Source organism: Mustela lutreola, chromosome 4 (genome assembly GCF_030435805.1).
Source record: "Mustela lutreola isolate mMusLut2 chromosome 4, mMusLut2.pri, whole genome shotgun sequence".
NCBI lineage: Eukaryota > Metazoa > Chordata > Mammalia > Carnivora > Mustelidae > Mustela > Mustela lutreola.
In genome coordinates this window covers 171,157,975-171,302,153 of record NC_081293.1, presented here as the reverse complement: position 1 = coordinate 171,302,153, position 144,179 = coordinate 171,157,975, and the positions used below count along the sequence as shown (strand labels likewise).

The following is a 144,179-nucleotide window of genomic DNA, read 5'->3' as shown; positions in this document are numbered from 1 at the left end:
CAGGTTACGTGCGAATCACAATGTTTGTATCCTAGGGTAGAATACCTAGTAATGCAACTGCTGTATTGTAGGGTAGTTCTATTTTCAATTTTTTGAGGAACCTCCACACTGTTCTCCAGAGTGGCTGCACCAGTTTATATTCCTGCCCAACAGTGCAAGAAGGTTCCCCTTTCTCCACCTCCTTGACAACATCTGCTTTTCCTGTGTTGTTAATTTTAGCCATTCTGACAGGTGTGAGGTGATATCCCCTCATAGTTTTGATTTGTATTTCCCTGATGAGTGATGTTGAGTATCCTTTCATATGTCTGTTAGCCACTGGATGTCTCCTTTGGAAAAAAAATGTCTGTTCATGTCCTCTGCCTATTTTTAACTGGATTATTTGTTTTGGGGTGTTGAGTTTTATAAGTTCGGTATAGATTTTGGATACTAATTCTTCATTGAATATATCATTTGCAAATATATTCTCCCATTCTGAAGGTTGCCTTTTAGTTTAGTTTAAATGTAAAAAGAGCCATTTATTTGGAAAGGGGGTTAGATGCTCTAGGTGGCCAGTTAGTAAGTTAAACAAAGTGACTAGAAGAAAAAATTTAGCTCAAAATAAAGAAAAGGCCTATCCCCGAATGCCAGGAGATGTTATAAACTGTTTATTATTTTGAGTGTTTGCATATTTTACCTTTCAGGGTGTTTAAGCATAAGGCAGGCAAGCACAGGTCATAGATATTATAGGATTAAGAACATGAAATAAATTTTCAGACTACAAATTTGTTAAGATACCCCCAACCCTTAATCTTTTAAAGAGTCCCTTTAAGGTAATACCAAAGATGGAAAATGTTTCTGTGAACTTCATAAAAAGACAAAGGAAAGAAACATTAATTCTTTTTTCAATAACACAAAAATATTTCAATAATATGGAAACTTACAGCTCCAAGCTTTATCTAGGGAAATGGGATAAACTAGAACACTGTAATGATACAAATGTATTAGGTTTTCATTTGTAATTTTCTAGAAATAAACACAGATATTTATGAATAATTAGCTGAATATTACTATAATTTATTATGAAAATAACCATAAATGTATATAAAGATTTTATCATTCAAGAGATAATTTAGGCTAATCTCTTATAAAAGTTCATCAGTGTCTCTCTAGTCTTTCATTAAGCACACCAGCTTGAGAAATCTACTCTCTTAAGAAGTTGCTAGTTCCATTGTGACACGTGCTTCAACTGTTGGAAATTATGTAGTATTATATTAAATTTTCCCTCATAATTTCCACCTTTCTTCCTAGGTCTATTCTCCAGAACATCACAAAACCAATCTAAAGGTTCCTATGCAAGTCCCTGGAATAATCAAAAAGAGCAATCTAGATCCTAAGTCTTTCCTTCTTTAAATGAAACATTCTGAACTCTTTTGATGCCTCTTTTTGTCATGATTTCCATATAAGTGAACCAGAAATGTGCACAATGTTTGCCCCTAAACATTCTTTGATTTGATTAAAAGACCTCCAAAAGTGAGCTTTCCAGAAGAAAACACATACCCTGGTGAGGTATGGACAGCAGAGAGTAAATAAACCCCAGTCCCTCCCTCACTTCTGTTAATGCAAGATCACAGAGTATCAGGAACTTACACTGAGCTTGATAACTAGCAACTAAAGCCCAAGTTCTTCTCAAAACTTGGAATCAACTGCCATGTTAACTAGCAGTGGCACTGATTAACACATAATCAACATTTTTAAATAGTATCCTAAAGTTCTCATGTATTCTTATTTAGAAATAAATAGGTTTTACTCAGCAAATAATGAGCTGAAAGTGTTATTGTTCCCCTTTTATAAATGATAAAATTAAAACAGATTAAATGATATGTTTAGGCCCATAACCAAAAAGTAACAAAAATTATTCCAAGGCCTGTGCATGGCACATTTAGCAACACTATGCTACCCTCTTATAAGTGCTTTCCATGAGAGCACTATTTATAACAAGTAAAAGTTCTCATAAAGCAACATGCAGAGTAATGAATAAGGGGAAACATACTCTTCACTGATTTTTTTTATATCCTTCTGTGTACTTGTTTTAAATATGTGAACAAAGGCTTTGTGATTTTAAACAAGAGAGGCTTGTTTAAAAATATTTTTGAAAGAAACTACCTTTAATTCAACCTAGCAGGTAATTTTTCTTAAGGGTCTAGAATGATGAAAGTAGCATTTTATGCTAAGACTCTTGAGAAGGTAAACAAAATAAGAATTATGTGCTTAAACCAAAACTTATGATCTATGGATTCAAAATTTATTAGCATGAACATAAAAGCCATTTTAAAAATTGAAAATGATACAGTTTTCATCAGCTTTTCAGCTTCTTTCCAGCAGCGAATTGAACAAATCCATTAAAGCTAAAAACATATTTCAGCAGAGAGAGTTCAGTTAGAATCCTGCTGGACAGACAGTGGTTCATGTCCAGGAAGCAGCAGGAAGGTCTTGAAGTGGAACACCTGAAAAAACTTGATATGCGTAATGTATATATCACTCAGTAGTGTTGGGAAAGTCTTACTTTCTTATATCCTCAGAGACATGTAGGGGTAGCTATGTCTTCAATTAATTATTTCTATAAATTACTGTGATACATCACAGGATAATATCATAAGGGCTATTTAACTAAGAACCACATTTTCTCTGAAATCACTAGAAGTCTGCACATCATTCTGGTGCATGTTGAGGAAACAAGATTAAAGTCTGCTATCTGCAACTACTAATTATCTCCCGTGTGTGGGGATACCCTGGTTGGGCTATAACAGGGAAATAATCAAGACTTGATAAAGGATGCTCATTTTGTATAGTACAGCCAGCTCTAACAACTCAACCTCTTAGCGCCCCCCTCCAAAGATGACAGTCTCCATGGTCATCTAAGGTTTGCCACTTTACCTTGTTATATTTTACTGCTTTCTATTCCCCCATGCTTTCAGGAGCCTCATTTGGCCCTCTGTGGCTTGATTCACACTTCAAAGCCTAAAAAGATTTTCTCTATAAAATATTCATTAGGTCATGGGACAAATTTTTTCCTGATTGTTTAATTCTCTCTTTCAATTCAACCAAGAGAAAACTCTCTTCTCTCCCTGGGAAATTTAATCATTTACCCTTCCTTTAAAGACAAGAAGCTCACAGCACATGCAGTAATTTTTTTTCAATTTATTACAGATTATTATAAAATCATTGAAAAAGCCCTGGACTTGAAGGTCTGCCAATGAATCAAAACGATGCCATGCATTAGAGTAATAGAGTTACCTCTCTGAGTTTGGATGTCTCCAACAGGAATTAACACAATATTTATCTCCAAAAGATATTGCAATGATAAAAATCAGGCAAAACAGGTGACAACAACAGCCCAGTTTCTGACATTTAGTGGTTTTCCTAAATGTTTGTTGAATCATAAGCAAATAATTCAATTAGTATGATAACTTGATTGTTTTTTCTCAGCTGGATACATGATTCTGTTGACAAAAACTGGTTGTTTTCAAAGCCCCAACCATATTGTAGGAGTTCATCAAACAAATAACAATCATTAAGAAGGGTACAAAACACATTACGGTAACAGAAGGCAGTAAGATCTCTGCAGAGTAAATTAAGTACATACTACTAACTATGCTTTATATATTGGCAGCATCATTAAAAAGAAACCCAGTAGTATTATTAACGCACAGATTTTACTTTGAAAATAGCCCAGAGCCTAATTTCCAAAGTGATTCCTTTGTCTTCTAATTTCATTCCTTGTTTTCTAATTTCATATCAGAAATAAAGACTGAAAATCTATAGTAATCAAAAAGACTTACTAAAGAGTAACATATGTAGGTCACAGAAATCTGAAATCTGGGTGCACCTAAGTGGCTCCATGAGCTAAGTAAGTGTCTGCCTTCAGCTCAGGTCATGATCTCACAGTCCTGGGATAGGGCCCCGCATCAGGCGCCCCACTTAGTGGGAACCCTGCTTCTCCCTCACCTTCTGCCTGCCTCTCCCCCGCTTGTACGCTCTCTCTGTGTCAAACAAATAAAACTTTTAAAGATATGTGAAATTTGATTTATAAAAATAACCTTTCTTAGCTCTTTCTCCTACATCCCATCATTTCCTAATTGATAACCCTTGACATAACACATTCTTGATGGATATAAGGGGCATAATCAGATTCCATTTTTTATGATAAATTGGCCACCAATTTCCTATACATTATTATTATATTATATATATTTCTATATTTCTACTGCAACAGAAAAGTGACTACTTACAAGTAATGTGATCACAGAATTTATATTAGTAGATATACGGAAGATAGACAGGTGTATTTTTATATTTCTGCAACAAAGGAAAAAATAATTTCCAGAAACTGACACCAACTTTACTTTTCATGGAAAAATACGGATGGAGATAACTCCTGAGTTCAATTCTGTTATTATAAAGGTCTGAAAATCATACCTATTGAGAATACAGTGTTTAATGTAAGAACACTTAATATAAGAATAACACATTTTTTGTGTGTGTTCACTTATGTAACAGAAGACTAAACAGTAGGCACATATGGAAAAAATTGTAGGGCATTTTTCATTATTTCTATAAACTGTCTTCAAGGTAAATTATCATCTTCTAAAAAAATAAGCAATAAAACCACTGAAAATATTCAATATTCTCTAAAAGGACATACATCAAGTTGAATACCTGCTTGGAGTCCAGGCTGAAGCTCCCAAACACAACTTCTGGCACTGGTAAAGGTGACCCAGAAACAAATGCTTAAGAAACCCAGAATGGGATTAGCTCTGAGGATACTCTCCCAATACAGACCTTGTTACCTCATTACTAGGGTTTTTCTAGCCACAGGCCTAGAAACCCAATTACTACTGATCACCTTCAAATATAAAAGTAATTCTTTATTTTCCTTCCCAAATATTTTGTTACCTTTTTTTTACTTTACACTATCTGCAGAGACATATCACTTACTTATCCAATAGCACAAAGAAGACTTTACACACTATTGATATCTGACTTTGACAGCTATTCAAAATACATGGTAACATTACTTTGGCTACAACTCACCATGAACAATTCCCTCCTCCCCTATCTTATTTAATTTTATAATACAGCTATATGTGGATCAACTTTCCTTTCTTTCTTTGTAACCCATACTTTATATCTCATTCTTATATGTACCTTAATTCAGTTATTTGTTGTCTATATTTCCTCACTGTATTGTGCTTTTTAAATATAGCACAAATTTTCTTTTTCTCTATCAAACACTAGCAAAATATCCATAGGGAGGAATAAAATCACAGTTCACTTATATTCAAGAGAAATGAGTTGATAGATATGATTTATTGAAACTTATGCTGGGTTTGGATACAATTTTTATTACTTCTATTCACATAACATTTTAGCTTTATATTTTATTCACTATTACAAGCTTTATCATGAGAATTAATTTGGAACAATTTTCTGTTGCAATGAAAGAATTTGATAGTAAAACTGATGAATTGTGTTCTATGTCTGTTCAAATGTTTCAAAGAGGAATAGGACCCATGTAAGGTCTTTCTTAGAAAATCAGTATTATTTCTACTGATACCATGATTTTCAAGACATTAGACTTTTTTATTCATTTCCTATATAGTCTCAGGTTTCAGAAACCTGTTATATCTGCAATCTTCCATTCATACAACAAAATGTAGTCTGTTATAGAAAATCTTGGTCACATGCAACTAGAAAATTTGAGAGAAATAAAAATCAGCATTTGACAATAACACCATGAAAATATTTTTTCTATTTATTCCTATTTATTTTTTTGAAAGAGAGCACATGTGTGCACATGCCCTTGAGTGTGCAAAGTTGGGGGAGGGGGAGAAGGAGAGAGAGAATCTTTAGCAGTCTCCACACTAGTGCAGAGCCCAATGTAGGGCTTAATCTCACAACCCTGAAACCATGACCTGAGCCCAAATCAAGAGACAGACAATTAACCTACTGAGTCATCCAGGCGCCCCAAGATATTTTCTCTTTTAAATATTTTTGATGTCATCTTTGTGTTTTATATGCATATATTTGCAACCACTAATCTTTTTGAAATAAAAATGATTAGAAAATGAGCTAATTAACAAATACAAACAAGGGCCAACCTGTTGTTTAGAGTAGTAAAAATGACTTCAGCTGTCATCTAGACTTGAGACTCTCAAAATCACCAGATTTCCTGGAGAAAACTGTTCTTCCTCTCAATGAAAGACACAGAACGATTAGATAAACTAGGGGTTAGTAAATATTCTCTTTATTATAAAGGCACAAACAGTAAACATTTAAGGATCTGTAGGTCACATACATTGTCACATATTCTTGAGGTTTGTTTTATCTTTATATGTGATTTACCATTCTTGCTGACAACTGTATTAGAACAGGCATTGTGCCTACTTTGTCCAGTAAGCAGTGTGTTGAAAAACACTGAGGACAGTGCTAAAGTAATTTGGGAGGCTGCTTCATTCTCATTCCAGGCTGCCATACGCTGGCATGGCATCAACTTTCAAGAAACCTGGTCTCTAAGACTAATCTTTTCTCCGCAGTTCTAATGGGGGACTCATCTACAATTCCCAGGACCTCCTTTCTTGAAACACTCTGAGCAGCAGTCAGTAAACTATGGTCATAAAATGTACTGAGCTTTGGAGTTGTACAAACCTGATCCAGATTCAAGCTGTGTAAAATCCTGGCACTGCAGCCTTGTTTAAGTTAAAGGGCAAGATGTTATATTTCCTCCCCAGTAAAATGGAAACACAAAATCAGTGCGACATAGATGAGCTTAAATGAGGTAACATTTGAGAAAGTGACTTCCCGGAGCCTAGAACACTATACTGGCTCAGATCTTCCCATGTTCTTTCTCATTCCCCCTGGCTGCTGCCCAGAAGCAGATACTGACATCTTACAAAGCCAGAGCCACAGGGCCTAGACCATTCCTTTCTCTCAACAACAGGCCAGCCTGACATTACTCTTTTGGAATCCTTTCTTTCCACTTAATTCATTATCAGCAAACACAACTATTTGTTAAGACACCAAGTCAAAATGCCAGAGCACTGAACTAAGAAAATCTATCTATGAAAGTGTATTTTAGAAGTTGCAAATATTCTCTTTATTATAAAGAGCCCTGGGACTACCTCTTCCACAGCCTAACTCCAGGAAAGCTTGGTATGACTATATAAATTTAGTAAGATAATATTAAAGTTGCATTCAATATTTTATGTAAAGAGCTGACCATTTATGTCTTTGCAAGAAACAGTATTATACCATTACATTTCTATAAGTCATTGAAGTTGTATTTAATTTCAATATTAAGTCTTTGATAAGGTTTTGTACCTTCTTAGATTATTCTCTTGGGGCACTGTTATCAAATGTTACATGGAAGGGCACACACTTTGCAGATCAGTGGAATAGCTCCTATATCTAAAAAACAATTAATTCTGGGGTGCCTGGGTGGCTCAGTGGGTTAAAGCCTCTGCCTTCGGCTCAGGTCATGATCCCAAGGTCCTGGGATCAAGATCAAGCCCTGCATCAGTTTCTCTGCTCAGCAGGGAGCCTGCTTCCCTTCCTCTCTCTGCCTGCCTCTCTGCCTACTTGTGATCTGTCAAATAAATAAAATAAAATCTTAAAAAAATTAAAAAATTAAAAAGATAAAAATAAAAAACAATTAATTCTTCCGAAATTTAACTTCCCTATTAGTTACCAAGCCTACAAGGGAAACTTTCATACTGAAACGCCCTGTGGCTAGTCCACAATAGTACTAATAATAGGTGCTAATGACTTGAAAAATATCAGATTCTTCCTTCACAGTCATTATCCAAGACACAATGTGCTGCACAAGTCTATTCAGTTACGTGATATCTCTGTGTGCAAAACTCCTCATCATAGCTCTTTATTCATTACTATATAATCAATTAACTAACAATTCATTTAATGAGCCCTCAGCATTGCTGGGCCAGGAGTATTTAACCCTGACTCTGCAAATAAATCTCCCATGAGAATCTTTCAATATTATATAGATGCCAGGGCCTTGTGCCAGACTGAGTCGGGGTATAACTTTGTTGTAGGCTTTTTATTAAAACAACTGCAAGTAATTCTGGTATGTAGCTAAGATTGAGAATTCCTGTGCTCAGCTTTGTGGGGACAAAGAAGGGCAAATGAAAGAGGCTAATTAGGAATAGCCTAATAAGTGCTATGACAAGTTATTAATTTATATTTTAATTTAATCCTCATCACTATTCTATCAAGGATTTCATTTCTCCTAGTATCAGAAATTATACTCCAAAAATGAAAGAGCTTTCAAGATGAAGTCCGACCTCCTACCCAACAGCCCATGACATTTCTTTTAGATAAAGGAGCCACAGCCTAGTTGGGGCAGTGAAGCAGTCAGTGACCACCAGGATCCATGTGTCCTGACCATGCCCACATCTTGGAGGGATATAATGTTTCAGTTCCTATGTTGGCTCCACTCATCTACAAGTCCTTATGGCCAAGAAATTGAAGATTTAAGTCCACCAAAGACTTAAGCAGACTATGCCTGAATAAACCTCAAATGATTCAAGAAAGTCTCGTTCTCTAAATGAGGTTTCAAATGTATTCTCCTCCCCCAAACTTGGTATATTTAGAGGAAGGCTCAGAGCAACCTTGATTATAAAGGTCAAGTAAGATACCCTATGTAAAATTTCCAGCAAAGGGCTTGATGTGGGATAAGTACCCTAACAGGCATAGTCTTCCCTCTCTTGTCTCACTCTTCTTGGAGTAGGGCAATACTAAACACAAACAAAGCAACAAACAACAACAACAACAACAAACCCTGGACCCCCTGATAAATGCCAGCCCACCTGGCTAGAACACCAACGCCTTACTTACTCCTATAGGCTGGCTTTCTTTTCTGTATGTTTGACCATCACGACAACCTCTGTCTTGAAATTCCTACTGCCATATCACAGGCCAGGATCAGCTTCCCCATGGATTAGTAACAACTATAATTGAACCTCATTTGCCACTCACCCTTTGTATGATGATTAAAATTTCTGGTCACTTATTTGCTAGGCTATCCTATAGGATTAGCCCTAACCACACCTTTTTATTAATTACCCCTTCTCCTTGCTGAGTTACCACACACTTCAATTTGGGGAATTTATGAATTACGAAGGAAAAATCCTGATTTATTTATATTTCCTACCAAGGTCTTTCAGTGATCTAGAGAAAATATCCTTTTCAATTCAGAGGACACTGGCATGGACAAGGAAAGGAATTGTTACATAGCACTACTCAATGTCAAACACAGTCCTTGTGCTTTATGTATAAGAAGATACACTGTAGGAAAACATTCCTTTTTTTTTTAATTTTTTTATTTTTTATAAACATATATTTTTATCCCCAGGGGTATAGGTCTGTGTATCGCCAGGTTTACACACTTCACAGCACTCACCAATAGCACTCACCAAAGCACATACCCTCCCCAATGTCCATAACCTACTGCCCTTCTCCCACCCCCCCTCCCCCCAGCAACCCTCAGTTTGTTTTGTGAGATTAAGAATCACTTATGGTTTGTCTCCCTCCCAATCCCATCTTGTTTCATTGATTCTTCTCCTACCCACTTAAGCCTCCATGTTGCATCACCACTTCCTCATATCAGGGAGATCATATGATAGTTGTCTTTCTCTGCTTGACTTATTTCACTAAGCATGATACGCTCCTGTTCCATCCATGTTGTCGCAAATGGCAAGATTTCATTTCTTTTGATGGCTGCATAGTATTCCATTGTGTATATATACCACATCTTCTTGATCCATTCATCTGTTGATGGAAATCTAGGTTCTTTCCATAGTTTGTGTAGGAAAAAATTTCTGAAATCCTTTTTTCCTCTTTAATTTCCTTCTATCCCTAGGTGATTCTCTTAGCAATATAGGCAGAATTCTAATTGTTTGTTTATTTATTTATTTATTTTGGTGTTGAGTCACGTGAGTGCTTTATACAGGGCAAACAGATAAAGAAGATTAAGAGGTACGAACTTCCATTAGGAAATAAATAAGTCACAGGGATGCCAAATCATACATTTGTATGATGACAAATAGTAAGCACACAGATCACAGTGAGAATTTTGTAATGTCTATCAATGTGGAATCACTATGTTATGCACTTGAAACTAATGTAATATTGAACATCAATATACTTTCATTAAAAATTAATTAATTTCTAAAATACCCAGAATTCTGGGGAAAAGACACAACAGAAAACAACCCTTGGTGTTTGCCTTTCTATAAGCTCTAGTTTCTGATAGGAAAGAAAGGAGTTCATGCTTATGGACAAATCTGTAGTAAAATGTTTGATGAGTAAAAGTGAGTCTTCCCATTCGAGAACAGAAAAGACTTCACAAAGCGAGAAACAAAGATCACAGAACTGTCCTGATAAGGGTTTGGAGGGCTAGGATGACAGACTCAGACGTGCAAGCACTGTGCTGTGGCAGGCAGTGGAGAGAGGGTCTGTGGTCCACCTCCCCCCACTCCAGGGAGCACATTCTGCAGCCAGGAGTATACTTGCACAAGTGATGTTAAAGGACGCCCTCTGAAGACAGAAGAAAAATGATACTAAATGAAAAAACAGATCTGCACAAAGGAATGAAAAACGTGAGAAATGATATCTCATAGGTAACTATATAAAATTTTTACTTTGTAAAGAATATTTAAAATATAAAAATGAATGAGTAAATAAAATATAATTCACTGTTTATAAGCAAAAATGTAGTGTGGACTCCTAACATAAATAAAAGCAAAAGGTCAGGCAGGAAAAATATTAGTGTCTTATTATAAGGTCCTTGGAGTGAGACTATAGTAAGTTAGATAAACATAAATACAGAAAAAACAGGGGCGCCTGGGTGGCTCAGTGGGTTAAGCCGCTGCCTTCGGCTCAGGTCATGATCTCAGGGTCCTGGGATCGAGTCCCGCATCGGGCTCTCTGCTCAGCAGGGAGCCTGCTTCCTCTTCTCTCTCTCTGCCTGCCTCTCTGCCTACTTGTAATCTCTCTGTCAAATAAATAAATAAAATCTTTAAAAAAAATACAGAAGAAACAACTAAAATTTTAAAAAGAAGCAATAATCCAATAAAAGATAAAACTGGGCTATAATACATATTTAATAAATGCAAAAAAGGGAGAGAAAGAAAGAAGGGAACAAAGAACACATGGAACAAATAAGGGAAAAAACCCTAAGCATACGAATAAATCACATTAAGTATAAGTAGTGTCTATACACCAATTAAAGCGGAGGGGGTGTCAGATTCAATAAAAACAGCAAGTCCCAACTACAGGTTGCTTACACGAAATGCATTTCAAATACAAAGAAACAGAATAAAGAGGGTAGAAGTTGTACAAACACTACTCAGAAGAAAGCTGGAGTGGCTGTACTAATATCAAATAGACCCCAAAACAAAGAACATTACCATGGACAAAAACAAAACAAAAACTAAAAGAATCAACTCAAAAAGAGAATGTAGCAATCCTCAATGTTTACAAGGACTTCAAAATACATAAAGAAAAACTGAAAAAACTTCAAGGAGAAATGGACAAATCTAAAACTATAGTTGGATATTCCAATACCATTGCTCAATAGTTTACAGAATACACAGAAAATCAGAAGATAATGAGGAATATTATCAACCAAGTTGACTTAAATTGACATTTTTTGGACATTCCACGATAGAGAGGATACATATTCTTTACAAGGATACAAAAATTTACCATGACAGTCTTTATTATGAGTCATAAATAAGATTCAGTAGAGTGAAATAATTCAAATGATACAAAGAATGCACTCTGACCACAGTGGAATTAAACGAGATATAGCAGAAAAAGATCAGGAAAAGCTACAAGTATTCTGAAAGTAAATAACAGACTTATTAAAAATGTATAGGTCAAAGACAAAATCAAAAGGTAAATTAGAATGCATTTTGAAATGAATAAAATTTAAAATACACCATAAAATTTTGTGGAATGCCATTAAAGCCTTATTAAAGTATATATAATGATACATGCTTATATTAGAAAAGTCTCAAATCAATGATCTTCGCTTTCACCTTCAGAAAATAAGAACAAATAAGAGCCAAAGTTAGTTGAAAAGCTGGAATAATGTTTAAAGAATAAATGAATAAAACTGAAAAAAATAATAAAATTAATGATACATATTAGAGAAAACCAATAAAATTGTTAAACCTCTAGCCAGTCTCCTCTGTAAAAATTAAAAAAATAGAAAAAAAAATGACTTACTAATAGCAGGAATGAGAGAATTAACCTCAATACAGTTTCCAGTAGTACTAAAAGCATAATGGGGGATATTAAGAACATTCTTATTTTAATAAACTTGATGAAAAATGAAATAAAATTACTTAAAATATCAACTAATAAAGCTCATTCATCAAGAAAGATTACCTGAAAAGCCTTATATCTATGGAAAAACTGAATTTTTAGATAAAAACTATCCTAGAGAGAAAAATTGAGAAAGAGGACTTCCACAGTGAATTCTAACATTTAAAGAAGAAACAATACCAATTCTATAAAACGTGTTGTAGTAAACTAAAAAGTAGAAACTAGTTCCAAATTATTATGAGGCCAGGATACATTTTCTCTTAAAATATAAACATGTACCTCCAAAGGTAAGACCATCTGGAGTTTTCTTACCCTATAAAGTCATAAATTCATCTCCCAAGGCTCTCTTTTAGCCCAGAATACCAAGATTTCAGCAAAATTCACTCAGAAAGACTCCACACTGAAAATACAGAAAAATATTTTCTATATACCCCATAATACATCCAATAGAATACTACTCAGCAATAAACATGGATGATCTATTCCTACAGTATGGATAATCTCAAAGTAATTATACTGCATGAAAGAAACCAGACAAAATAATATAAACTTTATAATTTTAGTTATATAAAATTCTACAAAATGCAAATAAAGCTTAGTGACAGAAGGAAAATCAATGATTACTCAGGGAAATGGAAGGTTGGGCTGAGATGTGCAAGGAAGATTTTCCTTGATGTGCAAGGAAGATTTTCACATTGATGCATACATTCACTGTTTAATTGTAAAGATATTTCCTGGGGGTGTGTATGTGTAAAAATCTATCAAATTTTATACTCTACACATGTATAAATCAGTCCATGTCAATTATAATTCAATTTAAAAATACAAAGTAAAGACACACACACACACACACACACACGCAAATACAGAGAACAAAGTTAGATTATTGGTTTTTTTTTTAATGTGATTTGTGATAACTAAGGTACAAAATAAAAATATTTCAGGCCTCTGTTTTTTTCTGACCTGAAGATTCTTTGAAAGATACTATCACATTTTTAATGACTATAAGAGTTTATAAAAGACAGTCTCATGTCATTTCTTAATTGTTTTTAAAATATTGTCTACTACCTCCCATTACTTCTGCTTTCTATTAATATATCTGTCATTTATATGACTGATTAGATATCACTAATGATAATAGGGATCCTTCATGGGAGAATGTTGCCAACTTTAGGATATCCTACTTCACATCATGGTTCTCAGAATGTGAAAAGGCAGGGACTGATGACATTGTTTCATAAAATATTTTGAAATAAAATATGATATCCAGATTTGATGTAATATTTGAGGCAAATTTCCTTCTCAAAGCATATATACCACTGTCCTTCCAAGAACCCTGAGAAGTAAGACTGCCATCCCTAAGAGCACCAATCTATCATTCACTTTTCTTTTCTAACCACTTAGTTGTCCTCTCTTTCCAGTATCCTTTACGAATGCCTCTTCATGCTCTTTTCTTTGACCTTTATTTTTTTCTCTACTGATTTAAAATTAACCTTCAGCCAAACTTACGTTGCCTTTAACATCATCTCTCACTATGAGCTCCAGGAGATACATACTTTAATTCCTTCCAAATCCGATTCTCTTTGCAAGTACCCTTTAGTATGTTCAGCACTAAGACAAGCAGAAAAACATGTGTCCCTCCTTCCCATATATTTTGTGAATAATTGCATTTTGGTTGATCACTTCTGTGACCTGGCTGCCAACATCTAACACTCTCCAAATGCCATGACTCATGCTCAGATGTTTTCATATTTTAAACACGTTCAGCTTTCCTATAAATACAATGACCTCTTTCTTTCCCTGTTAAAATTATGCATTAAATCTCTTACTCCTTTTTCATTTTTTTCACAGATCTACATCTACCATAATCTAGTTTGCTCACATTTAGGCACCTTTCCAGTTTCCATTATTACATTACTGTTCTAGCCATATTATAACATTCTACATTATTATTTCATTTCATAACAAAATGTAGCCCTAGCAGGTTTCACAATATTATCATTTAATTTTTCTAACATTCTCTTTCTTGTTACAGGGAAAGCCTTTCTAGCATAATTCATAAGTCAATTTTCTATGAGGTACAAGTAATACTATCTCATCATAAGAATGTACATAATTGCAAATATTGCCATTCTGTATTTTAAAAAATGGCATATAGCCATAAAATGAAATTGAGCTGGTTTCCAATTCTGAGGATACAACAAAATAACAAGACTATTCCTAAGATATATTAAGTCCCCCTAAAAATCACTATTCAATGCAAATTGGCTTATTTTGATTCTTTAAATCAGAAAGAGATCAGTTTCAGTAACTAACCAAAATGGTTTAACTATCTCCTTATTCTCCCTAAGTAAAATGACAAAAATATTTACTCTATTGAAGTGAGAGTCCTGAATGGTTATTTTTAGATCTCAAGCTGACAGATCATAAGTTGGTTGTTTATAGTGGGTGAATATAAATACAGAGAGTTTCTGCCTGCAGTTTAGAGTAAATCAGTTGGATTTGATTATGTGAGAGCTACAGGGGAAAAGAAAAAAAAAAGAACTGTTCTGTTAGCCTTTTTATGTATCCTCTGGGCAGAAATTGTGGGCTCTTATTGGAATCCCGCCTTAATGTTCTTGACTCTCTCAGGACACTGAGATGCATCTGGCTCTGAACTCAGCAGGGAGCCTGCTTCCTCCTCTCTCTCTGCCTGCCTCTCTGCCTACTTGTGATCTCTGTCTGTCAAATAAAGTTTTTAAAAAGTCTTAAAAAAAAAAAAACTTGAACTTATTTTTAATTGATCTAATATATAACAGTCCATTCAAAAATAGTAACACCAGGGGCGCCTGGGTGACTCAGTGGATTAAGCCGCTGCCTTTGGCTCAGATCATGATCTCAGGGTCCTGGGATCAAGTCCCATATCAGGCTCTCTGCTCAGCAGGGAGATCGCTTCCTCCCCCACCCCTCCCTGACTCTCTGCCTACTTGTGATCTCTCTCTCTATCAAATAAATAAATTAAATCTTACAAAAAAAAAAAAAAAAAGAAAGAAAAAGAAACTTAAAAATAATAATAACACCAATAATGTATTCAATTATTTATGCTACTTATATCTTTATGCTATTTACACACACATGTATATATGCTTATGTAAACATGAAACAAATGATAGCAATAATATAAGAGACAGCAGGAAGGAATTAGGATTATTTATTATAAAATACACTACATATGAAGTTGCAAAGTGTTATTTGAAAGTGTACATAAAGTTTGTATATTACAAACTTTAGGGCAAACAGTAAAAAAGCTAAAAGAAAAAAAAATGGAAGAAGTATAACCAATATTCTAATACAGGAGAGAAAATCCAACCATATGAAATGCTTAGTTAAACGACAAAAGGTAGAAAAACAGTGGAACACAAAAAATAGGAACAAAGAACAAGGGCAACATATAGAAAACAGTAATGAATATGCCAGACTGTATCAATAGTCATTTTGAATGTCAATGGTCTGAATGTACCAATTAGAAGAGATTGTCAAAGTGGATTAAAAAAACAAATCCCAACTTTAGGTTGTCTACAAGATAACCAATTTAAATTTAAATTTAAAGTAAATTAATGGCAAAAAATATCCCATATTAACACTAATGAAAAGAAAGCACAAGCAGCTACATTAATTTCAGATGGAGTATACTTTAAAACAAGGTATGTTAGCAAGGTTAAAAGAGAGCCATACATAATGAAATGGGACAATTCTCTAAGAAGGGAGAACAACTTTAATGTATGTATGCATAACAACAGAGCATCAGATTATGTGAGGGAAAGACTAATAGAACTGCCAAGAGAAATTGATGAATCCAATATCATAAAGACTTCAAAACCCCTCCATCGGGAATGGATAGATCCAATAGGCAGAAAATCAGCAAAGACATAGTTAAATTCAATCCCATCAATCATGGGGTAGAGTGGCTTAATCAGCTGAATGTCCTGACTCTTGATTTTGGCTCAGGTCATAATCTCATGGGTCATGGAATTGAGCCCTGTGTCAGGATTCATGGTCAGTGGGGAGTCTGCTAGAAGATTCTCTCCCTCTGTCACTCCCTGCTCCTGCTTTCTCTCTCTCAAAAGTAAATAAATCTTTAAAAAATACCATCAGTCAAGTAGATTTAACTGACATCTACATACTACATCACCCAACAATAGCAGAATACACATTCTTCTCAATCTCAAATGGAATGTTCCCCAAGACAGATCACATTTTGAGCCATAAAATACAATATAAGTTAACAAATTTAAAAGAATGGTAAGTTTACAATGACTGCTCTCCAACTACAGTAAATTAAACTAAAAATCAATAACAGAAAGAAACTATTAAAATCCCAAAATACATAGAGATTAAACACCATGCTTCAGAAAAGAATACTAAAATAGTAAAAGAATATATTAACAACTCTATGTCCCCAAATTTGATAAACTAGTTGAAATCGACCAATTTCTTTTAAGACACAACTTGCCAAAACTCACAGGTTAAATATACAAACTGAGTAGGCCTTTATATATTAAAAGAAATTAAATCAATAATTAATTATCTTTAAAAAAAAAAAAAGCACCAGGCCCAGAAAGATTTAGTGATGAATTTTACCAAATATTTAAGTAAGAAATTATAACAATTTTTTAAAATCTCCTTCAGAAAATAAAAACAGATGGAATACTTCCTAATGGTTTCATAATGCCAACATTACTCTAATGCCAAAACCAGACAAAGAGATTACAAGAAAGAAATTATAGACCAGTATATCTCATGAGCACAGATACAAAAATCCTTAATAAAGTATTAGCTAATCAAATCCAACAACACATACAAATAATTATACTCTATGACCAAGTGAGATTTATTCCAGGCATGTAAGTCTAGTTCAACATTTGAAAATTAATTATTATAACCCATCACAACAATAAGCTAAAGGCAAAAAAAATCATGTGATCGATCATACTAACAGATGCAGAAAAAGCATTTGACAAAATCCAACATTCATTCATTGGAAAGCTCTCAGCAAACTAGGAATATAAGTAGATTTTAGCAACTTTATGAAGAACATCAAAAAACTTACAGATAAGTTCATTCTTAGTGAGAAACTCAAGGCTTTACCACTAAAATCAGGTACAAGACAAGAATGCCCCCTCTCACCACCTTTTTCAACACTATACTGGAAATTCTAGCTAATTCAGTAAGATAAGAAAATAAAATAAAAGGTATACAGATTGGAAAGGAAGAAGTGAAACAGCCTTTATTCACAGATAATATGAACATCTATGCAGAATATCCCAAAGAATTGGGGGGGAAAAAAGAAACTAACAAAAGATTATAGCAATGTTGTAAGATACAAACTCCATATACAAAAACAAACTGATTTCCTATATACCAGCAATAAACAAGTTAAATTGGAAATTAAAAACAAAATACAATTTGCACTGTCTCCCAAATACATAAAATATTTAGGTATAAATCTAACAAAATATGTACAAAATGCATATGAGAAAAGTTACATAACTCTAATGAAAGTGAAAAATTAATAAATAGAAAGATATTCCACGTTCATCAAGAGGAAGACAATATTGTCAAAATGTTGGCTTTTCCCAACATGATCTATATATTCAATGCAATCCCAGTCAAAATTCCAGCAAGTTATTTTGTGAATATTTACAGCCTGATTCTCAAGTTTATACGGATAGGCAAAAGAAACATAATAGCTGTCACAATACTGGGAGGGAAGAACCAAACTGGAGGACTGACAACACCTAACTTCAAAGCTTATTATAAAGCTACAGTAATCAAGACAGTGATAAAAGAATAAACAAATAGATCAACATAACAGAATATAGAACTTGGAAAAAGATTGACATAGTTAGCTGCTCCTTGACAAGGAATTAAAGGCAAAATGGTAAGAAAGATTTTGCAACAAATATTGCTGAAACAACTGGACATCCACAAATGAAAATGAATCTGGAACCAGACCTTAAATCCATCATAAAAATTAACTTAAAATAGATCACAAACCAAAACAGAAAAGACAAAATTATAAAATTCCTAGACCATGACATAGGAGAAAACCCAGATGATCTCAGATATGGTGTGATGCTTTGTGGCTACAACACAAGAGGCATGATCCATGAAAGAAATAATGGCTAAGCTGGACTTCATTAAAAGTTAAAATCTCAGTTCTGTGGGAAAAAAAAACAATGCCAAGAGAATGAGAAGAGAAGCCACCAATTGGGAGAAAATACCTGCAAGACATATCTGATAAAGGACTGTTATCCAAAATATACAAAGAGCTCTTAATACTCAAACATAAGAAAGCTAAGAGTCCAATTTTTTTTTTCTTTCAAGTTTTTACTTAAATTCTGGTTAGTTGACATATAGTGTAATACTGGTTTCAGGAATAGAATTTAGTGATTCATCACTTATATATGACACCTGTGCTCATCACAAGTGCCCTCTTAGTATCCATCTCACATTTAACCCATCACCCTACCCACCTCCCTCCAACAACCCTCAGTTTGTTTTCTATAGTTTAAGAGTCTCTTACCATCTGCCTCCTCTTTTTTTTCCCTTCCCCTGTGTTCATCTGATTTGTTTCTTAAATACGCATATGAATGAAATCATATGGTACTTGCCTGACTGACTTATTCCACTTAGCATAATACACTCTAGCTCCATCCACACCATGGCAAATGGCAAAATTTAATTCTTTTTTATGGCTGAGTAATATTCCATTTACACACACACCCCAAATATAGATAGTTATATATGCTATATATATATATAAACACACACATTTATTCATTCATTCATTCATCGGTCAATGAATATGTGGGCTCTTTCTGTAATTTGGCTATTGTTGATAATGCTGCAATAAACATCAAGGTGCAGGTACCCCTTCAAATAAGTATTTTTATATCTTTTAGGAAAACACCAAGTAATACAATTGCTGGGTCATAGGGTGGTTCTATTTTTAACTTTTTGGGGAACCACTGTACTGTTCTTCAGAGTAGCTGCTCCAGTTTGAATTCCCAATAACAGTGTAAGAAGGTTCCCCTTTTTCTGCATACTCACCAACCTCTGTTATTTTCTGTGTTAATTTTAGCCATTCTGATAGGTGTGAGGTTGTATCTCATCATAGCTGTGACCAGCATTTCCCTATGATGAGTGATGTTGAGCCTGTTTTCATGTGTCTGTTGGTCATGTGCATATCTTCTTTGGACAAATGTCTGTTCATGTCTTCTGCCCATTTCTTAACAGGATTACTTGGTTTTCTGGTGTTGCACTTTATAAATTCTTCATATATTTTGGATACTCTTTAACAGATATGTCATTGCAAATTATCTTCTCTCAGTAGATTGTATTTCAGTTTTGTTGATTGCTTCCTTCACTGTGCAAAAGCTTTTTATCTTGATGAAATTCCAATAGTTCATTTTTGCTTTTGTTTCTTTTGCTTCCAGAGACATGTTTAGTAAGAAGCTTCTACAATGTCAAAGAGATTGCTGTCTGTGTTCTCCTCTAGGATTTTTATGGTTTCCTGTCTCATATTTAAGAGCCCAATTTTAAAAATGGATCAAAAGCCTAATAGACACCTTACTAAAAAAGATATACAGATTGCAAACAAGCATATGAAAAGATATCTACATCATTTATTATCACATAAATGTAAACTGAAAACAAGATACCACCACACACTTACTAACATGGCCAAAATGCAGAACACTGGCAACACCAAATTCTAGCAAGGATATGAGTAAATAGGAACTCTCATTCTCTGCAGATGAGAATGCAAAGTGATACAGTCACTTTGGAAGAGAGTTTGGTGTTTTTACAAAACTAAATATACTCCTACCCTACAATCCAGAAATTGTGCTCCTTGGTATTTACCCAATGGAGTTTAAAACTTATGTCTACACAAAAACCCGAATACAGATGTTTATAGCAGATTTATTTATACCTGGCAAACCTAGGAGCAACAAATATGTCTTTGAACAGGTGAATGGATAAACTGTGATACATCCAGACTATGAACTATTATTCAATGCTAAAAAGAAATGAGCTACGGAACCATGCAAAGATATGGAGGAACCTTAAATGTGTATTACTGGGTGAAAGAGGCCAATCTGGAAGGCTACAAAGAAATGAGTACAACTATATGAAATTCTGGCAAGGGTAAAACTATGAGCAGTAGAAAGACCAGTGGTTGCAAGAGCTGTGGGAGGAATGGGAAAGAAAAACCAGGGCACAAAATATTGGTATGGCAGGAAAATACTTTCTATGATACTATAATGATAGAACAACAATGTCATTATATGCCTGTCCAAACCCATATAATGTGTAACACCAAAAACGAACGAGGGAAGCTATTCCTTTCTGACAGCAGGGATATGGGAAATCTCTGTGCATCCCCTTCCATTTTGTTGTGAAACTTAAACTGCTCTAATTTGTTTTGTTTAAATACACACAATTGACCAATTAGAAAGAAAATGGTGAGAGTACAGGGATCTTAGTCAGAATGAGTTTCTCAACTATTAGCAGTGTTCTCTCTTACAGAACTTTCATTACATATAGAAGTAGGGCCCTTTCTATTTCTCCTTTTGAACCAAGAAATAAAATTTATTCTGGCAAGCTTTCCATTAAAAAAGGAGAGGCATGAGAACATAAATAATATTAGATTGCTCTAAGAACTTCATCTTTCTAATGATAGAATAATACATATTTGTATCTGCAAAACCTCTTTCTCAAGTCCAACACTGAAAAATGACTCAGGTCTTTGGGTTATTTAAATGCACAATCTTAACTTGGGAAGAAAATACTTATGATTTCACTGAACAGTAGTTAGCATGCCAAAAAAAATGGAGAATCACCCCGAACCTTTTGAAGTGAGCTGCATTCTACTTGACAGAAACTTACCAGATTTGATTCAGACAGTTGCTTACTTTAAAATATTTGCCCATACTTTTATGTATTCTTTCCTGTCGTTAATAACACATAATAATTAAAAAAGGGAAACTGTGGCCAAGAGAAAAATTTTAGCAAAATAATCCTTATGTTTCCTTCTAGTTCTGAAGACAATTTGTTCTTATATGATTGATGATGCTTTATTTGGTTCCATGCCTGGAAATGTTTAAGTTTTTTCACAAATGAAGACCAGAAATATCTCTTAAGGTAGAAAAAATCCTATGGAAAGGGTATTAGTGTAATATTCTGGTTTTGGAATCATATTCTTTCAAAGAACTAATTAATCTCTAATTAGTGAGGTATATTATTTCCATAAGGAACTATGCAAGAAACACACTGATGACTCAACCTACTAATAAGGAAGAAAGTACCTACAAATGCAAACTTCAGTTGATTGTTTTTATTGCCAGACTCCATGATCTATTCCAAGGTATACTGTTTTATCCAATGTTTTGTAAGAAGAGGATTTTTCCATCTCCCGTCCTTGAAAATTTCAGACATATTTAGAGAAAATAATACTGACAATGATAAAGGTCTATAAAAAATGAAAGAATCCAAACATCATCAAGCAGACCATCAAAATCTTAAGAAGGAGTGAGGAAGAAATCCTATTAAAGGAAAAGAAATCCCCATTACCATACCCAGATCTCCAGAGGGCACTGATAGCTATAGCTAGCCAGAAGGATTGTCAGGAGATTAGGAGCAAGTCCACATTAGAAAAATAAAAAACCAACTCTTTTATAGTATAGTAAATTAGAGGAGGCAGCTATTTTATAGAAAAGTAAATAATTAGGTGCCTGGGTGGCTGTCATTAAGGGGTCTGACTTCAGCTTAGATCATGAACCCAGAGTCCTGGGATCGAGTCCCACATCGGACTCCCTGCTCAGCGGGGATGGTGTTTCTCCTTCTTCCCCTCTCTTGCTGTGTCTCTCTCTGTTAAATAAATAAATAAAATCTTTTTATAAAAAAGTAAATAATATTTTAGGAGAAAAATATAAAATTGATTTTTAAATGTATATTGTGAGAGAAAAAATGTATTTCCATGGAATCTTATAGATTTCAGGATTTTGCTCTGAATATGTTCCCCTTCTCTCTAGTTTGATATCACAAGCTATCTTTCAGAGTCTTTCACAGAAGCCTTACAGTTATTTCTGGTTCCATTTTCTCTATCCTTCATACCATATTCTTCATTACTGCCAGATGGACCTATTAAAAACTCAGATCATGTTGTTGCACCGCCACTACTCAGTGTAATAACTATTTGTGATTCTCCCTTAAGCCACACAGTTGTAATTCCTCTGCACAGCAGCTGTGACCCTGAGTGCCCTAGTCTTGCCTCATCTCTCATTGTTGCCTCCCACCATATAATTTACCCTACTCCGAAACACTAAACACACCTGTGGTTTCCAAGTTCTTTCCTTTGCATGTTCTGGTCCCTCTCCCTAGAACATCCTTCTCAAGACCCCCTCATATGATGGTATCTGTGGACTTCTATTTTTACCTTTTAAAGGAACTCATTTGAACTCAAGCATTTAAGACTAAAATTAAAATACAAGTCTTAATATAATGTATGGAATATTGGCATGTTGAGTCCAAGTCTTTGGATTATTAACAGCATTCAGGAGAATACATGTGACAGTAGCAGCAACTTAACCTCTCTGGGCCTTTGTTTACTCAGTACAGTTATAGGAGTAAATTATATAATATCTTAAAATACCATCCTACTTGTAAGAATTGTATTCTATAACATCAACAAATAGTATATTATATCGTTACTGCATATAATATTAATTTGTTAAGTGAACAGGCAATCTCTAGAGAAATAACATACATTTTGTGTGTTGGTAAATCAAGAAAAGGAAATGTGTCAAAAACTTTGCAGAAAAAAACAATTTTCCCAAAGGGGGAAAAAAAATGTTTTTTTCTTGATTAGGTCATGTGGTTAGAAAATTATTATAATAAGTCATAGTTTCTGATAATATCACCCTGCGAATCAGTTAACCTCTTTACTGATCCATGGTTACAGGCAGCACAAGTATCATAAAATGGACAAAACGGGATCATAAATATATCCAACTTACCCACTTTATCTTGAAACAATTTGCTGGTAAAAATCACAATATTATGGTAGAATCACAGCATCATAATTTTACATGAGGACGAGCAAATGAGACCACTACTATACTCTTCAAACTGACTTTTTTTAAAAATCATAACCTCCTCAACCTTCCATTTTTACATTAATCCTGACCCCTACTCAATATACTATCTCTTAGAACCAATTTAATCTCTTCATCATTCATTCATATTTCTTTTTTTTTTTTTGAAGATTTTATTTATTTAGTTGACAGAGAGAGATGACAAGCAGGCAGAGAGGCAGGCAGAGAGAGAAGAGGAAGCAGGCTCCCTGCTGAGCAGAGAGCCGGATGCGGGGTTTGATCCCAGGACTCTGAGATCACGACCTGAGCCGAAGGCAGCGGCTTAACCCACTGAGCCACCCAGGCGCCCCAACAGCATAATTCAGCAAATATTTGAGAGAAAATAGGTCACATTTTGTTGTATATCTTACATAGTAATATACACAATATTATATAATAATTACCTGTTCTTGTGCCCACCCCCTCCACAAAAGTAAATAAGAAATGTTCCCTCCCTTCAGGAAATATATGTGTCATTCTTTTTACAAGTAAAAGAGTGCCCTATCAAATCCATCAAAATCCTTGAGAAGAACATAGGCAGCAACCTCTTCGACCTCAGCCGCAGCAACATCTTCCTAGGAACATTGCCAAAGGCAAGGGAAGCAAGGGCAAAAATCAACTGTTGGGACTTCATCAAGATCAAAAGCTTTTGCACAACAAAGAAAGAGTTAACAAAACCAAAAGACAACTGACAGAATGGGAGAAGATACTTGCAAATGACATATCAGATAAAGGGCTAGTATCCAAAATTTAAAAAGAGCTTATCAAACTCAACACCCAAAGAACAAATAATCCAATCAAGAAATGGGCAGAGGACATGAACAGACATTTCTGCAAAGAAGACATCCAGATGGCCAACAGACACATGAAAAAGTTCTCCACATCACTCAGCATCAGGGAAATACAAATCAAAACCACCATGAGATACCACCTCACACCAGTCAGAATGGCTAAAATTAACAAGTCAGGAAATGACAGATGCTGGCAAGGATGCAGAGAAAGGGGAACCCTCCTACACTGCTGGTGGGAATGCAATCTGGTGCAACCACTCTGGAAAACAGCATGGAGGTTCCTCAGAAAGTTGAAAAGAGAACTACCCTATGATCCAGCAATCACACTACTGGGTATTTACCCTAAAGATACAAATGAAGTGATCCGAAGGGGCATCTGCACCCAAATGCTTATAGCAGCAATGTCTACAATAGCCAAACTATGGAAAGAACCTAGATGTCCATCAACAGATGAATGGATAAAGAAGACGTGATATAGATATATATAATGGAATACTATGCAGCCATCAAAAGAAATGAAATCTTGCCATTTGTGACAATGTGGATGCAACTAGAGGGTATCATGCTTAGTGAAATAAGTCAATCGGAGAAAGACAACTATCATATGATCTCCCTGATATGAGGAAGTGGAAATGCAACATGGGGGGTTTTGGTGGGTAGGAAAAGAATAAATGAAACAAGATGGAATCGGGAGGGAGACAAACCATAAGAGACTCTTAATGTCACTAAAAAAACTGAGGGTGGCTGGTGGGGAGGTGGGTAGGGAGAGTGTGGTTGGGTTATGGACATTAGGGAGGTTATGTGCTATGGTGAGTGCTATGAAATGTGTAAATCTGGTGATTCACAGACCTGTACCCCTGGGGCTAATAATACATTATATGTTTATAAAGAAAATTAAAAATTAAAATAAACAAACAAAAACAACAACAACAAAAAAGAGTCCCCTATCATATTTCCCATGTACATTGCTCCCATGAGAAGACTTCAATTCAAATTTCAGTATTATACCCAGTGTCATAGACTTAAAAAAAAAAAAAAAGTATTTAAAAAAAAAATCAGGTCCTGGGACGCCTGGGTGGCTCAGTTGGTTAAGCAGCTGCCTTCGGCTCAGGTCATGATCCCAGCGTCCTGTGATCGAGTCCCACATTGGGCTCCTTGCTCCGCAGAGAGCCTGCTTCTCCCTCTGACTCTGCCTTCCACTCTGTCTGCCTGTGCTCGCTCTCGCTCGCTCTCTCTCTGACAAAAAAAAAAAAAAAAAAATCTTTAAAAAAAAAAAAAAATCAGGTCTTAAGGATGACAGTCATTTCCTTACCTATTCTTCCATTCCCATTGCTGTGGAAAGCTTTGGAATAAATAGTAGTATTGTCTGGGTTAAAAGAACTCCCTTTAAAAGGCCTCTGAAATATTTTTTTTTCCCAAAATGACTCTAGGATGGTCTAATAACGTGTAGTAATTTCCACATTTCTAAGCTGTACAGTCATGAAATGGAAAATGAAGACAGTTCACAATTGCTGTTCTCTTTTCCCTTTCTAAATCTACTGCATATAAGGTGACTATAAGCCAGTAATAAATATTTAGGTAAATAAATAAGGAACTCTCATAGCAAAAATAAAAGAAAGGAATATTTAAAAATTTTACTGAGAGGGGTACTAAAATTACAAAAATGATTCTGATTGAATGAGTACTTCATTTTATTTTGTTTGAAAGAAGGTGTGTGCCTGCACTGAACATGAGAACTACAATAACAAAAAACTGATGAATAAAAAAAAAAAAAAGGTAAATGAAATAATGAACAACTGTAAGGATGAAGGAGATGGCAATCTCAATGGAGACTGGGCTGACAACAAATACCTGTCCATGAGCTATTCACTAGAAGAAAAAAGTCACATTTTTTCCCTAAGAGTTTAAGAAGAGAAATGTAGAGTTTAGGAAGGAAATGGTGGAGGCAGAAGCTGTACTGCAATATCCTCATACTTTCTCAGCTTAGGAAGGGGAAGGAGGCAAGCAGAGGATGTGCTTATCACAACTGACCATCAAATCCGTCCAGAGATGGCAGATGCTAGGTAGTGTAATATGTAGAGTGCATTGCTCATCATATACTGGAGAGAAACCACCCTCCATCAAACTATTTCCCCCAATAACCTAAAAATCCCTCCATCAGAAAATTAATATTTTAAATTGAAGAATCTCCAGCACACACATGAATTATTTTTTTAATCTAGCATATTACAGAGGGGTGTTAAGTCTTTGTTACAGAACCTGATTATCAGTTCCCTATAGGAACTAACTGCTTTTGTGAGTGCTGATTTCACTTCATATTGTTTTATCCATGTTGTTGCAAATAGTGTCTAGTAGTAACTCAAAGTACCAGGCCTTTCCTCTGCATTCAGGGAACCTAGTGCTACATCAGACATAATGGCTATTTAAATAGTTACATTTTACTAAGAAATTAATTACTAATTAAGAACCAATTTAAGGAAAATTTACAGTCCTGCTTTAGAAAGTCCAAGGATTCTTTTCCAAAGTTTACTCCCCACTCAATTCTGTATAGCCTATATTAACCACTGCCAAGTACAAAAATGAGTAAAAGAAAGTATCAATTAATTGTCCTTTCCCTCCTAGTATTCCCTCTGAGAAAAACCTAGAGTAGGATTCCGGGTTACTAAATCTGTTTTCAAGTCCATTTCCATTTAGAATGATCCATATTTTATCACACACCAATATTCTTTTTAAGGAATACGTCTGGAACCTCTCTTCCCAAAATTACACTTTAAGTCTCTATAGATTGCCAGGGCAACCCAATTCTTTTTCAATAAAATCCTATGAAAGACAAGGATGTGTTATACATCAAACTAAGCACCAGAAATGACCCAGTAAATCCCCACAGGTTATATACATGAAAAAAAGGCAGGGGTGGGGAGAGAAAAAGAAGAAACAGAATTTGAATTTGAAAGAACACAGAATTAAGAGTCAAGGCACCTGATTCATAATCTCAATTCTGCTGTAACCAGCTATGTGACTTGGACAAAACCTTCTACATTTCCTATATTCTGTGATTTTAACAAACGTACTTGAATTTTTTTAAAAATATAACTTAAAAACCATCAAAGTTAAACTTCTGCAAAATTCTTTTTCTTTCCTAGCTAGCTGATAAAGTGAGGCACATTAAAACTTCAAATAGGGCAGCACCAAAATGAAAGTGGTTAACAAGTGCTCCACCAATAGGAGCTAATGAAGAGCTTTCACAGAGAAGATGAGGAAGCAAAGCAAGGAAATTATTTGATGGGCTACAACATAAGCAGTCACCTTACTTAGGAAGGCTTAGTTGGCTGTTTGTGATTGGTTGTTCTTAAGTCTCATTTGCTTGGATTCAAGTGTATTGTCTCTGGTTCAGCTTCTGGTTTGCCAGACTACTACCAGGGCATTAAAGTCGTCTCATCCAATAGCCTCCAAGTTTAATTCTTTAACAGTCATAATAAAATCAGCTTTGTTTGGGGTTTTGGATGTGTGTGTATGTATGTGTGTAAGCATTACAGTTCTTCCTCAAAGGTCACTGGTTAATTAACGGCAAGCAGTGTTTAAAAAAATAAAAACCTATACATTTTTAAAAATAATATGTTTAAAAGTTAAGTGACATAATTTCATATTTGAAAATTTATTACTTCAGAATTCAAAAAAGTAAAACCAGAAGAGGTTTCTACTTGTATTCTGGTGAGAAATGTAACTGTATCTCTTTATAGTGAAGTTCCTTTGTTTGCTAGTAATGTTAACAGAAGAATAAATTTTAGACAACAATATAGGGGCACCTAGTGGCTCAGTCGGTTAAGTTTCTGCCCTTGGCTCAAGCAGGTCATGATCTCAGGGTCCTGGGATCAAGCCCCATGTCCCCTCATCCCTGCTCAGCAGGGAGCCAGTTACTCCATCTCCCCCCTACTCATTCTCTCTCAAATAAATAAAATCTTAAAAAAAAACAAAAAGACAACAGTATTTTCAAGTATTATCATATTAAAATCTTTAACGCATACATTACTGAATACATTACTAATTGGTCTCACCCTGAATTCGAAAAATCCAGATTTAGTAATAATAATTATAAAGCCAAAAATAAACATGAAAGAATATTATTTTAAGGTACTTGTTTTTCTTGCTTTAGTCATAGCTACAAATAATAGCCATAATTAAATGAGTTCTAATGAGATACAGAACTAGTATATGCAAAAATATGTATATACTTATATAACTATACAGGTACAAGTACACACACAGAACACGGGCATATATAATTCCATTTTCTGTGTGTAGAAAAAAATAGAAATATCTAACAAAAAATGAAAAAGTTAAAACTGATCAAATTCTCTATGAAAAGTGATAATTTTTATAAGATGTTATAAAGGAGACATGAAAATTTAACATTAGGGTAAGTGCTGAGTGTTCATATCTTTTGCAATATAATATTTTGGAGTCATTTATTATACAGTAAAAATCAACCGGTAAATATACTGCTACTTCCTCTCAGTGACTTTCTGAAAAATGTAATGAATGCTTAAGATGAGAGCTTAAAAATTCTGGTTGCAGTTGGCCTACGGAAATGTTTCAAACACTTGACTTTGGCGTTCAATTTTCCACAGCCTATAAAAAATGGTCTTAAATCTCTGATTGCTACTCTATATTATTTGAGAATTAAGAATCATTTTGAAAAGTCATAGGAAGCTAGAAGGGCTAAGCTTACTGAATTATATACTTACTGTATGGTTGACATGGGAACAAGGCAGTGAAGTCTGAATCTGATGAGAATGTCAGTCATAGGACACCTTGTTCCTATTCTAAAATTAGTCTTCATTTCCTAAACTCTTCAATTATTTATGACCATCTTAAAAAATTACCAAATTAACTTCCTGAATCATCTTACAACCCTTTTCCTGAACTGTGTTTTCTATTGCCACAATTAAAAGAAACCATGCTTTGATCTGATTACAATTGCTAAATAGTTTGTTCAGACTTTATTCTCATTATTTTAAATTTCATTTGCTATTTTCTTCCATTGAATTGATTCTTTTTTTTTTTTAAAGATTTTATTTATTTATTTGACAGAGATCACAAGTAGGCAGAGAGGGAGGCAGAGAGAGAGGAGGAAGCAGGCTCCCCGCCGAGCAGAGAGCCCGATGTGGGACTCGATCCCAGAACCCTGAGATCATGACCTGAGCTGAAGGCAGAGGCTTAACCCACTGAGCCACCCAGGCGCCCCATTGAATTGATTCTTCAATTCAGAGTATCCTTTCCTATGACACTCAGTTCCAAATCAAATGATACATGACTACTAAATTGGGTCCATGAAAAAAATAAGTTATTCCTATGTAAAGCTAACAAAATTATATTGAACACATATAAATTTATTATAATTATAAGATAGATAAAATATATCCTAAGCTATGGACATGCAGAAGTGTTCTAAGGACACTAATTCTCTGAATACATTGAAAGTGATCACATGAATTATGATTTTTTTATATAATCATCTTAAACTTAGTAACAGCTCAAAAATAAGAGAGTTTAAGATTTTCACTTCCAGCTATGAAGGAAGTGACTTTTATCAGACTAAGTATCTGCCCAAGAATAAATACAAAAGCTGAATAAAACAGAAAGATGAACATAAAATTTGTACCAAAAGTAAGATTTTTAAGACATTAAAGAGCAATCCAAGACGCCAAGACACTAGAGAGAAGCAAAGTGTCGAGAAATACTCTGAAGATTTGGCATGCAAAGCACAGATTTAATTTTCACTGCTTTATATCAGATGGTGTTTTTACAGCAGAAAGTAGCATAGTAGATATACTTAAGATAGTTATAAAGAAGGTTTAAAAAATGCCTATTTTTTCAAATAAAGCCTTTTGGAAAATAATACTTTTTTGATAGAATGCTTTAAAGGAATCTTTTTTTATTTTTTTAAACAAGGCTTAATTTTTATTTGTTTAGAGATAATGCTATTGCACACTCACAAGACTGCAGTGTCGTGGGATAAACACCTTTTATATGCACTGGGAAACGTGAAAAAAAATGATTTCCATAAAAAATATTAATTAATGAATTATGTGCTTTATGGTGACATTTGCATTATTGTGGTGGCCTGGAACTAAATCTGCCTGCCCTGGGCCCTGATGGCACCACTTTCCCCCTCCTCCCTCCAGGCAGGCCCAAGAGTGGGAACAGCTCCTCCTGTTGTTAGCATCTGGGAGTCTCCCTTTGCTTTTTGCCTTGCTTTCTGCTTCCACAGCTCCGAGGAACAGAGAGCAATCATCTATCTGATACATTGGGCAATTCTCCTTTTGTGTATATAAGAGCTAGGTATATTTTGCATATTATACAAATTGTGTGAACATCATTTCTTTCTCTCTTTAAAATTGTTTTAAAAATTGGCAGCTTTCTTTACTGTTCTATTACTCTCTGTTACCACCAAACCGACTAAAAGTGCCTTGTAAACCGCATGGGGGAGGCCTGTTTGCTTGCCATCTCTGAAAAACTTTTATTTTTGCTACATAAAATTGAGAAATGTCTAAACGTTTAGCAAACAATATCTTAAACAAAAGGAAAAAAGTTTTAAAAAGTTAACAAAGGGAGAAAAAATTGTAACTTTAAACTCTGCTAAGATAATCAAAATTTTATGAAGTTGGAATAGGAAATTGTTGTTTTAGGGTTTTCTTTTTCCCAGTTTTTCAAATCAAAATTTATTCAGATACATATTAATTTACTTGTGCAGATGTCTAATACAAGCTTATGTGTATGAAAACAGCACACAAAAATGTTCATGGCATAGAAAAATGTTCTTAAAAAAAATGTTGATTATTTTAAATGTTTGTATCCATGCCAAACTTTGATAGTTGTTAAAGTAACTGGAGATCTTTAACTTAAATCTTTAACTTAATATTTTCTAGTTCTAGAGGGTCTGGTGAAAATAATACATCTGTAAGAATTATAGGAAATGACACTTTAATGGAAAAATACTATCTGAAAACTATAATGCTAAATCTGCTTGAATAAAAGCAATTGTACTATCAATTAAATAACTATCTATCTATTTATCTAAATAATACCTAAACTAAAAAGAGATAAGTCAAAATAACTTTAAAGACAGAAAACACATGCAGATTTTATGCTGTGGTTGTGGGAGTTCAGGACCGGCCTGTGGTGAGCTCAGTCAAATCCGCAGGGGTCTCTGGTGGTGTGGCCCAGCTGCCTGGGCCCTCAAGTCCTGGCTCTTCTCCTTCCTGGGGGTGCTGATGATCCAGGGGTTCTCTGACACTACTGGGCCTCTGTGGGCAGCTGGTGGAGGAGCAGGAGTAAAAGGGCCACTTGGGAAAAGCTGGAAGTTGGACTCCGCTTTGGCCAACATTTGCCTGTTGTAATCTCTTTCTTTCTTTAGCTCCTTGAGGCTTCTCTCGGTCAGCACAGCTGCCATCCAGCTTTCCTGAGCTCTTTTGCATGGAAGAGGATCCCCTTTTGATAGTGCCTGGCATTTTCCTCCAATTGTCTCCTGGTGTCTTCAGCGATCTCCTTGTAAAAGTCTTGAGTCTGAGACATGGCCTTGATGTTTCTATGTGTGCAAGAAAGATTCCACTTAATGTCTGCGCACTGTTCTTCTGCCTCAGCCCGTTTTCTCTCAACGGGGCTGATGCATTCTTAATATAATTTAGGCAGAGTTTGAAGCTTCTGTTTCAGCTGCTGAATCTCTTCAAGCTGTGAATTTTCACGCTGCAAAGAGGCCTCCTTGGCTTGAAGATCTGTTATTTGTCCCATAAGCTCCTCATTCCTTTGCTTTCCTTCCTGCAATTGTCTGGCTAGTTCCTGCTTTTTCGCTTCAGCACTTTGAAGGGACATGTTGGAATCAGCATCATCAGTGACACCCTTCAGATCACCCTCTGACCCGTGGATGGGGCCATCGTCATTTTCTGTTTCCCTCTTTTCCTCGACCTCACAGTTGACATGACCCAAATGATCTCCAAGGTGAGTGGGCCCGGGGAAGGTCTTCAGCAGGTTTTCACCCACTGGTACTAACTGGCTGACTTTCTCGTTCAGGGCCTGTTGGAATCCTGCGTTTGACTGTTCAAGCCTTTCTTTCTCCTGCTCCATTTCTTGGAGTCTCTGCTTCCATCTCACAGTTTCTTGGGCGAGCCGTTCTGGACTCTGGAGATCAGGAGGGTTTTCATTCAGATCACCCAGGGTTTTCTCCCAAAGGTCTTCTCCATTAATCTCTGAGGCTTTGAAGATGGGTCTGTCACCAGTCTCTTTAAGACGATTTAGGAGGCTGGCCCTTCAGTAAATTTTTCAGAAAGTCAACAGTATTCTGAAGAGACAGCCTACAGTGGTTTGTATTTATTGCTGATAAGCATGGGGATTTTAAGGTGGGAAGACTGGCCTCCACCCCGGGCAGACGTCGGGCATCATCAGCTTGTGTCAGCGGTTCCATATTCTCACTGCCTTTCCCACAGATTTCAGCGTGGGCGAAACACCTTTCGCCTGACACCTTCACCCTTCTCAAAATGTGTTGTTTCTTCACTGGCAAAACCAGTATCACAGTTTATACCAGGATCTCCCAGGGAAATCCACGGAGACCTGAAACGTGTCTCCAGCGTTCAGAAATCACCAGCGGAGGACCGCACAGGTGGTCTAGGACCAAGTGGAAATGGATCTATGGCAGGCAGGAGGCCATCCACGGCTGTGGTGAGCTCCCTAGCTCTGCCTCCAAAGGCCAGTGTTCTCTGGGTCTCAACTGAAGGCTCAGAACCTTGGGGGGCGCTCTACCTCTAAGGTAAACAGTTGCCTGACAACCAGAGCACAGCAGTTGCATTGGGGGATGGGGAGGCCAGCCAGCTTCTAGGACACAGTTGCCCTCTCACTTTGCCCACAGCTGTCCGGGATGACCAGGTTCCGGCCTTCCTTCAGGTGGATGGTGAGGAGATAGGCAAAAGGACTGGGCAGGTTACTCAAGCCATCACTGGCTTCCCCAAACATAGATTGTTCTTCAGATTGTTGGGATGTCAGAGAAGCATTCAGATCGCCACTTTCACATAGCTTCTCTGGCTCTTCCAGGGCCTCGTCTCCAGCCGGCGTCTTCTGCAGCAGATCCAGGATGCCATTGCTAGAAGGCCTCCTGTCCTCGGCGGGAGAGGCATAGGCCTCCTCGGAGTCCGTTTCCACCACACGGAGCCGGCTTCTTCCTGGCTCCAGTCCAATTCCTCCTCAGACTGTTTCAAGGAGCTACTGCTGCTCTTGGGCAAGATCCCCGCCGTTGACAGGCTGCTGGGCACCGAGGTGTACGACGACTGGGGCCCAGAGTTAAGGCCTGCCCTCTGGGGCCAAGGCCTCAGCCTCCAAGAGGTCAGACAGAGAGGCTGAGGCGGCGGTCCAGGGAACGCCTTTCCCATAGGTCTAGGGGCTTGTTCGGGTTCTTTTTCACCCTCCTCTTGTTCAGGTTGATTAACAAAGTCCTGGTCCGCTGTTTCAAAGAGCCCCAGACAGACGGTTTATCCTCCATGGCTGCCTGAAGACCCAGGAAGTCACTCCATGAGAGAGCTCCTCTGTGTGGGAAACAACCGCAGCGGCTCCTGTCGAAGCCGCGTCCCGGGGGCTGCCCAGGAGCCTGCGCGCCCCTCACCTGCCGGGACCTGCCGCGGCCGCTGCTCGCACACGCAAAAACGGCCGGGACACGCCGGGGGCGGGGGCACGTCTCGCGCCGTCCTAAAGGAATCTTTTAAGAATGTACTATTTTACTGTGGGGAGAAAACAACATGAAATCTACAGATTAGACCAAATTAATTTTTATAATTAGAAAGCTCACAGTCTTAAATCCAGGGAAAATCCTATTTGGTAAAACTTTAAATTTTTACTTTTTGGAGAAATCTGATTTCCTGTATCAAACATGAACTAATCTAAGAACTTGACATTTTGAGTTTCCCCACAATTGTACTAATTTTATGAGACTGGAAAACTGGGATGCTATCTCTCTAGTATTTTTCCTTAAGGTAAACTGCCCTGATTTATTTTGTTTTGTGTTCTCATATGTAATAGCACAGTATATTTATACATGAACATATTCACACAGAAAATATATGAGCTACATTTGTATGCATTTCTCTCTAAAGAGTTCCCCCTTTAAAAGATCATCCCCCAAGATTTATATGTGCAAAGAAGAAATAAATTGTTGTAATACAGAAAACTACCAATGCACTTTTCCAAAGTTAAATGATTTCTCATACAAATAAGAGAAACTACAATATATAAAAGAATAGAAAGTTCTAAATATACACTATACATATTAAAATAGATCTAAAAAGAAAGTTTACTGTTAGTTATATGTCAGCTTCTTCTGGAGTAAGAAGAAAGGTCAAATTCTGACGCCCATAGAATCCATTAAGTATAGACAATAAAATAAATGATGAAGATGGTAATATACATCATAAATTTGCAGATTGTAATTGTGGTAATATTAACTGTTCTATACATAATTATATGCATATACATACATACATATAACATACATAAAAATACATACATATATATATATATATGTTTTCTTTTTACCTTTTGATCTCCTTTATCCATTTCTCCCACCCACCACCACATGCTTCTGTTTCTGTTCAGTTAGGTGTGAGTTTTTTATTGTTGTTTTTGTTTTTTGTCTTTTTGTTTTTAGGGTCCACATATAAGAGAGATCATATGATATTTATCTTTCTCTGTCTGACTTAGCTCACTTAGCATAATCCTTCAAGATCCATCCATGTTGTCACAAATGCCAAGATTTCATTCTTTTTAATAGGTGAATACCATTCCACTGTGTGTGTGTGTGTGTGTGTGTGTGTGACAATTTCTTCATCCATTCATCCACTGATGGACATTTAGGTTACTTCCATAGCTTGGCTATTGTAAATAGAGCTTCAGTGAACACAGGGGTGTATAAACCTTTGGGCTTAGTGTTTTCATTTTCTTTTCTTTTTTTTTTTTTTTTTAAGATTTTATTTTATTTATTTGACAGAGAGAAAGATCACAAATAGGCAGAGAGGCAGGCAGAGAAAGAGGGGGAAGCAGGCTCCCAGGACTCTGAGATCATGACCTGAGCTGAAGGCAGCAGCTTAACCCACTGAGCCACCCAGGCGCCCCCAGTGTTTTCATTTTCTCAAGATAAATACCCAGAAGTAGAATTGCTGGATCATATGGATTTTTTTTTTAAGATTTTATTTATTTATTTGACAGAGAGAAATCACAAGTAGACAGAGAGGCAGGCAGAGAGAGAGAGAGGGAAGCAGGCTCCCCGCTGAGCAGAGAGCCCGATGCAGGGCTCGATCCCAGGACCCTGAGATCACAACCTGAGCCGAAGGCAGCGGCTTAACCCACTGAGCCATCCAGGTGCCCCTGGATCATATGGATTTTAATTTTCAATTTTTTGAGGGACCTCCATATTGTCTTCCATACTGGATGTTATAGTTTTTCCTAGCCTCTCATCAGTTTGTGGGCTTCTCAAACAGACACAAGAGGGAGTTAACATTCATAATGAAAATGTCAGTACTCCTTCCCTGTATGATGAAGACAGAACATTACTGAACTGACACCATAAAAACAAAGATAAGCAGTCTGAGCTACTGCTCAGACCTGAATCAGGATTTCACTTTCTCACTGACTGAAGTAGGGCATTGGGCTGCTTCACAGAACTGTGGAATTTGCACACTGTACAAAAGCAACCTGCTAATGGAATATGGAGAGCAAAACCTCAGCTTGGTTCCATCGGACAAGCAGTACGGCTTACTGCAGAACTGGGTCCAAAAAGAACAAAGACCATCCTGTGAGGTCATATTTATCTTTCTGAGTCACCAGCCCACAGGCTCTTTGGAGCCTAACAGGTGGCCATGGTAAGATGGATACTCACTGTCACAAAGAGAGCACACTGAATGAGGCAGACAATAAAAATGTGAGAAAGCACTCAAATTCATTAGACATCACCAACAATTCAAAAGGCAATCCAATTGTTTACAATCTCTCTCTGGATACAGCCAGAGGATGGTGTGGTAGCAGAGAAAGGAACGGCACCATTAGCCTGTGCTCTGTCAGAGGGCACAGTATTAAACTGCTAAAATTGCAGAAGAATGCTTGACACTTTCCCAAAGTCTGTGAGGCAACCAGTGTAAAGTACCTAGCTGTACTGGGGAGAAGAGAACTGTAGGATAAGCACAATGGCAGGCCATGAGAATGTGCTGTGCTCATCTCCAACTAATAGGAGTTATCTGACCAAGGCCCCCAGCTGCTGCACTCTGAAATCCATCGCTACATTGATGCCAAGATCATGCTTCTTAAGTGCTGCACCCTGCAGGCACTGAGCACAGCAGTGACAATAAGGCAGAGCTGCCCCCAAAGACATGGGGTTCCTCTGATGACTGACTTTTAGCTTGAGGCTTTCTAATCATTGTGGTGAACCTTCCTTAAACTTCACAGCAGTTTGCCAAGTCTCCACCCAATTTCATTTTCCTTTTCCTTCTCTCTGGGTTAGACAGGTATCCAAGTCTGATGGCACCTCCAGCCTTGCCCACTGCAATCCTCATTTTCATTCATGGGCATTTCCCTTAAAAACCCTTGCAAGTTTAATCCCATTTTACTGTCTGCTTCTTAGGCTATCCAGACTAATGCATATCTTCAAAGTAATATTTTAATAGACTACCCTTTTATACATGGTTTGTGATATATCTTGTGTGCGAACTCTGCCAGTTGATAAATGTAGATATAGTCACATGCATATATAATTCTCATTGCTCCAACTACAAACTTGTGTGGCTATTGGAAATTTGGCCTTTGTTACAAAACACGATATATTTGTGTGACTGTGTTAACAAGTCAGGACTGATTTCACTGTCCCAAACAGTAGTGATGGGGCCCTTGAAGGATTTTTCAAATCTGGAAATGTAGTTCCATCCCCTTTGCTGTCACTGTCATGGAAATGATTTTTGGTGAAGCTGGAAATCCATTACACTCAAATTTGATTAAAGTGGCACTTACAACATTACCACCACTACTGTGGCTGTAGCTGATAAAGCTGGAAATCATTCCTGTTAAAAATTAAGGACAGTGACTTCTGGGTATCTACCCCAAATAATTCAAAGCAGAAATTCAAACATATATTTGTAATGTCCAGTGTTCATAATAGCAATAATCATAATGGCTAAAAGGTAGACACAACTCAAGTGTCTTTCAAGGGATGACCTGATAAAATTTAATAGACAGTACATACAATGGAACATTATTCAGCCTTAAAGAGGAAGGAAATTGACACATGCTTTAGTGTGGATGAATCTCAAAGACATTATGCAAAAATCAAATAAGCCAGTTACAAAAAGACAATTCTTATATGACTTCACTTACATAAGGTACTTAGAGTGGTCAAATTCAAAGAGATAGAAAGTAAAATGGTGGCTGCCAGGGTCTGGGGGAAGAAGAATTGGAGAGGGGAACCAGGTTAGTGTTTAAAGAGTATAAAGTTTGGAGAAAATGAAAAAGTTCTGGAGATAGATAGCAGTTATTGCACAACAGTGTGAATATATTTAATGCCACTGAACTGTCCCACTTAAAAATAAAGTGTTAAATTTTTTATGTATATTTTACCACAGTTAAAAAAATATATATATAGAACATGCTTTCTGTGTTATGTTCAAAAGATTTAAAGAGGAAGTCCCTGTTGCTTGAGATCCAAGTGACTTTGGTGATTGGTGACACAGTACTAGTTGGCCCAGGCTGGAAACACAGAGCCCAGGCTGTAATAATCCTGTGGAAAGGGGCAGCTGCTGCAAAGAAGTCTGTTTTCTTTGGCTACAGTATCTCAATCACCACTGCACCACAGTCTTGGCAAAGACCTCCCATGCTTCTAAGAACTACAGCTTTTGTTTTCTTTTCTTTTTCTTTTTTCTTTTTTTCTTCCTATACTCAGCAGTATAGCTGAGTCAGGACAAGTCCAGCATCAGTTACTCAACTCTATGTACAAATTACATTCCCCTGAAAACAAAGCCCCATGGCTAGATCTAGGCTCATTTCACCAGACGCCATCCATTTTCCTTTTTTAGGGGGGAGCAGTCCGGTATGTAGGCCATAATATTGTTTAAAACCTAGGATAGATGGAATCAATCTTTTTTTTTTTCCCCTCAGAGTACTGTATCTTCTACGACATTAGGAAATGCAAATGGATACCAAGATTAGAGGATTACCCAAGCCACTAATAGAAATATCTATTCCTCACTGTAAAGCTTCATACCAGAGACCTCTGATTCCTAGCTCACTGAGTTTTAAAATAAAAGAACTCCCCAAGTATTCCTTAATCAGAATGCTGTGTAATTAAAGCTACAGCAAGTGCCCAAATTAAAGAAATTCAGGTACACATTATTTGTTACAGAAAACTATTTAACAAGATTTATTTTTGTGTATTTTCTGGTTTTACATCTTTTACCTATTTTTCTTTATCCTTCCTATCCATTCATCCACTGGCCAATGAAGTAGCTTCATACTCCCCCTATAAGAAGCATTCTAGTATCTCTCAATTTTTCAGGGTAAGAATTAACATCCATACTACTAAGATTAATAGAGAATATAAACAACATTAACTTGATCTCCTAGATATTCTCAAATATAGACTGTCTACTAAAAACCAATAAAATTATATCAATTATTTTTCAAAGATTTTTATTTATTTATTTGACAGAGAGAGAGAGATCACAAGTAGGCATAGAGACAGGCAGGGGGGGTGGGAAGCAGGCTCCCTGCTGAGCAGAGAGCCTGATGTGAGGCTCCATCACAGGAACCTGAGACCATGACCTGAGTCCAAGGCAGAGGCTTAACCCCCTGAGCCATCCAGGTGCCCCAAAATTATATCAATTCTTACATTGAATCATTTCAGATGCACACTTATACCACTGCTGATGTGTTTGCCATATAACCCCTATTCTCAATACATAGCAGGGCTGGAGATTTATTAGACAATTCCCAGTGCTGATAGGATATGCGAGTTCAGCAGTGAGGCTAAACAAAAGTAATATAATACAGGGACAGTAGTTTTTCTATACAAAACATCCACACATATTTTCCTCTCCTATAATATGTTTCTAAAAATTATTTTCCTTAGACAAAGAATTCTGCAGTGTGCTACTAAAGTAGTCCCTCTAAGTGTATAAAAATGAAAAGCATGTTTTCATTTATAAAAAGCAGCACACCATGACATTACTCTCTTCTGGCTTTAACTCGTGTGTGTGTGTGTGTGTGTGTGTGTGTGTGTTTGTGTGTGTGTGTAGGGGTTCCTACTTCACAAAGTTGAAAAAATATACATGAGATTTGCTGAATGCGGGTAAACTATTTCAGAGCAAAACACAAAGATCATATCCACTCTAAATTCTAGTTTCCTTTGATTTGGCCAGTTAATTATTCACACAGCAGCTATATTAATGATTACATCTAAGAAAGATGTTAGTAGAAATCCACATCTAGGTAAAATGCCAAATACAATTTCTCAACCATGTCCTCTTAGGTGCTAGAACTAGTGCTGGAAGCTATGGCGGACCAAGAGAATTTAATTCCTTTGGTGTGTAATTCATACTTTAAAGTGACATAATAGAGCTTATTTTTTTAAAAATCTAAATATTATTAAATCATTTGCAAAATGTACTTCATTAAAATTTATAGATAATATTAAAATAAAAGCAAATGTCAAAGTACCTGGATTTTACAAGCCACGTGTAATTTATCCCACATTTCCTAAAACATAAATCAAATTCAGAGTAAATGCTTAAGAGGCTGTTTAAATGAGTGATTACTCTACCTCCCCTACACAAAGATCTTAAAATCTAATTGCCTGTAAGTCCTGGGCAAAACATTTCTCTCAGTTACCTAGAACTGGCGCTACAAATCTATCTTAAAGGTATTAGCCATCCTACGTGAAAAAGATCCAGAAACAACCCAATATTCCCCTACCTTTCAATTACAATACATTGTGGTATTACAGAGAATATAACTTCTGATTAAAGAAATTTAAATACAGTAAGTTCTTCAACAGTATAAAAATAAAAAAACAAAATATATAGCCTACATATTATACATTTAAATAAAACTATTTTATAACCTAGATGCAAAATTTATCTAAAGATTTATTTTTATAAATGGAAAGCCTAATTAATTATTTTGGTAAATCTATTTTATATTTAGATCATGCTACAAACATGAAGGAGCATGTGTGTGTGTGTCTGTGTGTCTGTGTGTGTGTGTGCGCGCGCGCTTATACATAGCTCTATATACGCAAACGTTTACATATATATATGTCGCTATCATTCAAATGAACATAAACAGAGATACAATAAATTTCCATAAAACTATTAAATACTTGACAGTGTAAGACTGTGATACAACAATATGTGGCTGGGAAGCTACACTGTCTTACTTTTTAGGTTTGCAAATTGTGCGTTCACTTTCTTGCTTCACCGCTGATACCTCTGTCCCCTAGGTTTCAAAACTCTTCTCACAAAGCCCATTTCTTCTGAAAGGTAATCTCCACCTTCTCTAGTGAAAAGTTCTCTTCATTATAGCTTCTTATTCATCTGAGCATCTGCCTGTCCAAATATCCAGCTCAAAGATCTTGTATTTAATTTTCTGGTCAAACAGGACAAAACTGTGACTGGGTAGACTCTTTCCATGCTAAGCACAGGCTTCTTTATGATCAACATTTCACAGGGTGGGAAGAGAAACCTCTCTTGGAACCAACAAAAAGAAAAACACTTTTTTTTTCTTTTGCATTTTTGTTTTTTCTGGTTTTTGTTTCCTATATCTGACAACTCCAAACTAGGTATTACAGGTAATTTATATAATACTTTTTTAACAATAGCTTAAATTTACTGACTAAGTTTCTCCATGTCAATAAGAAAAAATCAATTTAGGTTTGAACAATGAAGCAGCTGCTCAAGGCTCAACTGTTACTATTTTTGGCTTGCCCGAAGTCTAAGCTTTAGGAACTCCTGGACCCTTTTTTAACCTGCCTTGAGGAGAGAAAAAACAAACACATCCTTTGTACAGCTTTTGGCCAAGATAGCCTTAATATTCCCTGAAACTTCACTAAATTTTAGACTGGTTTCTTTTCTAAGGATAGAACCCAGACCTTCCTTTTCTTAGAGCATTTAATTTAGAAAACTTTTAATTATCAATCCTTTCTTTGCCTATTTGTGATGTAAATATTCTCTCAGCTTCTTACCAGTTTCACAACCCAGAAGTGTCTTTCTCAAGGATCTGGGAGCCAACCCTTTGAAATGCAACCATCATGAAAAAAGGCCTCTATCTCCAGGTATTAAAGAGGGCAGGAGTCTTACTTCGTAAACTTCAATCAGCAAACACAAATGGCCTAAAACGTTCATCAATCCTCCACTAATTTCCTCCTATACTCTTCTTTTAGCTCACCCCAGTGCTTAAAATCTCCCCTGTTTTTTGTTTTAATGAAGTCCAAGTTCTCCCCTTTATTGCAACAGTCTTGAACTCCATCTGGTACAAATTTTGACCTTATAAACTAGCTTCTTTTTAAAGTCTTTTATTTTCAAGGGAATGATGGAATATGAATAGGGCAACTATTATACATAGTTCTCATACATACTATTTAAGCCAAATAAATTATGTAACAACAGATCATTTTAAAGTTAAAAGAAGTAAGACATTTAGAGACAGTTATTCAGAGCTGGAAGATAGCATTACCGGAATACAAACACAGTCACTGAAGGTAAATAAAACCTAGATTTGCTCATATCCTGCATTTAAGCATAGTTGGGTCTTTTGTCCGGGGCGGGGGGGGGGGCAGTGCTGAAGGCTAAAGGGCTGGACAGGAATACTCTAGGCAAAGCTGGCAGGTGATTTTGTGACTTTCCCCTAAGCTTTGGGGAGCCTGCACACATCATAAAACAATGGCACTATAAAAGATAAATCCAGTATGGCCTAGTGGTTCTATGGCAAAAACAGTCAAAAACTTCCGATGATGAATAATTTTAAAGGCTTAAAACCACACGGGGCACCTGGGTGGCTCAGTGGGTTAAGCCGCTGCCTTTGGCTCAGGTCATGATCTCAGGGTCCTGGGATCAAGTCCCACATCAGGCTCTCTGCTCAGCAGGGGGCCTGCTTCCCTTCCTCTCTCTCTGCCTGCCTCTCTGCCTACTTGTGATCTCTCTTTGTCAAATAAATAAATAAAATCTTAAAAAAAAAAAAAAGGCTTAAAACCACAGTATCAACACAGTGCTAAATTTTATTTCTTCCTTCCGTCTTAACTGGATTAGGTTTAGCCAAAAAACAAAAACAAAAACAAAAGCCACTGAACACCCGGAGACAATGGAAATCAAATGGTCTTACCAAGTGTGGTTGGAAACTTCTATTTAATAGAACCAAGGATGCCCAAAGAATAAGTTTAAATCTAATCTTGCAAATAACTTTAGTAGCAAGTGGACAAGATAGAGAAGGCAAAGATCATAGAATTGAAAAGTTAGAGGAGTTTTCAGCACAAAAACACAGACTTCTTAATGCTACATAAGGCACTTTCTGACAGACTGTTTTTGAAATAGATTATTCTGACAGTTATGGTTGTTTCCAACCAGGAATAAATTAAGTTAAATATTTATCTAGCAATACAAATAAAAACCTTTTGTGAAGCAATGCTTACTTAATACAAAATAAGACATACACTAAACAGAAATTCGGAAGTATCATTTTAAATTGAAGGCTGTTTTTTATTGTTTTTTAAAAGAGTCTTTAAATTTTTTGTATAATGAGATTATATTCCAGGTATTAAAAAACTGCAGGAGTCATCCAGGACAGACACTTCATTTTAAATAAACTAAGGCTCAGATGTATCATCTAAGTCACAGACCAAGTTAATAACAGAATACACCTCTATACTTCTGACAAGAGCATCCTGACTCCCACACTGGTATTTTTTTCCACCATCCTATATTGCATTCTATCCATGTGCTAATATAAGTAGGATTTATATTGTAAATATTGTTACAAAGCAATATTATGTATTATTTATAAATTGCATAGTATATTAGAGTATTCTACAATACTGAATAATATATGAAATTAGGACAACTAATATCAAATACACTAGGAAGTACTACCCTTACATAGCATAGATTTGAAAGAAAATATATACTCATGTGTTTTATAAATTATAATACATTCTAAGGGATAAATTGCATCACAAAATCCACAGATTATTTGAATAAAATGTTATCCGCATGTATTACCTTTCCAAGAAGTAAAATCCTTGAAGTTAATTTTTGAAAATCATGACATTTCTTTATTAATCAACAGCTGAAAACCTCTTGTGTACTATATTATGTTCTGTGTGAATATGTAAATAAATTTTAAATTAATCTGAAAAACAAATATGTCCAAATACCATGAATCAACAAATTTGTGAAAGACAGATGCCATCTGTTATGCAGAATGTTAAACATGCATTCATTTTTTAAAATTACTTCGCTGCTAACAAACTGCATGTCTACAGAAAAGTATGTATCTTGGTCTGACTCCTGACCTCCAGTTTTCACAAAAGTTTCAGGGATAAAAATCACTACGAAAAGCTCTTAGAGACTTACATTAGTCTAGAAGAAGTAAACCTTTCCTAAATAGAGCTTCAGGGAAAAAATTCAGTATAATTATTTTTATTGACTTTTGAAATGAGTTTGCTGCCCTTATTGGGCTTACAATCCAGCTAAATTAGCATTATTTAGATAAGGCAGATTGAAAGCAAAATATATTAGTGAAATTCAGTAAAACAAGGATTCCTTAAATTTGCATTGTTAAATTCAATTTTCAACCAAAATTCTGAGATAAAATTTTGTAGAGAGAATTAAAAACCTTGAAAAGACTAGAAAACTCTAAAAAAACAGTAAACTGGTCAGTAAATGTTTGCATGACAGCTGCTCTAAAAATATTTTAACTGAAACAGAAAAGTAAATTTGAATGAAACAATAAGGGGAACATACAGACACACAGCAATGTTTTCATCTGATTCAAACAGAACACCCTATCCCAAAAGATAACAGTCTTTGCTTTTGAAGAAAAAACGGATTTTTAAAGACTTTTCAGAATTGAAACTTATATATACTATAAAATTTGAGGGAGACTAGTCACATAAACTTGGTAGAAATTTTGTCTAGTTTGGAAACACTATCAAAATTCTTAATATGACCATCTTATTCAAGTTAGCAGTTCTACTTATTGTGATCTCTGTCTGTCAAATAAATAAAAAACTTATTTGTGGAGCATAACAAATAACACGGAAGACATAGGGAGATGGAGAGGAGAAAGGAGTTGAGGGAAATTGGAAGGGGAGGTGAACCATGAGAGACTATGGACTCTGAAAAACAATCTGAGAGTTTTGAAGGGGCGGGGGAGGGGCGGTTGAGGGAGCCAGGTGGTAGGTATTAAGGAGGGCACGTATTGCATGGAGCACTGGATGTGGTACAAAAAAACAATGAATTCTGTTACACTGAAGAGAAAAAAAAAATATCTTTAAAAAAAAATCACATCACATCTAACACATTTAATTTTTTAAAAATCTAAATGACTTCAGTATTTTTATTATTTCTATATGGATAGATTGCAGTTATTTCTGAATAGTTCTGACAATACTTTCTGGAAATTATTAGATCTTTGCTTCAGATATTGCATGTAACTAAAATATTTCTTGCAGATAAATTTTAAGAAATGAAGAGTTGCAGTTTGAAATATATTTTAATCCTTTTAAGCAAAACTATAATCAAATATTTTAAAGGAATGGTTACCATTTCATTATTTTTCAAAAAATTATACATATAATTCTGTGTAAAGTATGAAATAAAAATCTGAAGATACTAACCAATTACACAAAAAACTTATTAAAAGAAAAATATTTTAATTTTGCTATCACATAAATAGTTATAAGTATTCTAAGAATTTATTCTTAGTATATAACAAAAGTAAAAATTAAAGGCAGGAAAGGTAAATTTTATCCCCACTTCATCGATACAGAAGACTAAAGGGCTAACTAAAGCTGTCCAAGTGCACAAATAAAATGAAAATAAATCACATGGCACCTGTAAAATCATACTTATTCTCATATCCTGCTATTTTTTCTTAAAAAAGGAAGTTATGGAGAAACAAAAGGATAAAAGGATTTAACATGCTAGGTATGAACTAAGAATGCAATCTGGAAGGCAAATAATCACAGAAACTGATTCATTTGAAGTATATGTATGTTAACAAGACCAAGGATTCTACTAAACAATTTTTCAAAAATAGGACTACAAATATTAGAATGAGATTTAAAAAGACGGGGGGAAGATGGCTAAGGTAAAGAAAGCACTGGTGGTCCAAAATAATACCATCAGAGAAAATAAACTAGACATGTTAGAAAACAGATTTTGTTGAAATTCAAATTAATCGAAAGACTGAAAATAAGCACTGTGGATGTGCAGAAAAAGTGAAAATAGAAATAAATTAGAGAGGTAAGAAATACAGAAGGCAACGAAATGTGATTAGTAGAGACAATTAGTGTCCCTGAAGAAGAAAATCTTACAATAAAGGAAATTTTATAAGAATGAAAAATCTAACAGAGGCCAATTGTAGTTTAAGGAAAAATCTAACACAGGATAATTGTAGTTTAAGGAAAAATTGAATCTGCAGATTGAAAGAGTGCTACGCCACCCAGAAATATTAATACAGAGTATCATCAATAACTTAACCAACTTCCTTGGTTAAGTTATTCAACTTTAAATATAAAAGAATATTTCAGGTAACAAGAGAGAAAAAACAAATCATCTAAAACAAAGGAAGTGACCAGACTGGCTTCAGACTTCTCAGTAAAACTCAATGACAGACTGCAATAAAACAAAGTCAACATTTTAAGGGAAAAAAACCATGAAACAAGAGTACTATAACCAGTCAAGTTATTGTTCAACATAAAAACAAAAGGCAATTCAGTCTTTCCTATAAAAAACTACCTGACCACAAATACCAACAAAACAGAGATTAGTAAGTTGCTAAATGAATCTTCATGTATGAAACTATGAAAAAATTAAAATGTTGGTAACAAAACCTATGATGTGGGGAGATGCGTAAAAGAGAATATGTGTTAATTACTTCTTAATGATTTTCATAATCTTTTAATTAGCACAATACTTTTGGTTTTAGTAACTGTTGTGAGAAAACTGTTGTGTTAACTCTAGAAATCTCTGCAATTCCCCTTTATTTTCTCTAAATTAATTAAAATACTTTAATTTTAAAATACTACCCATAGTATAATTTCATTCTAAAAGAGTTATTTCTACCTATTTAGTCATCTTTCTCTTTAGCTACCCATCATCCATTATTAGATCTGCATGTATGCCTAAAAGGTCTTGATAATGTTTGCCAATCATTAATGCTGGTTACTTACAGATGGATGATATTTCCTGTATCTTATTTTTTAGTTGCATGTTTCCATATTTCTTGTGTTATTTAAAATACATTTAATAATATTTTTAAAACTGAAAACAATCCTTTATGTCATAACTATAACTAACATAACCAGTAACTATTGAAGTAGTAAAACACATTGATATGTATGATCCTATCTGTGTTCACACAAAATAAAAATGGGCATGAAGACTGACTGGAGAGATTTCCAAGAAACTGACTGCCTTAGAGAATGGAATAGGAAAAAGAAAAAAAAATCAGCAGCCTTTTTTTTAGAGTGGTTTTATGTTCACAAAGACTATCTGTACTCTACTAGATTGCCTTTATCCCCTTGTCAAATCAGTTGACCATATTTGTGTGAGTCTATTTCCAGGCTCTCTATTCCTTCTATAGAAGAGAAAGGTTTTTAAGTTTCCACTTTGTATACTTCTGTATGTTACTTTTCTAAATAAAATAATCTTCTTTCACTGGAAGGAATTTCACCTAATTTTTTAAAGTATTTATCCTTGGGTGATAGAATTACAGATATTTTTTTCTATGTGCTTGTCTGGTTTTTTTAATGCACTAGGTATATATTATTTGAATAATAATTCAAATAATTATAGAATAATAATATAATATATAGAATATATAGTATAGAATAATATAAAATATTATTATTCTATATTATTCTATATAATAATATAGAATAATTGAAATAATAATAATTCAGAGTAATAATTAAAAACTTCATAATGACTATCTTTTAAGGAAGCAAAAGATTTTTTTAAAAAAGAAAAATGAAAGATCCTTTTTGAAAATTTATTAAAAGATTTTCGTTATTTATTTGAGAAAGTTCACATGCCCACATGTAGAATTGGTGTTGTGAGTGGGCAGAGCCCGATGATGTGGGACTCATTCCCAGGACCCTGGGATCACAACCTGAGCTGAAGGCAGATGCTTAGCCAACTGAGTCATCCAGGTACCCCCAAAATGAAAAGATTTTTTAAAAGATTTCATTTATTGGGGCGCCTGGGTGGCTCAGTGGGTTAAAGCCTTTGCCTTCAGCTCAGGTCATGATCCCAGAGTCCTGGGAACGAGCCCCGCATGGGGCTCTCTGCTCTGCGGGGAGCCTGCTAACTCCTCTCTCTCTCTCTGCCTGCCTCTCTGCCTACTTGTGATCTCTGTCTGTCAAATAAATAAATAAAATCTTTTAAAAAAAATAAAATAAAATAAAAGATTTCATTTATTTATTTGACAGACAGAGATCACAAGTAGGCAGAGAGGCAGGCAGAGAGAGAGAGAGGGAAGCAGGCTCCCTGCTGAGCAGAGAGCCCCATGTGGGGCTTGATCCCAGGACCCTGAGATCACGACCTGACCTGAGGGCAGAGGCTTAACCCACTGAGCCACCCAGGCACCCCAATATGAAATATCTTTAAAGGAGAGTAAGTAGTCTAAATTATCTCCACTTGTATAAAAAGCCCTAGCAGTGTTAGAAAGTTGTCCATGTAATGGAAAAATGACTTAGAGTATGAGGAGTCAGAGAAAAAAGCAAGATGAAGATGGGAGTCCAAGAAAGGGTGGCAGCTGGGCAAGCTCTCTCAGAGCTCAAATAGGGTGAAAGGTATGTCCATGATGGAGGTCACCTAACATGGATCCACATGGAAGACTGCCCAGTATACAGTATCAGAGTTCCGACAGGGTAAGAAGAGCTCCAAAAGGAGTATGGCCTGAAGGAAAGCCTGAACAGGCTAAAACATGCATCTCCATCATGAGGATGCCTGACTCAGTGACAGAGCCACAGAAGGGTAAAGAGGGCATCCGTGATCCCATGGGGTGGGGTGACCCAGGACAGAGAAAGAACACAAGTGGAAGATGGGGTTACTCACATGAGGAAGTTGTTCAATCTGGCATGTAGTGGCAGAGCATGAGCCTAATAGTGAACATTCTACATGTGGACTGACACAGAATGTCAGAACCCAAGCAGGTGTGTGAGGTCACCATGTGGGAAGGTGCCTGGATGAGCAGACTGAAGGAGGATGATCTCTGTGGGTTAAAGGTATGTAACACATGATACAGAATCTGGAGTCTTTAGATAGCTAAGTAGGGCATCTACATGGAGAGTTGCCAGGCATGAGTTTCAGAGCCTGAGCAGTTGATGGAGGGTAACAACATAAGGAAAGATAAGTATGAGAAGCCTGGCTTAGGAAATTGGAGCCTTAATGTGGTATGGAGAGCTGGATGCCAAAGATAAAGCAAAGTAATAAGGAAGTTACATGGAGGGCAGTTTGATATTAGGAGTGTAAGGATGGGGGAAAAGATAGGGCCCATAACCACAGATGGATGAAAAGAATAACCACATAAGAGGAAGGTATCCCAACCTGAAATGACAGAACCCAATTTGGGTAAGAAAGGCATCTACTGATGTGCATTTAAATGCCCTATGTGGGCAGGTCTTCCTTATGTGGATTGGAGGGTGGTTCTAATCAGACTGTTTAAGTCAATGAGGTAGGAAGGGTGCCCATATAGGGAGTAACCAGACATGGGGTGTCAGGCAATGTGGGTGAGGTGCGCAATCACTTGGAGGCAAATTATGAGAGGCACACTGCAGAAATAGAATTTGAGTTTCACTAGCAGGAAGAAAACAACTCCACATAATATAGAAGGCCAATGAGAAGGTGCAAAACTGACCTGCCTGTGGAGCAATCAGAGAAGAAGGATTTGGAAGCCAGAAAGGGAGGAAAGAACTACAGCTCCAGGAACTATGAATGAAATGCCATGTGCTATATGATATCTCCCTGTCCCTTACTCTATTACTCAGAAATTATTATTCAATAAATAATACAAAATTCTCAGTGGTTTACAAAAGCAAATATTCATTTCTTCCTCCTGAATCTACAGATGTTGAGTGTGGCTGAGCTGAGCCTGGCTGGGTTCCTAGGGTCAGCTGGGCTTACATTCACATATGTCATAGTTGTGTCTCATAATGGGATGCTAGTCTGAAGATGACATGCTACCTGAGGATGCTCTTTGGATGGCAAATGGCATGAGTATAAGACAACTGGCCTTTGCAAGTTATCTGGCTAAACCATATCAGTGGGATAGGGAAGTAAACTCTACCAAACAGGGAACAGGATAGCAGAAATGAATATTGGCTAAACAAATAATCCCACCATACAAACCTTCAGTAAAACTGGAAACATAATGCTTACTAATTTGGTGAATCAAGAAAATACACTGAGTTTTGCAATAATATCTGTATAAAACTGAAAGTACAAGGCTAATTGAACGAGAACAACAAAACCCTGGATTATACATTCATTTCTCCCACATAAAACGGAAAGAAAATGAGCTCACATTTTGTTAATCAACACCTGTTTATTAGATTCTGTTCTAAGTAATTTAATTTAAATGTCTCATTTTTTTCACACCAGTCAAGAGGTTAAGTACAACTATTTTCATTTTTAGTGGGGGTTATAAACATAAAATGGTTAAGATTCTTTCTCACATTCCTGTATTTCATGTGTTAAAATTTTATTTATTTTTTTAAAGATTTTATTTATTTGACACAAAGAGAGAGAGATCACAAGTAGGCAGAGAGGCAGGCAGAGATAGAGGGGGAAGCAAGCTCCCTGCTGAGCAGAGAGTCTGATGTTGGGCTCAATCCCAGGACCCTGGGATCATGACCTGAGCCGAAGGCAGAGGCTTTAACCCACCGAGCCACCCAGGTGCCCCAAATGTGTTAAAATTTTAATTCAGGAAGAATATATCATTGAGGAAATTAGAAGGACCAAGTCTTCTATTTCTGTTTCCTTAAATTCTGTATTTGTTTATTGGCATCCATTAATCACAGGGCTGAACTAACAGCCAAAGAAAGTTGTTCACATCTTTCCTATGATCCAGCTTTCACAAGTGCATGAAAATCATGCTACAAACCTTCCAGTCACAAACCCCAACATCTGTGTTCCAACTGTTGGCTAATAGGTGATGTCACCACCTAAGAACTTCCAGTTACTATAGTAATAAAAACTCTGGCATAGGCTTTTCCCTCAGTCCTGTCTGCTTGCTGACCAACTCTGGTATTCTCCCAGGATGTGACTTGCCCCCTTCTCAGGGGAAATGTAAGTAATAAAAATCTTTCAGTGGTATTAACTTCTCCATGTTGACATGCATTCACCTCTATAAATTAAAAATCCCTGGGTTCACTTTAACATATTAAGAGGCATTAAGACCCCCTGTAAGTCTTTTTTGTGCTCTCTTTCTAGGATGCCTAAGAGATTTACATTCTCTCATAGTGCAATGAATAACAAACCCAACTTGTTCATCTACAAATGTGTTCCTGGTGGTCTTCAGCTGAAGGGCACTGATACTGCCAAAAGATAAAGAATCAAAGCTTGAAGGGATAAGTGTTTCATCAAGGTCACACAATTAGTCTGTAACAGAAAGTGATTAGAGTATAGCCTTCCTGACTCCCATCAATATATATTTTATTATATCTTGTGGATTAGGATTGAAATCTAGCACAATTCTAAAAAATACACACTTTTTATTCAAAATTACACCTCATGTTTTAACTCTTTCAAACTGAAATTTACTTTCCCTGGAACAATCAGTCTCCTCCAGCAACCTTGCTCTGCAACTTAACTCAGCATCTCACCTTCGTGGTCAAATGCTGCAATCTGTCATTAACAATAACTGCACTCTCTCTCTAATCTCATCTGAACTCCAACTCCCACATGTCTGGCCTACTTTGTCTAGTCACAAAACTTTTACCAAAAATCCTTCCAAACAATCCCCACCTGCCTTTCATAAATCTTACTATTTTTTCACGGACATTTACCCATACTCTACCCATACCATCACCTCCCTACTTTCTTGGTTAAAGTCTATGGTCGATTCTTAATATTTTACCCCCCTTCTCTTTTTCTTACTTGCTGGCTAAACCACAGCCTTACTTAAAACTACCCACTTGAGACACTAATGTGACTGAAGAAAATGACACACTGTCTGTTACCACTTTCAGTTCACAGAAGACAGTTCAAGTAAGTTCTTAATATTGAATAGCAATGACAAACTAGTTCTTTGGTCCATTCCCACTCTCATTCTCCTTAACCATTTCATGTTTTCCTTCTCCTCAAAACCTCCTCAAACTCGCCTGCAGCTGGTGTCCTTGTTTTCTGATTCATTGAGAAAAAAGACACAATAAAATTCCACAGGCTACCAGGACATCTACCCACTTATTTATACCTTGCCAAAAATGTTTTGCTTTCCTTCCAGTTATTGTAGATGAAATTTTCATCTTTTTAGCAATGGCTTAGCCTTCCTCTTGGCACTAAAGCCCATTCTCTCCAGCTAATTCATAGCATGGATCCAGCAATCCCCTCTACCTCAACACACGGATCAACAATTTTCTTTTTCTGCTGCATAATGGAAATTAGCATAAATCCATACGAATGTTTTCTCATCAGAACAGCATTATGACATACTCCCTCCAGTAACTACTGAAAGACCCCCCCCAGTCTTTAAATAATTAACTGCTCTTTTGTTGTGTTCTTGGGTAAGGGGATCCGCGGGTCTTTCACTACCACCTTATGTCTTTTATTTGCTTTACAGTAACATTTTTTTAAATTATTGCCTATGAGTTCTGCCTCCAGTTTCTTCCTCTCCATTCTCAATGCAATTGCCCTCATCCTTTTGTACTTGACTGACATCATTCTCACTCTTTTCCAGCAAGATCTTTATTTTGTGAAATCCAATAATCATTTATCAATCTTAGTATTAATATAGCAATATTTGTAACAAGTGATCATTTCATGATCCTTGAAACACTTTCCTTCACTAGTGTTCCAAGACGCTGCAACTGTCCTAATGATCTGGTTACACCTTCTCAGTCAACTTTGCTAGTTCCACATCATTTCCAGTGCTAAAGTGTTCCAGATCACTCCATTTACACTTTCACTTTTCTTTTTCAAAATTGGAGTCATTTTTGAATCCCAGCATAGTACACATTCAAAGTAAAAGCAAATCCTGGCAGTACTAACTTTAAAAAAAAAAAAAAATACCTAGACTATTGTGCCTAGAATTTTTTTTTTTAACCTATATTCATTTCTGGGTGATTTCATTCAATCTCACAAAATTTACATATTACCTATATATTACTGAATTCCAAATAGAGAGTTTCAAACTGGTCCCCTCTTCTGACCCGCAAGGTGAATCAGGAATCTAGCTGCCTATTTGATACTTACCTTTGATTGTCTACATGCATCTCACCTTCAGCATGTCCAAATCGACCTCCTGACACTCAAACACAGACTGGCTCTCTACACTGCTTTCTTAATCTTAGTACAGGTTAGCCCATTCTTATACTCAGTTCAAAACACTTGTGTTCTTTAATTCTTTCTCAAAGGCCTATAATAGTTAATGTTCATTTTACTACTTCCAACTGTATCCAAAATCTGATCATTGCTATGAGCTTATTCCAGGCCACTATTCTCTCCAATCTACATTATTTTATTATAATATCTTACATTATATTTTGAGTAGTCTTTCTGATTCATCCTTTCACCTTAACCTTGGATATATGAAAGGGTCATTTCCTCCTAAAGTTTGTGAGCTGCCTCACTTATACTATAATCTCTTTCAGCATTATATAATGTTATTTTGGGTTCTTATTTCTTATCTAAATTACAACTATGTCCCTTCAATTCTCTCCATGGCTCCAATATAATTATCCTCTAATCCATTCTACCACATTACTGCCAGCATAACCTTTGTAAACCAATAATCACTTTACTGCTTAAAACTATCCAGTGGGTTACTACTTCTTACAAATTAGATCCTTAGCACCTCAGAGTCCCAGGTAGAGATTCCCAGCTCTGTCCATGATGAAGCTTCAGACTTGTATCAGACCAAATCTTTTGCCAAAAACAACTATAAAGGCTGATCAGTATAACTGAGTGACCATCTTCAGACACCGCAGCACAACTACTCAGGGAAGACTTGAGGTGCTAATATTACTGAAGGTAAGCAATTTCCAAAGAGTCCCATATTCAATCCAGCAGAAAAGGGAAGTGCAATTTAAGCATAAAGCAGAAGTCTCAGTAGACAGAGGAGAAAGAAGTTGGACCTCAGCTTTACTAAAGTTGATAGAATTTGAAAAAACAACAACTTGGTCATGAGAAAGCCATAGAAACCTGAATTCTCAGATTCTACATGCAATTTTCCGTTATGTATCAACTGACTCCTAAGCTCACATGTACAGGATGAGACATAAAGACAATACAGTTTTGTCAGTGTGAACTGACAAAACACATTAGTGGAGAGGATAAATAGATGAGCAACAATTAAATAGGTGAACAACTTCCCAACAACTTCACATGCTATTCTTTCTAACTGAAATATAATTCAATCTGATACTTAAGGGCTATAGGCTGTGTTCAAACCATACCAAAATGGATAAATAAAGAACTAAAACTCTCATTAGAGCATGTAGAAGGATATTCTGCTCAGGAATAAGAGCAACACCTTAAGGATATGTGCTAATAGATCAGCCCTTACAAAGTTAAACATCAAAACCCAACAATAACAAAGTGATCTGTTGGTTATCCCTGTGTCTTCCAATAGAAAAAATAATTCTACTGGGAAGAACATTCCTCGTAACCTCATCCAGAACCTCTGGAATTGTTATATACACGACTTGTGAAACTCCATAAAAATTTTCACTACAAAGAGGAAGGCAGAGAGGGAGGGGGAAAGGGAGGGTAGAGGGAAAGGGGAGAATAGGAAGGGAAGAGAGAGAACTTAATACCCCTCCCCCCCCCCACACACATATAAATAGAAACAGAATCTTGTTATTGACCAGATGAATGTTATTGTAGGTCGGGGGGAGGGACGCCACGGTAATGCTTTTTTACTTCTGTTTGGCTGGACAGTATACTTCATTGCCACCTCATAGGTTACCATATCGGAGTACCAGCTACCACACTTTCTGAAACCAAGGCATGGACCCGAATCCTGCTAATTTCCAGAAACAAAGACTAGGGTTTTAGAAGAGTATGCTCCAGGACTCAGGCTTCTGCCATTAAGTGAGGTAAGAAGTATATCAAAACAATGAAAGCAAATTCATGAGGTACCTTAAGTTCTCCGCAGAACGAGGCTACAGGGACCTGGGTCCCTGGGTTGACACCGATCCTATCTTGAAAAAAGTCGGCTTTTTCACAGGCAATAGTGTTTCCCGGCATGCTTCACTTATTGTTCCTAGAATGAGACGAACACACAGCTGTGCGTGGAATACTTCTGAAGTTGGGAGTGGGACACCGTGTGGGTGGAGCACACGCCTGGGTTCCCACAGCCAATGAGCTACAGTGAGCATGCCCCAAACAAAGGTGTCCGCAATGCGCATGTGCAGTGGAATTTCGCCAGCTGCTTGACGGCAATTAGCTCTGCGTTTGGAAGTGTGAGGTGGAAGAGATTTAGGCTCGAGGCCTGGCCGGGTGGCCTAGCGCGGGAGTGCAGTAGGGAGCGCCTGGATTCATCCAAAGATGCTCATTCTCCTCTCCAGGACGATGAAAACGGTCTTTTTTTTTTTTTTTTTTTTTTTTTTTTTCCTGTGGAAGGAAAGGTGAGTGGCGCTGTGGCTCTTCCTCAGGTCAGAGGGGAGGCCTCGCGGGCGGGGGTGCGAATAGTGACAGCCCTGTATTCTGGGAACAGAACTCGGAAAATATGCGCCGGTGCCCTGTTGGGAACATGACGCAAGTGATGGACATAGTCTTTTGAAAGGGCACCATCCTCTCAACAAAAAAGTCATAAAGAAGGTAATAGGGGCCAGGTGACCGGAAACTATAAGGGATGGCTTCAGACAGGTGGGGACAGATTCTGAGAATGGTGTGTGCTTCTGCCTCCATTTCACTTCTGCCTGGAGCTGGACATGGCTTTCTGCCTCCCCTTTGAAGCCTGGTGTTCCTCCCTTCTAAGGCTCTTCAGCAACCAGCTGGACAGCCCTTTGTTACAGTGTCCTCAGAGAAAATAGCTTTTTGTTGCCAGTTTTAAATAAATCAGAAAATAGAAACAACTTATCCAACAATAATAAAACTCCATCAAGAAAATCAATTAGCTATAATTGTTATATGATAGTTTAGTCACATCTTTAATGTGGCCTCGCTGAAATTAGAATTTAGTTAGAATAAAAATAAAATTAACTACTTAATGCTTAAAAGAATGCTTAAAATGCATTCTTTTAAATTTGCCCAACAGCTATAATATTGGAACATTACTGGGGAAAAACAGGCAATACAAGAACATTTCTGTAATATTTCAACTTCAATGTCTGGGAAGGCTTTTTAATAAAATCCAAATGAAATGCACACATGTACGCTCACAGCATAGCAAAGGACTAGAACGTATTTCCTTTTATGCTATCTAAGAATCAGTGTCATCTAGTGATCACAGTTAGTGATACTTTTCCATCATCACTACAGTTCCATTATAGCCAGGGATAGGAAATCACTTTATAAAATCGTTACTCAATAGAAGTAAAATTTTAACGAAATCTTTATATATAACCTTAGAAATATGTAGATGTACTTGAAATAGCAAAACGTTCCTTAGAATCATTAAAAAGGAAAACAATAAGTGAAATATTTCACTGTGATTCCCCAGTGCAATCACTCATTCTCAAAATGTGATCTCTTCCCACACTAACCTTCAACTGACTTAAAGTCAATGAGACTATCAACCAAATTTTTATTTTAATGAAATTACTTAAAGTGACCATCGGGAATAACAGTTGTAGTGATAGAACATTTTAGGGAAAAAAACTGATAGAATTTCCCTTATGAATAATAAGATATTTCCTAGAATTTCATTAATTAAAATACAGTCTAATTGCGATAAGAACCACAAATATTAATGAAATAGAATAAAAAAGTTACTTTAGCAGGCTTTAATGTTACCTGGTTATTATCATGGTTCTGTGTTCCTTTCATACTCCCAGCCTTGTGGGTCACTATTCCATATCTCCTCTATCGTTCAACAATTCATCCACCTGTCTCCTAGTCAACTGATAACTTGCTTTCTATTTCACTGAAAGAAAAAAACAAAAGGCAAACAAACAAACAAAGGCAACTAGAAAAGAATTTGTATGAGTTCTCAGGATCACATTTGTACATTTGGATGAACCTTGCTTCTCTCCTATTACTGTGAAATGTTCTACCTCCCATATAGTTCAGCCCTTCCTCTTAGAAAACAGATCTCACCACTTGGCTTTTTAAGGATATTGTTCAATTAATTCTTCCTTGTAGCCCTTTCATTATTACATTTTCCTCTTTATTGAATTTGTGCTGTCATTTATCATATACTTAAAAATATGTTTAACTCCACTTCTCTCTTCAGTTACTGCCCACATCAGCTTTCCCTTAATTCAAAACCCATTGAAAAACTACATAGAATGACTGCCCTCTGTCCTCTCACATTTCTTCAGCAGTTCTATCAGTCTTTTGTTGCCTGCATTTCAGCAAACACCATTCTTTACCCCTTCCATACACCATTATTTAGACTTTTAGACAAAGTCTAAAGATTAACTTTTTTTAGCCAGCTTACCCTATTGTACTCAGAATAGCTACAATGTATTTAATACAAACTCTGTCCTGGAAGTGTAATAATCCTTTTTTAAAATATTTTATTTATTTATTTTAGAGAGAGTGTGTGAGAAGGAGAGGAGGAGCAGAGAAAGAGGGAGAGGGACAAGCAGAATGTGCACTGATCATGGAGCCCAACATGCACAGCTTGATCCCAAGAATTGAGATCATGGCATGAGCCAAAACCAAGAGTCAACTGAGTCTCAAATGACTGAGCTCAACTCACTGAACACCTCTAGAAATGTAACAATTCTATAATGTATAGATGTATACTTAACTAATCATAAGGCATTATAGATTGTAAGATATTCCATTACTTAAAGTACTAATATGAAATATTAAAACATTGGTAATTATAAGAAATCATCAATTATGTTACATCTCAACACTAGAGATAGTAAAATGAAAAAAAAAATTTGCCTAGAATTATTACAGTATTATATCTAATCCCTAAACAACTATGTTAAGTAGGAGTAATTGTCTTTGCTGTATTTAACTTAACATTTTTGTTAAATAGCAGTAATAGTACTCAAATGCTGATGGTAATATTATTAGTTAATATTTATTGAGCACTTAATTTAACAAGAAGCTATTCAAAGCTATTTTCATGAATTATTTTTTTTTTAATTTATTTATTTGAGAGAGAGAGCATGAGAGAGCATAAGCAGTGGAAGGGGCAAAGAAAAAGAGAAAGGCTCCCTGCTGAGCAGGGCACCAGACTCAAGAGTTGGATCCCAGGACCCAGGGATCATGACCTGAGCCAAAGTCAGATGCCTAAACCAACTGAGCCACCCAGGCACCCCAGAGCAGTTTTCACAGATTCTTATTTAGTCTTCTTGAGGTAGTTATTAGCATCATCTTCATTATACTGATAAGGAAACCAAAGTACTGAAAGGAGAAAGAATATATTCTGATTGGTAGTTAAACTAGAATCTAAACCCAGCTGGGTGTTACTCACACATTGTTCTGTCATCATAATAAATGCATTAGTTTGCTAGAGCTGCCATGAGAAAGTACTACAAAATTACACAAAATAGATTGTCTCCCTTCTGGAGGCTAGATTCTGAGGTCAAGGAGTTGGCAGGGTGGGTTATTTCTGACGGCTGTGAAAAAGAATGTGTTCAAGCCTCACATCTAGCTTCTGATGGTTTGCTGGCAATCTTTGGTGTTTGTTGGCTTCTCCTTCCTTCATCACACCAATCTCTATCTTTATGTACATGTTGTGTTCTCCCTCTATGTGTATATATCTGTCCATATTTCCCCTTTTTATAAGGATAACAGTTATACTGGATTAGATGCTTATCCTATTCCAGCAAACTTCATTTTGATTTATATTTGCAAAGACCACCTTTGCAACCTTTGCAACTAACACAATTAGTGTTAACAGATATTTAAATTTCACCAGATAAAAATAATTGTTACCTTAAGGTTTAAGAGTATGTTGCTTTGATGACCTAAGAGTAAGACAGTGCTTGAGGTTTACAATCAATTGATTGTTTCTTTTAAGTTGTGAAGTAATGCACTAGAAGACCCTCAAAAGTCCCCTCCCTTCATGAGTTTTGTTTGTCCTATGCCAGTAGCCATCTAGCTGTGGTGATGCTCCTAGCAGAGAAAAACGCTACTAGCTGGACTTAGGCACAGTGATAATAAGACAGGTAGTAAGCCACCTGTGCTCCAGTGTAAAGCGAACTTGATTTATTTCCTGGAATAAAAGTGAATTTATCCCATTTAAATATCACCAGTTGATAAAAACTTTGGAATAGGTACTCTTTATTTCCAGAATTTACTATCTAGTTTTATATAATACATTCACAGGCAGTACAGTGCCAGGAAGAAAAATGTATGGCTCTCCTGCTAAAACATGGTATAGACCAAAATTTTTGTGATAACAAAAGAAACGTTTTCCTTCATTTTGCTACCTATAACCAAAATATGTAAATATCTATAAACAATCATATACTAACAAATTAGACAACCTAGAAGAAATGGATAAACTCCTAGAAACATATGATCTTCCATGACTGAATCATGAAGAAATAGAAAATGTGAACAGAACAATTGCTAGTAATTAATTTATTAATTAATATAAATTACTTAATATAAAATTAATTAAATCAGTAATCAAAAAACTCCCCAATAAACAAAAAGTCCAGGTCCAGATGGCTTCATAGGTGAATTCTACTGAACACTTAAATAGGAATTATTACATATTCTCAAATTGTTCCCAAAAAATTGAAGAGAAGGAGTACTGCCAAACTCATTTTATGAAGCCAACATTACCCTGATACCAAATCCAGACAAAGACACTATAAAAAAGGGAAATTACAGACTAATATCCCTGATGAACATAAATCCAAAAGTCCCCAACAAAATTTTAGCGAATCAGGTTCAACAGAACATTCAAAGGTTCATACACTGTGACCCAGTAGGATTCATTCCAGAGATGCAAGCATGATTTAATATCTTTAAACCATCAGTGTGATATACAATAACAAAATGAAAGATAGAAATTATACAGTCATCTCAATAGATGCAGAAAAACCATTTGACATAATTTAGCATCCATGTATGATAAAAGCTCTCAACAAAATGGATACAGAGGGATGCACCTCAACATAATAAAGGCCATATATGACAAACCCACAGATAATATGCTCAGTCTTGAAAACCTGAAAGCTTTTCTTCTAAGATCAAGAACGGAACAAGGATGCCCATTCTTGCTATTTTTATTTCACATAATATTGGAAATGCTGGCCACAGCTATTACACAAGAAGAAGAAGTAAAAAGCATTCAATTTGGAAAGGAAAGTAAAGCTGTCACTATTTGCAGATGTCATGATGATATATGTGGAAGTCCCTAAAGACTCCACCAAAAAATGTTAGAACTAATAAATGAATTCTGTAAAATTGCAGGATACAAAATTAATATACAGAAATCTGTTGTATGTTTCTGTATACTACTAACAAATTATCAGAAGGAGAAATTAGGAAAACAGTATTGTAGTTATATCAAAAAGAATAAAATAGGATTAAATTTAACCAAGGAGGTGAAAGACCTGTACTCTGATATTATAAGACATTCTGATGAAAACATTTGAAGATGATACAAGTAAACTGAAAGATAAACTGTGCTCCTGGATTGGAAGAATTAATATTATTAAAATGTCCATACTATTAGCAATCTACAGATTCAGTGCAATCTCTATCAAAATAGTAATAGTGTTTTTCACAAAACTGGAAGAAGTAATCCTAAAATTTATCTGGAACCACAAAACACCTTTAACTGTCAAAGAAGTCCTGAAAAAGAAGAACAAAGCTTAAAGAAGTCACAGTCTGATTTCAAGCTGTACAACAAATCTGTAGGAATCAAAACAGTATGTTACTGGCAACCCCCCCCCCAAAAAAAATGTAGATTAAGGAAACAGAATAGAGAGTCCAGAAGTAAACCTATGCTTATATGGTCAATCTACAGCAAAGAAAACAAGCACATATGATGGGACAGTCTCGTCAATAAATGGTGTTGGGGGCACCTGGGTGGCTCAGTGGTTTGGGCTGCTGCCTTCGGCTCGGGTCATGATCTCAGGGTCCTGGGATCGAGCCCCACATTGGGCTCCTTGCTCCGCAGGAAGCCTGCTTCCCTCTCTCTCTCTCTCTCTCTCTCTCTGCCTGCCTCTCTGCCTACTTGTGATCTCTGTCTGTCAAATAAATAAATAAAATCTTAAAAATACATAAATAAATAAATAAATAAATAAATGGTGTTGGAAAATTGGACAGATACATGCAAAAGAATGAAACTAGGCTTTTTTTTTTTTTTTAACACCATATTAAAAGATAGGCTCAATAAGACTTAAATGTAAGACAAAATCATAACACTCCTAGAGGAAAAGACAGGCATTGACACTGACATTGGTCTTAGCAATACTTTCTTAGATGTCCCCTCAGGCCAGGACAAAAATAGCAAAATAAACAAATGAAACTGCATCAAACTGAAAAGCTTTTGCATAGTAAAGGAAATAATCAACAAAATGCAACCTACTGAGTGGGATAAGATACTTGCAAATGGTATATCTCATAATGGGTTGATATCCAAAATATATAAAGAACTTATACAACTCAACAACAACAACAAATCAAAAAAAAATCCAATTAAAAAACAAGTAGTGGACCTGAGTAGACATTTATCCAGAGAAGACATACAGATAGCTGACAAGCTTATGAAAAGATTTTCAACATCACTAACCATCAAGGAAATGAAAATGAAAACCGCAATGAGACGACTTCATACCTGTCAGAATGGCTATTATCAAAAAGACAAGAAATAATGTGTTGACGAGGGTATGGAGAAAAGGGAAACCTTGTGTACTGTTGGTGGGAATGAAATTTGATATGTCCACTCTGGAAAACAATATGGAGGTTCTTCAAAATGTCAAAAATAGAACTGCTATACGGCCCAGCAGTTTCACCTCTGAAGATTTAAAAAAACGAAAACACTAACTTGAAAAATATAAGTACAGAAGCAATGTGTCAACTGATGTATGAATGGATAAAGAATATGTGGGGTTTGTATGTATTTGCACACACACACATGCACACATATCATAATATTACTCAGCTATAATGAAGAGTGCAGTCTTGCCATTTGCAACAACATAGATGGACTTAATAGAATATTATCCTAAGCGAAATAAATCAGAGAATCTGAAAACAATTCTAAAGAGAATCTAAAAAAATAGAAACAAAATTCATAGATCCAGAACAAAGTTGGTTGCCAGAGGGGAGGTTGGTTGAGGTATGAGTGAAATAGAGGGCATTAAGGGGTACATACTTCCAGTTATAAAATAAGAGATGAAAAGTTAAGGACAGGGAGTATAGTCAATAATATTGTTATAACATTGTATGGTGACAGATAGTGGCTACACTTGTCATGGTGAGCATTGAGAAATGTATAGAATTGTTGAATCATTCTATACACCTGAAACTAATATAATGTCATATGTTGTACTTTAATTAAAAATTAAAAAATAATATTACAAATTAAGCCAGCATCACAAAGTACCAATTATTTTATGAGTTCAAATAGAGGTCCACCAAAAGTCGCACTTATCCGCATGACACTGTTTTCACAGATTGAGATTTAAATGAAGGACAAAATCTCAGTTAAATGGATTCTAATTCTTTGGTAGTCATAATCATTCTTCCTGTTTCATATTATATGGAGATACTGACAAAGGTTACAAATTGTCCTTATCTTTAAGTAATGCCTAACCTCTCCTCGACCAATAAAATCCAATTTTAATAGGCCTCCAATCCCAACCAATAATTTCACAACTTTTTTTTTTTTTAATTTATGGTCTCTTAGAAGTTAGAAAGCATCAATACAGATTACATTTCCTATTTATGAGTTCCTGTAAATTAGGAAGCCATTAGTTTCTTACAAGTTTATTCCTTGAACTTCTACTGCCAAGATCCCAGTCCACAGTTTTTTTCTACTTTCTATCACAAGTAAGCATAATAAATGACACTAATTTTTCAGCAGGTATACTGTTTCCCATCTTAATTTCTGTGTATATTATCTAATTATCTGTTCAGTTTGCTTTATGTAGTTTTCTGCAACTGTGCTATTGAAGTGGTTTGCCATTCTTTCTTTTCTTCCTGAGATGTTATCCCACATATGCATCCAGTAGAGACCAACTATTTTGACTCAATATGTCTGTCTTTATTAAAGACAAATTAAGCTGGACCTACTACTATTAATGATATTATTTAAAGTTTTGGTCAGTATAGTTTATTCACCAAAAATGAAGTTGTCCCAGGGTGCTTGCTTAATGCTTGGAAATTGAGTGTATATTTTAGACTTGAAATACTGATTTCCTCAGAATTAAGTAATATGGATAGTAGAGACTCCAAATATACTCAAGTTTGAGAATGCCAAAGACTTTTCCAAATCAGTGGATGTTGTCATTTTTAGTAGTGGTGTTGAGACACAAAGGGTCACTCCAAAGCTGATACTTGTTTTACTTTATCAGTGTTCTTTACCTTTCCATCCACAAACAGATGGTCTGTAGACATTAAGATACATGGAACTTTGATCTTGAGCACTGTACAGGTACCATTGAATCCAGCACCTTTCTCAACTGATCATCACCTAGATGAATAGATACATAGTGACCCCTGGTCTTCTGTGTGCACTCAGAAGACAACAGCTCCTGCATAGCACCTTCTAAAGTCTGTTGTAATGGATCAACCTGTAAAATGAAAATCAAAATGCCATTAGAATTATTCCAAGTGTTTTAGTATATACTATTAGTATCACTGAGACACATAATACAGATATTCCAGATTGAATGCTTCTTAAATTATCCAGAGTCAGTATAAACATCAGATTCACCCAAAGGAGATTGCAAAGACGGATAGCTTCACCTTTATAAATATCTGTAAATATAGCTAATAGCTATTACTCCTTTTCCTCAGATTCTCACAATGTACCAAGGAAATGTTAAAATTTCCTTATTGCATTATTTATTTATTTTTTTACCTTTCCTTGAAGTAATCACTTTTCATTCTTACATTTCTCATTTTTAACTTGGACTTTCCCCTTTTTCCAGTTTAGGATTGCCAGATTAAGCCAGAAGACTGCAGAAATACAAGGCTGACCAAATTTCTTTCCCCTCTCACTCATTTCTAGGCTAATGAAATAAGTATATGACTATGGAATAAAAATACAAATAAATTAAGAATAGGAATCTTTTCTTGACCTGCCATTTCATATTCTTCCTGTTTGCCCTTTAGAAATACTGGTAATGTGCTCTCTTGTTTGACTGGTTCTGTCTCCCGTTGAGACTGCAGTCATTTTCATTGAAGTGATCATGTTTTATTTATCTTTGCAAACCAGAATTTAACTCTGTTTCATTATTGATAAGTGATCGAATTAATGAATAAATAATAAGGCTTGATTATGTAGAATGTAGATTCCATGTTCCTAGTGGAACGCAGGAAATTTGCATAAAAGTGGACATAGGATTGATAAGATCTTAGGAAGCTACTTGTAAGATCAATTGTAATTTAGAGAGGAGGTGATACGAAAATAAAGAGTAAATGTTAGGGTTTATTCTCCTATGTTGAACACTTGCATATCGTATTTTAAAGATTTCTTTTTTTAATCATTAAATAGCAGCTTACTGATTGCTCCTTAATGTATCTGGTTTCTGAATGTGCAATTCTCCATCCAATGGTAAGAAAATTGTTTACTGTTAGGGGGTAATGGCTAAAAGGAAGACAAAAGGTACCATTTTCTACCTTCAACCGCATCATTAACTCAACTTGTGAGTTGCACACATTATTTAATCCCTCCTGCCTCAGTCAGCTCAGCTGTAAAATTAGGTGGAAATCTGTATGTAATGGTCCATATGAGTGATTTGATTAAAGATGTCCAAGAAAATTAAATGAAATTGAATTTAAAGTACCTTCTGAGACTGAAATAAACTAAACATTTTATAAATTTTTTTAGGTCTCTATCATTACCAGAAAAGTATTCTATTTCTTTTTTAAGTTCCATGATATTTTAGTAGGATAAAGCCAACTTAAATAGGTTTTTGGTTTTGTTTTTGTTTTTTAGGGAAGATGCTGCCTCCATTGTTCTCTAGGAAGCCTCAGATAACATGAACTTAAATATTGCAAATCTAGTAACATTTGCAAATTCACATTGAATTCCCCTGTGATTAGAGTCTCTTTTCCTTATCCCCCTCAGCCAACCTCTCCTCTCTTCCCCCTCCTCCTTAGTATCATTGTGCCTGCATCTGGAATGGTTTAATGGATCTAGGTTGCCCATTTTTTAAAAAGTACCATTTGGACACTTTAACTGATATGGACATTGAGGCGCAAAATAGGTGGAAGGTCTTAGAATGAATTAATAGCAAGGAAAGGAAAGAAAACTTGAACAGCTTAAGTTTTGTATTACTTTCAAAATCTTAGAAAGATAATGATGGTTTAGACCTAGAAGAATGATAAATTATAAAACTTCAATTTTTGTATGAAGCATATTGTCTGCACCATAACTGACCTTAGAGGGATGACATGAAAACAAATTTCAGCTATTAAAGTGTTTTGAAATCATAAAATAACATATAATGAGATAGAAGACCCAGAAGATACAGTTAAAAAAAATAGTTCATAAATTTAGAAGATAGACAATAATGTAAGGTTATATATATTGATTTTATTAAAAAACTAAGAAAGCACTTAATTTTAGCAAGTAGACATTTAAATAAGCCTTTGTATGTAGATTTATCATTTCAGGTGGAAATGTAAATCTAGAAAGTTGTAGTTATAAGTAATTCATAGTTCACTGTAGCCACCAAAGTGAACTTAAAAAAATTGACTGTTTAAAATTAAACTTTGACAACATCTTAATATTTGAAAAGTTCACCTGAACTTTATCTGGTCTTTATGCTGATCACACATTGAAGGACACAAAACTATTAAAATAACATTAATTTTAAATGAGGTTTTTGTTCTAATTGACGTTTGTTATCATACAGCCTATCTGAATTTATTTCTAGCTTGCATTTTTAAGCCTCAGGTATCAGTGTATTTCATGACACAGATGGATAGCCATCTGTATAATTTTAACACACATATAAATTTCAATGAAATTTGTCTAGACTGATATAAATGTTGTGAATGTGCAACACTTATTTTATGGTTCCCCTAAAAGGGTTATGTAAGCCTTTAGTCCTTCAAAATACTTTATTTAAAAGTATTTACTTCAAAATACTATAATGTGATTTAGGGAATATCAAGCTGTGGTGTGATAGCGTAGGAAATAACTGATTCCAGAAATAATCATTCTAGATTCTACTCTCAGACCAGGATCTAATGAAGTCAAAATTGATAATAAAGTGGAAGTAAAAGAGTCAATCCATGAAAATGTTCTCTTAATTTTATAACTTTCCCATTGGACTGACACAGACATTTCATATATTATTTGGGGCATAAAAACTTAATTTCATCTTTAAGAGGAATTATTTTAGAAATGTACTTTTTCTAAATAAATTCTAGTATACCATTCAGCATCCCCTTACAGTTCTTAGTAGCCTACTGAATTGTTTTGAACTAAACATTTTTTGAGGGGGTAAGCAATCATATTCTGTATTAATAGCTAAAAATGTTCAGAGCATTCTATATAACTGACCACAGCTTCCATCTTGAAGCCCCCAGATCTCAGCTTGCATGAACATATAATGAAATTTTCCTCCTATTTTATGTCTCCTTCTCTCCATTCTCAGATATTCTTCTAAATACATCTTTTGTGTTTAGAATTTTGCAGTCTTTTCTGCTGTCCTTTCTACATGTTTGTAACTGTCATACTATGATCGTTCACATGGAATATACACCAAATGTTATTTCATTAATCCAGACTCCTCTTACCATAATCATTTGTCTACTTTCCAGTTTTCAACTTCTTACTCTTCTGAAAACAACCAAATTCAGATAGCTCTGGATGTTCATTTCCTTTCCCCTGTTAGAAATTTAGCAAAATTAAGAAGAAGGAGGAGAGGAGGAGGAGGAGAAGAGGAGGAGGAGGGAGAGGAGGAGGAGGAGAGGGGGAGGAGGAGGAGAGGAGGTGGAGGAGGAAGGGAGGATTAGAAGAAGAGGAGGAGAAGGAGGAGGAGAGGAGGAGGAGGAGGAAAACTCTCAGCAATTATTACTTGAAATATTTCTACTGCTTTTTTTCTCCTCTCCTTTAATGTTTTTCTCTCTCTTTCTCCTCCTCCTCCTCCTCCTCCCCTACTCCTCCACCTCCTCCTCTCCTCCTTTTCCTCCTCTCCTCCTCCTCCTTTCCTCCTCCATCTCCAAAAGTGATGAGCCTAAATGTAAATTGAATCACTCCACTTATCAGCTTAAAATTAATGGCTTTCAGTGTACTTAAAAATAGTATTCAGACTTCTTAGCAAGATGTGTTAGACCTTAATATGAAATTTTCTCTCTAACTGTAATTATCATACTCTTCTAGTGACCATTTGGTTTCTTTCATTTTCTGGAAAAGACTGTACCCTTTTCTGCCCCAACACATTTTCTTTCCACTTCCAGTAATGGAAAAGTTGTACTTTTCCAGAATATGTGCTACCAGCCACCTCTCTGGCTAGTTGCCTGTTTCAACACAAAGCTCTTTTTTAATCTTCAAAAAAACCTTTTCATAACAATCCTGTAGAAATTAGGCAATCTTACACTTACTGCTTTGATATTTTTGTCAAATCATTACTTTTACTTTTTAATTGATTATAAAATGTATTTTTCATAGTTAACTATTTATCAGTGTGTAATATCTTCTCTATTCCTTCATGGAAATGTGGTCTTCGTGATCCCTGACACCTTGTCCAATGTTGACTAGTTATATGCTTATGATAAGTATGTGCTACATGAATTACTGTGATTTGGACTTTTAAAATTTTGAGTGAATTTACTTTTTCCAGCTTATTGAGGATAAATAACAAAAATTTTATATACATATATATTTTTAGAGCATACAACATGATTATTTTATATGTATGCAAACATTGTGAAATGATTATGACAAGTTAGTACCTTTATCTCCTCACATGGGTACCTTTGTTTTTACAGTGAGAACATTTAAGATCAACTTTCTTAGCAAATTTCAAGTATATAATACAATATTATTAACTGTAGTCACCATAGTATACATTAGGTCTCCAGAGCTTATTTATCTTATAATTCAAAGTTTTAACTTTACCATTTTACCACCAGAACTTTAACCACCATTCTTCTATAGTTGTATGAGTTTGACATTTTTAAAATTCTACATGTAAGTGAGATCTATCTACAGTTTTGTCTTTCTGTGTCTGGCTTATTTCACTAGAATGATGTTGTCTAGTTTTATCCATGTTACTATAAATGGCAAAATTAACTTACTTTATGTGCCTGAATAATACTCCTCTATGTATGTATGTGTTTATCATATTTTTTAAAGAAGTGATATGTGGATGGACATTTTTTTGGTATTATTTCCCTATCTTGGCTCTTGTGAATAGTGCTACAATGAACATGGTAGTGCAAAGATCTCTTCAAGATCCTCATTTCATTTCTTTGGATATATACCCAGAAGTGGGAATGCTAGGTCATATGGTAGTTCTGTTAATTTTTTGAGGATTTCCATAATGGCTATACCAATTTGCATTCCCACCAGTAGTGTACCAGGTTTCCCTTTTCTCTGCAACTTTGCTAATACTTGTTATCTCTTGTCTTTTTAATAATCTGATATGTGTAAGATAAGGTTTTGATTTGCATTTCACTGATTATTAGTGATTTTGAGCACTTTTTCATATTACTGGACATTTTTATGTCTTCTTCGGGAAAATGTTTATTCAAGACATTTTTCCACTTTTAAGTTGGGTTATTTGAATTTTATACTATTGAGTTCTATGAGTTCCTTATATTTTTTTATATTAACCCTGATCAGACATGTTATTTGCAAACATTTTCTTCCATTCCATAGGTTGACTTTTTGTAAGTTTTGTTAGTTTCCTCTGTTGTGTAGAAGCTTTTAGTTTAATGTGGCCCCACTTGTTAATTTTTGCTTTTGGTGTCATATCCAAAAAAAAATTATCGCTAAGACTAATTTCAGTGAACTTTACAAAGGAGTATGAACTGTGTAAACTTAAGCTAAGATTTGAAAGTCATAAAAGTAGGGGGGCACCTGGGTGGCTCAGTGGGTTAAAGCCTCTGCCTTTGGTTCAGGTCATGATCCCAGGATCCTGGGATCCAGCCCAGCATTGGGCTCTCTGCCCAGCAGGGAGCCTGCTTCCCTTCTTCTCTCTCTGCTTGCCTCTCTGCCTACTTGTGATCTCTGTCTGTCAAATAAATAAATAAAATATTTTTTAAAAAGTCATAAAGGTAATTCCTACTAAGTATTGAGAAGTATTTCATTAACATAACTTACAGGTAATATTCAAAGCTCTAACAGAATTCTAAAATTAAACATCAATAACCCTAATAATATATAAACATTTTTAAAGGGGTATTAGGTCTTAGGAAACTGAAATTTTCTATTTTTCTATTACATATTAAATTATTTGGTTTGAGTACACTGTTAGTAGGGAGAGAAGTAGTTTCTGTGATAAGCTCTTTATCACTCCACCATTTTCCTACTAATTTCAGTGTTTATGATCCTAACTCTGTTGATTCACAAAGTGACTTTTTTCTTTTCAAATTAATGCTGTTCCTGTATCTTTCTTTTTGTTTCACTAGAAACTGTATTGTGTTCTTGCTATGTGTTTCCAATTAAACAATCATCATTGTCTGGGTGTTCTCAAGCATTTTTCTACTTTTGTCTTCTGAAGGTAATTCAATTGCTTCTTGGCGAACTTCATGGTTAAAAGAAAAGGAGAGCACATTTACAGCCTAAAATTAAAGTTTGCTTTGTTATTTCCAATTTACCATCCTTTCAGGCTCTTTCTCTCTTTCAGAACTAATAGCAATTTAAAGGTACCCAGATTAATATTCCATTGAAAATTATACATATTCATAAGAATGATTTCATTCATCTTTAATGGAATAGAAATGTACTGTTGCCTATGATTCAGAAAAATTCTATGTCTTTTTATTTGGTTTCATTCTCTCATCATCTATCCATTCAGTTGTTCTTTGGAGTTTGTCCAGAAGTCTTTTCTTTATCCCCCTTAAGTGTGTATCTATTTAATAGTCTTTTGATCATAATGCTTTTGCAGCCTGATTTTCATTGATATTTTCAACTCAATAAGTTTTGGCAAGATAATATGTTTCAGGAAAAAATTATAACAAATAAATACAATGGCTGTAGGTGCTGAGGCTTGTCATCAAGATCATTGCACATATGAAGATGAGACTCAATCATCTTGAGATGAGATGAGAGAAACACTGATGAAGTCCTTCACCAAGGCATGTTTATTGGTATACATAGAATATCATAGCAGCCAACATTGTGTTCATGTTTTCATGAACATGTTTTCAGCCCACATCTCAAGCAGGAAATTTCTCCTCTAATGAAGGAGTCAGTGAGACAATATCCTTTATCGCTTTCATTTTTACAATGTAAACTTGTCACAAAGGAGCAAAGGACTCATGTTCAGAACCCTGCAAACAGGGTTTAAGAGCAGCATTGTCACAAGGGTAAACATGGAGACCTTTAGAGACAATTGGAACTAACCTCCTTGGGAGTTGATGAAGACTGTATACTTCAAATTAACATTGTACAAATTCCGATATGGAGATTGAATTGTTCTGTAAATAGTGATGTGTTCCTGGAAGAAAGAAAGTAATATAGGGCAGGAAGAATTTCATATAACAAATCAGTCTCAGTAGGATAAGACAGGATGAGAAGAATCACACTAAGCTCCAGTAAAACCCATTGTCTATCCACAGTACCTAGCAAATGCATCCTTGATGCAAAGGATTATTAAATATATATTTGTTCAGTAGAAAAATTAGTCCAGAATATACATTGTAAGTCATATTGGATTTTATTCCTGGTGAAGAAAAAATTGGAAATTAATTCAGAATATCCATATTTAATATTTCTTTATGGATATAATGTGGTTATAATATCTGAGCAGGATAATGTATTTGATATTTGTTCTCTAGGGATAGTTCAACCATTCTTAACCTATTGTTTCTTGATTTAAAAAAAATCAGGCATATCTGTATATCAATACCTGGTTTTGGTGGATTGCTATAAAGGTTTTGTAGGCAGAATTAATAAAGCATAGCAAACTAAATTTCCTATAAGGTGCTGCCTCAGGTAAGCTGATACCATGTAGGGAAGGTCATGAAGTAAGGAGGGTTGTCTTAATCGCCATTAGAGAAAATGTTTTTGGTCACAGTATGTTCAATATGAGCTAAAACTAAAAACTTATTAGGAAAATATAAGTTCTGAGATAAGAGTTGATGGCAAGCTGTACTTAGGTTTTACTGAATTTTATTTTATTCATGTTTCTTTTTCCTTCAAAGACTTGTCTGAATCTGAAACATTTGAATATTTAGGGTTTGTTTTGCTTCAGGAAAATTTCAGGGTTTCTTTCATTATTTTTGCAGAAGAGACTTCAGAAGATCTTATAGCATGAATTTTTAAAGCCATCTTTGGCTTTTTGAGACTTCTTCATAAAGGGTATTGTTTATTTTATGCTATAAAATTGGGCTGAAAAATGTTCTTATCGCTACTAAAAGTACTTCTTTGGAGAATGCCTCAGGAGCAATTTGAATGGTAATACTGTACCCATCATTTAGCTACATATGCTACACCTTCTGTAAGGAGGAACCCAGCAGGTTTAGATACAGTGTTTCGGATAACACTGGAATCAGGGAACCTGAGGGAGAAGGTATCCAGTATTGGTTATGGAGAGCAGGGAGAAGGTATCCAGTATTGGTTATGGAGAGAGGTGTGAGCAGAGACAGCTGAGTGCTGTAGCTGGGGTCAAAACTAGTGAGACCTAATGTGAGGGAAAGTAGTTATAAGAGCAATGTGATAGATTTGACTGGTTGCTGGCTTTGAGTTATTTTTAGTGGTCTCATGAAACATTTATTTTACAGTATTTTTAAGGCACTTATATGCTTGTTTTATGTAGAATAGTGACATGTCTGTTATAGATACCACATCTGAATAATTTTCAAATAAATTCTGAGAAGTTATATTCACAGATAAGATTACATATGGTAACAGATTCTAAAAGGGACTTGGAAAATACAGGTGGTTTATTAATGTACATATGTCATGTGGATGAGTATAATATAAAGTGAATATAAAATACATTTTAATTTCACTAGTGGAGATAACAAATTTGAAAATACTACCATTATTGCTCACATCAAGATATATATATATATATATATATATATATATATATATATATATATATATATATATATAAAGCTTTGACCTGAGATAAGCTACGTAAGGGAAAGAAAGTAACTTATCTTTGTATGTGAAACATGTGAATCTCCTTTTCATGATTTAAAACAAACAAAACTTCTTTGCTTTAGCTACATTTAAACAATCTCTCACATTTTAGTTGTTTCCAATTGCCCAAAGAGCCTTAATACCTTCTTTAGATGGCTTTAAGAGATACAGTCCAATTCATTTTGAGATGCTTAAATTTCTAGAGTAAATTCATGTTTCTCATTAGAGATTATGTTGTCATCATGCTATAGCACCCTAAGAATGATTATAATAGCCTTTTTTTTTATTTTTTTCTGAACATATTTCCCAAATAATAACATTCTTTTTTTAATTATCACTTTTTAATTTTTTTTTAATTTTTTATAAACATATAATATATTTTTATCCCCAGGGGTACAGGTCTGTGAATCGCCAGAATTACAAACTTCACAACACTCACCATAGCACATACCCTCCCCAATATCCATAACGCCACCCCCCTTTGCCCAGCCCCCCTCCTGCCAGCAACCCTCAATTTGTTTTGTGAAATTAAGAGTCCCTTATGGGGACGCCTGGGTGGCTCAGTTGGTTAAGCAGCTGCCTTCGGCTCAGGTCATGATCCCAGCGTCCTGGGATCGAGTCCCACATCGGGCTCCTTGCTCCGCAGGGAGCCTGCTTCTCCCTCTGACTCTTCCTTCCACTCTGTCTGCCTGTGCTCGCTCTCACTCACTCTCTCTCTGACAAATAAATAAATAAAATCTTTAAAAAAAAAAAAAAAGAGTCCCTTATGGTTTGTCTCCCTCCCAAACCCATCTTGTTTCATTTATTCTTCTCCTACCCACTTAACCCCCCATGTTGCATCTGCACTTCCTCATATCAGGGAGATCATATGATAGTTGTCTTATTCCGATTGACTTATTTCGCTAAACATGATACCCTCTAGTTCCATCCATGTCGTCACAAATGGCAAGATTTCATTTCTTTTGATCGCTGCCTAGTATTCCATTGAGTATATATACCACATCTTCTTGACCCATTCATCTGTTGATGGACATCTAGGTTCTTTCCATAGTTTGGCTATTGTAGACATTGCTGATATAAACATTCGGGTGCATGTACCCCTTCGGATCACTACATTTGTACCTTTAGGGTAAATACCCAGTAGTGCGATTGCTGGGTCATAGGGTAGTTCTGTTTTCAACATTTTGAGGAACCTCCATGCTGTTTTCCAGAGGGGTTGCACCAGATTGCATTCCCACCAACAGTGTAGGAGGGTTCCACTTTCTCCACGTCCTCGCCAGCATCTGTCATTTCCTGACTTGTTAATTTTAGCCATTCTGACTGGTGTGAGGTGGTATCTCATTGTGGTTTTGATTTGTATTTCCCTGATGCCGAGTGATATGGAGCACTTTTTCATGTGTCTGTTGGCCATCTGGATGTCTTCTTTGCAGAAATGGCTGTTCATGTCTTCTGCCCATTTCTTTTTTCTTTTTTTTTTTTTTTTAAGATTTTATTTATTTATTTGACAGAGAGAGATCACAAGTAGGCAGAGAGGCAGACAGAGAGAGAAAGGAGGAAGCAGGCTCCCTGCTGAGCAGAGAGCCCGATACAGGACTCGATCCCAGGACCCTGAGATCATGACGTGAGCTGAAGGCAGCGGCTTAACCCACTGAGCCACCCAGGTGCCTGTACTGCCCATTTCTTGATTGGATTATTTGTTCTTTGGGTGTTGAGTTTGTTAAGTTCTTTATAGATTCTGGACACTAGTCCTTTATCTGATATGTCGTTTGCAAATATCTTCTCCCATTCTGTCAGTTGTCTTTTGATTTTGTTAACTGTTTCCTTTGCTGTGCAAAAGCTTTTGATCTTGATGAAGTCCCAATAGTTCATTTTTGCCTTTGCTTACCTTTCCTTTGGCAATGTTCCTAGGAAGATGTTGCTGCGGCTGAGGTCGAAGAGGTTGCTGCCTGTGTTCTCTTCAAGGATTTTGATGGATTCCTTTCGCACATTGATGTCCTTCATCCATTTTGAGTCTATTTTTGTGTGTGGTGTAAGGAAATGGTCCAATTTCATTTTTCTGCATGTGGCCATCCAATTTTCCCAACACCATTTTGAAGAGGATGTTTTTTTTTTTTTCCATTGGACATTCTTTCCTGCTTTTTCAAAGATTAGTTGACCATAGAATTGAGGGTCTATTTCTGGGCTCTCTATTCTGTTCCATTGATCTATGTGTCTGTTTTTGTGGCAGTACCATGCTGTCTTAATGATGACAGCTTTGTAATAGAGCTTGAGGACCGGAATTGTGATGCCACCAACTTTGGCTCTCTTTTTCAATATTCCTTTGGCTATTCGAGGTCTTTTCTGGTTGCATATAAATTTTAGGATTATTTGTTCCATTCTTTGAAACAAATGGATGGTATTTTGATAGGAATTGCATTAAATGTGTAGATTGCTTTAGGTAGCATAGACATTTTCACAATATTTGTTCTTCAATCCAGGAGCATGGAACATTTTTCCATTTCTTTGTGTCTTCCTCAATTTCTTTATAGTTTTTCTTTAAACTTTATAGTTTTCTGAGTATAGATTCTTGGCCTCTTTGGTTAGGTTTATTCCTACGTATCTTACAGTTTTGGGTGCAATTGTAAATGGGATTGACTCCTTAATTTCTCTTTCTTCTGTCTTGTTGTTGGTGTAGAGAAATGCAACTGATTTCTGTGCATTGATTTTATATCCCGACACTTTACTGAATTCCTGTACAAGTTCTAGCAGTTTTGGAGTGGAGTCTTTTGGGTTTTCCACATATAGTATCATATCATCTGCAAAGAGTGATAGTTTGGCTTCCTCTTTGCCGATTTGGATGTCTTTAATTTCCTTTTGTTGTCTGATTACTGAAGCTAGGACTTTTAGTACTATATAGTATAGCAGTGGTGATCATGGACATCCCTGCCGTGTTCTTGAGCTTAGCAGAAAAGCTTTCACTTTTTCTCCATTGAGAATATTTGCAGTGGGTTTTTCATAGATGGCTTTGATAATACTGAGGTATGTGCCCTCTATCCCTACACTTTGAAGAGTTTTGATCAGGAAGGGATGCTGTACTTTGTCAAATGCTTTTTCAGCATCTATTGAGAGTATCATATGGTTCTTGTTCTTTCTTTTATTAATGTGTTGTATCACATTGACTGATTTGCAGATGTTGAACCAACCTTGCAGCCCTGGAATAAATCCCACTTGGACATGGTGAATAATCCTTTTAATGTACTCTTGAATCCTATTGGCTAATATTTCGGTGAGAATTTTCCCATCTGTGTTCATCAAGGATATTGGTCTGTAGTTCTTTTTTTTTTTTTGATGGGATCCTTGTCTGGTTTTGGGATCAAGGTGATGCTGGCCTCATAAAATGAGTTTGGAAGTTTTCCTTCCATTTATATTATTTGGAACAGTTTCAGAAGAATAGGAATTAATTATTCTTTAAATGTTTGGTAGAATTACCCCAGGAAGCTGTCTAGCTCTGGGCTTTTGTTTGTTTGGAGATTTTTGATGACTGTTTTGTCTCCATGTATTTGGGTTCTTTCCAAATTTCCTCTTGTGATTGAGTTCTAGCTTCAGAGCATTGTGGTCTGAAAATATGCAGGGAATGATCCCAGTCTTTTGATGCTGGTTGAGACCTGATTTAGGACCGAGGATGTGTTCTATTCTGGAGAATGTTCCATGTGCACTAGAGAAGAATGTGTATTCTGTTGCTTTGGGATGAAATCTTCTAAATATATCTGTGATGTCCATCTGGTCCAGTGTATCATTTAAGGCCTTTATTTCCTTGTTGAACTTTTGCTTGGATGATCTGTCCATTTCAGCGAGGGAAGTTTTAAAGTCCCCTACTATTATTGTATTATTGTTGATGTGTTTCTTTGATTTTGTTATTAATTGGTTTATATAGTTGGCTGCTCCCACATTAGGGGCATATATATTTAAAATTGTTAGATCTTCTTGCTGGACAGTTCCTTTGAGTATGATATAGTGTCCTTCTTCATCTCTTATTATAGTCTTTGGCTTAAAATTTAATTGATCTGATATAAGGATTGCCACTCCTGCTTTCTTCTGATGTCCATTAGCATGGTAAATTGCTTTCCACCCTCTCACAGTAAATCTGGAGGTGTCTTCAGGTTTAAAATGAGTTTCTTGTAGGCAACATATAGATGGGTTTTGTTTTTTATCCATTCTGATACTCTGTGCCTTTTGATTGGGGCATTTAGCCCATTAACATTCAAGGTAACTATTGAAAGATATGAATTTAGTGTCATTGTATTGCCTGTAAGGTGGACTGTTACTGTATATTGTCTCTGTTCCTTTATGATCTACTACTTTTAGGCTCTCTCTTTGCTTAGAGGACCCCTTTCAATATTTCCTGTAGAGCTGGTTTGGTGTTTGCAAATTCTTTCAGTTTTTGTTTGTCCTAGAAGATTTAATCTCTCCTTCTATTTTCAATGATAGCCTAGCTGGATGTAGTATTTTTGGCTGCATGTTTTTCTCGTTTAGTGCTCTGAATATATCATGCCAGCTCTTTCTGGTCTGCCAGGTCTCTGTGGATAAGTCCGCTGCCAATCTCATATTTTTACCATTGTATGTTACAGACTTCTTTTCCCGGGCTGCTTTCAGGGTTTTCTCTTTGTCACTAAGATTTGTAAATTCTACTATTAGGTGATAGGTTGTGGACCTATTATTGTTGATTTTGAGGGGGGTTCTCTGCACCTCCTGGATTTTGATGCTTGTTCCCTTGCCATATTAGGGAAATTCTCTCCAATAATTCTCTCCAGTATACCTTCTGTTCCCCTCTCTTTCTTCTTCTTCTGGAATCCCAATTATTCTAATGTTTTTTCTTCTTAGGGTGTCACTTATCTCTCGAATTCTCCTCTCATGGTCCAGTAGCTGTTTGTTCCTCTTTTGCTCAGCTTCTTTATTCTCTGTCATTTGGTCTTCTATATCACTAATTCTTTCTTTTGCCTCATTTATCCTCGCAGTGAGAGCCTCCATTTTTTATTGCACCTCATTAATAGCTTTTTTGATTTCAACTTGGTTAGATTTTAGTTCTTTTATTTCTCCAGAAAGGGCTTTTATATCTCCTGAGAGGGTTTCTCTAATATCTTCCATGCCTTTTTCGAGCCTGACTAGAACCTTGAGAATCGTCATTCTGATCTCTAGATCTGACATATTACCAATGTCTATATTGATTAGGTCCCTAGCCTTCGGTACTGCCTCTTGTTCTTTCTTTTGTGGTAAATTTTTTCCACCTTGTCATTTTGTCCAGATAAGAGTATATGAAGGAGCAAGTAAAATACTAAAAGGGTAGCAAAGACCCCAGGAAAATATGCTTTAACCAAATCAGAAGAGATCCCAAATCAGAAGTGATCCCAAATCGTTGGGGGGAGAAAGGGGATTAAAAAAAGGTTCAGGGAAAAAAAAAAAGGAACAATTAAAAAAAGAAAATGAATAAAGAAAAATATATAAAAAAGAAAGAAAAAACAATATATATATATATATATATATATGATAAACTAGTTAAAAAGCATTAAAAAAGAAATGGGTAAAAGTTTAAAAAAATTTAGCAGAAGAAGAAAAAATAATTGAAAAAGAAAAATAAAATTAAATTAACTGCAAGACTAAAGAATCATGGGGAGAAAGCCATGAGTTTTGTGCTTTGCTTTCTCCTCCTCTGGAATCCTGCTGCTCTCAGTGTTGAAACTGCACTCCTTGGTAGGTGAACTTGGTCCTGGCTGGATTTCTTGTTGATCTTCTGGGGGAGGGGCCTGTTGTTGTGATTCTCAAGTGTCTTTGCCCCAGGCAGAATTGCACTGCCCATGGGCCTGGCTGAGTAATCCGCTCTGGTTTGCTTTCGGAAGCTTTTGTTCCCTGAGCGCTTTCCGTAGATTTCCGGAGGACAGGAATGAAAATGGCGGCCTCCCAGTCTCTGGCCTGGAGGAGCCGAGAGCTCGGGGCCCCACACCTCAGTGTGCCCTCAGAGAATAGCGCCCATTTACTCCCGTCTGCCTGGCCTCCAGCTGTGCTCCGAGCTCCCTGAGGCTGTGACCAGTTCAAGGTAACCCTGAGCTGTGAACTCCACTCCTCGGCTCTGTCTCTATAGCCGGCTTCCCCGTTCTAATACCTGCAAGCTCTGCGACACTCAGCCACCCCCGACCCTTCTGTGACCCTGTGGGACCTGAGGCCACACTGACCCCGCAAGGGCTTCACCCCGGTTTAGCCTCCGGAGCAATGTCCCTCAGCAGAACAGACTTTTAAAAGTCCTGATTTTGTGCTCCGTTGCTCTGCCACTTGCCGGGAGCTGGCCCCTCCCCCTGCGGTCTATTTTGCCATGGCTTTGGATTCACTTCTCCGCCAGTCCTACCTTTCAGAAAGTGGTTGATTTTCTGTTTCTAGAACTGCTGCTCTTCTCTTTGATCTCCCGTTGGATTTGTAGGTGTTTGCAATCTTTAGATAAGCTATCTAGCTGAATAGATAAGCTATGCTACCTGAAGTAGTCTCAGCCTGCTACTTCTCTGCCATCTTGACTCTATCCTTCCCAAATGATATCATTCTATTCCTGTTTTTTCCATCTCATTTTTTCCTCAACAGATCATTTCAACTAGCCTATACTTTTAAAAGCCTGTTAATAAAAACATTTAGTGAAATAACTCACAATGAGATACCACTTCACAACCATTAAGATGGCTGCTATTTAAGAAATAATAACGGGTCAGTACAGTTGTGGAGAAATTGGAACCCTTGTACATTCTTTTTGGGAATTTAAAATGTGCAGCTGCTGTAGGAAACTTGTATAGATAGCAGTTCCTGAAAAATTAAGAATAGAATTACTATATGAAACAGCAATTCCACGTTTGGGTATGTATACAAAATAATTGAAAACTGAGTATTGAATAGATAATTGTACACCCATGTTCACAGCAGCATTATTCACAATAGCAAAAAGATGGAGGCAGCCAGAATGTCTGTTGACAGATGAATGGATAAACAAAATATGGCATAAACATACATTGGAATACTACTTAGCCTTAAAAATTAAGTTTAGACACATGCTATACCATAGAAGAATGTTGAGGACATTATGTTAAGTGAAGTAAGGCAAACACAAAAGAATAAATGCTGTATGATTCCACTTATATGAGGTGCCAAGAGTAGTCAAACTTAGAGAGATAGAAAACTGAATAATGGTTGTCAGGGAACTAGGGGTGGGGAGAAAGGAGTTGTTTAGCGGATTTAGAGTTCCAATTTTGAAAAATGAGGAGTTCTGAGAGTTACTTGCACAACAATATGAATATACATAGAATTACTGGACTGTATACTTAAAAATAATTAAGGTGATAAATTTTAAGCTTTGTATATAATTTAATAGATGCTTTGTATATATGCTTAATATATGCTTTGTAAATAATTTAATATAATTTAAAAGAAAAAATAAATTAGTGAGATTTAAAAAAGTGAGCTTCAAATAATTCTGAGAATTACCTAGAATATCTAATTGTTTATATGTCATCACTACATCAGTATGCCAAATTTTATGTTTTTTATTACCTAATATTTTCAATAAGACTGGCACTATGCTTTTGTATTAATATATGGTGACTAGCTATCAGCCAAGTTAAAGGTTTCATTTGAAGTTTTTCATTTCTCAGTATTATAATTATTCATCAATGTATAGAATCATTTGCCATTTATGTCCAATAAACATACATATATATGCAAACACTTTATAGTTAACACAATATAACATAGTGTTTACAACTGAACTTTTTTTTCCATAAGATTTTATTTATTTGACAGAGAGAGCACAAGCAGGGCAAGTGGCAGGCAGAGAGAGAAGGAAAAGCAGGCTCTCCGCTGAGCAGGGAGCCCAACATGAGGTTCAATCCCAGAACTCTGGGATCATGACCTGGGCTGAAGGCAGATACTTAGCTGACTGAGCCACTGAGGCAACCCTGCAACTGTACTATTAAGACTAGTAAAAATAAATATATTGATAAACACGCATATAATTTTTGGAGCATTTTTTGGAAGACAAACATTAATGTAAATTTATTGGCTAATTTTGATTTCACAAAAAATGGTTATTTTATGCATTTGTTCAACTACATTCTCTGTGCAATGTCTACATAACACTCTTGTGTAATACGTGCATGATGTTCTCTATAGAAGTTTCTCAAGAATCAGGAAGGAGAAAGCAGAATCTCAAGTTCTGAAATAAATTACTTAAACCTCAAAGGAGATTATGCTGGCCAAGTATATAGTCATGCATAGTCTCTAAGAAGGGTTGACTGCCTTGAAAGTTTATTTTATTATTGAATAAAGCTTATTGAAACAGAGAAGTCATTCAGATAGTATAGTTGCTTGGGATATTTCAAAGAAAATGATTTTATAGTCATTATACAGCAATATTTTTTAGGGGTCATCAGATATATACTATTCTATCTCTTTTATCTGAATTTTCCTGAAATATTCATACTATTCTTCAGAGAAAGAGAGGTATATGTGTTTACTAATAAAACACAGCACGTTACAAAAGCAGAAGGAAAGGTAATTCCTTTAAAATATGTATAATTTGCTATAATCAATAATTAATTTGTGGCCACAGCTGGATTATAAAATTATTTACAAAAGAGTCTTATTCTCTATGCTTTCAGAATGCTAGTTAAACAGAGTGCATTGAATACATTATATTTTATATGTAGTGAGAAAGGGACCTCACATTTGTCATTTAAATGATCAAAATTACTTTAATTTTCAAAGCAAATAGTGGGACAATGTGTGTGGTTTTGGAATTTGGTTGTGGAGAAAAATATTAACTCCAGAATTATGTAATTTGTCCTGTGTGGACAGTATTTCCTGCTAATGCTTGTAGAACCAGAGCTCCCCTCTATAAAGAAGTGAATTTATTTTTCTAGAAAATTATCATTAAGGTAACTGTCAGTAATCTGTTTATATTGGTACCATTGTTATGCTCTAAGAAACTGAAGGATGAAATGTCATTAAGGCTATGAAGATATCATCACCTATAACTGCACTTTCATTCTTCTTATAATAGATATTGTTGAATCCCCATAGTGTGTCAAGCACTGTTTTACATTGTGGGACTGTCAACATGAGTAAGGAGAATAAAGAGTGGATGCAGAGAGGACAGCTACATGCTTAGTAACTGGCAAGACTGCTGAAATGCTATTTAAACAGACTTATTTGAAGTAAGTGATGTAGGATCCACTCGAGCACCTTTAGTGGGGGTGTTCCAGACAGAACAAAACCCCTGAGGTAGAGGTAACCTTGTCACGTTTGAGAGATAGTAAGGGAACTAGGAGGGCTAGAGCACCATGAAAAATTAACACATAATGCATGGCCATGTAAACCATGACATAGTCTTTGCATTTTACTCTAAGTGAAAGGGAAAGTCATTGAGATGTTTTAAGAAGAGCAGTGAAATAATGTGAATTAATGTTGTGACAAGATTATTCTGCTTTGTATATTGATAAGATTTTATGTGTTAAGGGCAGAAGAGGAGAAATGGGAGTTTTAAAATAGTCTCCTTTCTAGTTCAGAATGGTGACTTGGATTCATGTGTTCAGTGAGAAATTAACTTTATGAGTTTATCAAAAGTGAAGTCAACAGTGTTTGCTAATAGATTAGATGTATGAAAAGAGGAGGCAAGCTTTGGCCTGAGAAAATGGAAAACTTCAGTTGCCAATTATCGAGATGAGAAAGAGATTTCAGGAGGAAAATCCAGGAATTGGCTTTAGGTATAATATATTTCTCATATAGTATTATATCATCTAATCAAAACGTTAAGTGGGCAGTTGCATGTACAATTTTAGGTATCATGAAAAATAGTGGTCCAACCTGAAGATATGCATTTTTTTAGCTATCAACATACAGATGGTATGTAGGTTATGAAACCAGATGAGATTACCTAGAGAATTAGCATAAACAGAAAAGAGAAAACATCTAAAACTTGAGCCCTGGTATCATTCTGAACTTCAGAAATTAGGAAAGTGAAATGGCAATATGCAATTAGGTAAAGGAGAACTAAGACAGAGTTTTGTTTTCAAGGCTGCCTGGTACAGTCTGGCACATTGAGTCTTGAAAAGGATGACTGTCTAGAAGCTAGGTGGCAAATGGAGGCTGAAATCTAACAGGTGTCTGACTTGCCAAGCACTAAGTTCTTGCTCAGAACTACATCTATCATAAGAAAAGGTATCTTACAATAATTCAAATATAGTTGTCCTATAAGCTACTAGAATACCTAGTTGTTATAAAAGTTAGGTGAAGAGAGTACTTTAAAGCAGATTTAGCACCACTGTCAAATGCTGTGGATCATTAAGTAAAATGATGTTTAGCAATTGACCACTGCACTTGAATACATGTAGGCCAATCATGGAAGCCTTATTTGGGGAAGTGAGAAAATTAAAAGAGGATATGGGAAAAATTAATACTTGCAAATGTTTGGGGAAAATTTTTTGCTGTTTAAAGGGGAGCAAGAAAATCACATGATGCCTGAAGGCAGATATGACGTTCAGTAAAGAACAGAATACAATTGTGTGTGCTAATGGATGAGGAAAATGTAATATAAATTATAAGATAGTAATACCACTACTGTCTTTTTGTGCTCAGGAGGAGATGGGACCTGTACAAAATTGGGGCAATTGGCTTTCGAAACAAAGTCAAACATGACACCAAGAATAGCTTAAGGAAGGCAGAGTTTATGGCTGCAGCTGCAGAAAGGGTAGTGGATATGGTTTGGAGAACCTGTGGATATTATCTTTTGAATGCTTTTATTTTTTCAGAGAAGTAGAAAGGAAGAATCATGAACTTAGTAAAAGGAATTAGGATTTTATAGAGGTTTTGTTAGAGAGTAAAACTTGTAAAAATATTTTCCTGGGGAAGTAGAAAGTGAATACTATAGGTATATTTATGGATCTATATAAAGTTACTGACCGTGAATAAGAAATGATACCTATATTCATGGTTTATTTCTTCTCCAAAGCTATATTCATCTGGCTTGATTTAGACAGAGTAGGTGGACTTGGATTTAGCCAGGTGAATATAGTGAAGGCTATATGCAGTTGAGTGAGTTTAATGATGAACCATTGCATCTAAGCACCTGGGTGAGGGAAAGAGTGAACATCTATTGGAGGCAGGACAAAGAAAAGATTGAAAATCTCAGTGGGGTCAAAGACTTTGGAGTTTGATGTATGAGAAGGAGTAATGCTTGAAATCTAGAAGGTAGTGGACAAAGACCTGAATGCTGGGAATTGAGATTGCCTTAAGGATGCAGTTTTCACCCTTTTAATTCTGTACTTACTGAATATGAAGTCACTGTGGAATACACATGTGGAGAACAGAAGAGAGCAATATGACAGGAGGCAGAGATTTGTGAGTGTCAGTGTTTAGATGGGCAATGGAGCTACGGGAGCAGTTGTGACCAAGATCACATTAGGAAGTACAATTCCAAGGAACACCCTTATCTTGAGATTTCTTAAGAAGGAGAACACTGGGTGGACTTAGAGGGTATATTTGGGATTTATGAAGAAACTGGTACAAGAGTCATGGAGGCCATTTTTTACCAAATGCTTTTACTTGAAAAATCAGGCAGAAAATTATCTGTTAGATTAAGATACAAGGAAGTTTGGAGAAACGGTGAAGAGGCTGGGATGAAAATTAGTTTATAGAGTAACAGAGAAATAGGAAAGAAGAGACTGGAAATGAAAACAACCAAAAAGTTTGGCTGTGAAGGGACAGAAATAGATGACAAAGTAATTGGCATGAGTTGAGGCTAGGAAGGGCTTTTCTTTAGAGATTAAGAAGATGAACATGTAAAATACTGAAATGATATAATAAGTAAGAAGGGATTTTAAAAAGAGAATAGGGAGAAAAATCCCCAAGGAAAAGGAACAGAATCACATGGCAATCATTCCACATGGCTGAGTGGAACCAGGCAACAGTGCTCTGTGCTCTTAACGAACTACATGACATAACCCTAAACAGGAAATAGAGACCATTAAGGCATTTAAGGCAGAGAAGCCATATATGACTTTAAGAATATCCATTGAGTAGGGGTGCCTGGGTGGCTCAGTGGGTTAAGCCGCTGCCTTCGGCTCAGGTCATGATCCCAGGGTCCTGGGATCAAGTCCCGCATTGGGCTCTCTGCTCAGCGGGGAGCCTGCTTCCCTCTCTCTCTCTGCCTGCCTCTCTGTCTACTTGTGATTTCTCTCTGTCAAATAAATAAATAAAATCTTTTTAAAAAAGAAGAAAAAAGAAAGAATATCCATTGAGTAGATATGAGTTTAGAATCAAATGAGAAACTTTCAGAGACATTTAAAAACAACAAACAACTTGTTTTGTGGTTGTTAAATTGATTACCCAAATGCACACCAACAAATATTAAACAGACGCAGACATTGCTTAAGGTAATACACTTTTGTTTTATGTCTTCACTAGCAATAATTTGTATTTATTCTTAAAGGGGAGAAAATCGTAAATCATAGATCCTGGAGCTTGTGTCAGAATGATATGTGTATTATCCCTATCTTCCTAAATCTTACAAGTTTTATTCCAATATGCACAGCTGCTAAATCATTATTCTTGCATGAGTAATTGTTGCAGATGTTCATACTGATTAATGGGGAACAGCTATATTTATGGTGGTTTCAGTGTGGGAACTATACAACTATGACTGCTCTTAAGACAAAGGACACCGTGGTGTGCTACTAGAATATGGGGTTTCTTGTTGACTGTCATTCTTTAGTACTTTTGACTTAAAGTGTTTTTTCTCAGTCCTGCTCTCTCCCACCCACTGGCATGACTCTGTCCTCATTAAACAGGAGATGTTTTTCTGGAGAGGTTGTTTTCACATTAGACTTAGGCATACCAATATTATAGTTAAGTTTTGCTCTCTCAACATCAAATTCAATAGCACCAACAAAAGTGATCACCAACAATTGATTCTTTGAGGGCCTATTTTCTCTTCTTCCATTTGCCAACTACATCCTGTTGGTTGTTAACATTTTTTTTTAAATTGACTGACTAGGAAATAGACCTTTAGAAAAAAAAGAAAAAAGAAATAAGCTTGGTCAAGGAGGCAGCATAAAATGCCCCACAGAGCAGATTATTTTTTATTTGTCAGGTTTTTTTTGTTTAATTTGAATCCAGTTCTGACTCTTTACCAGTTGTAGGAAGACCACCAGACTCTGGGATCATGACCTGAGCTGAGGACAGATGCTTAACCAACTGAGCCACCCAGGTGCCCAGAGCCATAAACTGCTGTAATACCTAAAACTCTCTGCTCACTTCCACAAGAACCAGTTGTGTCCCTCTGGGAATGATAGCACATTTATTGAGTAAAATAACATAGGTCTCTTGAAACTAAATTTTATGTTCCTTAAATTCTAGGGATGAGTTCTTCAACTGTATGATAATATTTTAAGAATGATAGCATGGGTTATCCTGGTGATGGGTGTTAAGGAGGGCATGTATTATAATGAGCACTGAGTGTTAAACACAAATAATAGATCATGAAATACTACATCAAAAACTAATAATATACTGTATGGTGACTAACAACATAATAAAAGAGAAAGATCATTCAAATATTCTATTAAAGATTATTGATCACCTAGTACATCTTGCTGAAATAAATGCCAGAATGAGATGCAGACCCCTGTATTTTGGGAGGAAGACACTGTGAACACACAAAAAATTAGGGGCAAAAGAAAGTGGGAACAAATATTGTGGTATGGACAGCAGTTTTAGAGGTCTCTGACTCCTCTGTTATTAACTGCGTGCTCTTTAAGTCTATTAGCCTCTTGAGCCTCCTTTCCTAATCTTTACAGTGGGACTAACAGCCACTCTCCAATTTACAGCAGATTTGAATTCAAAGCAGAAATGAGACTATATAGGTGATTACACTTTGAAAGCTGCCAAGCTCTGTACAAGCATATGCTGATGTACAGACCAGAAATACAGGCCTGCTGTAAGGCAGAGAAAGAGCAGCAGGAGATGGAACTGTCAGAGCAATGAAACTTTGGAAAGATAAGAGGAACATAAGCTGTGATGTCCCTTGCTCTTCCAGAAGGTCCCAGAGTTGGAGAGCTATGAGCAAAGGTGCTTGTCTTTATGCCAGTCAGAAGGGCACTGGGACCTGGAGGAGAGCCCAGAGTACAGCCTGAACTGCTTTGTGAATAAGGAGGCCTGGAAGGAACTGGATTCATCTCTTCTCCACATGGGAGAGGGAGGGAGGTTGTTGAGAGTATCATGTTGAGAAGTACTTAAGAATATCTAAAGTGATACTTATAGACAAAGAAGAAATAATTTAGTCCAACTATGTTTTGATGGAACAGAGTAAAAAAAAAAAAAAAAAGTAATGCGTTTCATAGTGTTAATTAGGAAGCTGAGGAAATAGAAGTGAATTTAGGCTGTGTGTTGCTGGCATCAAAGTTTATAGCAATAACAGCAGCTGCTTCAATCTGTGGGGATCCCTCTTGGGCACAGGATTTTAGCTGGTGTCCCAGTGAGTATTTCCAGCCCAGCAGTTTAATCATTTAATCCAAAGCTGATGCTGAGAGCCTGGCCCATTGCCTTTGATCAACCAACCATTGCTTGGCAGCCCTCATTTGACTTCGTTGCCTGTTGGGCACCTTCCTGTGTTATTTACTTTCTGTGTCATGGGCTTGATTTGTTGGCATACTCTCTCTGCTTAGCATAATCTCTGGACATGATGTCCTTGCCTCAAATAAGGATATCTATAAATTTGGCTGACAACATTTTCAGTTTAGAGATCAAGTGTCTATGAAAGAGGAGGAGACAGGTAATTGTCATCACTAGGTAGCAATTGAACACTTTTAGACAAAGCTAACAGTTCCTTTGGCACCATGTAAAAGTACTGAGAAAAGCTGGCCAGGTAATAATGCAATTCACTGCACCTGAGTAGTTAAGAATTTGATGGCTTGTGAAATACTCCATATTTTTTTCCCTGAAACATTAGTCCGTGTCCATAGCCCTTGCTTCTTTATAATTATCTTTTTAAGAAGGAGAAGAAAGTATTTATTGATGGATGCAGTCACTTGTCTTACAAAGCCAAGATTAAAAGAACAGAAAAAAAGAAAATACTTTGAGCATAATAAACAATCTTTCCTAAAAATTTCAATAAGTGAATAGAATAGAGATTAAGAGCAGGATTCTGGAGCTACACTCTAGGTTTGAATCCAGCTCTGCAACTTACTAGCTACTCAACCTCTGCAACTTTTTTTCCTCATCTGTAAAATAGAGACCATAATAGTACCTATCTCACATAGGTTTTTGTAAAGAGAGTTTCTGTTTAATATGAGGATATGAGGATTAAATTGGTTGATATACATACAACTCTCTGAGAAGTCCATAATACAGAGTAATTAAATGTTGATTTTTTCTAATATAAATAAATTATACTTAAGTATTGATTTTTTCTAATACAAATAAATTATACCTTTTAGGTGGATAGATATTCTGACACTTTGAACTATGTCAAACTAGTCAAGAAATATCATTTTAATGATAAGCAAGAATATTCCTCTAATAATATCCTGGGTTTTTTTTAAACTTCTGTTGAGATATTATATGGCATTATATTTTTGTTCAGGTATAAGGAACATCCCTCTTATTGGAATTACCATATTTTCTGAAAGACTGAGTTGTTGCCAATAGTATTACCATAGCTTTTGTAAATTTAATTTTAAGTGGCATTTACACCTACTGCTGAATATGTTCAATATCATCCTATATTAATCACAGGTCTCCAAAGGTATATGTGTATATCTATAGACATACACACATACATCCTATATATTTTTATAGAAAGATCAAGATTTATTTTATGGAAATAGCTCACCTAAGTATAGAGAATGGCAAGTACAGAGGCAAAATTTGGAAGGTAGGCCAGCAGGCTGGAGACACAGGGAAAGCATTACAGTTTGAGTCTGAAGGAAGTCTACTGGTAGAATTCCCTTTTGCTTGGAGGAGGTCTGTCTTTTCCTTAAGTCCTTCAACTGATTAAATGAGGCTCACCCACTTATAGAGAGCAGTCTGCCTTACTTAGTTGGCTTAAATGTTTGTTAATCCCATCAAAAAAAAATCCTTTCAATAAAACGACTGTGCTATTTGACCAAATATTTGGTACCATGGCCTAGCCAAGTTGACACATAAAATTGACTATCACACTCCATATACTTCATAAGGAAGTATATTGTAAAAAAACAAAGGATAAGTAACTTTTAATCTTCTTTGAAAAATATTATTTATACATGCAAACTAACTGAAAAAATATGCAGTGATACAAAATAAAGTGCTGAATTGTATTGAGCCATAGGACAATAGGAATTAATAGAAGACACATTTCTATTTCTATCTTACGTGATTTGGGAGAAATTGCTTAAATGTATGGAAAATTCTACTACTGAAATAACATACATATTTTAGTAGTACAATTTAGTTTTAGTTCCTATAATATAAAAAATGTTTAAGCCATGTTACAGAGTAGTAGAATTTTTTGGCCACACTACCACCTATAGATTCGGACACTGGACCCACCATTTACTAGAGAAGTAGCATAGGCAAATTTAATCAATCTCTCAGTTTTTCAGTTTCATTATCTGTAAAATAATAATGCATTTTCCATAGGATTTCCATGAAAGTTAACAGAGATAATACATATAATGTACTTAGAGTCTGGCCGGTAATATTGTGATGGTGATGATCTTAGTCATTGTATTGCTTTCAAAAATGGAAAGAGAAAATAGAAGTAATGTTTGACTGCCCAAAAAAAGTGCAATATACTTATTTGTAAGATTCAATTGTAATCATTCAAATGGAGTATAAATAATTTCACTCTTTTAATTGATATAAAAGAAAGGAATTCTTTGTAATTACCTCCCAGCACAAGCTATCAAAGGGCATATTCTGTTTTAGGAAAGAAAAACTGAAATAACCAGTGTTCAAACGAGCCAGATGATTCTTCTTATTCCTCTAAACTTGTCCACAAAATCAGTGGAAAATGTGACATATTGTGATCATTACTGATTGATGGGATTTTTTCCTGAAGTTTAAAAGAGAAAGGAAGAAAACCTTTATTGTATGGAAAAAGTGCCCCTCAACATCATTATTTTATCAGTATAATACTTATTATAGAAAAACACAGTATATTTCATGAATCACTCTCAAGTTTTCAAACTTGGAATTGAGTTTATAATTGTAAAATAAATCATATAACACTTTCCACTGATTGAACTTTTCTAGTTCTTGGTTATGACTTGTATTTATAACTTGACAAATCATATCAAACAAAATCCATTGGACACTATCTATTTTGTTTTGCTTCTCTATGTATATCTACTTTATTACAGGTGTTCTTTTATTTCATCCAGAAGTTTTTTCAGATGAGCACAATTATACTGTCTTACTACCTTTGTTCCTTCTATAGTCTGGCCATTTATCTTCTTCCTACTTGTTTATTTATTTTTACTTTTAAAAAGTTGTCTGCATTAACGGATAAAAATTTATGTTTTCTAAAATCTTCCACATAGTCTTTATTATAGTAGGATTTATTTTCCCTGTAAGAACTGGGATTAATGTTTAAAAAGTCCATTGACAAGATTAGATTTGTGTTAAAAGGTACTTATTTTGAATTGAAATAATGTTCATTTTATTGCACTAATATCCACATGACTGAACAATAATGTTTTGAGACACTGTGGTTGTAACTAGGGAATCTTCATCTAAACAAATAGTTTAAAATTCCATTTCTCTGAATGGTTGTGAACTTCTAGCATGGTGCATGGTACAGTATGGCAAAAAGTATGTTTTAAATATAGAAATGAGCTTTTTAGTTCTCAATTTAGCATTTAAAAATAATGTTTGATTTTTAATTATACAAGTTAATAGATTATTATAGTAGAATGAGGGAAGAAAAGCATTATGCTTGATAAAGATTAAGAGAATTGGAATTTGACATTGTTTAGGAACAACTAAAATATAAAAATTGTGTAGTATTAGAAATATTAATGTTGTTAAATTAACTTTATCCAAAGAGAGGTCTGGTCTTTGCCTGTATCCTAGAAGATGATCTCTAAGCGCTTGGAATACCTAAGGAGAATATCTTTGTTTACCTGGCATCTTTGTGCCACATTAGATAGTTTAACAATATGATTTAGGGTGAGGGCTGGAGACTGAGGTCAAACATGTGGGTGGCCAGCCAAGTTTAAGAGAACAAGTCCAAATAAAACTGGACTCCAAGATTCTGATGTAATTGATGAGTTGGAAGTATTCTATATGCATTGTCACACAGCAATGATGAGAAATTAGCATTGCCAATGACCCTAATGAGAAAGGACAATTGGAAACTCCACATGTGAAACTTTCCTGGATTCTTCCCCATGATTCTCTTCCACTGGCTTATTTTAGTCTGTATTCTTTTGCTGTAATAAATCCTAATCATGAGTACAACAGCTATCAGTGATCTCTGTGAACTCTTAATTATCAAAACTGAGGGTGGTCTTGGGGAACCTCAGACTGGCAGAAGTGAGGGTAGTCTTGGGGACTGTTGTCTAACTTAACAGATTTTTTGTGTGTGATTTTCTCTTTCTCACTGTTTAGAACCATGGGACAGCTGTGAAGTTCAAAACATAATATGCTTTTTTAAAAATTTCCTACTAGTACAGATATAGATATTTATTGATGGTCTGTTATCTTGGTAAGATCTATTTAGTATGCTGCAATATGTTACCAAACATAATACTGAAAGTTGTTTGGTTTCATTTATCTCTCATAAAAGAAATTTAAAATTAAAGTCTTGATTTGAATTGTCTGAATCGTATTTACAAAAGTTAAGTGGTAAATAAGCGTGAAGACCTCCTTTTTCACAGTGTGTTTTCGTTTTCTTTATGATTTTTAAATTAACAAAATATCTTTCTCCATATATTTGATTCAAGAAAACTTCTCATTTAGTTTTCTGTTGACTATTTTCATATTTCATAGCAATTATTTAGAAATAAAAGCCCATTGTTTTCTTCCCAGATTTTTCCCATTTTTCTTCCCAGACAGATTTTCCTTTCATCTGCACGTAACAGGGCTTAAAAATAAAAGCTCCTCATCGTAAAAAGGACCGACTTCATGCTAAGTAGATTTTATTCCCTCACATTAGGCTTTTGGCAACTAAAACAAACACTTCATTGATTTTATGTAATCTTCTCTCAGACAAGAAAACAATGAGCAAATAACAATGGAAATAGTCTTAAAGTTAGTTTTCTAATAAGAAATAAAAGTAGTAAAACAAGTAGGTTTATTTTTTATGAACTAATCTATTTCTAGACTTAGATTTCTTGCATATTAAAAATTGGATAATTTAAAAATTATACATTTAAAAAATAGAATTTTTGATATTGTGCTTCTCTGAATTTAGTATCTAAAATAGAGCAGCCATTTATGTTTCAGTTTTGTGTGTGCATTCATGCTTTGTGTGTGTGTGTGTGTGTGTGTGTGTGTGTGTGTTAGTTTTCTATGGCTGTTACAAATTACCACTAACGTGGGGCACCTGGGTGGCTCAGTCAGTTAAGTACCCAACTTTGGCTCAGGTCATGATCTGGGGGTCAGGGGATGAAGCCCTACCATCAAGCCCCACCCTCAAGCCCAGGACACTGAGCCCCACATCCACCCCCACCTCTAGGTGAGCCTGGTTCTGTGCTCAGTAGGGGGTCTGCTTCTCTCTCTCTCTCTCTCTCTCTCTCATTTGCCTCTCCTCCTGCGAGCGCTTGCACATTCTCTCTGTCTCTCTCAAATAAATAAAATCTTTAAAAACAAGCAAATTGCCACCCTTGTGGTGGCTTAAACAAATTATCTTACCATTCCATAGGCCAAGAGTCTGAAATGCCATACTCCCTCCAAAGATACAAGGGGAGAATCCATTCCTCATCTTTAACTTCTGATGGTTGTATCACTCTAATCTTTGCCTCAGTGGATAGATACAGTGCCTTCTCTTTGTATATGTAAAATCTCTCTTTGCCTCCCTCTTATAAAAGTTCATATGATTGCATAGAGTTCACTCAAGTAATCCAGGCCATTTTACCTACCTCAAGATCATTAAATTCACATTTATAAAGACCCTTTTTTCCATAAGATAGCATTCACTGGTTTCAAAGAATAGGACCTGATTTTTATTTGGGGGAGAGGGGTACATTTTCAGCATACTGTGGTATATATCCTTATAGCTTTTTGTGCTATTCAGAACTCCAAATAACTAACAGTATTAAGCCTTTTCTCTGTGTTTATTAGGTGATAAAGTTCTCTTAAATTATGGCTCTGCTTTGTACTTATCCTATTGTTATATGTTCTATATGAACAAAAATATTTCAAGTATAAAATAAAATACGTTTTATTAAGAGTTTTTTTAGAAGAGATCTATTTATAGAGATAGATGGATAGATCCCCATTATTCAAGGAAGGAAAAATGAAGACCTAGCTAACATTTTTCCTAAAATCCCTAAGTAGCACTTAGAAGAAATAATAGCTTTCAAAAAAAAATATGAATTTTATCAAATATTCTTTTTTTACTTAATTTTTTCAAATATTCTTTTATCTCAATAATGTTTCTTTCTCCCTGTCCCAAGACTTACTTTAGAATTATTAAAATTAAGTTAACTTTTGATACTTCCAATTACCTTTTCAGAATTAATGATCAAATCTAACACCTAAAAATCTTAATTGTCTGCTAATGTTTGACTTCAAAAACATTACTAGAACATCCATATTAGTTTATTCTTACATTTCTACCTACAGAAATGTACTTGTCATATATAAAAGTCAAAATGCACCCAAAAAGAATACATTTTACATAAGAAAAAAGAGATTTATTTTCTATCAGTAGGGACTGGGCATTTATTGTTGGGAGATTATACCCTTGTGGTTGAAAATGAAAATGATTTTTGCTTCTAGAACTGATGGGGTATGAGACTAAAAAAAATGATAGCTATGCAATAAAATTGCAATGAAAAAATGAGAACAATTAATAACATGATATGAACCGCTCTTTGTCAATTTACTTCTCTGTATGGCTGATTAGAATGCTGGCTAGGTTTTCATATGAAGATATTGTAAATATTTATAAATTTGTAATGGTAACTGGCATGAGTACTTATGTGGGAAAATGTCTCCCCTCTGAGTGTGCTGATTTAGTTGTTGCTGTGCCTTAGAGGGTAGCTGTGCCTCTTAGTACTCATCTGAAATACTAAGCAGAAAAAGTGACATTTCAACCTTTCTTTGCCAGCCATCATGTGAGTTTATAAAGAAATTTTATGTGTCTCGTTATGTGGGGAATGCTTACTCTGGTGGTCATTTTGAATGATTTGCTAAGGAAAACCTAACTTAAGATCTAGATACTTTTGCTCATCAAATCTTCTTATGCAAACGTGTATCAGGCTAGGTTGGAGTTATTTTTTAAAAAGTCAAAATTCAAGTGAAACATTAGAAGCACTATCTAAATGAAATTATAATGGAAAAAGAAAGAAAGAACCAAAAGAAATAATTGGACGTTTCTAAGGAAAAATCATTTATACCCATGTTGTTGTAAATGCTAGAGAGTATGTAATGTGGATAGAACTAGAGTGTGTTTGGCTAAGCAGAATCAGTCAGAAAAAGACAAATAATATGTGATTTCACTTATACGTGGAATTTAAGAAACAAAACAGATGAACATAGGGAAAGGAAAGGGAAAATAAACTAAGATAAAAACAGAGAGAGAGACAAACCGTAAGACTCTTAACTATATGGAACAAACTGAAGATTGCTGGAGGACAGGTAGGTGGGCAGATGGGGTAAAAGGCTAATGTTCATTAAGGGGAGCACTTAAAGTGGGTACTCGGTGTTATATGCAAGTGATGAATCATGAAATTCTACTCCTCAAACTAATACTACAGTGTATTTTAACTAGCTTGAATTTTATAAAATATTGAAAGAAAAAAATTATTGTACTGGATATGTTTTGAAGTGCTATTTATTAGATACTGGATTTTAAATAAATGATCTTATTTTATTAATGCCTTTTAAAAGAAGTAATCTTTTAAAAAAGTAATCTTATTCTGGGAGTTTCGTTCTCTGAAACAACAGTTGCAGTTAGTAGAAATGAGTTCAAATCAGAATTTTCAATTTAAGTCTTATTCAAAATGTAAATATATTTTAAATACTTGACATAGGGAAACTTGTTTTAAATCTATTTCACCTTTTATTTTTTCAATATATACACTCTTCCTTTTTAAATTGAGTAAGTCTACCAAAATGAAATCAAACTACCCCTAAAATTAATATATCAGATTAATCTTTATCTATAGGTATTTATATTAGAGATTTGCTTTCATAACTTAAAATAGTTAACATACATACCACTATTTACTAAACACCTAATACGTGAAAGCAATTGTGACAAATGCTTTACGTATATTATGTCAAGCAAACTAGGCAACACTCTGAGACAAATACTGATGCAAGAGTTCTGTTTCACACTTGAGGAAACTAAGGTTTAAAGTCTTTAGGGGTCGGAGATCTACCACGTACAGCAACTAGCATTTTATAGAACATTTCCAACTGGTAAGCAACAAAACATTACCATTTCTTCTTTCCAATTTATTTGTACATTTCAACCCATAAAATAAAAATATGTTTTTATTGCAAGTAAAACAATTAGATTTTAAATGCCTTGAGATCAGAGATTGTGTTTATATTCATTCATTTTGCCTTAGTTGTTATCACAGTTCTGCCACATAGTAAGGGATGGTAATTCTATTCTTAAAAATTTTCAGGCGTCTGGGTGGCTCAGTGGGTTAAGCCTCTGCCTTTGGCTGAGGTCATGATCTCAGGGTTTTGGGGTTGAGGCCCGCATCAGGCTCTCTGCTCTGCAGGGAGCCTGCTTCTCCCTGCCTATTTGTGATCTCTCTTTCTCTCTTCCTGCCTCTCTCTGCTTGCTTGTGATCTCTCTTTCTCTGTGTCAAAAAAATTTTTTTAAGATTTTATTTATTTATTTGACAGAGAGATCACAAGCAGGCATAGAGGCAGGCAGAGAGGGGGGGAAGCAGGCTCCCTGCCAAGTAGAGAGCCTGATGTGGGGCTCGATCCCAGCAACCTGGGATCACAACCCGAGCCAAAGGCAGAGGCTTTAACTCACTGAGCCACCCAGGCACCCCTAAAAAAATTTTTTTTTCAGTATATGGGGGTGTCTGGGTGGCTCAGTCATTAAGTGTCTGCTTCGGCTCGGGTCATGATCCCAGGGTCCTGGGATTGAGCCGCACATCGGGCTTCTTACTCAGGGGAAAGCCTACTTCTCCCTCTCCCACCCCCCTGCTTGTATTTCCTCTCTCGCTGTCTCTCTGCCAAATAAATAAATAAAATCTTTAAAAAAAAAATCTTCAGGGATGCCTGGGTGGCTCAGTTGGTTAAGCAGCTGCCTTCAGCTCAGGTCATGATCCCCAGTGTCCTGGGATCGAGTCCCACATCGGGCTCCTTGCTCAGCAGGGAGCCTGCTTCTCCCTCTGCCTCTGCCTGCCATTCTGTCGGCCTGTGCTTGCTCCCTCCCTCTCTCTCTCTCGGATAAATAAACAAAATCTTAAAAAAAAAAAAAAAAAAAAAGTAACACTTCCTATCTCCAGTCTTTATTAAATTAAAAAAAAAAAAAAATCTTCAGTATATGCTAGTGATTCCATATATGTTGTGTACTGGCCAAAGGCTGGTAATAACTCTAAGGTATGTAATTATCCATTTAAAACTAAATCTGTTGGGGCACCTGGGTGGCTCAGTAGGTTAAGCCTCCCTCTGCCTTCCACTCAGGTCATGATCTCAGAGTCCTGGGATGGAGCCCCACATCTGGCTCTCTGCTCAGCAGGGAACCTGCTTCCTCCTCTCTCTCTGCCTACTTGTGATCTCTCCCTCTGTGTCAAATAAATAAATAAAATCTTTTAAAATAAATAGATGAAACTAATTCTATTATAAGATGTGTTCTATTCAATGGGTTACTATTAAGTAAAACATTGCAAATTTTCAACTATAATTGTAAACAGATTAAAACATCTGCAAAATAAATTTGTGTAGCTTCTTGTAAGTGTCAGAAGTATTCAAAGCAGCATTGTATGATCATGTTTACTTGAGAGTACTTTCCACTGGCAACACTATATTTTTTTCTGGGCAAAGGATCAGAACATTCTAACAAAAATTTTTAAAGTGAAAGAGGTAGACACCTAGCTGATTTACCTATCTCCCTCAAATCCGGAAGACTTAAGTATTTTTTGAAATGAAGAAATACCCTTTTAGGTCTTCCTTTGAATTTGAAACACAAGTTTTCTTATTTGCCTTTTGAATAGAATATATAGTTCTATGTGAAGTTTTGAAATTTCACAACTGTAAGTTGGAGATGGAATATTTCCTGTGCATTTAAACATATAATTATTGCTAGAGGGAGAAGAATATTGCCTTCCTTCTTTGCCCTTATTTTGTTGTTGTTGTTGTTTTCGTTACTGTCTCTATTCCTATCCTTCTAATTTTTTTTAATTGTCTTCCATTCTTTAATCACAGGTCACACCTTCTTTTGGTGTTTGTGCATCTATGTGTTCATTCTTCCCATGGTTCATCTATTATTTGCCTTACTCTTATTATTTGCTCTTTTTCTTTCTCCTCAGGTTTTCTTGGTATATTAGTTTCCTGTTGCTGCTTTCCAAGCACAAAACTGGCAAAATTTTAATTGTTCTTCTTTCACTCTTCAAAGTCTGTTTTATTCAAATGCACAAATAACCCAAGTTAAAGTATAATGTATAAATACCTTGTCTTTAAGGAAAATGTAAAATTCTCAACTGTATTCCTTCTATCTATTATTTTTCTCATATTGTAAATACAATAATACAGTATTACAGGACTGACCATTTGGTTTATGGAAAGGTTTGAATAATAAAGTAATATTTCATTGGCCCACATGTTCTGCTGATTTAAATCTGTCTCCGTGGGCAGAAGTGCTACACCTTTTCTCATGTCTACAACTTACAGCCCAGTGGCTTCTGTGGAATATTTACTACCATTTTTGATTGTTTACAGTTGTGCTAAGAACAGGCACCATTTTGAAATGAAGAGATGTCTTCTTTCCTTTTCTTCAGGAAATATCCCAAAGAAAGATTTAAAATTTCACACTATTTCTCTCAATTCTTTTGGGAAGACCACAACCAGTTTAATAAGCAGTCTCTCTTTATGTTGAATAGAATTGTCAAGTCTTTGCGCACAATTCATTTTTTCTAAAGAACCAATTTTATTTTGCAATAATGAATGGATATAATATCCCCCAAACAAGATTAAGATCTCTTTGTGCCAAACTAAGGATCAGGGGATTTTTCTTTGGCTTGTATTCTATCTTATATCTTTTCCCCTTTTCCTCTATCAGTAAATGTGGCAATTTTTAAATGTAGAAACAGCAGTGTCTCTTAAAGATGTGTGTTGTACTGCTTCCATTTTTTAGAAAAAAGCAAAGATGATTTTGATATAGTCTATTCATCTAGAGTTTTGGGTAAAGTCTGCATAAATATGAAAAGCCTGATAAATTCCAAAAAAGAGCTACTGCGTTAACATTTTGATTTAGATATTTCCACTGAAGTTTTATAATTCTCTTTTATGTGGTTTTTAAATAAAATCACTTTTCTGCAAAATAACAAAGATGGGCTAAAATTAAATTTAGTGCTCTCAGCATCTCTAGTACTTGGATGGGGGTAGTTCATTTAATGCAGACAATTAGGGGAAATCTCTAAATAATTTCCAAACTTGTCTTTTTAGTTTATAGTTTAGAAGTTCCTAACTTCATCTAGAAGGAAAATGACTTTTATTTACCTCTGTTCTTATAGATAATAGTCAAGTGGCCAGAATACTGCCTAGATCAAATAGAAAAGTGATACTCCTAGATAATCCTTGGTTATACAAACAGAATCCTAAGAAGACAGTTTGATTGTGTTAGCACAGTCACACAGTGTGTCTGAATTTGGGAATATCCTGTGTGCTAATTTACACCAGATAATTTTGAAAAGAGATTGGGAAAGAGCCTGGCCTTACTAGGCAGACAAATTTAAAATTAATTCCCAGTTTCACTGCTTAACAACTGTGTGAAAATCACTGGTCTTTGATGTCTCTCAGTTCATAAAATGTTGACTTATGCAGGAGAGTGATATCATCAAATGAGCTTTTTATCATCTTTCTATCATCTTTCCCTCAAAGAAAACCAATTCTGACAAGAGTGTGCTTGTGGAAATCTGGGAGTCTAGTAGAGAAGTTCCAGCACAACACTGGAGCTAAGATAAAAAGAAAGAAAGAAAGAAAGATCCAAGATTGGAGGCGTTGAAGATGGTAAGAGAAACTGTTTCACTTTATCAGCATCACCCCTGCCCCAAGACATCAGAGTTCAGTGCCAAGAGAGATCCCTGGCAATGATTTCTCCCATCGGATAGTGAGAGCATATGAGTGGGTGTTTAGCTTCCTTAACCGTGCTGCATGATACCAAAAAGACCCACTTCTTTTTCACACCATACAAAACACTGAGAGATGCTGTACAAATGAGGGATGGTAAAGGTTTGGGAAAATAGCAGCCACGGCTTTTAGAGGGCATCAAAAAGATTTGCACCCTCTTAACTGCTTTGTGGACTTCTCCACTGAGAAGCTTGCTTATGGATTTCCCCACCTGGCCATGGACACCTTCAACATTTTGTGTCTCACTCACATACTGCCCTCCTCACATAATGACTATCTCCCTGTGCATACCTCCAAAAACAGTGAAAGCAAGCCTTTACAAATGACTAGTGAGCATGAGCAGAAGGTCAGTCTGACTGTGCTTAGGACAAACCACACAAACTTGAGCATTCAGTAACACCCTAGGGAAAACAAACAGGAGGCTTTGGGCAATAGCATGATTTTGCAGGATTGACCTAAGTCACACAGTCTTAAAAATTCTTCCCTAATTGGTAATAAAAAACGTGGGGCATGCATATCCATAGCAAATGTCTGAGAAGGCCTAAGAACCTAACAGGACTGACAGAAGGTATTATCTCCCCAAGTCAGTCATTAAGACCGGAGAAGGTGACTGATTCTTCAGATGGGAAGACAGCAATGCAAAACTTCAGAGAATAAGGAAAATCAAGAGCATATAACATCACTAAAGAAATACAGTAATTTTCCAGTAACTGACCCCAAAGAAATGGAGATAAGTGATTTTCCTGATAATGAGTTAAAATTGTTTTAGGAAGCTCAGTGAGCTACAAGAAAACACATTAAAAAAAATCTGACAAAATTATCTGTACATGAACAGAACAGAAAGTAGAACACAAGAGACAGAAGTCATAAAAAAGAACTAAAAAAATTCTAGAGGTAAAGAATACAATGGATGAAATGAAAAAAATACAATAGAGCACATTGACAACAAATCTGACAAGTTAGAAGGAAGAATCTGTGAAGTAGAAGACCTTTGAAGATGATTTGAAATTATTCAGTCTGAGGAGAACAGGGGGAAAAAAGAAACAAGAGTAACAAAGCCTTTGTGAATTATGGGATGCCTTTAAGAATTACAACCTACACATTATTGGAGTCACAGAAGGAGAGGAAGAGAAGGCAAAAAGCTTACTTAAAGAAATAGTGTGAGGGCACCTGGGTGTCTCAGTGGGTTAAGCCGCCGCTGCCTTTGGTTTAGGTCATAGAGTCAGGGTCCTGGGATTGAGCCCCATCATTGGGCTCTCTGCTCAGCAGGGAGCCTGCTTCCCCCTCTCCCTCTGCCTGCCTCTCTGCCTACTTGTGATCTCTCTTTTTCTCTCTCTGTCAAAAAAAAAAAAAAAAATCTTAAAAAAAAATAACTGTGGCTGAGAAATTCTCAAATTTAGGAAGACCTCTGAATATTCTGTTTATAAAGCTTTCAAGTCCACCGACATTTTCAACCCAAAAAGTTCATCTCCAAGGCACATTATAATAAAAATATCTAAAATCAAAATCAGAAAGAATTTTAAAATTAGGAAGAGAAAAAAATTCTTCATGTGCCAGAGAACTCTATTGGTCCATCAGCAAATTTCTTATCAGAAACCTGCAGGCCAAGAGATAGTTGAATGATATATTCAAAGTGCTAAAAGCAAAAAAACTGCCAACCAAATGTAATTTATCCTGCAAAGTTTTTTTTCCCCCCCAGAAATGAAGAGATAAAGACTTTTCCTGACAAAAGCTGAGGGAATTCATCACTGCTAGATCTGCCTTTAAAAAATGCTGAAAGGAGTTCTTCAAAATGAAATGAAAAGACATTAATTAATAACATAATACCTATTAAAATATAAAATAGTAAATGTAAGTATTTTCAAATTCAGAATACTCTAATCCTATAATGTAGTGGTGTATTAATCACTTAACTCTAATGTAAAGGTAAAATGACAAAGTATAACATAACTATAGCTAAAATTATTTGTTAATGTATGTACAGTATAAACATGTAAAGGCAGACATCAAAAACAAATTTTGGAAGGGGAGTAAAAAGGTTTTAAGAAGTTTTGTATGCAAAAGAAGTTAAGTTGTTATCAGCTTAAAATCAACCATGATAAGATAAGCCTCAAGGTAAATTCAAAGCAAAAACCTGTGGAGATACACAAAATACAAAGAGAAGGGTATCAACACAGTTGATTCAGTTCACAAAGTATGGCAGCAAGAGAGGAAGAAAGGAAGAAGGGACTATAGAACAGCCAGAAAATACCAATAAGATAACATTAATTACTCCTTACCTAGTAATAATTACTTTAAGTGTAAAAATATTAAATTCTCTAATCAGAAGGCATAGAGTGGCTAAAGAGATTATAAAAATCTAACTATATGCTGCCTAAAAGAGATGCACCTAAGCTATAAGAACACATATTGCCTCAAAATATATTCCATGCAAGTGGAAACCAAAAGATGGTAGAGATAGCTCCAGTTAAATCAGAAAAATTTGACTCTAAGCCAAGACTGTCATAAGAATTAAGAAGGTCATTATACAATAATAAAGGGATCAGTTAGTCAAGATAATGTAACAATCACAAATATATATGCACCCAACATTGGAGGACCTAAATATATTAAGAATATACTAACAGATCCTTAAGGGAAAAATAGACTACAATATAAGAGTAGCAGAGGACTTCAATACTCCCACTTTCAATAATGGACTGATCATCCAGACAGAAAATCCATCAAGAAATATTGGACTTGAACTACCCTGTCAACCAAATTGACCTAAAAAACATACCATCCATAGCAGCAGAATATACATTCTTCTCAAGTGTTCTGAAGCTTATTCTCCAGAATAGATCAAAAGTTAGCTAAAACAAGTCTTGGTAAATTTGAGAAGATTGAAATTATACCAGTTACCTTTTCTCACCAAAATGGCATGAAAGTAGAAAGGAATACAGGAGAAAAATTGGGAAATTCATCAGTATGTGGAACACACTTTTGAAAAACCCATGGATCAAAAAATAAATAGAAGGGAAATCAAAGAATGTCTTGAAAACAATGGAAAACAGAAACACAATATACCAAAACTTCTGGGATACAGCATGAGCAGTTCTAAGAGGAATCAGATGTAGGTATTTATAATAATAAATACATAGTGACAAATACATTAAGAAAAAAGAAAGATCCCAGGTAAACAACCTCATTTTATATCAGAAGGAACTAAAAACAAAGCCCAAAGTTAGCAGAAAGAAGAAAATAACAAAAATCAGAGCAGAAATAAATGAAATAGAGATAAGAAAAATAATAGGAAAGATAAATGAAGAGTAGGGTTTTTTTTTTTTTTTTAAATACAAACAAAATTGACAAAATGTTGACCAGGAGGCAGAGAAAATGCACAAAATCAGAAATAAGCGAGGAGATAGATCAACTGATGCTACAGAAATACAAAAGATCATAAGGTATAGTTCTAAACAATCATATGCAAACAAATGAAATTTGTTGAGAAATGCATAAATTCCTAGAAACATACACCCTACCAAAACTGAATCATGAAAACTAGAAAATCTGAACAGACCAGTGATGAATCAGGAGATTAAATCAGTACTCAAACACCTCCCAACAAAGAGAAGCTCAGGACTCTAGATGGCTCCATGGATGAATTCTACCAAATATTTAAAGAAAAATTACTTAAAAAAAATAAAATTGAAGAGGAGGGAACACTCCTAAACTCATCCTATAAGGCCAACATTAACCTGACACATAAGCTAAAGACCCTACAATAAAGGAAAACTGTGGGCCAATATTTTAATGAATATGGATGCAAAATTTTTCAACAAAATACCAGCAAATTGAACTCAACAAAAATCATACACCATGACTTAAGGGGATTCAACCCCAGGATGCAGGGATATTTCAGCATCTACAAATCAATAAATTTGATTCACCACATTAATAGAATGAAATGTAAATACCATATAGTCATCTCAATAAATGCAAGAAAAATTGACAAATTCAACATTCTTTCATGATAAATATCCTTAATATATAGAGTATAAAAGGAGCATATCTCAACATACTAAAGGTCATGTATGACAAGCCCAACACCACACTCAGTGGTAAAATGTTGAAAACCTTTCCTCTGAAAACAGGAACAAGACAACAGTGTTCACTCTTGCCACTTCAATCAACATCATAATGGAAGTCCTAGCTAGAGCAATTAGGAAAGAAAAAGAACTAACAGGCATCAAAATCAGAAAGGAAGAAGTAAAAATGTCTCTGTTTGCACACGGTGTGGTCTTCTATATAGAAATCCTAAATATCTCACCAAAAAGCTTAGAACTAATAAATTCATTAAAGTCATAGGATACATATTCAACATGTAGAAATCATGTGTGTTTTTAAATAAGAAATATCCTAACAACAAACTATTTTGAAAAAAAAAAAAAAAAACAGTTCTATTTACAATAGCATCAAAAACAATAAAATACAGGGGCGCCTGGGTGGCTCAGTGGGTTAAGCCGCTGCTTTCGGCTCAGGTCATGATCTCAGGGTCCTGGGATCGAGTCCCGCATCGGGCTCTCTGCTCAGCGGGGAGCCTGCTTCCCTCTCTCTCTCTCTCTGCCTGCCTCTCTGACTACTTGTGATTTCTCTCTGTCAAATAAATAAATAAAATCTTTAAAAAAAAATAAAAAAAAACAATAAAATACAAATGACAAGATCTCATTCTTTTTATGACTAATATTCCACTGTAAATCAACAATATTTCAATAAAATAAAATTACCAAAAAAATACCCCAATAAGATAAATAGGAATAAATGTAACCAAGATGGTAAAAGATCTATATGCTGAAAACTATAAAACAGTGATGAAATTGAATATACAGATAAATTAGTAGTTAGTAGTTCATTATCATGCTTCTGTAATAGCCATATATTCTAGTTCAACTTTATTTCTATCTTGCTAGCAACTGTGTTCCCATATAATGGCTTGGGATCTTCTTCTACTCACTCATTTTCATGAACATAGTTCTGTCAATATCTAGCCGCCCAGATGATCTAGAATTTTTCCAGCAGCGGCAGCTCAACAGGCATTGGAAGATGTTGTGACCCAACAGAAACCAAGGTGGCAAGATAGGCCTCTCTTCTGATAAGTTTCAGAAGCAAACTGTTTTTAAATGCAAATGGGAATAGATTAATCGTATTGCCAGTACTTCTTAAATACTTCTTAAGCGTGCATTAGAAATACCTGAAGGGCTTGTTAAAATTAAAAAAAAGATTGTTGGGCCCCAATTCCTAAGTGCCTGATTCAGCAGGTAAGGGATGAGCCCCTCTCCCCTGCAAATTGGCATTTTTAAGAAGTTCCCAGGGAATGCTAATATTACTAGTCAAGAGCCACATGTTGAGAAACTTTACCTTAATCCTACCCTGCAACTTATTTTTGGTGCTGACTGAGGTAATGGGAGTAAATAAACTCTCCCAGGAACTGTATGCAGTATATGGTAATTAGATTCTCTCCTTGGGCAAACTCTAATCAGACCCTCCTGAACTTGTTTTCAACTAGGCTTAGACTTTTGAATTTCCATGTTCCTTTCTGCATCGTTCAGTTTTAACAAGAATCCTGCTGAGTACGTTTAGCCAGAATCTCTTCCATATCATCTTCCATGTCTGATCACCCTGAAAATGTAATCAGATTCCTCATCCTCCACCATCCTGCAGGTGATATCTGATCACCCAGGTCTGCCTTCAGCAAAAATCCTATTATGTCAATTTAGTTAGAATTCCCCAATTCCTTTGATGTTTCCTCTTAGGAATTTTGCATCCAGTGACCCCCAACCTGTTTCCCGGCTATAAATTTCCACTTTTCCTTGTTTTATTCAGAGTTAACACACTCTTCCCACTACTGCAAGACTCCATTGCACTGATCCCTGTAACTTTGCAATAGTCCTTCCTTGAATAGACTTATTTACTGTCTTGTTGGTGCCTTTGAGTGATTGTTTTTAAAACAGATTGAATGTTTTCTTGTTAACAATGGCCAGAGTCTGTTCTTCAATTCTTAAAGATAAATCTGTTTTCCTAGTTGGTCTATTCCCCAGTACATACGCTTTTGGAAATATACACTTGATGGTATTCATCTCATAAATCACTTGCCAAGCAGCCAGATTTTAATTTGCACCAAGCACCACACTTTATACCTGAACCATCTTCAACAATTTTCAAAGTAACAGCTTTATTCAGCTTTCTAACAGGTTCTAAAAGTTGGCTACAACATGATCGTTTGGTTTCCTAAGAAATCCCAGCAGGGAATCATGATGAAGGGAGATTCAGAAATATTTGATCAAGCTGTTCAGACATTCCTTTTCTCAAAATCTATCTCCATGTGTTTTCTATCACAACATGCTCATTTTCTGTAGTAACTCCTGCTGCTGCTACAGAAATGGTATTCAACTGGGGCAATTTTGCCCCTCAGAGACATTTGACTAAGTACAAAGATATTTTGGTTGTCACATTTGGGGAAGTATTACTGGAATCTGGAGGTTAGAAGCCAAGGATTCTGCTAAACATCCAAAAATGCACACAATAGCCGCCCAAACAAAGAATTATCCATTTCAAGATGTCAATATTGCTGAACTTAAAAAATTTGACTGCAAAGCAGAAATTTGCAAACTGTGGATTATGGGCCAAATTGAGCCTCACAACCTTTTTTTTTTTTTTTTAAGTACTTGTGTGTTGGAACTCAGTTATATTCATTTGTCTACATATTGTCCATGTCTACTTTTGAGCTACAGTGGCAGAATTGAAAATTGGTAACAGATATATATGGCCCACAGGCCTAAACTGTTACTATCTTGTCTTACAGAAAAAGTTTGTTAACCAAAGATGGGTTATTGGGCCAATATCATCATCATCATCATTGCCACTTGGGAACTTGTTAGAAATAAATGCAAATTCTGGAGGCCAACCTCAGATCTACTGATTGGAAATTTCTGGAAGAGGGAGCCAGCAATCTGTATTTCATAAGTTCTCCATGTGGTTTTTGGCAAACTTTGAGATTATTGCTGCAGAATATTATATTCTGTAAAATGTTATCCTGATTAGCCAATAGACTGTAATAGAATTGCTTCTTTTCTAATTGGTACATTTAAGTATTCGATAATAAACATCATTAGTAGATTTTGTAGTAGAGCAGGATTAAGTTAATAAAATCTGAAACAGAAGGTCTGTAATGCTTTATGATAGACTGAAGTCCCCATGTCATCTGTGGAATTTGTAACTGCTTTCTTTCCAATCTTATTGCAATGCAGATTTGTGTGTCCCCCCATGGATAATGAATTAGAATCTACATTTATATGATCTGGGCTACTGATAAGAAGCACTCCAGATAATTCTGGCAACCTGGTCTGGTTACACAAGAACCTTTTGACTTTTCAGGTCAAAAGGGGGAGAAATGGAAATGAAAACTTTTGTTTATTTGGCTTGGGTCTTTTTATATATATGCAAATACAAGAATCTGAGAGAATAAACATGTAGATAATCAACTACTGTAGTAGATGGAGAAATCTGAATTTTCAAAGCAAAAGGATTTCACAGTATATCATTGCATTAGTAAAGATGAAAACTCATTAGCTTTAACTTACATCATTGAAAACGTTTTTTGATGTGTTTTAAATTGTACTTTAGAAGTAGATGACCCAGATTTGGTTATCAGTGTCATCAAGAATCTAGACTCATTCAGCCCTTTCCTCTTTGCTATCCCCAGGATGATGGCTGACTCCATTCCTGTTTGATCCCAATATAGGTGCTACCTCTTTAAGAATTTTACCTTCTTCATGGGACAGCAACATGCAAACTAAGAGGCAAAGGAGCTGAAAGAGATTTTTTCCTTCCATATCTCTCTTGTCTTGGAATAGAAGACTTATTCCATTATGTCTTATTGACTAAAACCAATTCCAAAATTATGTCCACTCTTAGAGCAGTTATTGACAATATTATGAGAAGGTTATGACTGGTTGAAACTGATTTAACCCCTTTAGACTGGGCACTACTATCCAAATCAAATCAGAGAATGGCTACTGGGCAGACACACACCAGTGGTGTCTGATGCAACCATGAACACTAATAAGCTATTAAGAGTAAGTTTTACGATACTACAGTTTTTCAGATCACCTACATGAACACAATTTCCATTAGATTTCTTTCTGTCCTCAGGTAGAAATGTCTTCATTCTTGTAAGAAAACCAGATTAAGGAAGTTAGGACATTTTGTTGAAGTCAATACACATATATTATAACATGGAGATTCCAGGACTTCCTTATATGACTGACACTCCGTTGTATGAGACTTTTCAAACATTTTCAAACATTTATTTAAAAATATGAAACATTTCATTCTTGGGGACAAGTGATTTTTTTGATACTAGGCTCTATCAATTCTTTAATAATAATATCCTTTGATTGTAAAAATTGAAAAATTGTTATGGTCAAACAACATCAAAAATCCAGAAATTAATTAATTTCATCTCACTTCACATTAAAACTTAAATTTCATTATTTTTTAAAGATTTTTTTAAAATTTTATTTACTAGAGAGAGCACAAGCAGGGGGAGGGACAAAAGGAAAGAGAGAAGCAGACTCCGCACTGAATAGGAAGCCAGATGTAGAGCTCCATTCTAGAACACTAAGATCATAACTGAGCTGAAGACAGGTGCTTAACCTACTGAGCCACCTAGGCACACCTTAAATTTCATTAGAAATGACCAACTGCTAAGGAGCTGAGTTTTATATTTTTTCCTAACATGATGATGGGCTCTAGTAAGTGACCAAGTCTTTGTTCTTTTATGACCAGTGTGGCATATGTGTGAAAAAGATGATCAGCAGTAAAGATCCAATGAAGAGGATTTGCAAAGAAGTAGAAAATGCTTTTCCTCTCTTCAGAGCTTCATAGAGACATATTTGTATATCGGTTTTTAAATTCAAGTAAGATTAACATACAATATTATATTAGTTTCAGGTGTACGATATGTAATTCAACAGTGCTGTACATTTCTCAGTGCTCATCAAGATAATTATACTCTTAATTCTCTTTACTTCACCCATACTCCCACTACCTCTCCTTTGGCAACCACCACTTTGATCTCTGAATTTAAGATAATGTTTTTCTGTTTATCTCATTTCATTGTTGTTCATTTGTCTTAAATTCCACATCTGGGTGAAAACCTATGGAATTTGTCTTTCTCTGACTTCCTTATCTCATTTAGCATTCTGTTCTCTAGGTCTATCCATGTTGTTGCAAATGGCAAGATTTCATTCCTTTTTATGATTGAGTAATATTCTATTGTGTAAACACCACATCATCATCATTTTATATATATGTGTATATGTATATACATATATGTATATATATAGTTTTTATATTTTAAATTTATATTTATAAATTTAAATTTATAAATATACTTTATATTTATAAATTTATATTTATATTTATTTATTTATTTGACAGAGCTCACAAATAGGCAGAGAGGCAGGTAGAGACAGAGAGAGAAGGAAGAAGGCTTTCCGCCGAGCAGAGAGCCTGATGCGGGGCTCGATACAGGGCTCAGTTCCAGGATCCTGGGATCATAACCTGAGCCAAAGGTAAAGGGTTTAACCCAATGAGCCACTGAGGCACGCCTATGTTTATATTTTATATCTATTTTTCTATAATTTTTTTTTATTTATTAAAACTTGAAATAGTGATAGATGTTTCCATTTAAAAGAAGTTAATCTTGGAGTTCCTGGGTGGCTCAGTCATTAAGTGGCTGTCTTTGGCTCAGGTCATGATCCTAAGATCAAGCCTGGCATCAGGCTCCCTGCTCAGCAGGAAGCCTGCTTCTTTCTCTCCCATTCACCCGGCTTGTGTTCCCCCTCTCGCTGTGTCTCTCTCTGTCAGTTTAATAAATAAAATCTTTTAAGTAAAAAGAGAAGTTGTCTTTCTCTGCTTGACTTATTTCGCTAAGCATGATACACTCTAGTTCCATCCATGTTGTCGCAAATGGCAAGATTTCATTTCTTTTGATGGCTGCATAGTATTCCATTGTGTATATATACCACATTTTCTTGAAAGACAACTATCATATGATCTCCCTGATATGAGGAAGTGGTGATGCAACATGGGGGCTTATGTGGGTACGAGAAGAATCAATGAAACAAGATGGGATTGGGAGGGAGACAAACCATAAGTGACTCTTAATCTCACAAAACAAACAGGGTTGCTGGGGGGAGGGGGTTTGGGAGAAGGGGGTGGGATTATGGACAATGGGGAGGGTATGTGCTTTGGTGAGTGCTGTGAAGTGTGTAAACCTGGTGATTCACAGACCTGTACCCCTGGGGATAAAAATATGTTTATAAAAAAAAAAAAAAAGAAACAAACAAACAAAAAAAAAAGAGAAGTTAATCTTTTAATCCATTCCTTTTTTAAAATTGATCCTTTAATCAAGAATTTGTTGCTTTCTCATTCCAGAATCTAATTGATAATTTAATTCCCCTAAGAATACAGTGATTTGACACTGTCCCTTAAACCCCTTAACTATGTTGTTGTCAATTGTAGATCATGTTTGTGAGTATTTCCACTCCATAAATTGATAAACATTCGATCTCTGTGTATAATTTTATGGAAGTTGATAACTATCTTTATCTGTTTAGTTTTACTATTTCAACTTCTATGAAGTTGAAACAATATTAAATTACTAATATACTATTTGCTAATTATGAACTAGCTAATTATTTGAAATTACTATTTTTAATATTTTATTTCTTGGATTTCCTATTCCCTGGTTCCCTAATGACAAGAATTAATGGGTATGAACAAGTAATCAAACATTATCTGTGTTAAAGTATGAAGCAGAACATAGTTTCTGCTGCCATAAATATTCCTGTCCATATGGTAAAGGTACAATATTGGCACTGAAGCTTGCAAGTCCATCTGGACAGAACCTAATTTTCCTGGATAAGGCAAAGCTTTCTAAATCAAGCCATCTGTTTGTATGCCTTAAAAGAACCTGTAAATAAAATAAAGGCAATATGTGCTTGTGAAAAGAGAGATCAGAGTTAGCTTGACATTTATGTAGCACATTAGACAGCCAGTTTTGATCACCTATTGATTATTTTCAGATGTATTATTTCTGCTGCCTTAGACCAATCAGTAGATGTGCCTATGGCCTGTAAAGAACAACTAATGCATGTGTTAATCATCAATACTTAAAGCTCATGAAAGCTAGAAAGGACCCCAAATTTTTATCAGCCTGTTTCTTCTTGAAGAACTTCTCTTTAGTGCTTTTATCATTGCATTTTATAAACATTTTTCAGAAAATTTTAAAAGAGTGCATCTTAAGAAAGTATAAGGAATAGATATTAAATTACTCTGTAGAAAGATGTATTCGAAAAAGTTAAAACCTGCCTATTAGGAATTTACAGCATTATTTTTTATACAAAAATCAAATCTTCATTTATACTGCAAGTATAAAAGATCTCTTCTGGACATGCTATGCTAAATTTTTCTCATTCAAACAAAAATTTAATAAAAAAGCAATAAAACATCAAAGTACATCAGGTCTAAGGAATCAAGCTGTCACAGCACTTGATACATCCTGGATAGAAGGTTTTCCACAAGAAGCACATTTACCAAAGGAAGAACTAGACAATTTGTAGAATTGAAGATTGGTAAGTGAATCCATATGAACAGTAATATAGGTTTCTTAAAACAGTGTAGTTGCCTATGGGAGCTTGGGAAAAAACATATCAAAAGTCAAGCTAAATTAGTTAACAAATTTTGTTTGGGTGGAAGTAAACGAGGTAAGATTTCATGGGACCAGAAGTATTCTTAGAAATATATTACTAAGATATCTTCAGAATAGATTATAAATCTAAACATTAAAAAAAAAAGTACTTCTGTAAGAAGTTTAATGGAAATCTAAAGGAAAAAAAAACTGTCAACAAATCACTGGTTGATATGCAATATTGCTAACTGCTGTATTTGCTTTAATAAATTCTAAGATGGCTCCTATGACTTTGCCCTTAGGTATTAATCCTGTCTTTATGTTACATGGAAAAGGTCATTTTGCTGACATAATTAAGGTTACTAACCAGTTGATCTTAAAACAGGGGGATAACCTGAATAGTTCTTTAAAAGCAGGAGTTTTCTCCAGCTAATAACAGAAAAGGAAGTCAGAGTCTGGCCTGAAAGAAAGTTGATGTGCAGTTTTTAAATTGGGTATGCATACTACAGCCCTGGAACTGTAGTTGGAATCTAGGAGATAAAAGTTGTATCCAGCCAACAGCTAGCAGAAAAATGGGGACCTCCGTCACCTAATTGCATCTAAATTCTGTCAACACTCTTATGATGGCCACAAATTTTTAATACGCTTTCTCCTTCTTTTGGTTCTGGTGGAGTATTTGGCTCTGTGGATGCTAAGTCCTCTAAAAGTGGCCTTCATGCAGAACACATTTTCTGTGTTGTTTATGTTTGTTGGGAGCAGGTAACTATACTCAGGAATAGTCATTTGTTCTAGAATAGTAACTGTGATGTCACTAGGCACACATTTATATATATAATTTATAATCACAGTGATGTGAAATAAATCAATCCTACATATATTTATGTGCATAAAACTATTATATTTAGGTATAATTAGTATTTCACACTCTTAGAGCACTTTTTACAAATATAAAATGTAAATTTTTTCTTAATTTATTAGTTTCTGAATATACATTATTAGTTGGTGTGGTAAATTTCCACAAAATGTGTACAGTCATAATGACAAAAATACTCAAGTTCACAGACACATGGACACATACTTGTTCTAGATTGAATTCCTCAACATATGGGGTTCTCTATTTTTTTTTTTTAAATTTATTTGACAGAAGGAGATCACAAGTAGGCAGAGAGGCAGGCAGAGAGAGAGAGAGGGAAGCAGGTTTCCTGCAGAACAGAGAGCCCAATGCGGGACTGCATCTCAGGACCCTGGGACCATGACCTGAGCCGAAGGCAGAGGCTTTAACCCACTGAGCCATCCAGGTGCCCCATATGGCGTTCTCTTGAATCTAAACCTTTCTTGCCAAGTTCTAGGTTCTGAGTTCACCTTTCCCAACTGTACATTTAGCTTCAGGCTGCTCCAATTCTTGGAATCCTGTGTTTATTCTCACTTTCCCTTAGACTAGGACTTGGGGATCTTTAAGAACTAGAAATTCTAAGAGATACATTACTGTCAAAGCACTACAGATGTTGTGGTGTAATGGAAAAGGCAGAGGAGAATCCCAGGAGGGATCTTTGAGAAAGCTCTCCAAAAGTTAAGCGTTCCGAAAATCAAAATAGTTTTCAAGTAAAAAAGAAAAATTCTCAGATACACCAGATAGACAACAGAACATTAATCATAGGACAGAGGAGTTTTATTTTCTTGTAGAAACAAATCATATCTGTTTTCCTTTCTAGTCAGTGTCTATTTCATTTAATGAAATGAAGAAAAGTATTAGTGTTTTATAATCAGATAAAGGTAAATATTAGAGACTTTAAAAGCTTTCAAATACTTTGGATGGCACATGCCTGATATTTTCAGGATAAAGTGATAATCTGTAAAAATGTTCATTATATTACTGAAACAATAAAATAAGTGGAACACACAACAAGTACTTCTCTTTGGAAAATGCTTAAGTGTTTGGTGAATGGTAAATTTGAGGGGCAAGGTTATAATGATTATAAGCATGACAGTAAAGAGGAAATACTTCTGACATAAGTGAGTCTTAACACTATCATAGATTCAGAAAGTTTCAAAAATATGTAAAAGTTTTAGGTGATATGCTAAATATAATGCCAATATTATATAAATATGTCAATTTGTTATAACTATACAAATGTTATTTTAGCAATAACAGTAATTGTGGATGTGTATATTTTGTTAAGTATAGCATGGTGAAAAGAGGGGAGCAGAAAAGAAGGGTTTGAATTTGGTTTTTGAAAATAATGATTTTGCATCACTTTTAATGTTAAGTGTTTAATCTGCAAAATAGGCATAATGCTGACCTTGGTTTATTGGGAGGATTAAATTAAATGGAAAAATATTGAGGATAACAATTGATGTTTAAAATACAGAAAGATATAAAAAAATCAGAATCATACTGATTCTGTTAGTATGCTGACATACTGATCCAATCAGTATACACATTGTAATATTTGCTTTATTTGCTAGACTCCAATTTTATTAGAGTTTAATAATTGTTGATATATACAAGGTTTCTTAAATACCTAACTGCATTTTTTGTGATGTTAGAATACAAGTTATTCTAAAGGCTAGTTTGTAATTTGGAGCTTAATCCCCGAATCAGATAAGAACAAAATTTCTTTGTTTTACTGAAAAGAGCTTAAATTAAGTCCAATTTATGCAAATACCAGTATATTTCTCTCACAACCAGTAATGCAGCTGTTGGAGAGTAACTTATCTTTGTCTACTGATTTTACATGAAAGGGCACAGAATGAGGCAACATCCCACCTCAAGGCTGGTCTAATTCAGTATAGATAGATGATAGATAGATATCTCCAATGCAAAGAAAAATCTTAGGTCTACTAATTATCACCATTGCTCATATAGCCTACAAAAAATGGTATGATTCATTCCAAAGTGAAGGTCATTATACCATATGTCCTAAATCATTCTGACACAGAGTAAGTTTTCAAATTTAATTCTCTATGTTTTGATCTTTTATGTCATCAGCACTCATGACTATAGATGATTTATATAAAGTACGTGAGAAGACCTCCTGCCCTCAAGGGACACACAAAATATGTAGTAGAAATTGATATTTATTTTAAGCAAATAGATTAGGAAATCAGTGTTCTAGGCCATCATAGAAAATAGAGATTAAGATTGATTCCAGTAATCTCAGAAAACCTTCCTGGAAGAAGACTGATTAGAGTTTGATCTTAGAGAATGTCTACAATTAGATATGTAAAGAGGATTAGGAAGGCAATTTGAGGAAATGTGTGAGTGTAGTGAGAGACTATTGTGTTGAGGGCTGAGTTCTGAATTGTGTAACGGAACATTCCAACTGATGTACAGACTATGTTGGGTAGGAATAATGGTTAAGTGAACTGGAGGAAAAGACTTGGATATAGGCAGAGCTTTGAAAATGTAACTTTACAGGCTATAAGAATGAATTATAGAATTTTGAAATGTAAAATTACTTGATGAAAGCAATGCTTAGAATGTTATTCTAGTGGCATAGTTTTGAGTGGAAGGATACTAGAGGGAAGAATTTGGAAAATTATTGCCATAATCAAGACATAATTAGATGAGACTATAACTAGAGTAAAAAAAAATGAAAGTTGCATAAAAAGCAAAATATGAGATGAAGGAGGATATTTATATTAAGCATATGAAAAAATAAAGAAGAAGGTACAGAGTTTCAGTGATCTATTTACATGAGAGAATAAAAATGAAAGTCCCAATATACTATCTCCCAGAACAGGATTTTTTTTTTTTCATTAACTAATAAAGTCTCTATGATGATATCATGGTGGTGGAAAAATCTCATTCAAATTCTTTATTTTGTTATTTGTTGTCATTAATACTACTTCTCTCTTCTTCATTCAATCTGTCTTATTTTTCATCCTGAAATGTTAAGAAAGCTTTACTAAATGTGCTACTGAGTCACAGGTAATTCTGATAATAATCAGAACTTTTTTAGCAATCTCAAATCTTAGTAGTTCTTCCCCATATAGGCCTGTCAGCTGAATCATTATATTTTGCTATCACTTCCTTTAACATTCTCTTGCTCTTCTCTCCTCCTGAAACATCCTTTCCCATTGACCTCTTGGATACCCCATGATACACTAACTCTTGCTTGCCCCTCAAGATTCAGTGATGATTCGTTTACCTTGTAGAAGTTTTCCTGACCCCATTAGATTGAGCTAGAGTCCCATTTTCCCATAGTATCCTCTTACCGTCTTTTGTAACAAATATCATACTTATGCTTTTATGGACTAGATACTCTAAATTCCATAAGGCAAGATTGTATATGTCTTATCTACCACTATTCCCAGCACCTGACATAATACTAGTATCCACAGGTATGAAGTAAGTATTTATTGAATGAAAAATGGCCTAAAGGAATTAACATGAGGTCTTGCTATTAGGTTGTCAGCATTCTCTACCTGATCTTTGATAATCAGGGCATTCTTTCTAAGTGCTCACAAGGCATACCTCCAGTGTATCTGCAGTGGAGTTAGTGGCTTTATATTTTGTGCCCCACAGCAACTTGCTCTATTGCACCTACATTGCTAAGTACAGTGTTTGGTAACTCTCCATTTACATTATGTGTACAGGGCACTTCCCTGAAAAATCAGCCTTTTGTCTAGTAATAATAGTGGGGGCATCTACCACTGACCAGCTGGTTAATGATGTTACCTCACTAAACATGGTTTCTCAAATGTAAAATGGGAATAATAATATGCACTTTCTAGGATTTTAGTAGAGGTTGTGTATTTCAAATGAAATGAGACATATGATATGAATATGTACAGTATATATCCTGCCAGGTAGTAAGTTTTTAATACATCTGTTTCTTTCTTTTTTTTCTTATATCTTTCCATCTTGTTTTTCTCCTTCGTGTCTTCCCTCTTTCCTTTTTCATTTGTTTTAAAAATATAAATTCAAGGAATGCTATTTAATTTTCTTTTGTGCCACTAACAGGGAAGCATAGTAGTTGCAACATAGTAGTTTTTTTGATAAATAGGATGAAAAAAATGAGTAAATGAAATGACAGATCAACTATCAAGTTACTTATGCTCATTTTGAAAGTTAAAATCTGTATAGTGATGCTCTATTCTAAACAAAACTCTTAAATGTATGGGCAATTGCCAGAAAAGGGGTGGGAGAACCTGTTACCCTTAAATACCATACACCCTCTCATCTGCTTGAGTCTTAAGGATATGATAAATTCAATAATCATAGAACTGTAGAGAAAATATTTTCATGTTTCTGAAAAGGCAGGGCTTTCTCAGCAAAGGAATTTGGGATGTATGCTAAAAGGACAAGTCTCAGAAGTTAAAAGGTGATTAGATGACCCTGAGAACTCCAGAAAGGTCTACCTTCCTGGAGGCATGTATTTACATTTCATTGGGGAAAAAACTGAACTGGGTAACATGTTAAGAGTTGTAAACTCAGAAATACTTGTATTTTCTCTTCCCCAGAGATGTTTATTTATATTACATAGATTAAGAATCTAGGGGTTTTCTTTTCCCAAAGATAATTTGTTTAGATAGGTTCCTTTCTCTCTCTCAGGAGAGGAAGGTGGCAGTTGGACATCCAGTATATGAACTTCCAGTTTCTTAATTTCAGGGTTCCGCTCTCATTGTGTTAGAAAACCCCCTTTTGGCATATACAGGACCATCTATCTGACTTATCACATCATCCCAGAAGGGGGAAGAATTGGGGCATAGTTATTGCCTATTCAAAAATTTTGTGCTTGCATGCAGGATTATATAAACAAATAATGATATTTTAAAATTACCAATCATTTATTTGAATCAGACTACATGGCATTGAATATATATATATAGAAAATAGCATAAAGCCATAGGAAGACATGATACCATAGTAGCAATGGGTTTCCAGTCCTTTCCTTGGGAAAGATTTATTTGTTTATTTTTATTTTTATTTTGAGGCCAACAATGAGAACGCTTGGCCTGTAAATAAAGAAGAGGCACCCAAGAAGGAAGGTAGAGGATGTAGGGACACAGAAAGGAAGTGGGGTAAACCTGGCTAACATCACAGGGATGAAGGTGCTGTGACCAAGAGTGACATATCATAGGAAAATGGTCCATGGAGTGGTCCAGGTCTGAAGAACAGGGTTCAGACTGCCAACGAGCAGCTGTGGGAGGAGGGCAGACAGTCTCTCAGCTTCAGTTTTCTCATATGAAAGATGAGGGGCTTGGACTAGATGTTTTTAGAGTCATTTTTAAATTCCTGTCCACAAAGTAGCCATAAAATAAGGCTCCCTGGTCTCTGTTCTGAGATCTTGATTTTTACAAATCCTAAGATCTTTATTTTTCACCCAGCTCTCCGGGTGATTCTTTTTTTTTTTTTTTTTTTTTAAGATTTTATTTATTTGAGAGAGAGAAAATGAGAGGAGAGAGGACAGTGGGAGAAACAGACTCTCTGGCAATCAGAGAGCCTTGTGTGGGACTGGATCCCAGACTCCAGGATCATGACCTGAGCAGAAGGCAGTTGCTTAACCAACTGAGCCACCCAGGAGCCCCTCTCTGGGTATTCTGATGTGAAGCTAAGATTTGGAATCACTACTGTTGCTGGTAGTATGACTATTTAGGTTGCATGACTTGTCCTCTGGCTTTTTTTTTTTTTTTTTTTTTCAGGAAAAGTAGTGAACATATCTTCTGTTTCTGCTCAATTATGAAACATCAATTGTAGCACTTTCCTGATGCATGATACTTCTCAGAACTAAGTAAATTTTGTCTCCCCACTGCCTCTATTAATTATACTTGATAGTTTTGTCACTGACATAGTTTATGTAGGTGGAACAGCTCAGCAAAAAGGAGATGCTTTATTAAAAGTCCTCGCAGCCCTCTCTTACAGGGGTGAATGATGGATGTCAGACTCAGAGATCTGGAAAATTCCTGCATCAGACATTGTGATTTCTGCTTAAATCCCTTAAGCAAAAGGGTTTTCCCTTTGGTCTGCCTTTGACCTCTTTCTCAAATTCTGTACCTTAAAAGAAAAGAAAAAAAGAGAGAGAGAATAGCAGAGCTTTCTGGGGATATATCAAAGTATACCAGTAAAAGAAACATGTGTTGAAATACTAAGAAACCAAAATAAAATTCAGGAGAGTCTGAAAAGTAAACAGGTGCTTATAGACCAGGGGCTAAAAAGTATGAGCCTCAATCCAAATCTGGGCCACTGCCTATTTTTATAAATATAGTTTTATTGGAACACTGCTGCACCAATATGTTTACATAGTTTCTATAGATGCTTTCATATTACAGCAGAAGAGCTGAGTAGTTAAAATAGAGCAATAGTAACAATGTGGCCTGCAAAACCTAAAACAGGTACGATCCAACCCTTTGCTTCTAACATATGTTTGTTTCACAGGAAATCCGTGAATAACGTATATCCCATAGTTGTATCAGAACTACTTGTCCTTTCTTAATTTAGTAGCAGAGAGAGTAAGACTGAAGTGCAGATAAGAAAGGGTGCCATTAGTAAAAATACCTGAATTACAGGGCACCTGGGTGGCTAAGTGAGTTAAAGCTTCTGCTTCAGCTCAGGTCATAATCCCAGCCCCGAAAGGGGCTCTCTGCTCAGCAAGGAGCCTGCTTCCTCCTCTCTCTCTGCCTGCCTCTCTGCCTACTTGTGATCTCTGTCTGTCAAATACATAAATTAAAAAAAAAAATCTAAAAAAAAAATACCTGAATTACAAATAATAATCATAGACTAAATGGATATTTAATGAACAAAGTCACAGGAAGAAATGGATGAGCTACAGTGAAAACTCAGTATTCTTAGACATTTGCAATTGTCAAAAATTATCCCCCAAAAGGCAATTAATTGGAACTTTTTCCAACGAATGAGAAGTATTCAAATATTTGCTGGATGATAGTCTCAGAAAATAAACAAAGACAAACCTCCTGGGAAGCTAGTAGATTGTTTATAACAAAATGCCAAATTATCAGGAAAGCTACACAGTGTCCTAAATCAATAGTAAATTTGTGTTTCTGTTATAGTTTTTTATTACTCAGTAGAATAGAAATGGTGATTTATTTGGTAACACCAACATCATCCTGCATATTTTCTGATGAGATTTTCTACTGATTGTGTGAGAGCTGTTTAGAAAGAAAGCCTTGTCACCATTTTGTTAAACATTTTTTATTAGCCTGTACATTTCAAGATATATTTGTACAATTCCTGGAAATGCTGGGTTTCATTCTTTTTCAGTTTCAAGAAGACATAAAGTATCTCTCCCTGATGTTGGATCCTAACAATCCCCAAACACACAGTCTTTAAAATCAATCCCACTTCATTCATTTTTCAATATTAGAGCAAACAAGGGATACAGAATGTTCCACCTGCTTTGAGACTATAGATTATGATATAAAATGTGCTGATGTAATCAACTTAAATTCAAATTAACCACTGCATGAGAGATCTCCCCACATGCTGTGTACTTAACTTGATGGTACTGGTTTTTTCTCGGTGACTGCACAGTTCTGCTCAGGCAAGTGAGCACAAAAAAGGAAACACTGGGTAAAGGAAAACAATAGGAAACAATTGACTATGCCAAAAGAATAAGCAAATTATAAGACAAATAAATTAATTAATGGGATTAAAATTGTGGAATGCTTTTTGTTTAAAAATTGTGCAAACTTGTTTGCTCTCAAGAAGATCCAATTTATCCTTTCTACAGAGCCTATGGTTCCAGTTGTGTTTAGGCCAGCAGCCAATATTTATCCTAGCCTGGATGCCTTCCTTGCCCATAGGCAGCTGCTACCTGAGGCAATTAGTATCTTCAGCTGGGCAACTTGGGCAACACCCAGGCAAGATACAGGACTGGCTTTGGCCTTACTGGAATTTATTGAAAAGTCTTTACATGACCCAAAGTACTCTTTAATGCTGTGTGGGTGGGGATCTTGTTGCTGGCTTCTGATGATCACTTTTCTCCTATGTCTTTCTTGGCTTTTAAGTGATGCCATGCCCTTTTGAGCCCTTATTGTGTGCCTTGCTCTCTGTTCTAATGATTGATCACTGGTAATACTATCACATAATCTATAACCTATTCCTTGTCTGAATTTCTCTGTCAGTAGATGCCTTTCAGAAAACAAAGAAACAAACAAATATACAAATGAGAAAATACACAAGCTTTTATAAAAAATACTAATTTTATTATCATCATTACTCATTAGGGTCTCTTATTTCTGTGTGTACTACATGAACACTTAAGCTTTTGAGTAGCTATAGTGCCTAGTTCTTAAGGACTGAGAGGAAGTAGTAAAAGCAACTGTTCTGTGGTCCATTCACTTTTTGGTAAGGGGAAACAAGGAAGAATTGAAGATTACCTGAAATCTCTGTCAACTCAATTCCAAGTAATGATACTTCCCAAGAAGAGTAGTCTGTATTTCTAATGTATCTAGCAATATTTCCCTGATTAGAGATTACCTATAGTAAACAGAACCCAAAACTGTGAAGCATAGTGCCCTGGAAAAAGTCCAGTAGTTGATCATTTAAATGTTCCTCACTGTACAAGATGCTTTTAGGAATCTCACCTAGAAACACTTTCTGGAGCAAAGTGTTTAGGTCCAATGAGGGGAAAATCGAGGGAGAAACCTTGGTCATCCCTCTGCTTCACTGGAGACTTTGATTGCCTATAGCTTTGATTTTATTTAGTAAAGCTTAGTATTATTTAGTAGTCACTGGGTATTATCTCTAATTTGACAGTTCAACCCTGTGTGTTAGCTTAGAATTGTGGTTCTTATGTGAAACTGTATTTGAATCCCTGTTCTCTGAATATTACCTGTGTCAGTTTGGACACATTACCTAGTTTTAATCCTTCAGTCATTTAGTTCCTCTACCCTTAAAATGGTCATTATGAATATAATTTTCTATTTGAATTTTCTATTTTGAATTAATTGATATAAACCTAAAACAGTGGTTTAGTCATAACATTTTTAAGACTTAGCAAAGGAGGTTCTAATACTATCTAATATGAGTTCTTCACGAATTATGTTCCAGACAGTCTTAAGCATTTTAAAAGAATTATTTCTTTTCTAATAACTCTCTGAGATGTAGAGAGCAGTATATGAGAATGGAAAGGGGGCTGAGACTGAAGTTTCCTTTCATATGTATTACCAACCCGTATATTTAATCTGTAATAAAATTTAATTGCATATGATTTCCCTCTTCCAAAGCAACCTCTAGAATTCTGCTACTCAAAATAGTCTATAGCATCTGTCTTCTGAGTCCCACCAGAGACCTATAGTATCAAAATACGCATTTTAACAAGATTTCTGTGTAATATTAAAATATAGATCTTTTTAAATGCTAGAGAAATCATTGATAAGATTTTAAAGGAGGTTTAATCTCATGTTTGAAAAGCATAAATTAAAATAGTCAACCAATACAAAGCCAAGAAGCAAAGAAAGAAATATGAACAAAAACATTTGAAACAAATAAATTATTAGAAATACAAATCATACCTGATTAAAAGAAAGTAAGGCTCATCTGTATGCTGCCTATAAATAACCATTTTAAAGATGAAGACCCCGCTGCCCGGGCTCCCGCCCTCGGCCGCTGCCCACGGGGCCGTGCTGCTTAGCCACTGGGACCCCACACTCAGCTCCAACTGGGACGGCGAACGAACCGCGCCGCAGTGTCTACTTCGGATCAAGCGGGATATCATGTCCATTTATAAGGAGCCTCCTCCAGGAATGTTCGTTGTACCTGATACTGTTGACATGACTAAGATTCATGCATTGATCACAGGCCCATTTGACACCCCTTATGAAGGGGGTTTCTTCCTGTTCGTGTTTCGGTGTCCGCCCGACTATCCCATCCACCCGTCTCGGGTCAAACTGATGACAACGGGCAATAACACAGTGAGGTTTAACCCCAACTTCTACCGCAATGGGAAAGTCTGCTTGAGTATTCTAGGTACGTGGGCTGGCCCCGCCTGGAGCCCAGCCCAGAGCATCTCCTCCGTGTTGATCTCCATCCAGTCCCTAATGACTGAGAACCCCTATCACAATGAGCCTGGCTTTGAGCAGGAGAGACATCCAGGAGACAGCAAAAATTACAATGAATGTATCCGGCATGAGACCATCAGAGTGGCAGTCTGTGACATGATGGAGGAAAGTGTCCCTGCCCTGAGCCCTTACGAGGGGTGATGGAGAAGTCCTTCCTGGAGTATTACGACTTCTATGAGGTGGCTTGCAAAGATCGCCTGCACCTTCAAGGCCAGACAATGCAGGACCCTTTTGGAGAGAAGCGTGGCCACTTTGACTACCAGTCCCTCTTGATGCGCCTGGGACTGATTCGTCAGAAAGTGCTGGAGAGGCTCCATAATGAGAATGCCGAAATGGACTCTGATAGCAGTTCGTCTGGGACAGAGACAGACCTGCACGGGAGCCTGAGGGTTTAGACCCTGCTCCCTTCTCCCCTCCCCCCACTCAAGGGTCCCAGCAACGTCCCTCCCTCCCCCCCCACCCCAGGGATGGAGAGGCACTGTGTATCTCCCTCCAAACGTGACGTCATCCTGCAAGATGGCAAGAACCAAGCCAGCTCGGATCCCAGGGTGTGGGAGTGAGGAGGCTGTTCCTGACCTGACCTCCCTGGCTCTCAAGCATCCGGGGCTATGTTCATCCCATAGCAGGGGCCAAGGTACCGACGCAGGAGCACCCAGGGTGAGGGCCTCTGGCAAACACAAGCGGCCGACACACCTCTCCGTGGGGCCAGCTCCTCAGGGGGAGGCGGGAGACAGAAACTGTAATTCCAAGAGGGAGCGTGCCCACATGATTGAGGGGGATATCTGGAAGGGAGCTTTGGGTGGGGACTGTGACACTTAAGCAGTCTGGGTGGTTGTCTGTCTGTCTGCAGTCTTGAAGCAGGGCTTCCCGATGCCCTTTTCCTCCCTGCCTCTCTTCTCCCAATACTTCCCATGGGCCAGCATAATTTTGTTTTTCCTAATTTATAGTCACTGTTCTAGACAGACCAAAGAGAAGGAACAGTGGTGGAGTCTAGGCTGCTGATCAGTGAGCTTTACCTAGCACCTGAGCACCTTTCTCCTCTGCCCGCCCCCATTTCCTCGCCCATTTCCAGATTTAAGACAGAAGGTAAATGTGACTGGGATGGAACTGAGGTCCTGGTAGAGCCTGCACAGGCACCATGAGAAGCTGATTTTGTTCCCGTAATCACTGATTTGAAAAGTTCCCAACGCAGCCAGCTGCTGTTTGTGGGGTACTAGAGCCACTACATAGAATAGTCTTTTACAGATGTTCCTAAATGCTACCCACGATGAGGGTATTTCCCCTGGGGGTGGGGTGCAGTGGGGAGACTGATGCTAGTCCTCTTGTGTTCTGTTTGGCTGACCTTGTGTATTTTCACCCTGGCCTCTAGTTACCCCCCCAACCTCCCTCCCACTTCAATGCCCAGGGACTTGTGGGGAGCAAGGGTCGCCAATGGCAGAGGGGCTGGAGCTGGGACTTGTGGGCCCCGCTGCTTCTCTTGCCTCTCCGCCTCCCGTCCTTCCCAGCTGCTCTGTCACTGGCTCTGATGGCTGTTTGCCTGGCTGTGTTGCTTCTCTGTCTGTATCTAGCTGCAGTGATCCTTTAGCTGGTTGGCTCAGAAGAATGTGTGTTAGGCGCCCTGTGGTACTGGGCACTGAGAATCTCCAGCCTTCCCCTTTTTGGTGTGTTCTCCCCATACTTTCCAGATTCTTACTGTTAGGGCTCCCAGGGGGTGTTGGTGATCCGTGTGACGCAGGGCCTCAATCAGTATCCAGCCGCGTGTATGGGAGAGGATGACTTGGGCCTGCCCTGCCCGCTGCTGTGGAGGCTTCTGCCTGTGGGTCATGGGACTTCCGGGGAGTTCGGAAGGGGTTGGGCACGAAGGAGAATGTCCAGATTGGGAGGGCAGGAAGCAAAGAAACTGGACAGGAAGTGGGCTTGGGGAACGGAAGTTTATCTCGGATACCTAAGGCTGGGTCTCTTAACAAGGAGACTTAAAGAGGGACCCCGTTGCCAATTTCCCTCTTCCATTCCCAGAGCAAGTACAGGGCTTAGCAGAAGGCCCTTGGCCTGTTGGTCCAGTGGTTGTCTGTCATCCATTTAAGTGCTCCCACTTTCAAGTGACAATCCTCTCCTTGGCCCTGCCGTGGGCAGAGCATGTCTGGCATACCAGCCTGACTTTTATGCCCTAATCTTGAGTTGAGGAAATATATGCACAGGAGTCAAAAGAGATGTCTTTATATCTGACTGTACATAAATGAAGTTTTTTTTTTTTCTTTTTTGGTACAATAAAGTTTGTTTTGGCAGAAGGAGAAAAAAAAAAAAAAGATGAAGACCAAAAGTAGTTTAACATAAATGCATAGAAAAAATAGCATGCATTCATCCATCAGCAGAAATTTGGAGGGTCAGGCCAACTTCTGAATAAGGGATATTACCAGATACTTTTTAGAAAGGAGCATAATAATGATGATAAGGTTATTTTACTACAAAGACATAGCAATCCTAAATACTTATATTCCTAGCAAAGACATGAAAATACGAAAAATACAAAAAGGACAAACTGATAGTACTGAAATAAGTTGGAACATTAACACTCCTCTCTCCACAAACAATAAAATGTAGTCATAAAATCAGTAAGAATAGGGCTTCTAGGTCACACAGTTGAGTAAACATCTGACTCTTGGTTTCAGCTCAGGTGGTGGCCTCACAGTCATGATCCAGCCCAGCTTTGGGCTCTGACCTCAGCATGTAGTCTGCTTAAGACTCTCTCTACCTCTCCAACTACCCCTCCCCTGCTCTCACTCACTCTCTTTGTCTGTCTCTCTCAGGAAGAGGGAGTACCAAACTATCAATATATTGACATTTTAGTGAAACTCCTCTCCAAAACAGAAAATATATTTTTTTCTACAAGCATACATAGAATATTTACCAAAATTAATCATGTTCTACTCATTAAGGCACACCTCAACAAATTTAAGACCTGAAATACAAAATGTCTACTCTGAAAAAATAAATTAAGCTAGTAACTAATAATTGAATTTCTGCCAATAAATGAAATATATTTGCAAAGTACCCAAGTACCAAACAAATAAGCAATACACGTCTACATTCTACATAAACCTGTGTGTTAGAGATGTCACAAAGGAAATTACAAAATAATTTAAATGGGATGAAAGTGAAAGTATAACACATCAAAATCTGTGGAACACAATAAGTGCTTAGGTGGAAATGTAGAACATGACATATATTAGAAAAGAAGAAATGACAAATCAGCTCAATATTTCTATCATAAATATTAGTGAAATATTAAATAATATTAAATATTAGTGAAAATTTAACACAAAGTACACAGAAGGAAAGAATAAGAGAGCAGACAAAAGAAATTAAAAACAATAGCAAAAGAGAAAATGAAAGCAAATTTGATTCTTTGAAAGGATTAATGAAATGTATAAATTTCTGATCAGTCTGATCAAGAAAAAAGGAACAAAAACAAGTTGCAAATACCAAGACTCAAAAAGTGGACATCACTACAGATCCTACATTAATTAGTAGAATGACAAGAAAATAATGTTATCAACTTTGTTCCAATAAAATTGGCAATTGAAATAAGCAAATGCTTTGAAAAACAAATTATAAAATTCAATCAAGAACAAATTGTGGAGGCCAAGAAAAACAAGGCTGTACCCACCTTGAATCTAGCCCAATTTCCAGAGACAAATAACTCAGTTCCTTAAGCCCTAATGTCACCCTCCCCTCCATAAACAAAACTGAAGGAGGCTGAGGTAGAAGGAAAAGTAAATAAAGTTAAATTTCTTCTAAGCCCAAATCTCACTAACAAGGATGCTTGATAGCAAGAATGTGACATTCCACCAGGAAACTCCCAATTGTCTTCATGCTAGTGCCTTATTAAAGGGAAAAACGGCCTTGGCTTGATAGTAACCAGACCTTCAATATCCTGACAGTCTTCTTTACCCTGATAGCCCTTCTGAACACTCCCTTTGTCCTCATCCACTGCTGAGTCCACCCCTACTCTGCTTTTAAAAACTCTGACTGTAATCTGGCTTGGGGTCCAAGTCCCTATTCTGCTGTGTCGGGTATACTTGGGCCCAAGCTTAAGCTTGTCAAATAAACCCTCATGCGATTGCATTGGTGCTTGGCTCCTTGGTCTCTCAGACATGAAAACTTGGGCACAACACAAATAATCTTAAAATCATATTTTTAATAAAGTTAATTTGTATTTAAAAGTTTTCCAATGAAGAATAATCCAGGCAGAGATGGGTTTTTGGAAAGTTCTATGAATCACTGAAAGGAAAAAACACTGATCCAACACAAACTCCTCCAGAAGGTGAAGGAAAGGGAATATACTTCATTTTATTAGCCTAACATTACTTTGATTCCAAAATCAGACAAATACATTGCAATAAAAGAAATAATAGGTAAACATCCCTTTTGAAGTTAGATGTTAAAATTCACAATGAAATATTCAGAAATTGAATCCAACCATATTTCAACAAGATAATACATCCTAGTCATTTGAAGTTTTCCCCAGAAATGAAAGGCTGGTTCTAAATTTGAAAACCAATTAATGTGTTTCACTGTATTTACAAACCAAGGAGGAGAAATGTTGGAGGCCACGATAAGGCTTGAGACAAGGACCAAACGAGTCCCTGACTTGTGTCTCCCTTTAAGTCCAAATACCTTAATAAAGGGTTATGGACAGGAAAGGTTGAGTAGCACTGAGAAAGGGTCTGTGCTATGTGTCGTGTGCTCACCTCCATGACTTCCCACACTTTCCCCAAACAGAAGGGAACAATGTGGTCAGGGTCATGAATTCTTAGTTGGTCCTTGTTGTTCCTGTACTTCCCATAACCCACTCCCTGGTTGATTGTAACTTCTTGTATCAATAGTAGCTAATGGCATTAGCCACGACTACCTGGCATCACGAGATTTGTTTATAGTTAATGTAAACTTGTTATAGGAACTTGCGGTTATCTGACTAGATACTGATGTATTACTCCTATTGTGGTCTGCCTTATAAATGCTTGTAAGATGTGGAATAAAATCAGCACTGTTGGACATCCTCCTCAGTGCTCTTCCTGCCCCCATCTCTTTGTCTCTTAATTTCTTTTCACCATCCTCTTACCTTCACATTCCTGGTCAATTTGTTGTGCCGGCCACGACAGAGAAATCATATGAACATTTTAATAGATACAGAAAAAAACTTTTGAAAAAATTCAAACTCATTTTCAAGAGAAGGAAAATTCAACCTGATAAGAACATTTCCAGTAAAACTATAGCTAACATCATTTTTACTAATGAAATCCTATATAATTCACAAAAGTGCTTTTATAACTAATAAATGAGTTTAACAATGTTACAAGTTATGAAGTCAATATATAAAAATGATTTACTAAAGAATAACATTTTAAAATAATTATTGTTAAACTGGCAATCCTCAGTGGAATATTAGACATAAGAGAACTTGAGTAAGAGAGAAGTTTCTGTGAACATCATTGCAAACCCTAGTTAAAATTTGTATGACTTACTTGAGAAATGGAACATAAAAATGACTTTAATTAACACAAGCATTAACACTGTGCCAACCACAGCATACATGCTAATGACTAAAACAAATAATGGTAGCAGCAATAATAATAATAATTTAGACTTCATGTAGGTTTGACTAATAACTTCTTTCCCCAGATATAAAATTCCATCACTATTTCAGGAATATAGAATTTCATTTTAGGAATGCATTGTGGTACCTACCTTTTTTAAAAACTAATTGATGAGCCACAATTCTACTATTAAGGGATTGACATCATGCCTTTTATTTATAATATATATCTTGTTTGCTTGTTATTATGAGTGTTAGGCGTTTATATAAATGACCTCAGAAGCTTTGTCCCTTATCATCAATACACATTTTTAATTTCTTTATTCAATATGTTTATTTTCAGTATTTTAATATATTAATTGAGCCTTTCTAATAATGCCATATTTGTAGTAGACTGCCAATGAAAGCATTCATAGTTAATTCAAACTGATTAAAAATAAGGTTTGGGTACAATGATTATAGTTATCAGGAATTACATTTTATACATGATTTTAGTTATCCATGAAATTTTATAAAAGACATTAACATCTCATAAATTTTTGAAAACTATTTTGAGGTCTCCAGATTTTTCCAAATCCCCATTTTGGAGTTCCAATAGCATTTTTCAAGTTCTTCTCTGGCAAATTCATATTAATAGTTGAAAATAAAAGCAAAGATAGAATGAAAATTTTTTACAAAATGAGAAGTATCATCGACTCTAGTAAAAGCTCTTACTTGATTTATTCTGTAATTAATGTAAACATATTTGTAGCTTAAGATGTTCTATATTTTTTTAAATTTTAATTCCAATTGGTTAACATATAGAAACATACTAGTTTCAGGTGTACAATATAGTGATTCAGCACCTCCATACATCACCAGTGCTCATCACAAGTGAAATCCTTATTCACCATCACCTATTTCACCCATCTCCCACCCACCTCCTATATGGTAACATCAGTGTGTTCTCTCTAGTTAAGAGTCTGTTTCGTGGCTTCTCTCTCTCTCTTTTTCCTTTGTTTTCTTTCTTTAAACGAGTGAAATCTCTTTCTTTCTTTAATATGAGTGGAATCATATGTTATTTGTCTTTTCCTGACCTGTTTCACTTAGCATTATACTTTCTAGCTTCATCCATGTCATTGCAAATACCAGTATTTCATTCTTTTTATTTCTTTATAAGGTGTTCTATCTTTTTTTTTTTCTTAATTCTGGTAATACTGATGAGGTGACATGAAGGATGTAACATGAAGGATTTTGCTTTATATAAATATTTATCTAATTATAATCTGAGTAGTATATGAAAATGTTATTAAAAGCCCTTACTTTACAGAAATCTCATGTAAGTTATATGTCCACAGTGTCATAACATTCCAGGTATCTATTTTTTAAATTTTCTTTTTGTGAAGCAAATTACTAGAGGTTCTCAAGCTGGGCATATTAAAATATCCAAGTGAAGTGAGAGTCAGTGTAGCATCATGAAGGCCTTTGTTGTCATATGGAATCACCCCTAGCTCAATCACTGACATGCTTTTTGATTGTGGGCAAGTCACTTAGTATTTGGTATCTCAGTTTCTCAATAGTAATTTTTTTTTTAAAGAATGTATTTATTTATTTGACAGAGAGAGATCACAAGTAGGCAGAGAGGCAGGCAGAGAGAGAGAGGAGGAAGCAGGCTCCCCGCTGAGCAGAGAGCCCGATGCGGGACTCGATCCCAGGACTCTGGGATCATGACCTGAGCCGAAGGCAGTGGCTTAACCCAATGAGCCACCCAGGTGCCCCACTCAGTAGTAATTTTTAGTTTAGCTAGGGAAGAAAATGTATAGAAGAACTTGAGCATTGAATAAGCTCATACTTACAAATACTGGAGAAAGCAGAAGGCAAGTTTTATAAACCTTCAGAATAAGAACAATCACATCATATGATTTTTAAGGCAATTAGGTGTTAAGGTGTTAGAAAAAAAATGAGAAATGCTAGCATTGTAGGCAATGCCCATATGTTATAGTTTATATAAATATCTGAATCTGAGAATGGATGTTTACTCAAATGTTTTATTTAAAAGCTTACAGAGTTAGTTACAAAAGCTTACAAAGACAGATAATTAAATATCTTCACAGTTTTGTATATGTTTTCATTTTAAACTTTGCTTTTTGACAGATTTTTACACTACTAAAAAGTTTAATTAGCACAGGTGAGATTCATTAAGGAGTTAGTTTTTTGTCTTTGAAACAAGGTCAGAAGAACAAAGATGTGCTTGAAAGAGATTTACATTTAGTGAAAAAGAGGATAAAGATATTTTCAAAAGCTCAATAAGTCATGGAAACTATTGTATCAGGATAGCTTAATGCTTAATGTTTAATGTTGTATGTATATACATATATGATTTAAGATATATAGATAAATGTTCTAATATGTGCAAATATAGTTTGCTTTTTATTATAGTTTGCCTTTTACTGTCTCAATTACTAATAACCAACTTGAAAATTTAATTTTAGCAATTAGGGATGAATTCTTCTCTACTGCTGAAAAAGTGAGGGTATCCTCCATGTCTCTGCATGCTCTTTTCACCTTTCACACACTAAAGTGTCTGTCTGCCAAAAGTCCTTGACTTTGCTCCTCGTATCTGTGGTATTTCTTTATTTTCATACTTTCATTATGCCCATCTTGGAGCTCAGGAAACAGAAGACCCTGCAATTAACAAGACATATTTTTATCTATCTATCTATTTATTTATTTGTCTGTTTATTTATTTATTTATTTTTATTTAAATTCAGTTAGCCAACATGTAGTATATCATTAATTTCATATATAGTGTTCAAAGATTCACATATTTACTCGAACGAAACCTTCTACTGATCTGTCTTTGTGACCTGAGACTTTGGAATCTCACCCCTCTCCACTTCCAGTAAATGACTTCTCCCCAGGTGACCTGTCTTTTTCAAATACAATACTTCGCTCAAAGTAAAATTTCATACTGGTTTTTAAGAATATACAGTTTATCTCGATCCACACATAACAGTAACTTGGTTTTGACTATGTATACTTCATTTTTATATTTTAAGGATCCCTTTAAACTAAACTTAATTTCTTAGTTATTTACCACTGTTAATGCAGATAACACTACTCTCAACTTTAAAAGGAGAATGATAGAAATTATACTCTATAAATGTCAATTTCAAAAACAAAACGTGCAATTTTAAATAACATAATTATTTTCATTTTTAAGTGATCAAAATATTCAGCTTTTGAACTTTCTGGAGGAATGGGATCTCCATTTCAAAATTGTGGGTGGATAGATAGTTAGATAAATGCTCGGACACTGTAGATGTGACGTTCATTATGTTTCCTATATAGAATTGCAACTGCTTTGAAGTGAAATTAAGTTCACTTTCTTTTACTTTCCTTTATTTTTCTTTAATTTTTTATTTTTTTATAAACATATAATGTATTTTTATCCCCAGAGGTACAGGTCTGTGAATCGCCAGGTTTACGGACTTCACAGCATTCACTATAGACATACCCTCCCCAATGTCCATAACCCCACCCCCCCTCCCCTGATCGCCCCAGTAACCCTCGGTTTGTTTTGTGAGATTAAGAGTCACTTATGGTTTGTCTCCCTCCCGATCCCATCTTGTTTCATTTATTCTTCTCCTACCCCCCAACCCCCCACATTGCATCTCCACTTCCTCATATCAGGGAGATGATATGATAGTTGTCTTTCTCTGATTGACTTATTTCACTAAGCATGATATCCTCTAGTTCCATCCATGTCGTCGCAAATCCCAAGATTTCATTTCTTTTGATGGCTGTAATATATATATATACCGCTTCTTCTTTATCCATTAATCTGTTGATGGACATCTAGGTTCTTTCCATAGTTTGGCTATTGTAGACATTGCTGCTATAAACATTCGGGTGCATGGTCAGACCACTACGTTTGTATCTTTAGGGTAAATACCCAGTAATGCGGTTGCTGGGTCATGGGGTAGCTCTATTTTCAAATTTTTGAGGAACTTCCATGCTGTTTTCCAGCGTGGTTGCACCCGCTTGCACCAACAGTGTAGGAGGGTTCTCTTTTCTCTGCATCCTTGCCAGCATCTGTCATTTCCTGATTTGTTAATTTTAGCCATTATGACTGGTGTGTGGTGATATCTCATTGTGGTTTTGATTTGTATTTCCCTGATGCCGAGTGATATGGAGCACTTTTTCATGTGTCTGTTGGCCATCTGGATGTCTTCTTTGTGGAAATGTCTGTTCATGTCCTCTGCCCATTTCTAAATTGGATTATTTGTTCTTTGGGTGTTGAGTTTGATAAGTTCTTTATAGATTTTGGATACTAGCCCTTTATCTGATAAGTCATTTGCAAATATCTTCTCCCATTCTATCAGTTGTCTTTTGATTTTGTTAACTGTTTCCTTTGCTGTGCAAAAGCTTTTGATCTTGATAAAATCCCAAAAGTTCATTTTTTCCCTTGCTTCCCTTACCTTTGGCAATGTTCCTAGGAAGATGTTGCTGTGGCTGAGGTCGAAGAGGTTGCTGCCTGTGTTCTCCTCAAGGATTTTGATGGATTCCTGTCTCACATTGAGGCCCTCCATCCATTTTGAGTCTATTTTTGTGTGTGGTGTAAGGAAATGGTCCAATTTCATTTTTCTGCATGCGGCTGTCCAATTTTCCCAACATCATTTATTGAAGAGGCTGTCTTTTTTCCATTGGACATTCTTTCCTGCTTTTTCAAAGATTAGTTGACCATAGAGTTGAGGGTCTATTTCTGGGCTCTCTATTCTGTTCCATAGATCTACGTGTCTGTTTTTATGCCAGTACCATGTTGTCTTGATGATGACAGCTTTGTATTAGAGCTTGAAATCTGGAATTGTGATGCCACCAACTTTAGCTTTCTTTTTCAATATTCCTTTGGCTATTCGAGGTCTTTTCTGGTTGCATAAAAATTTTAGAATTATTTGTTCCATTTCTTTGAAAAAAATGGGTGGGATTTTGATAGGGATTGCATGAAATGTGTAGATTGCTTTAGGTAGCATAGACATTTTCACAATATTTGTTCTTCCAATCCAGCAACATGGAACATTTTTCCATTTCTTTGCATCTTCCTCAGTTTCTTTCATGGGTACTTTATGGTTTTCCAGGTATAGATTCTTAGCCTCTTTGGTTAGGTTTATTCCTAGATATCTTATGGTTCTGGGTGCATACTTTCCTTTAAAAACTAATAATTGCTAAAAAGAACACTCACATTAGCTATATCATTGTCTAGAATGCCATTGTTAAAAAATGGGATATAAAGTATTAATATGATAATCAATTTCTATATTTTGGGCATTCAGATTATTGGGAGTAGGTAAAATGCACATTTGAAAACTACATATTCTTGGTAATCTGATTTTGTTTGCAAAAGTACCAGTTTGTATATCACATCTTGCGAATTATACAATTAACTGAAATCATTTACTACTCGTTCAAAGGAAAATAATAAAAAGTGAAGAGCCAAGAAGTGAGTGACTTATCTGTCAGAATTGCTGTCAGTAAATTTGACAAAAATGCCTATTTAAAAAATACATACATATTTTAGGGCGCCTGGGTGGCTCAGTTGGTTGGGCAACTGCCTTCGACTCAGGTCATGATCCTGGAGTCCCGCATTGGGCTCCCTGATTGGCAGGGAGTCTGCTTCTCCCTCTGACCCTCCCCCTTCTCATACTCTCTCTCTCAAATAAATGAATAAAATCTTTAAAATAAAATAAAATAAAAAATACATACATATTTTATGTCAAATAAATTTTGTATACTTAACATAGAGATCTATTTGACCAACCCATTGCAACAGGACATATACACTCTAGTTTCCATTGCAAACCAGTAAATCCTGAGCACAGCATTACTAATATCCAGTCTTTCTATAAAACATTAGACTTTATACTTATCCCATATTATGAAATGCTAAAGTAAACCAAGTTGTTACAAATTTGCGGTGTTAGACCTTTCCTAAGCCTCTTTGTGACAGAAATACAGGGAAATGGAAGATGCCTTTTTATTTAAAGAAAGCAATTTTTTTTTTTAGATTTTATTTTATTTATTTAAAAAGAGAGGGGAGCGGGGTAGGGGGAAGAAAAAGGGCGGGGGTGGAGTAGGAGAAGCAGGCTCTCAGCTGAGCAGGGAGCCCAAAGCAGGACTAGATCTCAGGAGCCCAAGGCAGAGGCAACCAACTGATTCACTCAGCCATCCGGGAAGATTCCTTTTTCTTAAAATTCCAATCATTTTATTTCTTAGACTTTCTTTCCAAGTTATGATACTTTAATTATGTTTGATGCTCCTCAGATGATGCATTAAAATATATATCTTCAAGTTGGTAATTTGATTTTTTCAAACAAGTGTTCTTGAAACATATTGACTTCCTAGATCCTCCAAAATAAAAATATTTATCCTTTAAACAAATTTTAGATCCATGTTTCTGTGGCAAATAGAGAAAATCATAGAATATAGGTTTAAAATTTAGAAGATTATTATTTTAATTACCAATACTTACCCCTTTAGATAATGCTTGGCCAAAAAAAAAAAAAAAAAAAAAAGCCAAAGAAAGGAAGGAGGGAGGGAGGAAGAGAAAATGAAGAATTATAGCATATTTAAGTGCAACCAGCAAATCAGTGTAGCAAAGCTGTTTAGTTGATTAATTAATTTCTCATTAACCCTGCCAGTTGCACTGAGAGACTCAATGACTTCTAGCAGACTACAGGATACTTGAGAAGTTATTTTTTTTTAATTTTTTACTTTTTATAAACATATATTTTTATCCCCAGGGGTACAGGTCTGTGAATCACCAGGTTTACACACTTCACAGCACTCACCAAAGCACATACCCTCCCCAATGTCCATAATCCCACCCCCTTCTCCCAAACCCCCTCCCCCCAGAAACCCTCAGTTTGTTTTGTGAGATTAAGAGTCACTTATGGTTTGTCTCCCTCCCAATCCCATCTTGTTTATTTATTCTTCTCCTACCCACTTAAGCCCCCATGTTGCATCACCACTTCCTCATATCAGGAAGATCATATGATAGTTGTCTTTCTCTGCTTGACTTATTTCGCTAAGCATGATACGCTCTAGTTCCATCCATGTTGTCGCAAATGGCAAGATTTCATTTCTTTTGATGGCTACATAGTATTCCATTGTGTATATATACCACATCTTCTTGATCCATTCATCTGTTGATGGACATCTAGGTTCTTTCCATAGTTTGGCTATTGTGGACATTGCTGCTATAAACATTCGGGTGCACGTGCCCCTTTGGATCACTACGTTTGTATCTTTAGGGTAAATACCCAGTAGTGCAATTGCTGGGTCATAGGGCAGTTCTATTTTCAACATTTTGAGGAACCTCCATGCTGTTTTCCAGAGTGGCTGCACCAGCTTGCATTCCCACCAACAGTGTAGGAGGGTTCACCTTTCTCCGCATCCTCGCCAGCATCTGTCATTTCCTGACTTGTTGATTTTAGCCATTCTGACTGGTGTGAGGTGATATCTCATTGTGGTTTTGATTTGTATTTCCCTGATGCCGAGTGATATGGAGCACTTTTTCATGTGTCTGTTGGCCATCTGGATGTCTTCTTTGCAGAAATGTCTGTTCATGTCCTCTGCCCATTTCTTGATTGGATTATTTGTTCTTTGGGTGTTGAGTTTGCTAAGTTCTTTATAGATTCTGGACACTAGTCCTTTATCTGATATGTCGTTTGCAAATATCTTCTCCCATTCTGTCAGTTGTCTTTTGATTTTGTTAACTGTTTCCTTTGCTGTGCAAAAGCTTTTGATCTTGATGAAATCCCAATAGTTCATTTTTGCCCTTGCTTCCCTTGCCTTTGGCGTTGTTCCTAGGAAGATGTTGCTGCGGCTGTGTTCTCCTCAAGGATTTTGATGGATTCCTTTCTCACATTGAGGTCCTTCATCCATTTTGAGTCTATTTTTGTGTGTGGTGTAAGGAAATGGTCCAATTTCATTTTTCTGCATGTGGCTGTCCAATTTTACCAGCACCATTTATTGAAGAGGCTGTCTTTTTTCCATTGGACATTCTTTCCTGCATATTCTAAATATGTTGGTTAGGAATTAGATACAGTCAGATTAGCAAATTAGTTTACATAACAACATTTGATGGGTAGCTTCAAATTAGTATGATTTAATAGTGATTTAAGTGTTAGAAAGCCTCTGAATTATGTGGCATAATTTTTTGTTTCCAAGAGAAACAATAGAAGCATGTCCATGGAAGTTCATTAAATTAAGTACAATATCCTATTAAAAATAATAGTAATACTATTTTTAAAATTTTAAGGGAAACCAAAAATACATTTCTTAGGTTCTTTTATCCCGAAACTAAAATAATGGAAATGTTTTCTTAAATATAGTATGAATTCCTCCCCTTCAAAACTGATGATTATGCATGTTTTTTCTTGGTTACACACAGTGGCTTTCATTTTTACTGATACAATTTAATTTTGTTCATTTATTTTTCTATTTTTTTCTTAAAGTATCAATCTAACAACAGAGACAGGTACCTTTGCCTTTTAATTGTCCAGACTGAGAAGACAATAATATACACATTTAGATATAACATTTTATTCCAAATGCTATAAGTGCTATTTTATAAAAAAACTTTTTAGAACATTTCTGTTACTCTTTTTCTCTTTGGAGTCCTCTTTTAATTCATAGTTATTTCTAAAACTTCAAATTTAAATACTCTTTTTATTGATTTCTATCTCCCCTTTTACTTTCCTATCTTGATCCTCTCTTCTCTTCCTTCAATAACAATAGACTTTTGTCATTCATTATGCACAACTGGCTCTCTCTCATTTCTGTACCTCTGCACATGGCATTGAAATAACTTGACTAAGAGCTTCACCTGGCTAACTCCCACTCAAACTAGTCAGACTAAGCTCAGGTATCACCACTTCAAGGAGCATTCTCTGATCCCAGACTTGAGTTCGATGCTCCCAGGACTACCTCTGTAATGCACCTCCTTATAACTTCCCATGGTAAGAATACTTAGTAGTGCTGATAACCCACAAGAATGATAGCTCCTAAAAGGCAAAGGCTGTAGACTAATTATATATGTAGTGCCAGTGCTGAGATCACATTATACTCAGTTATAATTTAAGAAATCAGTAAGTAGGTGGGTATCTAAGAAGCTGGGTTGCTGAATATACTAATGAATCAGTGCACAAATGGCCCTGTGTTGGTTGACTGTACTTCACTCATCATCGTAGTAGAGTGGTACAAAGAACTATTTTAAGTAGTTTTGTTGTCATTTTCTGAAAATTCCCAATATATAATTTAGAGTAACTCTTGATTCAGCTTATATATTATGGAGAAAAGCCACTATAATTCATACATATGAGAATCATCATTTTTTATGACATTACACATCACCTGGATAAATCTAAACTCATTTTCATCTGCTAGATGTATTATTTATGCTAACATATTTATATTTACTTCCATTGATCATAATTGCTTTGTAGAAAGACCTGCTGCTTTGATGAATGGAATCTCTTGGTTGGAGATATGTGCCATTTATATATTTATATAAATATTTATATAAATTTAAATAAATATATATAAGTATAAATATATACATCCAATTGGTAGGAAGAGAAGGTACTTTTGTATTTTGATATCATTATAGTGAGTGATTCTCAGGGTTCTACATTTGTTTGAAAATAATGATTTTGAGCTTTTTCTAGGCATTGAACATATTTAGAATGGTATTTTTTTCTTTTTAGGAAAGCAGTCTGAATGCATGTCATCCTTCTTTCTGAAGCACACAAAGAAAAAAGCTGATTTGTTCACCTCATGCATGGACTTAATACAGTTTCCAACAATAAAATATATGTTGATTATTGCTTTGCACTGTTGTAGCAGCCTCATTAGTTTCATTACACAGCTTGAAATGGTTTCATGCCAAATTAAAAATCTAGGTTATTCAAAAGATTAAGGTTGCTAGTTCAGCCTGAAAAAATTTCAAACTCACCCGTATTAAAAATTTCATTTTATTATCATTCTATTGCAAACCATTTTTCATAATAGTTATAATTATATAGTTATCCTTTCAAAAGCACTTATAATTAAATTATTAAAAACATATACCTTACATGTATACTAGAGAGTAGAACTTTTAAAACAGTAATTATTAATGACTGACAAAGTAATTAAAAGTACTTAAAAATACTTTAATGTCATAAAGCAATCTTTTTCCAAAATATATTCTACAAAAGATTAAATTACTTGCCTCTTAATGTATGATATTTGAATAATCATACATAACCAAATAAATTTGGAAAACATTGAATTAAACTCTAATGTGAGTTTCATTAATGCAGAAGTTTTCGATCTGTTGTGTACAGTGAAAATTAAAATAAGCTCTCTTATTAAGGGCATCAATGAGAGTAAAAATATTTGATTCCCCAGTTCTCAATTTATTTTACTTTTCAGTCCTATTCAATATTTTCAGTGACGCTTCTTATTTTCACAATATTCAAATTTGCTATTTGACTATGAAGAGGTAATGCATTTACAAACATCAAAATGTATAACCAGTGTATAGTTTAACTTTCCACAATTTCTTTATGCATAGACTAGTGTATACATACATTTTTTTCCTATTTTACACAAAGATTAGTGTGACAATATGCAGATTAGATGTAAATATCTTGCCTTTTTACTTAATAGACTATCCTAGAAATCTTACCAAATTAGAATATAGATTGCTTCCTTAATTTTTCCTTTAGTTTTGTTTTGTTTTTACAGTTCTATAGGATTCCTTTTTTTTATTTAAATTTTTTCAGTGTTCCAAAATTCATTGTTGGTGCACCACACCCAATGCTCCATGCAATACATGCCCTCCATAATATCCACCACCAGGCTCACCCAACCCCCCACCTCCCCTCCCTCCAAAACCCTCGGTTTGTTTCTCAGAGTCCACAGTCTCTCATGGTTTGTCTCCCCCTCTAATTCCCCCCACTCACTTCTCTCCATCTCCCAATGTCTTCCGTGTCATTCCTTATGCTCCACAAGTAAGTGAAACAATATATTCATCCTTTCTGATGGAGGCATAATACTCCATTGCATATATGGACCATATCTTCCTTATCCATTCATCTGTTGAAGGGCATCTTGGTTTTTTCCACAGTTTGGCAACTGTGACCATTGCTACTATGAACATTAGGGTACAGATGGCCCTTCTTTTCACTACATCTGTATCTGTGGAGTAAATACACAGTAGTGCAATTGCAGGGTCCTAGGGTAGCTCTATTTTTAATTTCTTAAGGAATCTCCACACTGTTTTCCAAAGTGGCTGCACCAGCTTGAATTCCCACTGACAGTGTAAGAGGGTTCCCTTTCTCCACATCCTCTCCAACACTTGTTGTTTACAGTCTTGTTGATTTTGGCCATTTTAACAGTCTTGTTGATTTTGGTATCTCAGTGTGGTTTTGATTTGAATCTCTCTGATGGCTAATGATGATGAACATTTTTTCATGTGTCTGTTAGCCATTCATAGGTCTTCTTTGGAGAATTGTCTGTTCATGTCTTCTGCCCACTTTTTGATAGGATTCTGTTCCATAGATACACACAATTGATTTAAACTATGTTTAGAGTTGGATATTAAGTTGTTTCAAAATATTGCTACTAAAAATAATGCATTATTTGTATCTGTGCTAGTATATCTAAGAGATAATTTCACCAAAATGAAACTGCCTAGTAAAAAAGTATTGCCATTATAATTTTGATTAAGATTGCCCAATTGCCACCTATAGCAGTTAACAAACACATAATCTGGCCATGATAAGGTAATGCCAATTTTTTTTTTATCCAGTCTGAGGTGGGAAATAGTATATTAGTGTCATTTTGATATGTATTTTTATTAATCTGAGCATAGTTGAGTATCATCTTTCAATTGGTTTAAGAGTCCTTTGTATTTCCTGTTCTGTCTTTTCATATGCTTCACTCACTTTTCTGTTAGATTTAAGTTGATCATTTTCTTAAAGCTTGATAGACACTTTTGTTAAGGAGATTTGTCACTCATATAACAGAGAAACATACACACAAAGGGTAAGAGAGAGAGAGAGCCTCAGATAAATACCACAATCCCATCTAACACCTTGATTGGAACTTTATAAGATCTTACAATGGAAGACCCAACTATGCTATAAACAGATTGTTGACCATAAAAACACAATATGATCCAGTAATTCTACTATGGGTTATTGACTCAAGGAAACAAAAACACTAATTCAAAAAGATACACATATACCTATGTTTATTCCAGCATTGTTTACAGTAGTCAAGATATGGAAGCAACCAAGAATAGATTAGTGAATAACAAAGATGTGGCATATATATATATATATATATACACACACACACACACACACACACACACACACATATATAAAATTTGTGTTATGGTGTAATGTATTACTAGTGTGATGTGACTGTGTTACTAGTGTAATGTGTTAACTCCTATAGGTAGCATACTATTATATTCAGTCATAATTATATTATTTATATTCAGTCATAAAAAAGAATGAAACCTTGCCATTTGCAACAACATGAATGGATCTAGAGGGTATAAGGCTAAGTGAAGTAAGTCAGAGAAAGACAAATAGCATATGATTTTTCTCATATATGAAATTTAAAAAGTAAAACAAAGAAAAAAGAAGAAAAAACAAACTCTTAAATAGAGAACAAGTGGTTGCCAAAGGGAGGAAGGTGGGGGATGGGCGAAATAGATAAAGAAAATTAAGAGGTACAAACTTCCAGTTATAAAATAAATCATGTAGATGAAAAGTACAGCATAAGGAATATAGTCGATAAGATTGTAAAAACATTGTTTGGCAACAGATGCTGACTATACTTATGGTGGGCAATGAATACTCTTTAAAATTGTTGAATCATTATGTTGCATACCTAAAACAAATATAATGATGCATGTTAATTATACATCCACAAAAGGTGATAATAAGATATAATGTAACAAATACATTCTTATTTTAAGATACTAAGTTTATACGACAGATAGATAAGTTATGCAATAGGTGTAATAATAAATACTACCCTGTCAGGTATTTGTCCAGATCTATTTCAGCGAGAATGCCCTTTACAACATTTCCTAACTGCTGTTGAATGATTCTCCTTCATTATTAAGCAAAATCTGAACTGCATAAAGGCTTTGAAAGTCTGGTTTCTATCAGTTCTACAGTCTGGGATGTGTTCTTTGCCTCCATCATATGGATCTGCAATTTGTCTTATAGTGTCATTTCCCTCCTGCCACTATGCATTTGTTCACATTTTCCACTCACTAGATACATCTTCTGCCCTGCTTTTCCTACTTAAATACTACATATCCATTTAATCTCAGTTAAATTGTCACTTCCTCAAGAAAGCCTTATTTGAATGTCCAGTCTAATAGGAACCTCAGAATAACAAGTAACTTCCATCTGTATTATATGTTATAATTGCTATTTTAAGCACTTACTTGCATGATTACTTGATTAATGCTATCTCCTTGACAAAACATATCAACTGACTCCTCAAGACAGTCTTAGTTTGCACAGTAGAAATATATTTTTAAAGATTTATTTATTTATTCACTTATTTGAAAGAGAGAGAGAGCATGAGAAGGGGGAGGGTCAGAGGGAGAAGCAAACTTCCTGCCTAGCAGGGAGCCCGATGCAGGACTCCTTCCAGGGACTCCAGGATTATGACCTGAGCCGAAGGCAGTTGCTTAACCAAATGAGCTACCCAGGCATCCCACATTGTAGAAATATTATGGAAATGTACATTGAATAAATGAAGTGTGTGGATTCCCAAATGAATTTAATCATGAAATCCTCATTTTGAGTTGGAATAACTTACAAGACTAGGGTTCTGACAAATACATTATCGGAAATACTACATAGAATATTAAAGCTGAAAGGAAACTTTAACGTGAAATTCCTTCATTAAATAACAAACCTGATTCCAAAAGAAGCTAAGTAACTTGGCCTAATTCATAGAAGAAAATGTTGACTTGTTCTAGGCTAAAACTAAAACAAAAATCTCTTGGGTCTTTATTTCCATGATGTTATTGAATTAAAAATAAACTTCTGTGACTTTTTTGTTTGTGTTTTTTAAATGTTAGGCTTTTTCACACATAATGAAACTTTTATGAATTAGGAGTAGATAGGTAAAGCCTCTATAATCATAACTTTTAAGAAAAAATTTAAATACTATTGAGGAGGTAGATGCATTAGGAAAATATTCATTACATGAAAGAATCTTCATTTAAATGTATAGAAAATTCCTGTGTTCTTCAAAAACAATTATGATTTTTGTTTAAAATGTTATAAAAAGCTAAAGAATATTTAGATTGTAAATCATTGTAAAGTTTTAAAAATGTGATTACTGAGTAAAAAAAAATGTACATACAGAATGAAATGCAAATAATTTTTATTGGAATAACAGGAATTTTTTCCACCAGTGAAGCCTGCCATTCTATCTTAATCATCACTATTGCTTTGTACAAAGACTAGAACATCAATTCATTTTTCCTATTTATTTTTACCTTTCAGTATGATGGGTGAATCTTTGTTAGAGGAGACTCCTGTGAAATCTTTAGAATCAAAGTCAGAAAACACTCTGGAAACAGATTACTAACAGTCCAGGAATTACCTTGTAGCATGAAATGACAATCATATTGGAAGAAATTTCATATTTCTCAATCATGTTATTAATTTTAGTTTCCTAAAGCCCATTTGTTTAATTAAATACACATCTTATCTTTAATGTTCTGGAAAATTTTTTAGTGGCTGTGTAAAAAATCATTGGCCCTAACAATAGCTAAAGATCATTTGATAACTGTGCCATCCATTGTTTCCACTTGGCTGTGCTGACTCACTCCTTTGAATTCTGGACACCAATTGAGCATGTTTTCATCAATCTTATTTGACTTATGCAAAGTTCATTATGGATTTAGGAGCAGATGGGCCAAAATATCTGATGTTTGGGCTATATCTACTTTCATTATGTTTAATTATTTAATTGAAAGAAAGAAAAATAAATAGTAAGTTTGTTTAATACATATATATATATACCCATGCACACAAATATAGACATATTTATACATATTTAGTATGTATACACATATATATTTGTATAAATGATAATATGCAATAGACACCACTCTCTCCTGAATTTTTGCTAAAATGTTTATTTTCATGTGAATATTGAAATTGCTTCAGATCTACATATTTTGGGTATAATACCTACAAGAACTTCATTGCTGTCTCCCAAAAAATATGCATTGCCAACAGAGGCTATAGTAAGTAAGGATATGTGGTTAATTTTCACTGAGAATTTTAGGAATATAACGGCTCTCTTGGAGCTGGGCCTTGAAACTGAGTTTTGTATAATAAGACCACCAAAAACATCATTACTGGCAACAAATAATGAAGATCTTTTTATAATCATGAGATTTGTGGTGAAATGGGAAGATTAAATTTTTTATTGAATGATATACTGCATTACTAAAAATCTCTCATGTGAAATACCAGAATCATGTGAAGGAAGCAAATCTCTACTTTTTCTCTCCTCTGTGGCCAGTAGATTTTCTCTAAGAAAAATATAAAATGTTTTTATGCACTACTTGCATTCTATCAATGGATTTCAAAGTTTTTCCAGTTTATAAAGATGATATGAATGCTAGTTCTTTAGCCTTTATTTATACTTTTCCTAAATACTTGTTTGTGTAACTTGGAGGGAAAAGTTTATGATGAAATTGCTTAGTAGTGAGCTCCTCAAAGCATTACTACTGTGAATTTCAATAAGGTTTCCCTCAATGTTAAATAAGAAGCCAGTGGTTTAGCCCAAATGGGTTCCCTGGTAAATTCTACTGAACCTTGAAGTAAGATATTGTTCCAATTCTTTACAATTTCCTCCAGAACATAGAAATGGTGGGAAAAGTTCACACAACATTCTGTGAAACCAAAATTATGCTAATACCAAAACCTGACTGACATTAAAAGAGGAAAACTATGGACCTACATCTTCTATGAACATAGATCTAAAAATCCTTAAAAAAAACTGGCAAATAAAACCTAACAATATATAAAAATTATACACCATGACCAAATGAGATTTATTCCAGTTATGCAAGACCAGTTCAACATTCAAAAAATCAATGCAATTTAGTATTACCTACAAGAGCCAAATTATGGAAACAGCTCTAGTGTCCATCAACTGATAAATGGATAAAGATGTGAGATATATATTGAAATACTACTCAGCCATAAAAAAGAATAAAATTTCACCATTTGCAATGAGATGGGTGTGACCTAGAGAGTATTATGTTAAGTGAAATAAGTGAGTCAGAGAAAGACAAATACCATATGATTTCACTCATATGTGGAATTTAAGAAACACAACAAACTAGCAAAGAAAAAGAAAATACAGAGAGGCAAGCCAAGAAACAGACTTAACTATAAGGAACAAACTGGTGGTTACCAGGGTGGAGGTGGGTTGGGGAATTGTTTAAATAGATGATGAGGACTATGGAGTGCCTTTGTTGTGATGAGCACCAGATGTTGTGTGGAAGTGTTGAATCACTATATTGTAACCTGAAACTAATATTACACTGTATATTAACTAACTGGAATTAAAGTTAATTTTTAAAAAATCAGTGTAATTAGTCACATCAATAGGCTAAAGGTGAAAAATCACATAATCAAATCCATAGACACAGAAAAAGTATTTGACAAAAATCACACATCCATTCACAATAAAACCTCTCAGCAAACTATGAATAGAAAGGAACTTCTTCAACTTGATAAAGAACATCTATAAAATATACAGTCAACATCACACTTAATGGTGAGAAACCAAATGGTTTTTCTGTTAGGATTAGC

General features: G+C 35.6%; 1 protein-coding gene, 1 long non-coding RNA gene and 1 pseudogene across 2 annotated transcripts; 2 read left to right on the top strand and 1 right to left on the bottom strand.

Annotated features, from left to right (window-relative positions):
• Nucleotides 1–32,025: 32,025 nt before the first annotated feature.
• Nucleotides 32,026–34,034, bottom strand: LOC131829672 (multiple C2 and transmembrane domain-containing protein 2-like; annotated as a pseudogene).
• Nucleotides 34,035–50,858: 16,824 nt separating this feature from the next.
• On the top strand, nt 50,859–137,109 carry LOC131829671 (uncharacterized). Its single transcript, XR_009352950.1, has 3 exons — nt 50,859–50,931; nt 54,765–54,899; nt 137,022–137,109. It is a non-coding gene; the product is annotated as an uncharacterized LOC131829671 (long non-coding RNA).
• Nucleotides 121,206–123,938, top strand: LOC131829670 (ubiquitin-conjugating enzyme E2 Z-like). Its single transcript, XM_059171678.1, is given in 2 exon segments — nt 121,206–121,779; nt 121,782–123,938. Coding segments are annotated over 2 exon segments (738 nt in total). The 5' UTR covers nt 121,206–121,334; the 3' UTR covers nt 122,075–123,938.
• Nucleotides 137,110–144,179: the final 7,070 nt, after the last annotated feature.